Consider the following 144,179-nt stretch of genomic DNA (forward strand, 5'->3'; position numbering starts at 1 on the left):
CTTGGAGATGCTGCATTTATTTCCCTCGTCTAAATCATTAATATATATTGTAAACAACTGGGGTCCCAGCACTGAGCCTTGCGGTGCCCACTAGTCACTGCCTGCAATTCTGATAAGGTCCCGTTTACTCCCACTCTTTGCTTCCTGTCTGCCAACCAATTTGCTATCCACATCAATACCATATCCCCAATACCGTGTGTTTTAAGTTTGCACACTAATCCTCTATGTGGGACCTTGTCAAATGCCTTTTGAAAATCTAAATATACCACATCCACTGGCTCTCCCCTATCCACTGTGCTAGTTACATCTTCAAAAAATTCTGTAAGATTCGTCAGACATAATTTTCCTTTCACAAATCCATGCTGACTTTGTCCCATGATTTCACCTCTGTTCAAATGTGCTGTTATCACATCTTTGATAAGCGACTCTAGCATTTTCCCCACCACCGATGTCAGACTAACCGGTCTATAATTCCCCGGTTTCTCTCTCCTTCCTTTTTTTAAAAAGTGGGGTTACATTAGCCACTCTCCAATCCTCAGGAACTAATCGAGAATCTAAGGAGTTGTAGCGGTGTGCTACACGCAGCGCTAAAATTACGACACGGAGTCGGTAACTGCAGTCGAAGGAAAAAACTTTATTCGAAAACTTCAGCCTCACTTTTAAGCCTCCCTCAACCGGCCCCCCATGGCGCAGAGGCTCCAAAGCTCTGTGCTCACAAACCCCCGTAGGCTATCTAATTGTGAGTCGGTTCGGATGCGCCAGGAAATGGGTCGCCACATAACCCCCCCCCCCCCAGAACCGGCGATACACCCCCCAATGTCCACAGTCTGGGCCAGAACCTGCTTGGGAGGTCGGCCTCTGAGCCGAGGCGCCAGAAACTCGGCCGGTTGCGCCAGGTCCACATGGGCCGGTTTGAGGCGGTCCACCGTGAAAACCTCCTCTTTCCCCCCAACGTCCAGCACGAACGTGGACCCGTTGTTCCGGAGCACCATAAACGGCCCCTCGTATGGCCGCTGCAGCGGCGGCCGATGCCCGCCCCTGCGTACAAACACAAACTTACAGTTCTGTAGGTCTTTGGGTACGCAGGTCGGGTGCCGCCCGTGCTGTGAAGTGGGTATGGGGGCCAGGTTACCGAGCTTCTCGCGTAATTTTAGCGCTGCGTGTAGCACACCGCTACAATAGGTGCGCTACAATTACGACACGGAGTCGGTAACTGCAGTCGAAGGAAAAAACTTTATTCGAAAACTTCAGCCTCACTTTTAAGCCTCCCTCAACCGGCCCCCCATGGCGCAGAGGCTCCAAAGCTCTGTGCTCGCAAACCCCCGTAGGCTATCTAATTGTGAGTCGGTTCGGATGCGCCAGGAAATGGGTCGCCACAGAGTTTTGAAAAATTATCACTAATGCATCCACTATTTCTTGGGCTAATTCCTTTAGCACTCTGGGATGCAGACCATCTGGTCCTGGGGATGTATCTGCCTTTAATCCCTTCAATTTACCTAACACCACTTCCCTTCTAACATGTATTTCCCTCAGTTCCTCCATCTCACTAGATAGTCTTGGTCCCTTACTATATCCCTTACTTGGCCCCTCACCCTTGGTCCCTTACTATTTCCGGAAGATTATTTACGTCCTCCTTAGTGAAGACAGAACCAAAGTAGTTATTCAATTGGTCTGCCACGTTTTTGTTCCCTGTCATCAATTCACCTGTTTCTGACTGGAAAGGACCTACATTTGTCCGGAACAATCTTTTTTTTTTCTTTTCACATATCTATAAAAGCTTTTACAGTCAGTTTTTATGTTCCCTGCCAGCTTGCTCTCATAATCTTTTTTCCCTCTCCTAATTAAGCCCTTTGTCCTCCTCTGCTGGTCTCTGAATTTCTCCCATTTCTCAGTTGTGCCACTTTTTTTTTGCTAATTTATATGTTTCTTCTTTGGACTTGATACTATCCCTAATTTCCCTTGTCAGCCACGGGTGCACTGCCTTCCCTGGTTTATTCTTTTGCCAAACTGGGATGTGCAATAGTTCTATTCATTCATATTGAAATTATCTCTTTAAAATTCTAATTCTAGTTTCTGTTTTTTTTTTTCACAACACCACGGAAGCTGATCCGAACTTGGTACAGTGAGTGCAAAGTTATTACTTTTCAATTAAATGCACCATTGAATCTCCGGCGCAGTGTAAGGCTGTTTAGGAAGTTTGGTAATAATTCCGTTCACCGAAAGGGACAGGGAAAGTTCAGAGTGTAAAACGCTCACAGTCCATATCAGCCCCACAACCCTTCTGGCAAATGTCCATCGCTACGACGAGGTGGGGATCCATTGCTTCAGTGCACATGTGGAAGCGGGAAGTTACAGCTGTTAGATCTGGATGAAAATCACAATGGGCAGTGGTGTTACAGCCACCGGTCCTCACTGATAGAGACTAAACCTAGAATATTGGAACTAAAAACGCGTCCTACGATAACACGCTGTAAACTGGAGTGTCCCGATAATTGCACACGTGGTCAGTGACTTGACTGCATAGTGTGTGCCTACATGACATTCGGCCCGATCACTGATTACATGAGTTATTGCATTTACACACTGCAAGTTGCCTTACCTATCCCCGCAGAGCAACGCTTTGAATTTTGTCTGGAACGTTTTTCTGAACTCCCTTCCACAAAACACACACCTGGGGAAGTTTTACGAAACGATACGCTTATGACTGGCGTGCATTGTATCCAGCTTGGAGGAGGAGACGGGTTTTGGGATATGAGGTAACTGTGCAGTTCATAGTTTCGGAAGACGTGGATAATCTGACACTGTGTCCCGACTCTCCTCTTTCCCGCGCGTGGCTTCCAGACGGATGCATTCTCCGGTGTGTGGGAGCGCTTTCTCTGGTGGTGGGCTGTTCTTCCTCTTCCGCTGAGGAATGCTGTTATATCTCCTGTGTGATTTGTTGCAACCCCTTTTGTCCGTTTCTTTTAGACGGACCGGATCGTCCATCCGTCATCACTCAACCGCACGCATCTTTTTACATTGCTGGAAGCACGATCAGGTTAACATGTTCCACGGAGTCCTGCCCAGATGCTGAATTGAATTGGGAACAGAATGGTGCCCGCCTACAAAGTGGGCATGAGGTCGTCCTCGACAGCGTTTCTGTGGCCCACACGGGAAAGTATACTTGTGAGGCCTATAACACGATTACAAAAAGGAATAATGCCTCAACCACGGAAATCATTGTGTTCGGTAGGTAGTCCGTACCTCCCTTTGTTGAGGTCCTATAATTAATGGTGTTGGTGCAGACGGGCCCGTGTAATCCAACTAAATGCCTGAGCAAATTCTAACGATATCAATCCACAACGTTGCATATTGATGAATAAGAGTATTGATGAAGATGAAAATTGGAATTGTTCTGACTTGCTGATTAAATTGCAAATTTTTACTTGCTGCAGTTAAGACCAGAAGGCCTTAATCATTGGAAGGAGATTTAGACCATTTGGCCAATGGAGTCCGCTCCGCCATTTCATCATGGCTGATCCAATATTCCTCGCAGTCCCGATCACAGCCGTTTCCGCATATTCCTCATGCCCTGACCAATTGTGAATCTGTCATCCTCGGCTGTAAACTTACATAACGATACTCCCTCTACAGCTGCCTGTGGAACATAATTCTCAGATTCATCATGTTCTGAAGAAAGAGATTCATTTTCGCCTTGGTTTCTGAAAGGATACCACTCTATGCACAGGTTGTGTCTTCTGGGATTAGACTCTCCCGCCATGAGAATCATCTTTCCCACATCCACTCCAACAAGGCCTTTCACAATTCGATAGGTTTCCATGAGGTCTCCCCACATTCTTCTGAACCCCAGTGGGTAGAGGCACGGACCCATCAAACCCTCTTCTCCAGTAAAGCCGTTCAAACTTGGGATCATTTTGGCGAACTTCTTTGGAAACCGCTTCAGTTTAATCACATTCTCTCTCAACGACAAGAGTCCCAAAATGCATCACAATACTCCAAGTGAGGCCTCACCGGTGCTTCATCAAGTTTCAGCACTACATCCCTCCTTTTATATTCTAGTCCCCTTGTAATGAATGCTGACATCGCATGACCCCTGATACCTGAAACATCCGACATTTCACAGTGTGTTCCACGGTGAGGGATGATGCAGTTTGTCCACCAGTTCCTTGTTCCCCGTACTACCTCTCCACTATCGTTTCTGTACGGCCCGATATCCACTCTTGCTTCTCGTTTCACACTTGTTGTACGTTAAGACTCTGTGCCGATCTTCATTAATATTAGTGGCTGGAGTGCTTTCTCATTCATCTTTACCTTCTAAATGACCTTTTAGTTGCCAATTGTTTTTTTATACAACTTCCCAATCATCTGACTTCCCATTAATGATTGTTCCATCATATACCCTCCTTTTGACCTTCATGTTGGCTTTGACTTCTCTTCTCCGCCACGGTTATGTCATCTTTCCTTTAGAATATTCCTTCCTCCTCTGCCGTCATCCCCGCCAGTGTTATTTCTCAAGTAAATCTGGCCAACCCCTCTCTAGTGTTTCTCTAACTCCTTTTAACCCACTGTAACACTGGTTCATCTGACTCTTCAGGTTCGCCTTCTCACATTTCAGGATGAAGTCGATCATATGATGATCACTTACACCAACATTCTATTTTCCATAAGCTCTCTGATCAATTTCGGCTCATTGCACATCAGCCAATCCGGAGGAGCCGACGTCATGCCGAAATCTGGCTGCGCCAGATCTCCACGGATCCTTCTGTCAATCTGGCTCCCTTCCAATTGCAACTCCACTTAGTTGCCTATCGTGCAGCGACAAGAAGCCTTCCCACAGGAATGTTTACCCCTCCCCAGTTCAGGAGCCAACCGCCCCTTCTCTAGAGGTCGCAACTTCCCTGGAGGAACCCATGATCATTATTCCTACGCCATCCCTCCTCCGCCAACTCCTCAGCCAGATATTAAATACGAAGTCACTCTACTTTTGGCTTCAACAGCAGGGGGCACGGGTAGTTTATTTTCACTTGCTCCACGGGACAATTAAACTGTAGCCAAGTGCAATTCTGTTTTAGTCTGCTTTGCTGGAGAATGTATGTTCTTACTGCAGGAATATCCATGTATTGAGGAACATCTGAAATGGGAATAGGTTGCTCACCGTCCCCTTGGGTAACAGCAGTAAAACTTTAAACTCATTGCCGGCGTTTAGTTCAAGCTGGATACTGACTTGATATCGAAACACATAGGGATAAGAACTGGGAATGCCGACGATATTGAGCTGGCAGCATCCAAATATTATTCTCGTGTTGTAGATAAAACCCCGTGTAAATCTATGTACATTTCAATTGTATTTACAGAGACAGTGACTGGGGTTACTGTCGTGGCCAGTGATCCCAACCCCCTTGAAGACCCCGATACCATCACACTCAGCTGTCCCGCGTCGGGCACTGTTCAGACACGGACATGGTTCAAAGATAACCAACCCATCCAGGAAAACGGCAGAATATTTACATCCCCCGACAAGGCGAAACTGACTATAATCAGAGCTAACAGAAACGACGCAGGGACGTACAAGTGCATCGCCAGCAATTCATTCAGCAGTGGCGCTGGAGTGACCAACGTGCAAGTTTACTGTGAGTAAACAGTTAGTCAACCGCGTTCATTTGTATCAGATATTACACTAAACAACATTTGCTCTCATCTTTTCAATGAAGACAGAAGGTCATAATATCCCGTATCCATCAGGATTTTTCTCTAATCAGCACTTTTCTTCATTTTATAAATGGATCAGAGAAGTTCAGAATTGAACCGGAGCGTCCAGTTGTGTCCAATATAGTGTCAAACCTGACATTAACTTGCTTTGCTCTGTCAGTCCCCTGTGGTATATATTCATGGTACAAGGGGGACAATCTCCGGCAGACAGGGCAGGAACTCACCCTTGTGTCAGTGACAATGGGAACAATCTCCGGCAGACAGGGCAGGAACTCACCCTTGCGTCAGTGACAATGGGAACAATCTCCTGCAGACAGGGCAGGAACTCACCCTTATGTCAGTGACAATGGGAACAATCTCATGCAGACAGGGCAGGAACTCACCCTTGTATCAGTGACAATGGGAACAATCTCCTGCAGACAGGGCAGGAACTCACCCTTGTATCAGTGACAATGGGAACAATCTCCTGCAGACAGGGCAGGAACTCACCCTTGTCTCAGTGACAATGGGAACAATCTCCTGCAGACAGGGCAGGAACTCACCCTTGTATCAGTGACAATGGGAACAATCTCCTGCAGTCAGGGCAGGAACTCACCCTTGAAATCAGTGACAATGGGAACAATCTCCTGCAGACAGGGCAGGAACTCACCCTTGTCTCAGTGACAATGGGAACAATCTCCTGCAGACAGGGCAGGAACTCACCCTTGTATCAGTGACAATGGGAACAATCTCCTGCAGACAGGGCAGGAACTCACCCTTGTGTCAGTGACAATGGGAACAATCTCCTGCAGACAGGGCAGGAACTCACCCTTGTGTCAGTGACAATGGGAACAATCTCCTGCAGACAGGGCAGGAACTCACCATTGTATCAGTGACAATGGGAACAATCTCCTGCAGACAGGGCAGGAACTCACCCTTGTGTCAGTGACAATGGGAACAATCTCCTGCAGACAGGGCAGGATCTCACCCTTGTGTCAGTGATAATGGGAACAATCTCCTGCAGACAGGGCAGGAACTCACCCTTGAGTCGGTGAGCTCGGTTGACGTTGGGAGTTATACATGTCGGATTAATAACGGCGTAACCAACAGGACCAGTTATCTTACAAGGTGTAGTTAGCGCACACGGTGAGTGAATGTGTCTCTCATTCGTTCATGTAAACCCGATGATCAAAGATTCAAACCGTTTCCTTCTTACGCTTTCCTCACGCCCTACCTTCACTCCTCCTTCTAAGTGGCCTACCAGAATAAAAGAGTAATTGATTTAAATTGATTCAATATCGAGACCAGCGACCAGAAGTTTCCAGAGCGTGGATCAATTATCATTTCTTAAATAAAGATGAGTTTTCGCCATGTAAAATATATGCTTGTTTTCTGTGTCATCACCAAAAACAGATGAAAATTGTACCTTCCGGGCTGGCGCGATCGTGGGCATTATACTCGGTTTACTTATCATGGGCCTGGTGGGAGGATTCAGTGGATGGCTGTTCGCAAGAAAAGCTGGCGGGTAATTGCATTTCTCTACGAATTTCGTTCCTACCTTTAATAATTGAATGTGAATTTCGGCAGAATCGACTTCAGCTGGGATCAGGGCCCATCTGTGGACAGAATCAGCATTCCGCCTTCACGGCGAAGTTGTCTGTCCGAAATTTGTCTGAAAGAGGTTTGCGTTCAGCAATATGTGTGTGAACAGCCTTATCTGTCAAAAAGGCCAAAGCAGTTTTGTCTACTTAACCCATCTGTCGATGCTATCGAGCTCGCCTGGTACAGGGCATCCGATAAACAAAACGTTATTAAGGGAAATCTGGAGAGAATCGAATGGAATTATAGAGGCCATTCTCATTCGGTGCATCAGCGCAGGAAATTAAGTTCCAGACGAATTATTTTCTTGTCTTTGTTTCAGTTTATTCAGCAACATATATCCACCGAAATCTAAAAATGGCACGGGCAGAAATTCCGGATGGAAAAGTGAGTGAGCACCGTTTCAACTGTCCTAATACTGAGTCCAGGGGAATCTCAGCATTTGATTTTAATCTGGGAGCTCCTAGTCCACTGAAGCTGGAGCTGGTCATCCGAGCGAATGGTCACGGATGATGCGACTTTTGCCGTTGGGTTTTCCAGTTATTTTAGCTGAAAGCTTCTGCTGAAGATTACAATATCAGCGAAGTAATGGGATGGTAGTTCATGCAACTTAATTTCTCTCCATATTGATCAATATCGGCCCTCAATTCCTGGTTCCGGCGATTGGTGGGAAGGGAGCTCATGCTCTCAATGGCTTTTTCTATTGGGCCGGTTTGACGTCTGCTGTGTTCAACAAAGCCCCCTGACGCTCTGCACCCTTGTGCCATATCTGTTTTGTTTCCTCAGGCGCCTTCGATACAAAGACCGTAAACTCATCAGAATATTATGAAAATGTCCAAATGGATGAACAGGTTGGATGTTTGCATTATGTCCGTGATCTCACTCATTTCTTTGCAAAGAGGGAAAAAAGAACATAAGTAATGTGATGGGTAGCGTCCATCGGGCCCTTCGGGCACAGATGGGGCATTTAACAAGATCCCGGATGATCGATCCCGGATCTTATTTTCCGTTAATGGAGAAACAACACATTATATTCCGCAAAGTAGACCCAAACCTGATGGCATGAACATCGACCTTATCCCACCAGTATTTCTGTTCACTTCTCTCTTCTTCTATTTTCCACTCCGGCCTCTTACATCTTCTCCTCACCTGCCCATCAACTCCCTCCAGTGACCATCCCTCTTCCCCTTCCCCTATGGCACACTCGCTTCTGCAATCGGTTCACTGTGGTTAAGAATGCGTATGGTGTATTGACCTTCATCAACCGTGGGATTGAATTCAGGAGCCGAGAGGTAATGTTGCAGCTGTATAGGACCCTGGTCACACCCCACCTGGAGTACTGTGCTCAGTTCTGTTCGCATCACTATAGAAAGGATGTGGAAGCCATAGAAAGGGTGCAGGGGAGATTTGCAAGGATGTTGCCTGGATTGGGGAGCGTGCCTTATGAGAATAGTTCGAGTGAACTCGGCCATTTCTCCTTGGAGCGGAGGAAGATGAGACGTGACCTGATAGAGGCGTACAAGATGATGAGAGGCATTAATCGTGTGGATAGTCAGAGACTTTTTCCCAGGGCTGAAATGCTTGCTACAAGAGGACACAGGTTTAAGGTGCTGGGGAGTAGGTACAGAGGAGATGTCAGGGGTAAGTTTTTTTACTCAAAGAGTGGTGAGTGCGTGGAATGGGCTACCGGCAATGGAGGGGAGGCCGTATAAAATAGGGTCTTTTAAGAGGCTTTTGGATAGGTACATGGAGCTGAGTATAATAGAGGGATTAAGTTAAGCCTAGTAATTCCTAAGGTAGGGTTGTGTACAGCACAACTTTGTGGGAGGAAGGGCCTGTATTGTGCTGTTGGTTCTCTATGTTTCTACCTTTTACTTTTCTTCAGCCTTTCCCCCTTTCCCACTCATCAGGCCTCACCTCCCAGCCAGTGCTCATTCCCCTGGCCACCATTCTGTCCAGGCGTCTTCCTGCCTTCTTCCCAGCCCAGTAGAAGGGTCTCTGCACAAAACGTGAACGGCTTAATGAATTCCATTAATGCTGCCCGACACTCTGAGCCCTTCGGCATTTTGTGTGTGAGATTCCAGCACCTGCAGAATTTCCTCAGATTTCCCCAGAATCCATAACTCCTGAGTGATGCGAAATCACATCTGACCCTTGCTGTAATTCATTTCATGAAAGAGTCTTTTAAATTGTCCGATCAATGTGAGTAACTCCACACACACACACACACACACACACACACACACACACACACACACACACACACTGAATCAGAAACACGCGGTGCAGCGAATGGTGAACGAGGCAATATTACCCCAAACACAAACTAATGTGATGCATTGAAACTCCCGGGGTTTATCGGCGGAGAGTCAGAATACAATTGCTGTGAACCTGTTTAAACGTCTCCAAAATAACACGTAATCTTCTCTTTCAAGGGTGCAAGGAACAATGCGCAGGATGGAGACTCCACTTACACGGTAAGGGAAACATTAGCGTCAATCCCTTTTGAAGTAATTGTTTCCACTTCAGAACCTGAAGTGAGACTCTCGACAGCGAGAATGTCGAAGTTTCAGTAACGGGGGGAGTCAGAAATGGCGGAGAAACTCATTAAGTATTACGTGTTCGCCTTCACTGTTGAAGACACCATCAGTATGACAGTGTCAGGACACGGAAGTGGTTGCAGCCACTATAATAAGCAGAAGATGCTAGACAATCTGGAAGGTGGATAAGTAACCTGGGGTGAATGGATGAGATTGATTGCACGCCAGGCGTCTGAAATAGGCCGGTGAAGTGGTCGTAGAGGAATTAGTACTCATACCATCATGGAATTGTTTTGGAGGATTGGAAATTTGCAAACATCACTTCGCTCTTCTTGAAGAAAGGGAAGTAAACGACAGGGGCTGATACGCCAGTTAGCTTGAGGCCTCTGTGTACTGCAGGTCTGAAGAAGGAAAGGGTGAGCTCATTGAAAGATGAATAATTGGAAGACCTATACTGACTGGGCGTGGAGCGATACTCTCAACGTGAAGGATGGGGTGCTGGTCTGGAACCAGAGGGCGGCGCTGTGGAATGCATGGTCCGGAATGGATGGTGTGAGTACTAATTCCTCTACGATGGAATGCAGAGAACCCTTCAGAAGAGAGCGATGAGGAGGAATATCTTTAGCCGAAGTGTGGTGTATCTCTGTAATTTGTTTGTCCCTTATGGCTCGGGGGACAAAGGCCCCGGGTTACGCGAAGCAACGTTGATAGTTTCAAGTATTGCAGAGTGAAAGCAGATGATTAGGGTTGGGAGGGAAAATTCATCCGTCATTATAGAATGGTGGAGGAGGCCAATGTACCGAAGGGCCTAATTCTGCTCTTGTGTTTTATGCTCCTGTGAACTTATAGTGCTTCCTGCGATATTTAATAATCATAACTGTGTCTCTGATCCTCTCTGATCCTCTCTGATCCGACTGTTCCGTGTTTCTCTCAGACACGAATTGTTAAGAATGCGCAGGTCCTTTTCAATGTTCTTCTAATTCTTCTCTGACACATAAATGCTTTTGGCAATAATTTTTACTAATCCTGCTGATTTCCTCGCATTAACAGGGTCTTATCCTGGAGTATCGATCTGTTTACGGTGATCTGAACAGGTATGTGAACCGAATCTGGGGCTGCCGACACGTAATGTCACTTGTAAAGGAAAGGTATTCACTAATTTCAAACCTATGGGCCGTGCAGGGTCCTGGTTGTGCACATCTCATAGTCACACTGAGATTGGAAGTTTAGAGACAAGTAACAGAGCAAGACTGGAGTCAGGCGGCGTCGCACAGCGATATATTGATATTGAAAGGAACACTTTTCCTTGGTCTATAGCGATATAAAAATATGAATTGCGGTTGCATTGTCACAATGTCAGACACAGATTCTGAAATCATCACCCGGATTTACCCTCACCAGCAGCCACACTTTCGGGTTGCTGACGTAGTCAACATAAATTGTGAATTGTTTCCGCAGCTGACGTCACTGTGAACGGAAGCCGATGATTGGATCGTGAATTGGCACAGAGAATGGACAACCATCCAGGATAAATCCACCGTTCAAAATGGCTTTTTTTTTTCTTTGTAATCGTTCTCCAGGTCTCAATTAAACCACTTCCGCGTTTCCTAGCCTCACGACAAAGACATCGCAGAAGATTCTGTCTCGTTTCCGTCGCAGCAGCTTAGTTCTCTCGCATCAACCCAGACTGGTGCTGTGGCGTTTCAGGGGATTTCCATAAAATGACCGCTGTTCGAATCCCTATCCCGGCCGTACTCTATTCTCAACACGTGATCAGTTGTGTTTGAGCTGCAATGTCTAATCTATATAGCAAAATTACCCTACCGCATAGCCCTCTATGGTTCTGAGCTCAATGTGCCAATCTCAGAGTCTCTGGAAAGTCCCATTGTATCGGCCTTCGCTCGCCACGCACCCATCACTCTCTGTGTGAAAAACGTACTCCTGGCATCTCCTTGTACCTACTTCCGAGCACAATAAACCTGTGCCCATCGTGTTCGCCATTTCAGCCCTGGAGAAAAGCCTCTTGCTCTTGCACGATCAATGCCTCTGATTATCTTATACGCATCAATCAGGTCACCGCCCATCCTCCGTCGCTCCAAGGATGAATCGCAAATTTCGGCTGAACCTGTTCCCAGAAGGTATGTTCCCCAATCCAGGCAACATCCTTGTAAATCTCTTCTGTTAATCGGGTTTGTCATCGGTCGCTGAAAGGGCCGAAGTGACTACTCCGCGCTTCATGGCTGAATAATAAATGCAATAAAATGGAAAACGGTTCTGAAACCCCGAGTTGACTCCTGATTACTGCGCGAATTGGCACAGTGAAAATTTATCAATCCGGGACATTGATTCAGCCCTCTTTTCCAATGTTCCTATACGCCGAAATGCGACGTTGCTTCTTATTTGCAGAATGCTGATTGATCACGTAGTTTGATTACTTCATGTGGTTGTTTCATCAGTCTCCCTCGTGTCGATGTTTCACTGTAATCTCGTGAAATGATTTTTGTTGAACTTGTATCTCCGTCACAAAACAACAGACTGAAGGCCATATGTCAGTGATGATGGACTTGGTGCTGATTGTAAATTTGATCGAGGCACCCAGACCCAGTTGTTATCATTTAGATGGCTGAGTGAGGAGCAGAGAGGGTTAGCAGTACGGGGTAGGTTTCTCGGGCTCTGGGGGTAAGGAAGGTGGGCTGATTTTTCCAATATCATTGTGTGTTGATAGATTACACAGCGAGCTTATTCTCCCCTCTGAGACATAACTCACCCAGAAATGGTCACCAGGGAAACAATTTCCAGAGGAATATTTTCATCAAAGAGTGGTGCGGATTGTTTGTTCTTTTAAGAGATGGGTCTGGGTGTTGTTGGCAAGGCAGGAATTTATCACCTCTCCCTTAACAAAACCCTCACTGAGCGGTTTGGGTTAGAATTTCTCAAACATTCATTTCCGTAAGATGTAATTAATATAATGTACATATATATCATATATCCATATTTGCCACACCCAAACCAGATTCAAACTTACAATTTTTCCCGACAAGAAATGCGTCCGACAAGTGAAAATATGATCTACACATGTGCACGGCCATGTCTCCCAACGACATTGACTGTTTCATTGAGGGTACAGGCAGGTTCAGAGATGTTGAAGGCGATAGAGACCTGGGAGGGTTACAGAGACAGTGAGGGGAGTAGCGATTGATATGGATACAAAGAGAGAGTGTCTGTAGAGGCCAGAAGGCCATAGAGAAACGGGGAAGGGTGTAGTGCTTGAAGAGGGACCAAGAAACAGAGAAGGTCTGGGGACTGGAGGAGGTTCCAGATTACAGATGCGGGGCAGGAGCGGTGTGAAGAGTCCGGGAGCTGTGTAGTGGTGCAGGTGGTATTGGGGGCAGGCTGTGGTTACAGAGAAACAGATCGGTTTTTGCTGCCGGAGCACTCACAGAGTCGGAGGGGCGTGGGGGCAAGATATCTAAAGTGCATAGAATGGTTCCGGTTTCAGAGAGGGAGTGGTGTAGAGGCTAGAATATCAGAGACAGGGAAATTGCCCTTCATTGTTTACTGTTCTCTCTTTTTAAAACGTTCTGAAGTTGTTTTATTTCCATTAACAGTCATGAATTATTAGGTCATTTATGTCCGATTATTGATGTTTCTCTCAGGGAAGGGGTATATAAACATGAAGGCAGTCGTTCAGTCCACCCGGGACAGTGCCGCTCCTCCACCATCAGATATCTGAATGACCTCTGGACCCATGAATACTGCCGCAACTTTTCTTCTCGTTTTGATTTATTATTTATTTTATGCTTCTTAACCTAGTTCATAGACAGAATCATCTCTTGCTCTGATCTCCGCCTGAAAATAGCAGATTTAATGACATATGACATGTAATGTACATGCATGTTTAATTTTTAACCCCCCCCCCACGTACAAAATGTCCTAAAAGGATGAGGGGTGTGGGTGTGATGAGCAAACCAAGCTAACATGGTCCAGAGTTGACCCCACCCCCATGAACTATGCTGCTAATGAGAGATGAGAGAGATATCTGCGCAGATGAGGGAGAGAGAAACATGATTTCATATTATGTCTCCTTGGCTGATTGTTTACCTTTGCTGCAAGGACACTTTCTTTTCCTGCTTGTGAAATTCATGCAGAGACAGCAAGACCGGGGCCTAATAGACGGTCGGAGCCCTGCAAGAGGAGATAAAAAGCAGGTCTGCGAAGACGTAGGCAGATACTCCAGGGAGGCACACCACGGGACACTAAAAGAGAGTTGTGCACCCACGTGATGGTGGAGATTTGGAGGATCGATCAGAGTCTCAGTGTGTGAAGGTGCGACCGGTAGGGGCTTATTTGCGTGTCCACCCTTGCCTGGCTGACAGGTCTACCACTGAAGAAAGATCGTGCCTGGTATGATCACAGTCGGTGACCGCAACAGGAAGACAACGGAAAGATCCAGGGCAACGACATCACCTCTTTCTCTCTCTCTCTCCCTCTCTCTCTCTCTCTCTCTCTCACTCTCTCTCTCTCTCTCTCTCTCTGTCTCTCTCTCTCTGTCTCTCTCTCTCTCTCTCTCTGTCTCTCTCTCTCGCTCTCGCACTCCATCACTCTCAAACGTTACACCCGAACTACCTCGACCTAAACTGAACTGAACTGATTGCTGTGTCTACACTCCTGTATATATCATTGCTAACCTGTTTCATATATTTGCACTTTTAGAGTACTGTATTAGTTAGTTTACTAATAAACACTCTTAGTTACAGTAATACCAGACTCCAAAGTGTATTCCATTTCTGCTGGTTCGGTAACCCGGTCACAGCGTAAGTTGCAAATCGGGGGCTCGTCCGGGACAAAATTGTATGGAGGACAATAGTAGTGTTTAATCTCCTTGTTCCACTTTTTTTCCTTGCTGATCTTCATCTTCATCTCTAGATCATTAGATAAGGTGGGGTGGGGTAGTTGGTAGTGATGGGAGTGATGGTCCGGAGTTTCTCGTAGAATACCCGTGGTAGGTTACTGTGCTACATTCTGTAGTCTGTGCACAAATCGGCCATTATGTGCCGGTTGTGAGCGAAAGGAACTTGCATGTTGTATTTGCATTCGTTTGTTCTGTAGCAGAGACTAACACTACACAGTCAGATAATAATAGATATGTCAGAGTGACGAGCCTCCAGCTCTCTCTCCTCTCTCTCTCTCTCTCTCTCTCTCTCTCTCTCTCTCTCTCTCTCTCTCTCTCTCTCTCTCTCTCTCTCTCTCTCTCTCTCTCTCTCTCTCTCTCTCTCTCTCTCTCTTACGCTCTCTCTCCCCCCAACGTTACACCAACAGCTGCGTGGAACTGAACTGAACTGAACTGAACTCTTTACCATCGTAAGACTATCCATTTACCCCTAGACTTTGAAACCGCTTGGTTTTGATTACTGTGTCTACACTTCAGTATATATCATTGCTAACCTGTTTCATATATTTGCACTTGTTAAGTACTGTATTAGTTAGTTTACAAATAAACACTGTTAGTTACAGTAATACCAGACTCCAAAGTGTATTCCATTTCTGCTGGTTCGGTAAACCGTTAACGGCGTTCGTTACAAATCGAGGGCGCGTCCGGGACAAAATTGAATTAAGGAAAAAAGTAGTGTTTTATCTCCTTGTTCCACATTTTTTCCTTGCTGATCTTCGTCTTCAGCTCTAGGTCATTAGGTAAGGTGGGGGGTGGGGTAGCTGACAGTGCTTGGAGTGATGGTCGGGAGTTTCTCGCAGAATACTCGTGGTAGGTTACCTTTGCTACATTCTGTAGTCTGTGCACAAATCGGCCATTACGTGCCGGTTGTGGGGGAAAGGAACTTGCATGTTGCATTTGCATTCGTTTGTTCTGTAGCAGAGACTAACACTACACAGTCAGAAAATAATAGATATGTCAGTGTCACGAGCCGCCCGCTCTCCCTCTCTCTCTCTCTCTCTCTCTCTCTCTCTCTCTCTCTCTCTCTCTCTCTCTCTCTCTCTCTCTCTCTCTCTCTCTCTCTCTCTCTCTCTCTCTCTCTCTCTCTCTCTCTCCAACGCTCTCTCCCCCAACGTTACACCAGCAGCTGCGTGGAACTGAACTGAACTGAACTGAACTCTTCACCATCGTAAGACTATCCATTTACCCCTAGACTTTGAAACCGCTTGGTTTTGAATACTGTGTCTACACTTCTGTAACCCGTTTCATATATTTGCACGTTTACAGTACTGTATTAGTTAGTTTACTAATAAACACTGTTAGTTATAGTAATACCAGACTCCAAAGTGTGTTCCATTTCTGCTGGTTCGGTAACCCGTTCACGTCGTACGTAACAAATCGGGGGCTCTTCCGGGATAAAATACATAAGGCCAAAAGTAGTGTTTAATCTTCTTGTTCCATTTTTATCACTTGCTGATCTTCGTCTTCAGCTGTAGATCATTACATAAGGTGGGGGTAGGGTAGTTGGTAGTCGTGGGAGTGATGGTCCGGAGTTTCTCGTAGAATTCTCTTGGTAGGTTACTGTGCTACATTCTGTAGTCTGTGCACAAAGCGGCCATTGTGTGCCGGTTGTGAGCGAAAGGAACTTGCATGTTGCATTTGCATTCGTTTGTTCTGTAGCAGGGTCTAACAATACAGTATCAGATAATAATAGATAAGTCAGTGTTTCGTGCCTCCAGCTCCCTCTCTCGCCCTCTCTCAAACCGCTTGGTTTTGATTACTGTGTCTACACTTCTGTAACCCGTTTCATATATTTGCACTTTTACAGTACAGTATTAGTTAGTTTACTAATAAACACTGTTAGTTGCAGTAATACCAGACGCCAAAGTGTATTCCATTTCTGCTGGTTCGGTAACCCGTTAACGGCGTACGTTACATATCGGGGGCGCGTCCGGGACAAAATAGAATTATGGTAAAAAGTTGTGTTTAATCTCCTTGTTCCACTTTTTTCCCTTGCTGATCTTCGTCAGCTCTAGATCATCAGGTAAGGTGGGTGTGGGGTAGTTGATAGTGGTGGGAGTGATGGACCGGCGTTTCTTGTAGAATACTCGTGGTAGGTTACTGTGCTACATTCTGTAATCTGTGCACAAATCGGCCATTACGTGCCGGTTGTGGGGGAAAGGAACTTGCTTGTTGCATTTAGACAATAGACAATAGACAATAGGTGCAGAAGTAGACCATGCGGCCCCTCGAGTCTGCACCGCCATTCTGAGATCATGGCTGATCATTCACTATCAATTCCCAGTCCCTGTCTTGTCCCCATATCCCTTGATTCCCCTATCCATCAGATATCTATCTAGCTCCTTCTTGAAAACTTCCAGAGAATTGGCCTCCACCGTCTTCCGAGGTAGTGCATTCCACACCTGCACAACTCTCTGGGAGAAGAAGCTCTTCCTCAACTCTGTTTTAAATAACTGACCTCTTATTCTCAATCCATGCCCTCTGGTACTGGACTCTCCCAACATCTGGAACATATTTCCTGCCTCAATCCTATCAAATCCTTTAATTATCTTAAACGTTTCAATCAGATCCCCTCTTAATCTCCTCAATTCCAGCGTGTACAAGCCCAATCTCTCCAATCTCTCTGCGTAAGACAGCCCTGCCATCCCAGGAATCAACCTAGTGAATCTACGCTGCACTTCCTCAACTGCCAGAATGTCCTTCCTTAAACCTGGAGACCAAAACTATACACAATATTCCAGGTGTGGTCTCACCAGGGCCCTGTACAAATGCAAAAGGACATCCTTGCTCTTGTATTCAATTCCCCTTGTAACAAAGGCCAACATTCCATTTGCCCTCTTCACTGCCTGTTGCACTTGCTCATTCACCTTCATTGACTGGTGAACTAGGACTCCTAGATCTCTTTGCATTTCTCCCTTACCTAACTCTACACCGTTCAGACAATACTCTGCCCTCTTGTTCCTGCTTCCAAAGTGGATAACTTCACATTTATTCACATTGAATGAAATCTGCCAAGTATCTGCCCACTCACCCAGCCTATCCAAGTCTCCCTGTATTCTCCTAACGTCCTCTTCGCATATCACACTGCCACCCAGTTTAGTATCGTCAGCAAACTTGCTGATATAGTTTTCAATGCCCTCATCTAAATCATTGACATAAATCGTAAAGAGCGGTGGTCCCAATACAGAGCCCTGTGGTACCCAACTATTCACCTCCAGCCAGTCCGAGAAACACCCAATCACTGCTACCCTTTGCTTTCTATCTGCCAACCAGTTTTCTATCGATGTTGAAACCCTGCCCCCAATGCCATGAGCTCTGATTTTACTCACCAATCTACTATGTGGCAACTTATCGAATGCCTTCTGAAAATCTAGGTATACAACATCCACTGGCTTACCCTCGTCTAACATCCTTGTTACACACTCAAAAAACTCCAACAGATTAGTCAAGCATGATTTGCCCTTGGTAAATCCATGCTGGCTCGGCCTAATCCTATTTCTGCCATCTAGATGCGCCACTATTTCGTCCTTAATAATGGACTCAAGCATCTTCCCCACGACTGACGTTAGGCTAACAGGGCGATAGCTCTCCGTTTTCTCCTTCCCTCCCTTCTTGAAAAGTGGGATAACATTAGCCACTCTCCAACCTTCAGGAACTGATACTGAATCTAAGGAACATTGGAAAATGATTACCAAATTAACGAATTTGCATTCGTTTGTTCTGTAGCAGGGCCTAACACTACACAGTCAGATAATAATAGGTAAGTCAGTGTGACGAGCCTTCCGCTCTCTCTTTCTCTCTCTCAATCCAACTCTCTCTCTCCACCCAACGTTACACCAGCAGCTGCGTCGAACTGAACTGAACTCTTCACCATCGTAATACTATCCATTTAACCCGAGACTTTGAAACCGCTTGGTTTTGAATACTGTGTCTACACTTCTGTATATATCATTGCTAACCTGTTTCATATATTTGCACTTTTACAGTACTGTATTAGTTAGTTTACTAATAAACACTGTTAGTTACAGTAATACCAGACTCCAAAGTGTATTCCATTTCTGCTGGTTCGGTAACCCGGTCACGGCGCAAGTTGCAAATTGGGGGCTCGTCCGTGACAAAATAAAATGCAGGACAATAGTAGTGTTTAATCTCCTTGTTCCACTTTTTTTCCTTGATCTTCATCTTCAGCTCTAGATCATTAGATAAGGTGTGGGTGGGGTAGTTGGTAGTGGTGGGAGTGATGGTCTGGAGTTTCTCGTAGTATACCCGTGGTAGGTTACTGTGCTACATTCTCTAGTCTGTGCACAAATCTGCCATTGTGTGCCGGTTGTGAAGGAAAGGAACTTGCATGTTGCATTTGCATTCGTTTGTTCTGTAGCAGGGCCTAACACTACAGTCAGATAATAATAGATATGTCAGTGTGACGAGCCTTCTGCTCTCTCTTTCTCTCTCTCAATCCAACTCTCTCTCTCCACCCAACGTTACACCAGCAGCTGCGTCGACCTGAACTGAACTCTTCACCATCGTAATACTATCCATTTACCCCTAGACTTTGAAACCGCTTGGTTTTGAATACTGTGTCTACACTTCTGTATATATCATTGCTAACCTTTTTCATATATTTGCACTTTTACAGTGCTGTATTAGTTACTTTACTAATAAACACTGTTAGTTACAGTAATACCAGACTCCAAAGTGTATTTCATTTCTGCTGGTTCGGTAACAATGTCACGGCGTAAGTTGCAAATTGGGGGCTCGTCCGGGGCAAAATAAAATGCAGGACAATCGTAGTGTTTAATCTCCTTGTTCCACATTTTTTCCTTGCTGATCTTCATCTTCATCTCTAGATCATTAGATAAGTTGGGATGGGGTAGTTGGTAGTGGTGGGAGTGATGGTCCGGAGTTTCTCGTAGAATACCCGTGGTAGGTTACTGTGCTACATTCTCTAGTCTGTGCACAAATCGGCCATTGTGTGCCGGTTGTGAGCGAAAGGAACTTGCATGTTGCTTTTGCATTCGTTTGTTCTGTAGCAGGATCTAACACTACACAGTCAGATAATAATAGGTAAGTCAGTGTTACGAGCCTTCCGCTCTCTCTTTCTCTCTCTCAATCCAACTCTCTCTCTCCACCCAACGTTACACCAGCAGCTGCGTCGACCTGAACTGAACTCTTCACCATCGTAATACTATCCATTTAACCCGAGACTTTGAAACCGCTTGGTTTTGATTACTGTGTCTACACTTCTGTATATATCATTGCTAACCTGTTTCATATATTTGCACTTTTACAGTACTGTATTAGTTAGTTTACTAATAAACACTGTTAGTTACAGTAATACCAGACTCCAAAGTGTATTCCGTTTCTGCTGGTTCGGTTACCCGTTAACGGCGTTTGTTACAAATCGGGGGCGCGACCGGAACAAAATTGAATTAAGGCAAAAAGTAGTGTTTAATCTCCTTGTTCCACTTTTTTCCCTTGCTGATCTTCGTTTTCAGCTCTAGATCATCAGGTAAGGTGGGGGTGGGGTAGCTGATAGTGGTGGGAGTGATGGACCGGCGTTTCTCGTAGAATACTCGTGGTAGGTTACTGTGCTACATTCTGTAATCTGTGCACAAATCGGCCATTACGTGCCTGTTGTGGGGGAAAGGAACTTGCTTGTTGCATTTAGACAATAGACAATAGACAATAGGTGCAGAAGTAGACCATTCGGCCCCTCGAGTCTGCACCGCCATTCTGAGATCATGGTTGATCATTCACTATCAATACCCAGTCCCTGCCTTGACCCCATATCCCTTGATTCCCCTATCCATCAGATATCTATCTAGCTCCTTCTTGAAAACTTCCAGAGAATTGGCCTCCACCGTCTTCCGAGGTAGTGCATTCCACACCTGCACAACTCTCTGGGAGAAGAAGCTCTTCCTCAACTCTGTTTTACATAACTGACCTCTTATTCTCAATCCATGCCCTCTGGTACTGGACTCTCCCAACATCTGGAACATATTTCCTGCCTCAATCCTATCAAATCCTTTAATTATCTTAAACGTTTCAATCAGATCCCCTCTCAATCTCAATTCCAGCGTGTACAAGCCCAATCTCTCCAATCTCTCTGCGTAAGACAGCCCTGCCATCCCAGGAATCAACCTAGTGAATCTACGCTGCACTTCCTCAACTGCCAGAATGCCCTTCCTTAAACCTGGAGACCAAAACTATACACAATATTCCAGGTGTGGTCTCACCAGGGCCCTGTACAAATGCAAAAGGACATCCTTGCTCTTGTATTCAATTCCCCTTGTAACAAAGGCCAACATTCCATTTGCCCTCTTCACTGCCTGTTGCACTTGAAAATCCACCTTCATTGACTGGTGAACTAGGACTCCGAGATCTCTTTGCATTTCTCCCTTACCTAACTCTACACTGTTCAGACAATACTCTGCCCTCTTGTTCCTGCTTCCAAAGTGGATAACTTCACATTCATTCACATTGATTGACATCTGCCAAGTATCTGCCCACTCACCCAGCCTATCCAAGACTCCCTGTATTCTCCTAACGTCCTCTTCGCATATCACACTGCCACCCAGTTTAGTATCGTCAGCAAACTTGTTGATATAGTTTTCAATGCCCTCATCTAAATCATTGACATAAATCGTAAAGAGCTGTGGTCCCAATACAGAGCCCTGTGGTACCCAACTATTCACCTCCAGCCAGTCCGAGAAACACCCAATCACTGCTACCCTTTGCTTTCTATCTGCCAACCAGTTTTCTATCCATGTTGAAACCCTGCCCCCAATGCCATGAGCTCTGATTTTACTCACCAATCACCTATGTGGCACCTTATCGAATGCCTTCTGAAAATCTAGGTATACAACATCCACTGGCTTACCCTCGTCTAACATCCTTGTTACACACTCAAAAAACTCCAACAGATTAGTCAAGCATGATTTGCCCTTGGTAAATCCATGCTGGCTCGGCCTAATCCTATTTCTGCCATCTAGATGCGCCACTATTTCGTCCTTAATAATGGACTCAAGCATCTTCCCCACGACTGACGTTAGGCTAACAGGGCGATAGCTCTCCGTTTTCTCCTTCCCTCCCTTCTTGAAAAGTGGGATAACATTAGCCACTCTCCAACCTTCAGGAACTGATCCTGAATCTAAGGAACATTGGAAAATGATTACCAAATTAACGAATTTGCATTCGTTTGTTCTGTAGCAGGGCCTAACACTACACAGTCAGATAATAATAGGTAAGTCAGTGTGACGAGCCTTCCGCTCTCTCTTTCTCTCTCTCAATCCAACTCTCTCTCTCCACCCAACGTTACACCAGCAGCTGCGTCGAACTGAACTGAACTCTTCACCATCGTAATACTATCCATTTAACCCGAGACTTTGAAACCGCTTGGTTTTGAATACTGTGTCTACACTTCTGTATATATCATTGCTAACCTGTTTCATATATTTGCACTTTTACAGTACTGTATTAGTTAGTTTACTAATAAACACTGTTAGTTACAGTAATACCAGACTCCAAAGTGTATTCCATTTCTGCTGGTTCGGTAACCCGGTCACGTCGCAAGTTGCAAATTGGGGGCTCGTCCGTGACAAAATAAAATGCAGGACAATAGTAGTGTTTAATCTCCTTGTTCCACTTTTTTTCCTTGATCTTCATCTTCAGCTCTAGATCATTAGATAAGGTGAGGGTGGGGTAGTTGGTAGTGGTGGGAGTGATGGTCCGGAGTTTCTCGTAGTATACCCGTGGTAGGTTACTGTGCTACATTCTCTAGTCTGTGCACAAATCCGCCATTGTGTGCCGGTTGTGAACGAAAGGAACTTGCATGTTGCATTTGCATTCGTTTGTTCTGTAGCAGGGTCTAACACTACAGTCAGATAATAATAGATATGTCAGTGTGACGAGCCTCCCGCTCTCTCTCTCGCTCTCTCTCTCTCCCTCTCTCCCTCACGCTCTCTCCCCCCCCAACGTTACACCAGCAGCTGCGTCGACCTGAACTGAACTGAACTGAACTCTTCACCTTCGTAAGACTATCCATTTACCCCTAGACTTTGGAACCGCTTCGTTTTTATTACTGTGTCTACACTTCTGTAACCTGTTTCATATATTTGCACTTTTACAGTACTGTATTAGTTAGTTTACTAATAAACACTGTTAGTTACAGTAATACCAGACTCCAAAGTGTATTCCATTTCTGCTGGTTCGGTAACCCGTTAACGGCGTTCGTTACAAATCGGGGGCGCGACCGGGACAAAATTGATTTAAGGAAAAAAGTTGTGTTTAATCTCCTTGTTCCACTTTTTTTCCTTGCTGATCTTCGTCTTCAGCTCCAGATCATTAGGTTAGGTGGGGGTGGGGGTGGGGTAGTTGATAGTGGTGGGAGTGATGGTCCGGAGTTTCTCGTAAAATACTTGTGGTAGGTTACTGTGCTACTTTCTGTAGTCTGTGCGCAAATCGGCAATTACCTGCCGGTTGTGGGGGAAAGGAACTTGCATGTTGCATTTGCATTCGTTTGTTCTGTAACAGGGTCTAACGCTACCCAGACAGCACCATCATAAGACTATCCATTTACCCCTAGACTTTGAAACCGCTTGGTTTTGATTACTGTGTCCACACTTCTGTATATATCATTGCTAAACTGTTTCATATATTTGCACTTTTACAGTACTGTATTAGTTAGTTTACTAATAAACACTGTTAGTTACAGTAATACCAGACTCCAAAGTGTATTCCATTTCTGCTGGTTCGGTAACCCGTTCACGGCGTACGTAAAAAATCGGGGGCTCGTCAGGGATAAAATTATTTAAGGACAAAAGTAGTGTTTAATCTCCTTGTTCCATTTTTATTACTTGCTGATCTTCGTCTTCAGCTCTAGATCATTAGGTAAGGAGTAGTTGATAGTGGTGGGAGTGATGGTCCGGAGTTTCTCGTAAAATACTTGTGGTAGGTTACTGTGCTACTTTCTGTAGTCTGTGCACAAATCGGCCATTACTTGCCGGTTGTGGGAGAAAGGAACTTGCATGTTGCATTTGCATTCGTTTGTTCTGTAGCAGGGTCTAGCACTACGTAGTCAGATAATAATAGATAAGTCAGTGTGACGACCCTCCCGTGCTCTCTCTCTCTCTCTCTCTCTCCAACGCTCTCTCCCCCCAACGTTACACCAGCAGCTGCGACGACCTGAACTGAACTGAACTGAACTCTTCACCATCGTAAGACTATCCATTTACCGCTAGACTTTGAAACCGCTTGGTTTTGATTACTGTGTCTACACTTCTGTATATATCATTGCTAACCTGTTTCATATATTTGCACTTTTACAGTACTGTATTAGTTAGTTTACTAATAAATACTGTTAGTTGTAGTAATACCAGACACCAAAGTGTATTCCATTTCTGCTGGTTCGGTAACCCGGTCACGGCGTGAGTTGCAAATTGGGGGCTCGTCCGGGACAAAATTGGTTTAAGGACAAAAGTAGTGTTTAATCTCCTTGTTCCACTTTTTTTTCCTTGCTGATCTTCGTCTTCAGCTCTAGATCATTAGGTAGGTGGGGGTGGGGTAATTGATAGTGCTGGGAGTGATGGTCTGGTGTTTCTCGTAGAATACTCTTGGTAGGTTTCTGTGCTACATTCTGTAGTCTGTGCACAAATCGCCCATTACGTGCCGGTTGTGGGGGAAAGGAACTTGCATGTTGCATTTGCATTCGTTTGCTCTGTAGCAGGGTCTAACACTACACAGTCAGATAATAATAGATAAGTCAGTGTGCCTAACTTCCCTCTCTCTCTCTCTCTCTCTCTCTCTCTCTCTCTCTCTCTCTCTCTCTCTCTCTCTCTCTCTCTCTCTCTCTCTCTCTCTCTCTCTCTCTCCAACGCTCTGTCCCCCAACGTTACACCAGCAGCTGCGACGACCTGAACTGAACTGAACTGAACTGAACTGAACTCTTCACCATCGTAAGACTATCCATTTACCCCTAGACTTTGAAACCGCTTGGTTTACTAATAAACACTGTTAGTTGCAGTAATTCCAGACTGCAACGTGTATTCCATTTCTGCTGTTTCGGTAACCCGGTCACGGTATACGTGACACTACACTGGGTCTAACACTACACAGTCTGCTAATAATGGATAAGTCAGAAATACGAAACTGTGGTTATTACTCCCTCACAGTTCTACAGCAGTTGTAATTGAACCTGAAATACGGTCAGAACAACCCATTTTCACCTCTACCGATCACTCCACCCTACCCCCAAGATCACGGTGAACAAAACACACAAAGTGTAACACATTGATGTAAATAATAGCCTGTTTTTCCATCGTGGTTGGAACTTTACTAGGTATAATACTCACACCGCACTCAGGACCCTCTCAACCCATTCTCAAGCCTTGATTCTATTCCGTAGGAATATAATAAATATTAAAATATAGGCTACAGAACCAGTCCTCCTGCAAGTTTCCCATGCACGTTGATTCCACACACACACACACACACACACACACACACACACACACACCAGGATGTTGGGATTGAACCCGTTCCTTGGGAATCCACTTCAATCAATAATAAGACAGTTCTTTGTACAAACGCCCAGCGCCCTGCAGGGCCAAACACACAATGCTGCAGGGATTTGGCAGTTCTAGCATCACCTATGGACGATGCAGGGCGAGACCCTTCGCCAGGACTAGAAATGAAGGGGACAAAAAACCGGAATAAGAAGAAGAGGAGAGGGGTCGCCGGGCCAACTGAAGGGTCCGGGGGTCTGTGATGGTGATATCAGCCGGGTCGGCATTGTTGTTCAAACCCAGCAGCGAGCAGTGCCTGGCTCTAGTCCGTCCCCCGTGAAGAAGCAGGGTCGCCAAAACTGAGGCCCTGCACGCAGTCGCAGAGATCCCAGGAGCCAATTCAATCAGAATGAAAATGTTTTACAAGGTAAAGCCTGCAATGCCTCGTTCATCTTTCAGGAAGGGAGTGGGCAGCGGGAAAGACTGTCGGCTTGTTTCCCATGTACGAGCAGAATTTACATAACATACACACACAACGATTTCCTTGCTAGCAAAAGTGACGCTTAATCGCCTTGTTCCTCATTTTCCTTGCTGACCTTCGCCCTCTTATTTGACCTTGCTGACGAGCACGGTTGTTAGTTGGGGATGAGGTATTTGGTAGTGGTGTGAATGGTAGTCCAAATGTTCTTGCAGAATAGTCCTGGCGAGAAACTGTGCTGCATTCTATAGACATTGCACACATCGGCCATTACCTGCTGGTGCTGGAGCAAGGGAAGGTTCATGTTGTAATTGAATTGGTTTGCTCTGTAGCAATGTCTCAAACTACAGTGTCTGCTAATTATAGAAAACAGAATGAGAAGCTGTTGTCATCATTTCCTGATTTTTTCAGCCGTTCAAATTTGAACCATAAATGCGGTCAGAGCAACTCAGCATCTCCTCTATAGAACATAGAACATAGAACAGTACAGCACAGTGCAGGCCCTTCGGCCCACAATGTTCTGCCGACCATTAAACCTTCCTCCCATATAAACCCCATCTTAAACTCCTCCAAATACCTGTATAATAGTCTCTTAAACTTCACTTGTGTATCTGCTTCCACCACTGACTCAGGCAGTTCATTCCACGCACCAACCACTCTCTGAGTAAATAACCTTTCTCTAATATCCCCCTTGAACTTCCCTCCCCTTACCTTAAAGCCATGTCCTCTTGTACTGAGCAGTGGTGCCCTGGAGAAGAGGCGCTGTTTGTCCACTCCATCTGTTCTTCTTAATATCTTGTACACCTCTATCATGTCTCCTCTCATCCTCCTTCTCTCCAGAGAGCAAAGCTCTAGCTCCCTTAAACTCTGATTATAATCCATACTCTCTAAATCAGGTAGCATCCTGGTAAATCCCCTCTGTACCCTTTCCAACGCTGCCACATTCTTTCTATAGCGAGGCGACCAGGAGTGGACACAATTCTCCAAGCAACACACCCACACAAAATGTCGGTGGAGCGCAGCAGGCCAGGCAGCATCTATAGGGAGAAGCACTGTTAACGTTTCGGGACGAGACCCTTCGTCAGGACTAAGGGAAGGTAGTCAGAGATGTAAGCGCTGTAATCAATACTGACAGTACGTCTATATTTTCCTGTGTCATTTCTGCTCAGACGGGTTATGTTCAGATTAGGTTTTTCAGAAAGCAGAGATATTCTCTCGGTCAGATGTCTTCTAACCATCTCTTATCTGAATTGTGTCCTTAGCGTCACAGGTGAATACAACTTTATTGTTCTCTTCCTGAGGACTGTAAGAGTTGATGTTTACATTGACACGAGACACGGGCTCTGCAAGTCGAACTGAAAGAGGAATGGAATTGCTCCTTCCCACTGCAGTCCGATCTTATCAGTTGGGCTCTGTAGACCAAGTTACAATCGGGACCGACAGATTGGCCTGAATGGCAAATGGCGTGGAGTTTATGAAAAGAGGTTCCCGGCTACAGTCGTACGGAATCATGGAGAAGACGCCTTTTATTTCGTTTGCCTCTTTTTCCTTGCCTGCATATTTTAATTTGATTTAAGAAGACTGAGACCTCCGGTCATTATCCTGGATGGGTTTGTTATCATTTATCCACGTTCTTTTTGAGAAATTCCCTTGTTCGTCACAAGTGACTTCAACCTTAACGTTGTTTTCCATGGGACTTCAACTTCCACCCTGGGTAGATGATTCCTGAAATCAGAACAGAATTTCTCAAACACAACGGATTCAATTTGAAATTCTGTTCCATCCACAAATAGTAACGAAGCGGGTAAAATAAATGAACCTTCATAACAGAACGTTCACATTTCCCCGGGAATCTTATTTTTTCATTAGCAGTGGGCACAGTAACAGAGATGGGGAAGGTTCTCGTGACCGGAGAGGGTCACAGAGACTCTGACGGAAGCAGCAATAGAGGTGCATACAGAGACAGGGGGATTTTAGGGGACAGAAATGGGGGGATATGTAGTGCTTGCCGGGTGCTTCAGAAACAGGGAAGGGTAAAGGGGAGGAGAGGTTTCCATCAGATTCAGCTTCTGCCCCTTAATTTAATGTTACTTATACCCTGGGTAACTGTCTCCAAGATTAGCTCCTTCAGTATGTACAACGGCTGTATTTTATTCACAAAAGGGTTGTTTCCTTAACTTCGTGAAATCAGGTTTGCTCTGCTCGGGGATCTGTATTCTGAGAAACGCATCTCCTTCTCAAAACGTCAGGAGTTTCACTCGACAATACGTCGTGACGTCAACTGAAGCCGCTACTGTGAAGAGCGGCTGAGCGATCCTCCTGACAGGCCTGGGCACAGTCTGTCCCTCGGGTACCGAAGCAAATAAGCCGACATGGCTCTCCGTAATTTTAACCTAATAGTTCTACCTGCTCTTTAGTCCTCCATGCACTGGGAAACATGCAATACTCTTTGCCGTAGACTTAAATGTAGATATTAAATTTCCGGCGTATTGACTTCTAAATGATTCACCCCAGAACCTCCAGCGTATCTGCAACTTTGTTCCATATTCACTACATAGTTTTTTACCTCTGGTAACTGAAGTCGACAGAAGAGCACAGAGTGAAAATTACAAAATTGCAAAATAGAATTACCTGGACGTTTAAAGTGGTCGATTGAAGTGGAATATCAACAGGACCTTTTATTTAGGGGGCAAGTTGATCTTTACAGAAAGTCTGCTGTGTTGGCAAGTTTAATTTCCACTTATTTATCAACTTTGATAAATGACTCGATGGTGTACCCTGTCCTGTCGGCACATAACACGTCCCATTGCGCCCTCTATTGTCAGCATCTGTAATCAATGTTTCTGTAATCAGTAATAAGGAACGCAATTTGACATAATGAGCGACCTGCAATCTTGCAGTTCACTTGAAGGTAGATCTCAGCGCGGTCACAACTGAAATCATTGCCTACTGTCCATTTATATTTTCCGGTGTCGTTTCTGTGAAGATGGGCTGTGTTCAGATTAGCTTTTTCTGAAGATTGAGACCTCCTGTCATTATCCTGGATGTGTTAGTCATCATTTATCCATGTTCTTCTTTGAGGAATTCCCTTGTTCGTCACAAGTGACTTCAACCTTAAATTTGTTTTCCTTGGGACTTCAACTTCCACCCTGGGTAGATGATTCCTGAAATCAGAACAGAATTTCCCAAACACTACGGATTCAATCTTGCAATTCTGTCCCATCCACAAATAATAACGAAGTGGGTAAAAAAAATGCATCTTCACAACAGAAGGTCCAGATCTCCCCGGGAAACTTATTTTTTTTATTAACAGTGTACACAGTTGCAGAGATGGGAAAGGTTCTCGGGACCGGAGGGGGTTACAGAGACAGATGGGAACAGCAATACAGGTGTTTACAGAGACAGGTGGTTGTAGGGGACAGAAATGGGGTGATGTGTAGTTCTTGCCGGGTGCTTCAGAAACAGGGAAGGGTAAAGGGGAGGAGAGGTTCGGATTTACAGACAGAGAGCGGTGAGACCCGGCAAGCATTGGGAGACCCTGTTGCCGAGGACCTAAGCTTCGATCACCTGAAAAATCGGGATCTCCCAGTGGATCTCCCAGTCTTCAGGACGGGTTACCTGAAGAGATCTTTCTTTTCACCTATAAACTGGATTTGACAGAATTTTATGACAACGTAGGCGCTGGAGATGTTGGAAATATCATGAAAAAGGACATCCCGGAATACACACAGGCGGTCAGGCAGCCCCTGTGGAGAAGGAACTTTAAAGATTTCAAGTTCAAATCCTCCGTCAGAACTGCTGGACGAATGTCTTCGTTCCCATGTCCCTCCCGCTCCGGCGAAGGTTCTTTTGACAGTTTTAGTGCCGCTTTGTTGTTCCCCGCCTTCCCGTCCTGCATCGCAATGTCGACTTTTGCTTCTCCTTTCACAGATGCTGCCCGACCTCCTGGGTGTTTCCAGCTGTTTGTGTTTCTACCCCTAATTGTTATGTTACACCTACCCCTGATAACTGGCTCCAAGATTGGTTCGCTCACTGTGTCCGGCGGCTGTATTTTATTCACAAAGGGGTAGCTTCCTTAAGTTAGTGAAGTCAGGTTTGCACTGATCGCCATCTCGAGTCAGCATTGGGTACTGACTGGACAGAAAAAGTTAATTTCAGACTTGTGACAACAGGACGCTGCTGCTGAATCCTGATACTGCCTGACGCAGCTACAACTTAAACAGAGGTTGTATGTTGTTTCTGTAATCGGTAATACTGAATGTAAACTAATGTAATGAGCTACCTGCATACCTATAAAATATTGGCTCGGTTAGATACCTTCTCACCATGTTCTATCTGGATTGCGCCCTTAGCGTCACAGGGGAATACAACTGTACCGTTGTTTTTCTGAGAGTGTAATAGTTGATGTCTACATTGACACGAAACACGGGCTCTGCCAACAGAACTGAAGGAGGAATGGAATTATTCCTTTCTACTGCGGTCCAAACATTTCAGCTAGGAAGCTGTCGACCAAATTACGATCGTGACCGACGTATTTGTCCTAATGACAAATGAATGACAGCTTATGAAGAGGAGGGCGCGGCGTCAGTTCCACCGGGGCATGGAGAGGGTATGTGATTTACTTTTTTTCGATGGCCGAAGGCTCTGCTCCTGAACTGTACAGCTCTATGTGTGATATTAAATTGCTTTCACCAGAGGGCGAGTCACGAGTCATCAAATAAATGTTCAAATAAATGTTCGGACTTTGAGAAACAAAAGGGCCATGAGCCAGTAATTATCAGAGGATCAGAGGAGGAGAGGGTCAGTAACTTTATATTTCTGGTTGCCACTCTCTCATCAGACCAGGCCTGGAACACAGTAGAGATCTAATTGCGTGGAATATACGAGAACTGTTTGAACTTCTCAGGAGCCTGCCGAGATCCGGCATGTCATGAAATACCTGGGCAAACCTCTGTGGATGTGTTGCGGGAAGTGCACTGAGAGTCTGCAGTCAGACATCGTGTGGGAAGACCAATGTCTCCGAGCGGCAAATCACCCAGTAGGTGGCGCAGTCGTCCCAGTAGATCACGGGCACAACCCTCCAAACCACTGAGCAGATCCACGTGAAACGCGTCGGAGAAAAGCATCATCCACCATCACAAAGATCCTCACGACCCGGTGTGTGCACTTTTCCCGCTGCTGCCATGAGGTAGAAGGTAACGCTGCCTCGGGACTGGCAGCACCGGAATCAAGAACAGTCGCTGACCCTCAACCAACAGACTCTTCACCGAAAGGAGATTACCACGCTGATTTAAGGACCCTGTTATCCTGTTATCTCGCAGTCGTGGTTTCTTGTTATTTATTTATATCTGCATTTGCACAGTTATATTGATTCTGTTTAGAGTTACAGTTTTATAGATTTGCTAACACGACCACAGTAAAAGAATCTGAGGGTGCTTGTGGTGACGTGTATGTATGTACACTGATGATATATTTTACTTTGACTTTGATTTACTTGCTAAGTTGAACAATAATCCTTCAGCTGTCACGTGACAATCAGACCCGGTCTCTGAGTCCGTAACTCAGGTGTCATTTGCCTATTGAAATACTGTCCAAAATACAGACCCGACCTGTCCTTCCTCTCGCTGTGGTGGACTTTACCTGTGCGGATTGGGGAGACAATCGTCTCTATTCTCCGGGCGAACGTCGCTGCAGAATAAACAAACCGACAGACAGACGAAGCACATAAATGAGTAAATTGATGACAGAAATGAATGAACGAATAACTAAATTAACCCAGGAGATTATACACTAGTAAGCCTTACCTCAGCGGTGGGCAGGATGTTGGAGAAGATCGCGAGAAACAGAATTTATGGTCATTTGCGAGCAGACTTTTTCCAATTGTTCTGCCCATCACTCTGCCTGTTCTCCATCTCCCACTGGTTCTCCCCTCCCCTTTCTTTCTCCCGAGGCTCCCGTCCCATGCTCCTTTCCCTTCTCCAGCTCTATATTCCTTTCGCCAATAACCTTTCCGGCTCTCAGCTTCACCCCACCCCCCTGCCTTCTCCTATCATTTCGCATTCCCCTCCCCCTCTTACTTTAAAATCCCTTACTATCTGACCTTTCAGTTAGTCCTGACGAAGGGTCTCGGTCAGAAACGTCAGTTGCCTGTCCTACTGTGTTCCACCAGCACTTTGTGTGTGTTGCCTAAATTTCCAGCATCTGCAGATTTCCTCGTGATTGCGGATCGAATTGGCTGACCGTTCGGTGGCGACGCCTTTCGGACTGGAGGGTCTGATGCCAGCTTGGCCAGTTTGCCGGGTGAAGGCAGAAGACGGGAAGACACATCCAGCTTCCGGAAAATTTCAGCTCCAACTTTTGTGCACATTCTTATTTTCTTGATTATAATGGGCAATAATATTTAATTTTTATCCCTTCCTTCTCCTCCTGAACCACTGTTTGATTAAGTCGGCTTTCATAAATAAACCTTTCCTATTGTATACAGTGTACGATCGGTGATATCTTGAGGACGGGAAATTGCAAGAGGGCAGCATTTCCACAGTCTTCGCTCAGATTGGGGTGAGGGTGGACAATATATCCCGGGTCTCTCTGTTTGGTGAGAAACAAGTCATATCACGGCTAGAGGTGCGGAGTTCGAGAAAAACAGTTTTCTCACCGCCTGTTAACGAGAGGCTAAACAACGGTGTTTCTGGATGCGCCTGGTAAAATGAGGTTCCACTCATGTGTGTGTTCGTGCAAAGTATCTTGAATTTTCTGACCTCACCTCCACTGAAATCGTCCAAATTAAATTCCTCGGTCTCAAACGTGATCTCACTGACCCACTGTTCTCTCAGATACAAACTCACACGTGAACGTTCTCAGTCCTCCCAAGGGAGGTGTGGGACATCTTCACTGAGGCATCCTGATTTCTGCTTCGTTCCAGGATGCTGAGGTCAGCTCTGGAGCATCTCATGGTGGCTGTTTGTCTTTGGTACATTAAGTTCGGTTTAACAGAAGCGAGTTTCTCTTCCCTGCTCTATTTGCTTTACACTGATGGAAGACTATGAGGTTATGCACAGCTCCAATGACATGTTGACGTCTGCTGACGACACCACCGATGGTGACGAATCAGGAGGGGCTACCTGCACACAGATTTACTTGCTCCTTCTCTTTCAAGGACGTTTATCAAAGTCCACGTTTGTCGCCAGATACAACCCCGGGGATAATTTTCTTGTGGCATCCTTAGTAAATCCATGGCTTAATAACCGTATTAGAATCAGGGAGACGGCAAATCTACTGCGTGTTACAGCAGGTTGCAAACGACAGCACATTGTAGGAATAAAACATACAGAAAGAATGACAACTTAATAAATAAGCAGAACTGGAGTGTGGGATATCAAGCATTAACTTTGGACAACATCGAGGTCGATGGGTCTATGCAGATGGGCAGAAGCTCCTGTTTGTGTGTTGAGGGGCGTTTCGACTTTGTGCCTCCGTGATGGCGAAGTTTGTGCCGTTAATGGATGTGAATGTGCCGACAATCCTCTGCAGCCTCTGCCCATGCTGTACAGCACCCCGTGTCATTTCTGACATGCCAAGTCTCTTCACACTCTTAATAAGCTGCCGCCGCTGATGTGCCTTTCGTTGTGAATGTATCAGTACGTCAGGCCAAGCGGAGATCTTCCACGAAGTTCCGCGCCGAAGATCTTAAAGCTGCTCTCCATTTGCACCACTTCAATGTGGACGTGCGTATGTTCTCCCGATTTCCCTTTCGTGAAGTCGACAATCAACTCCTTCGTCGTGTTGTCTTTGTGTGCAAAATTGTCGTGGCGGCGCCACTCAGCCAGTCTACCTATCTGGTTGGAAAGTAGTTTTCAGGTAAAAGTCACGTGAGCTGGTAGAGGAGGAAAGATGAGGAGCGAGGGCTGAAGGGCCTTCTACATCTTCCGTGTTTCAGGCTCGTTCATTCTCCCCGACACGTTCTCGCTCGGCCATCCATTCAGCTCCGCCTTTTCCGATGACGGGCTGCAGTGATCCGGCCCGGGGACCAGGAAGTGCGGCTCGGTCTCCGAGTGTGACAGAGACAGGCGCTGCTCTCTCGGAATGGCGGGACTGTCCTTCTCGGCGTTTGTTCTTTGTCTCTTCATTCCTGCGGGTGAGGGTCTCTCTCTCACAGACCGGTAGTGTTCAGAGAACCGACAGAGCGGCGGGTGGTTGCTGTAGAAAATAGATTACGAGAGAAGTTACAGCTTAAATATCGATTCTTATTGTTCTGTGTAAGTATCTGTGTAGCCCCGCCCGAGTCTCTCCGCCTCTGTCGCTTTTCGCTGATCCGGTTTTCCCTTCCTCAGGTCAGTCTCAGAACTTTTCCATCCACGTGGAGCACAGACGGATAAATGTCCCCGAGGGGGCTGATGCGTTCTTTTCCGTGCGGCCGTCGGCCGGGCTCAGCAGAGTGATCTGGTTTGTTAAGGATGAAATAATCGCCCACTGGAACAATCAGAACGTGACCAAAGAATTCACTTCTCGGGCTGAGTTATTCGCCTCCAACGGGTCGCTTCTGCTGAAGTCGGTGAACAGCGCGGACAGTGGGGATTACCGTGTGGATATGCTTCCAACCAGCGGCTCCGAGACCTCAGCGTTCGTCACTCTGCATGTCCTCGGTAAGTGAGATTTCGCCGTATTCAGTCACGCATTCCCGGAAGATTACTTTCATTTTATTCCTGTGGTGAAAGAATACAATTTCACCTTTACTGTTTGTTCGTTGCGAAATAGAAACGATATCGACTAAACAAGACAGAGCCACAGGTTCCAGCCTCCAGTGACACTTAACAGTCCCCCTATTAGGTCTGGTCGCCACTACGCCCTGCGTGGCTGCTCCGTTTGTAAACAGAATCTGTGTTTACTGCAGTAAGTTACACCTGGTTCAACGTTCTTTGTCCACTCTCTATTTTATCGTGGCTGCTGTTCCGAGGAGCCGGTGAAATTCTATTGACATTGAGAGGCCAAAGGAGGGAACTCCAGTGCCGAGACAATATTTGTCCGCGGTGAGATTTTCAACCTCATTCCACAGTAGATTCAGAATCAGAATCAAGTTTATCATCACCGGCACGTGTGGTGAAATTTGTTAACTTAGCAGCAGCGGTTCAATGCAATACGTAATACAGAAATAGAAGAAGAGGAAAAAAATACTGCTACTACTACTACTACTAATAATCATAATAATATTAATAATAATGAACTATAATCCTTCAGCTGTCACGTGACAGTCAGACCCGGTCTCTGAGTCCGTAACTCGAGTGTCATTTGCCTATTGAAATACTGTCCAAAATACAGACCCGACCTGTCCTTCCTCTCGCTGTGGTGGACTTTACCTGTGCGGATTGGGGAGACAATCGTCTCTATTCTCCGGGCGAAGACGAAGCACGGAAATGAGTAAATTGATGACAGAAATGAATGAACGAATAATTAAATTAATCCAGGAGATTATACACCAGTGCGCCTTACCTCACCGGTGGGAAGGATGTTGGAGAAGATCGCGAGAGGCAGGATTTATGGTCATTTGAGAGCAGGCTTTTTCCACTGAGGCTCGGGGAGAAGGAATGCAGGGGACATGGGCTAAGGGTGAATGGGAAATGTTTAAAGGGAACATGGGGGGCGGGTTCTTCACACAGAGAGTGGTGGGAGTGTGGAATGAGCTGCCAGATGAAGTGGGAAATGTGGGCTCACTTTTAGCATTTAAGAAAAACTTGGATCGGTACATAGATGAGAATGGTTTGGAGGGGAATGGTCCAGGTGCAGGTCAGTGGGACAAGGAAGAAGAACGGTTCGGCACAGCCAAGAAGGGATGAAGGGCCGGACCGAGCAATTCATTCTGAGACGGTGGCAGATGTTTGTGGAATAGTTCACAACAATTGATCATTTGTTGAAGAAAATATTGTTTCTGTTCAAGACTGAAGCTTATGACTCAAGGGTCCAATTATCTGACCCGAGGAACAGGAAGTGTGGCTCAGTCCCCAGATATAACAGACACAGGCGCTGCTCCCTCGGAGCATATCCCGGACGGTAGTAATGAAACAAGAGCATATCCCGCATGATAGTAATGTGACCAGAGCATATTCCTGATAGTAGTAATTGGACAAAAGCATAACCGGATGGTAGTAATGAGACAAGAGCATATCCCGGAAGGTAGTAATGAGTCAAGAGCATATTCCGGATGGTAGTAATGAGACAAGAGCATATCCCGGATGGTAGTAATGAGACAAGAGCATATTCCGGATGGTAGTAATGAGACAAGAGCATATTCCGGACGGTAGTAATGAGACAAGAGCATATCCGGATGGTAGTAATGAGACAAGAGCATATTCCGGATGGTAGTAATGAGACAAGAGCATATCCCGGATGGTAGTAATGAGACCAGAGCATATCCGGATGGTAGTAATGAGACCTGAGCATATCCGGATGGTAGTAATGTGACCAGAGAATATCCGGATGGTAGTAATGTGACCAGAGCATATCCGGATGGTAGTAAGGAGACCAGAGCACATCCGGATGGTAGTAATGTGACCAGAGCATAACCGGATGGTAGTAATGTGACCAGAGCATATCCGGATGGTAGTAATGAGACCAGAGCATATCCGGATGGTAGTAATGTGACCAGAGCATATCCGGATGGTAGTATTGAGACCAGAGCATATCCGGATGGTAGTAATGAGACCAGAGCATATCCGGATGGTAGTAATGAGACCAGAGCATATCCGGATGGTAGTAATGAGACCAGAGCATATCCGGATGGTAGTAATGAGACCAGAGCATATCCGGATGGTAGTAATGTGACCAGAGCATATCCGGATGGTAGTAATGTGACCAGAGCATATCCCGATGGTAGTAATGTGACCAGAGCATATCCGGATGGTAGTAATGTGACCAGAGCATATCCGGATGGTAGTAATGAGACCAGAGCATATCCGGATGGTAGTAATGAGACCAGAGCATATCCGGATGGTAGTAATGAGGCCAGAGCATATCCGGATGGTAGTAATGAGACCAGAGCATATCCGGATGGTAGTAATGAGACAAGAGCATATCCCGGCTGGTAGTAATGAGACCAGAGCATATCCGGATGGTAGTAATGTGACCAGAGCATATCCGGATGGTAGTAATGAGACCAGAGCATATCCGGATGGTAGTAATGAGACCAGAGCATATCCGGATGGTAGTAATGAGACCAGAGCATATCCGGATGGTAGTAATGTGACCAGAGCATATCCGGATGGTAGTAATGTGACCAGAGCATATCCGGATGGTAGTAAGGAGACCAGAGCATATCCGGATGGTAGTAATGTGACCAGAGCATATCCGGATGGTAGTAATGTGAACAGAGCATATCCGGATGGTAGTAATGAGACCAGAGCATATCCGGATGGTAGTAATGTGACCAGAGCATATCCGGATGGTAGTATTGAGACCAGAGCATATCCGGATGGTAGTAATGAGACCAGAGCATATCCGGATGGTAGTAATGAGACCAGAGCATATCCGGATGGTAGTAATGTGACCAGAGCATATCCGGATGGTAGTAATGTGACCAGAGCATATCCGGATGGTAGTAATGTGACCAGAGCATATCCGGATGGTAGTAATGTGACCAGAGCATATCCAGGATGGTAGTAATGAGACCAGAGCATATCCCGGATAGTAGTAATGAGACCAGAGGATATTCGGATGGTAATAATGAGACCAGAGCTTATCCCGGATGGTAGTAATGTGACCAGATCATATCCCGGATAGTAGTAATGAGACCAGAGCATATCCGGATGGTAGTAATGTGACCAGAGCATATCCGGATGGTAGTAATGTGACCAGAGCATATCCGGATGGTAGTAATGAGACCAGAGCATATCCGGATGGTAGTAATGTGACCAGAGCATATCCGGATGGTAGTATTGAGACCAGAGCATATCCAGGATGGTAGTAATGAGACCAGAGCATATCCCGGATAGTAGTAATGAGACCAGAGCATATTCGGATGGTAATAATGAGGCCAGAGCATATCCCGGATGGTAGTAATGTGACCAGAGCATATCCCGGATAGTAGTAATGAGACCAGGGCATATCCGGATGGTAGTAATGTGACCAGAGCATATCCGGATGGTAGTAATGTGACCAGAGCATAGCCGGATGGTAGTAATGAGACCAGAGCATATCCGGATGGTAGTAATGTGACCAGAGCATATCCGGATGGTAGTAATGTGACCAGAGCATATCCGGATGGTAGTAATGAGACCAGAGCATATCCGGATGGTAGTAATGAGACAAGAGCATATCCGGATGGTAGTAATGTGACCAGAGCATATCCGGATGGTAGTAATGAGACCAGAGCATATCCGGATAGTAGTAATGTGACCAGAGCATATCCGGATGGTAGTATTGAGACCAGAGCTTATCCGGATGGTAGTAATGAGACCAGAGCATATCCGGATGGTAGTAATGAGACCAGAGCATATCCGGATGGTAGTAATGTGACCAGAGCATATCCGGATGGTAGTAATGTGACCAGAGCATATCCGGATGGTAGTAATGAGACCAGAGCATATCCGGATGGTAGTAATGAGACAAGAGCATATCCGGATGGTAGTAATGTGACCAGAGCATATCCGGATGGTAGTATTGAGACCAGAGCTTATCCGGATGGTAGTAATGAGACCAGAGCATATCCGGATGGTAGTAATGAGACAAGAGCATATCCGGATGGTAGTAATGTGACCAGAGCATATCCGGATGGTAGTAATGAGACCAGAGCATATCCGGATAGTAGTAATGTGACCAGAGCATATCCGGATGGTAGTATTGAGACCAGAGCTTATCCGGATGGTAGTAATGAGACCAGAGCATATCCGGATGGTAGTAATGAGACAAGAGCATATCCGGATGGTAGTAATGTGACCAGAGCATATCCGGATGGTAGTAATGTGACCAGAGCATATCCGGATGGTAGTAAGGAGACCAGAGCATATCCGGATGGTAGTAATGTGACCAGAGCATATCCGGATGGTAGTAATGTGACCAGAGCATATCCGGATGGTCGTATTGAGACCAGAGCATATCCGGATGGTAGTAATGAGACCAGAGCATATCCGGATGGTAGTAATGTGACCAGAGCATATCCGGATGGTAGTAATGTGACCAGAGCATATCCGGATGGTAGTAAGGAGACCAGAGCATATCCGGATGGTAGTAATGTGACCAGAGCATATCCGGATGGTAGTAATGTGACCAGAGCATATCCGGATGGTAGTAATGAGACCAGAGCATATCCGGATGGTAGTAATGTGACCAGAGCATATCAGGATGGTAGTATTGAGACCAGAGCATATCCGGATGGTAGTAATGAGACCAGAGCATATCCGGATGGTAGTAATGTGACCAGAGCATATCCGGATGGTAGTAATGTGACCAGAGCATATCCGGATGGTAGTAATGTGACCAGAGCATATCCGGATGGTAGTAATGTGACCAGAGCATATCCGGATAGTAGTAATGAAACCAGAGCATATCCGGATGGTAGTAATGAGACCAGAGCATATCCGGATGGTAGTAATGTGACCAGAGCAAATCCGGATGGTAATAATGTGACCAGAGCATATCCAGGATGGTAGTAATGAGACCAGAGCATATCCCGGATAGTAGTAATGAGACCAGAGCATATTCGGATGGTAATAATGAGACCAGAGCATATCCCGGATGGTAGTAATGTGACCAGAGCATATCCAGGATAGTAGTAATGAGACCAGAGCATATCCGGATGGTAGTAATGTGACCAGAGCATATCCGGATGGTAGTAATGTGACCAGAGCATATCCGGATGGTAGTAAGGAGACCAGAGCATATCCGGATGGTAGTAATGTGACCAGAGCATAACCGGATGGTAGTAATGTGACCAGAGCATATCCGGATGGTAGTAATGAGACAAGAGCATATCCCGGCTGGTAGTAATGAGATAAGAGCATATCCCGGATGGTAGTAATGAGTAGATAGCATATCCAGGATGGTAGTAATGAGACAAGAGCATATCCGGATGGTAGTAATGAGACAAGAGCATATCCGGATGGTAGTAATGAAACATGAGCATATCCCGGATGGTAGTAATGTGACCAGAGCATATTCGGATGGTAGTAATTAGACTAGAGCATATCCGGATGGTAGTAATGTGACCAGAGCATATCCGGATGGTAGTAATGTGACCAGAGCATATCCGGATGGTAGTAATGAGACTAGAGCATATCCGGATGGTAGTAATGTGATCAGAGCATATCCGGATGGTAGTAATGTGACCAGAGCATATCCGGATGGTAGTAATGAGACCAGAGCATATCCGCATGGTAGTAATGTGACCAGAGCATATCCGGATGGTAGTAATGTGACCAGAGCATATCCGGATGGTAGTAATGAGACCAGAGCATATCCGGATGGTAGTAATGTGACCAGAGCATATCCGGATGGTAGTAATGTGACCAGAGCATATCCGGATGGTAGTAATGTTACCAGAGCATATCCGGATGGTAGTAATGTGACCAGAGCATATCCGGATGGTAGTAATGTGACCAGAGCATATCCGGATGGTAGTAATGTGACCAGAGCATATCCGGATAGTAGTAATGAAACCAGAGCATATCCGGATGGTAGTAATGAGACCAGAGCATATCCGGATGGTAGTAATGTGACCAGAGCATATCCGGATTGTAGTAATGTGACCAGAGCATATCCAGGATGGTAGTAATGAGACCAGAGCATATCCCGGATAGTAGTAATGAGACCAGAGCATTTTCGGATGGTAATAATGAGACCAGAGCATATCCCGGATGGTAGTAATGTGACCAGAGCATATCCCGGATAGTAGTAATGAGACCAGAGCATAACCGGATGGTAGTAATGTGACCAGAGCATATCCGGATGGTAGTAATGTGACCAGAGCATATCCGGATGGTAGTAAGGAGACCAGAGCATATCCGGAAGGTAGTAATGTGACCAGAGCATATCCGGATGGTAGTAATGTGACCAGAGCATATCCGGATGGTAGTAATGAGACCAGAGCATATCCGGATGGTAGTAATGAGACCAGAGCATATCCGGATGGTAGTAATGAGACCAGAGCATATCCGGATGGTAGTAATGTGACCAGAGTATATCCGGATGGTAGTAATGTGACCAGAGCATATCCGGATGGTAGTAATGAGACCAGAGCATATCCGGATGGTAGTAATGTGACCAGAGCATATCCGGATGGTAGTATTGAGACCAGTGCATATCCGGATGGTAGTAATGTGACCAGAGCATATCCGGATGGTAGTAATGTGACCAGAGCATATCCGGATGGTAGTAAGGAGACCAGAGCATATCCGGATGGTAGTAATGTGACCAGAGCATAACCGGATGGTAGTAATGTGACCAGAGCATATCCGGATGGTAGTAATGAGACAAGAGCATATCCCGGCTGGTAGTAATGAGATAAGAGCATATCCCGGATGGTAGTAATGAGTAGATAGCATATCCAGGATGGTAGTAATGAGACAAGAGCATATCCGGATGGTAGTAATGAGACAAGAGCATATCCGGATGGTAGTAATGAAACATGAGCATATCCCGGATGGTAGTAATGTGACCAGAGCATATTCGGATGGTAGTAATTAGACTAGAGCATATCCGGATGGTAGTAATGTGACCAGAGCATATCCGGATGGTAGTAATGTGACCAGAGCATATCCGGATGGTAGTAATGAGACTAGAGCATATCCGGATGGTAGTAATGTGATCAGAGCATATCCGGATGGTAGTAATGTGACCAGAGCATATCCGGATGGTAGTAATGAGACCAGAGCATATCCGCATGGTAGTAATGTGACCAGAGCATATCCGGATGGTAGTAATGTGACCAGAGCATATCCGGATGGTAGTAATGAGACCAGAGCATATCCGGATGGTAGTAATGTGACCAGAGCATATCCGGATGGTAGTAATGTGACCAGAGCATATCCGGATGGTAGTAATGTTACCAGAGCATATCCGGATGGTAGTAATGTGACCAGAGCATATCCGGATGGTAGTAATGTGACCAGAGCATATCCGGATGGTAGTAATGTGACCAGAGCATATCCGGATAGTAGTAATGAAACCAGAGCATATCCGGATGGTAGTAATGAGACCAGAGCATATCCGGATGGTAGTAATGTGACCAGAGCATATCCGGATTGTAGTAATGTGACCAGAGCATATCCAGGATGGTAGTAATGAGACCAGAGCATATCCCGGATAGTAGTAATGAGACCAGAGCATTTTCGGATGGTAATAATGAGACCAGAGCATATCCGGATGGTAGTAATGTGACCAGAGCATATCCGGATGGTAGTAAGGAGACCAGAGCATATCCGGATGGTAGTAATGTGACCAGAGCATATCCGGATGGTAGTAATGTGACCAGAGCATATCCGGATGGTAGTAATGAGACCAGAGCATATCCGGATGGTAGTAATGTGACCAGAGCATATCAGGATGGTAGTATTGAGACCAGAGCATATCCGGATGGTAGTAATGAGACCAGAGCATATCCGGATGGTAGTAATGTGACCAGAGCATATCCGGATGGTAGTAATGTGACCAGAGCATATCCGGATGGTAGTAATGTGACCAGAGCATATCCGGATGGTAGTAATGTGACCAGAGCATATCCGGATAGTAGTAATGAAACCAGAGCATATCCGGATGGTAGTAATGAGACCAGAGCATATCCGGATGGTAGTAATGTGACCAGAGCAAATCCGGATGGTAATAATGTGACCAGAGCATATCCAGGATGGTAGTAATGAGACCAGAGCATATTCCGGATAGTAGTAATGAGACCAGAGCATATTCGGATGGTAATAATGAGACCAGAGCATATCCCGGATGGTAGTAATGTGACCAGAGCATATCCAGGATAGTAGTAATGAGACCAGAGCATATCCGGATGGTAGTAATGTGACCAGAGCATATCCGGATGGTAGTAATGTGACCAGAGCATATCCGGATGGTAGTAAGGAGACCAGAGCATATCCGGATGGTAGTAATGTGACCAGAGCATAACCGGATGGTAGTAATGTGACCAGAGCATATCCGGATGGTAGTAATGAGACAAGAGCATATCCCGGCTGGTAGTAATGAGATAAGAGCATATCCCGGATGGTAGTAATGAGTAGATAGCATATCCAGGATGGTAGTAATGAGACAAGAGCATATCCGGATGGTAGTAATGAGACAAGAGCATATCCGGATGGTAGTAATGAAACATGAGCATATCCCGGATGGTAGTAATGTGACCAGAGCATATTCGGATGGTAGTAATTAGACTAGAGCATATCCGGATGGTAGTAATGTGACCAGAGCATATCCGGATGGTAGTAATGTGACCAGAGCATATCCGGATGGTAGTAATGAGACTAGAGCATATCCGGATGGTAGTAATGTGATCAGAGCATATCCGGATGGTAGTAATGTGACCAGAGCATATCCGGATGGTAGTAATGAGACCAGAGCATATCCGCATGGTAGTAATGTGACCAGAGCATATCCGGATGGTAGTAATGTGACCAGAGCATATCCGGATGGTAGTAATGAGACCAGAGCATATCCGGATGGTAGCAATGTGACCAGAGCATATCCGGATGGTAGTAATGTGACCAGAGCATATCCGGATGGTAGTAATGTTACCAGAGCATATCCGGATGGTAGTAATGTGACCAGAGCATATCCGGATGGTAGTAATGTGACCAGAGCATATCCGGATGGTAGTAATGTGACCAGAGCATATCCGGATAGTAGTAATGAAACCAGAGCATATCCGGATGGTAGTAATGAGACCAGAGCATATCCGGATGGTAGTAATGTGACCAGAGCATATCCGGATTGTAGTAATGTGACCAGAGCATATCCAGGATGGTAGTAATGAGACCAGAGCATATCCCGGATAGTAGTAATGAGACCAGAGCATTTTCGGATGGTAATAATGAGACCAGAGCATATCCCGGATGGTAGTAATGTGACCAGAGCATATCCCGGATAGTAGTAATGAGACCAGAGCATATCCGGATGGTAGTAATGTGACCAGAGCATATCCGGATGGTAGTAATGTGACCAGAGCATATCCGGATGGTAGTAAGGAGACCAGAGCATATCCGGAAGGTAGTAATGTGACCAGAGCATATCCGGATGGTAGTAATGTGACCAGAGCATATCCGGATGGTAGTAATGAGACCAGAGCATATCCGGATGGTAGTAATGAGACCAGAGCATATCCGGATGGTAGTAATGAGACCAGAGCATATCCGGATGGTAGTAATGTGACCAGAGTATATCCGGATGGTAGTAATGTGACCAGAGCATATCCGGATGGTAGTAATGAGACCAGAGCATATCCGGATGGTAGTAATGTGACCAGAGCATATCCGGATGGTAGTAATGTGACCAGAGCATATCCGGATGGTAGTAAGGAGACCAGAGCATATCCGGATGGTAGTAATGTGACCAGAGCATAACCGGATGGTAGTAATGTGACCAGAGCATATCCGGATGGTAGTAATGAGACAAGAGCATATCCCGGCTGGTAGTAATGAGATAAGAGCATATCCCGGATGGTAGTAATGAGTAGATAGCATATCCAGGATGGTAGTAATGAGACAAGAGCATATCCGGATGGTAGTAATGAGACAAGAGCATATCCGGATGGTAGTAATGAAACATGAGCATATCCCGGATGGTAGTAATGTGACCAGAGCATATTCGGATGGTAGTAATTAGACTAGAGCATATCCGGATGGTAGTAATGTGACCAGAGCATATCCGGATGGTAGTAATGTGACCAGAGCATATCCGGATGGTAGTAATGAGACTAGAGCATATCCGGATGGTAGTAATGTGATCAGAGCATATCCGGATGGTAGTAATGTGACCAGAGCATATCCGGATGGTAGTAATGAGACCAGAGCATATCCGCATGGTAGTAATGTGACCAGAGCATATCCGGATGGTAGTAATGTGACCAGAGCATATCCGGATGGTAGTAATGAGACCAGAGCATATCCGGATGGTAGTAATGTGACCAGAGCATATCCGGATGGTAGTAATGTGACCAGAGCATATCCGGATGGTAGTAATGTTACCAGAGCATATCCGGATGGTAGTAATGTGACCAGAGCATATCCGGATGGTAGTAATGTGACCAGAGCATATCCGGATGGTAGTAATGTGACCAGAGCATATCCGGATAGTAGTAATGAAACCAGAGCATATCCGGATGGTAGTAATGAGACCAGAGCATATCCGGATGGTAGTAATGTGACCAGAGCATATCCGGATTGTAGTAATGTGACCAGAGCATATCCAGGATGGTAGTAATGAGACCAGAGCATATCCCGGATAGTAGTAATGAGACCAGAGCATTTTCGGATGGTAATAATGAGACCAGAGCATATCCCGGATGGTAGTAATGTGACCAGAGCATATCCCGGATAGTAGTAATGAGACCAGAGCATATCCGGATGGTAGTAATGTGACCAGAGCATATCCGGATGGTAGTAATGTGACCAGAGCATATCCGGATGGTAGTAAGGAGACCAGAGCATATCCGGAAGGTAGTAATGTGACCAGAGCATATCCGGATGGTAGTAATGTGACCAGAGCATATCCGGATGGTAGTAATGAGACCAGAGCATATCCGGATGGTAGTAATGAGACCAGAGCATATCCGGATGGTAGTAATGAGACCAGAGCATATCCGGATGGTAGTAATGTGACCAGAGTATATCCGGATGGTAGTAATGTGACCAGAGCATATCCGGATGGTAGTAAGGAGACCAGAGCATATCCGGATGGTAGTAATGTGACCAGAGCATATCCGGATGGTAGTAATGTGACCAGAGCATATCCGGATGGTAGTAATGAGACCAGAGCATATCCGGATGGTAGTAATGTGACCAGAGCATATCCGGATGGTAGTATTGAGACCAGTGCATATCCGGATGGTAGTAATGAGACCAGAGCATATCCGGATGGTAGTAATGTGACCAGAGCATATCCGGATGGTAGAAATGTGACCAGAGCATATCCGGATGGTAGTAATGTGACCAGAGCATATCCGGATAGTAGTAATGAAACGAGAGCATATCCGAATGGTAGTAATGAGACCAGAGCATATCCGGATGGTAGTAATGTGACCAGAGCATATCCGGATGGTAGTAATGTGACCAGAGCATATCCAGGATGGTAGTAATGAGACCAGAGCATATCCCGGATAGTAGTAATGAGACCAGAGCATATTCGGATGGTAGTAATGTGACCAGAGCATATCCCGGATAGTAGTAATGAGACCAGAGCATATCCGGATGGTAGTAATGTGACCAGAGCATATCCGGATGGTAGTAATGTGACCAGAGCATATCCGGATGGTAGTAAGGAGACCAGAGCATATCCGGATGGTAGTAATGTGACAAGAGCATATCCGGATGGTAGTAATGTGACCAGAGCATATCCGGATGGTAGTAATGAGACCAGAGCATATCCGGATGGTAGTAATGTGACCAGAGCATATCCGGATGGTAGTATTGAGACCAGAGCATATCCGGATGGTAGTAATGAGACCAGAGCATATCCGGATGGTAGTAATGTGACCAGAGCATATCCGGATGGTAGTAATGTGACCAGAGCATATCCGGATGGTAGTAATGAGACCAGAGCATATCCGGATGGTAGTAATGTGACCAGAGCATATTCGGATGGTAGTAATGAGACCAGAGCATATCCCGGATGGTAGTAATGTGACCAGAGCATATCCGGATGGTAGTAATGTGACCAGAGCATATCCGGATGGTAGTAATGAGACCAGAGCATATCCGGATGGTAGTAATGTGACCAGAGCATATCCGGATGGTAGTAATGTGACCAGAGCATATCCGGATGGTAGTAATGAGACAAGAGCATATCCCGGATAGTAGTAATGTGACCAGAGCATATCCGGATGGTAGTAATGAGACCAGAGCATATCCGGATGGTAGTAATGAGACCAGAGCATATCCGGAAGGTAGTAATGTGACCAGAGCATAACCGGATGGTAGTAATGTGACCAGAGCATATCCGGATGGTAGTAATGAGAGAAGAGCATATCCCGGCTGGTAGTAATGAGACAAGAGCATATCCCGGATGGTAGTAATGAGTAGATAGCATATCCAGGATGGTAGTAATGAGACAAGAGCATATCCGGATGGTAGTAATGAGACAAGAGCATATCCGGATGGTAGTAATGAAACATGAGCATATCCCGGATGGTAGTAATGTGACCAGAGCATATTCGGATGGTAGTAATGAGACTAGAGCATATCCGGATGGTAGTAATGTGACCAGAGCATATCCGGATGGTAGTAATGTGACCAGAGCATATCCGGATGGTAGTAATGAGACTAGAGCATATCCGGATGGTAGTAATGTGATCAGAGCATATCCGGATGGTAGTAATGTGACCAGAGCATATCCGGATGGTAGTAATGAGACCAGAGCATATCCGCATGGTAGTAATGTGACCAGAGCATATCCGGATGGTAGTAATGTGACCAGAGCATATCCGGATGGTAGTAATGAGACCAGAGCATATCCGCATGGTAGTAATGTGACCAGAGCATATCCGGATGGTGGTAATGTGACCAGAGCATATCCGGATGGTAGTAATGAGACTAGAGCATATCCGGATGGTAGTAATGTGACCAGAGCATATCCGGATGGTAGTAATGTGACCAGAGCATATCCGGATGGTAGTAATGAGACCAGAGCATATCCGTATGGTAGTAATGTGACCAGAGCATATCCGGATGGTAGTAATGTGACCAGAGCATATCCGGATGGTAGTAATGAGACCAGAGCATATCCGGATGGTAGTAATGAGACAAGAGCATATTCCGGATGGTAGTAATGAGACCAGAGCATATCCGGATGGTAGTAATGAGACCAGAGCATATCCGGATGGTAGTAATGAGACAAGAGCATATCCCGGCTGGTAGTAATGAGACCAGAGCATATCCGGATGGTAGTAATGTGACCAGAGCATATCCGGATGGTAGTAATGAGACCAGAGCATATCCGGATGGTAGTAATGAGACCAGAGCATATCCGGATGGTAGTAATGAGACCTGAGCATATCCGGATGGTAGTAATGTGACCAGAGAATATCCGGATGGTAGAAATGTGACCAGAGCATATCCGGATGGTAGTAAGGAGACCAGAGCACATCCGGATGGTAGTAATGTGACCAGAGCATAACCGGATGGTAGTAATGTGACCAGAGCATATCCGGATGGTAGTAATGAGACCAGAGCATATCCGGATGGTAGTAATGTGACCAGAGCATATCCGGATGGTAGTATTGAGACCAGAGCATATCCGGATGGTAGTAATGAGACCAGAGCATATCCGGATGGTAGTAATGAGACCAGAGCATATCCGGATGGTAGTAATGTGACCACAGCATATCCGGATGGTAGTAATGTGACCAGAGCATATCCCGATGGTAGTAATGTGACCAGAGCATATCCGGATGGTAGTAATGTGACCAGAGCATATCCGGATGGTAGTAATGAGACCAGAGCATATCCGGATGGTAGTAATGAGACCAGAGCATATCCGGATGGTAGTAATGAGGCCAGAGCATATCCGGATGGTAGTAATGAGACCAGAGCATATCCGGATGGTAGTAATGAGACAAGAGCATATCCCGGCTGGTAGTAATGAGACCAGGGCATATCCGGATGGTAGTAATGTGTCCAGAGCATATCCGGATGGTAGTAATGAGACCAGAGCATATCCGGATGGTAGTAATGAGACCAGAGCATATCCGGATGGTAGTAATGAGACCAGAGCATATCCGGATGGTAGTAATGTGACCAGAGCATATCCGGATGGTAGTAATGTGACCAGAGCATATCCGGATGGTAGTAAGGAGACCAGAGCATATCCGGATGGTAGTAATGTGACCAGAGCATATCCGGATGGTAGTAATGTGACCAGAGCATATCCGGATGGTAGTAATGAGACCAGAGCATATCCGGATGGTAGTAATGTGACCAGAGCATATCCGGATGGTAGTAATGTGACCAGAGCATATCCGGATGGTAGTAATGAGACCAGAGCATATCCGTATGGTAGTAATGTGACCAGAGCATATCCGGATGGTAGTAATGTGACCAGAGCATATCCGGATGGTAGTAATGAGACCAGAGCATATCCGGATGTTAGTAATGTGACCAGAGCATATCCGGATGGTAGTAATGTGACCAGAGCATATCCGGATGGTAGTAATGTGACCAGAGCATATCCGGATGGTAGTAATGTGACCAGAGCATATCCGGATGGTAGTAATGAGACTAGAGCATATCCGGATGGTAGTAATGTGATCAGAGCATATCCGGATGGTAGTAATGTGACCAGAGCATATCCGGATGGTAGTAATGAGACCAGAGCATATCCGCATGGTAGTAATGTGACCAGAGCATATCCGGATGGTGGTAATGTGACCAGAGCATATCCGGATGGTAGTAATGAGACTAGAGCATATCCGGATGGTAGTAATGTGACCAGAGCATATCCGGATGGTAGTAATGTGACCAGAGCATATCCGGATGGTAGTAATGAGACCAGAGCATATCCGGATGGTAGTAATGAGACAAGAGCATATCCGGATGGTAGTAATGAGACCAGAGCATATCCGGATGGTAGTAATGAGACCAGAGCATATCCGGATGGTAGTAATGAGACAAGAGCATATCCCGGCTGGTAGTAATGAGACCAGAGCATATCCGGATGGTAGTAATGTGACCAGAGCATATCCGGATGGTAGTAATGAGACCAGAGCATATACGGATGGTAGTAATGAGACCAGAGCATATCCGGATGGTAGTAATGAGACCTGAGCATATCCGGATGGTAGTAATGTGACCAGAGAATATCCGGATGGTAGAAATGTGACCAGAGCATATCCGGATGGTAGTAAGGAGACCAGAGCACATCCGGATGGTAGTAATGTGACCAGAGCATAACCGGATGGTAGTAATGAGACCAGAGCATATCCGGATGGTAGTAATGTGACCACAGCATATCCGGATGGTAGTAATGTGACCAGAGCATATCCCGATGGTAGTAATGTGACCAGAGCATATCCGGATGGTAGTAATGTGACCAGAGCATATCCGGATGGTAGTAATGAGACCAGAGCATATCCGGATGGTAGTAATGAGACCAGAGCATATCCGGATGGTAGTAATGAGGCCAGAGCATATCCGGATGGTAGTAATGTGACCAGAGCATATCCGGATGGTAGTAATGTGACCAGAGCATATCCGGATGGTAGTAATGAGACCAGAGCATATCCGGATGGTAGTAATGTGACCAGAGCATATCCGGATGGTAGTATTGAGACCAGAGCATATCCGGATGGTAGTAATGAGACCAGAGCATATCCGGATGGTAGTAATGTGACCAGAGCATATCCGGATGGTAGTAATGTGACCAGAGCATATCCGGATGGTAGTAATGTGACCAGAGCATATCCGGATGGTAGTAATGTGACCAGAGCATATCCAGGATGGTAGTAATGAGACCAGAGCATATCCCGGATAGTAGTAATGAGACCAGAGCATATTCGGATGGTAATAATGAGACCAGAGCTTATCCCGGATGGTAGTAATGTGACCAGATCATATCCCGGATAGTAGTAATGAGACCAGAGCATATCCGGATGGTAGTAATGTGACCAGAGCATATCCGGATGGTAGTAATGTGACCAGAGCATATCCGGATGGTAGTAATGAGACCAGAGCATATCCGGATGGTAGTAATGTGACCAGAGCATATCCGGATGGTAGTATTGAGACCAGAGCATATCCAGGATGGTAGTAATGAGACCAGAGCATATCCCGGATAGTAGTAATGAGACCAGAGCATATTCGGATGGTAATAATGAGGCCAGAGCATATCCCGGATGGTAGTAATGTGACCAGAGCATATCCCGGATAGTAGTAATGAGACCAGGGCATATCCGGATGTTAGTAATGTGACCAGAGCATATCCGGATGGTAGTAATGTGACCAGAGCATAGCCGGATGGTAGTAATGAGACCAGAGCATATCCGGATGGTAGTAATGTGACCAGAGCATATCCGGATGGTAGTAATGTGACCAGAGCATATCCGGATGGTAGTAATGAGACCAGAGCATATCCGGATAGTAGTAATGTGACCAGAGCATATCCGGATGGTAGTATTGAGACCAGAGCTTATCCGGATGGTAGTAATGAGACCAGAGCATATCCGGATGGTAGTAATGAGACCAGAGCATATCCGGATGGTAGTAATGTGACCAGAGCATATCCGGATGGTAGTAATGTGACCAGAGCATATCCGGATGGTAGTAAGGAGACCAGAGCATATCCGGATGGTAGTAATGTGACCAGAGCATATCCGGATGGTAGTAATGTGACCAGAGCATAGCCGGATGGTAGTAATGAGACCAGAGCATATCCGGATGGTAGTAATGAGACCAGAGCATATCAGGATGGTAGCATTGAGACCAGAGCATATCCGGATGGTAGTAATGAGACCAGAGCATATCCGGATGGTAGTAATGTGACCAGAGCATATCCGGATGGTAGTAATGTGACCAGAGCATATCCGGATGGTAGTAATGTGACCAGAGCATATCCGGATGGTAGTAATGTGACCAGAGCATATCCGGATAGTAGTAATGAAACCAGAGCATATCCGGATGGTAGTAATGAGACCAGAGCATATCCGGATGGTAGTAATGTGACCAGAGCAAATCCGGATGGTAATAATGTGACCAGAGCATATCCAGGATGGTAGTAATGAGACCAGAGCATATCCCGGATAGTAGTAATGAGACCAGAGCATATTCGGATGGTAATAATGAGACCAGAGCATATCCCGGATGGTAGTAATGTGACCAGAGCATATCCAGGATAGTAGTAATGAGACCAGAGCATAACCGGATGGTAGTAATGTGACCAGAGCATATCCGGATGGTAGTAATGAGACAAGAGCATATCCCGGCTGGTAGTAATGAGACAAGAGCATATCCCGGATGGTAGTAATGAGTAGATAGCATATCCAGGATGGTAGTAATGAGACAAGAGCATATCCGGATGGTAGTAATGAGACAAGAGCATATCCGGATGGTAGTAATGAAACATGAGCATATCCCGGATGGTAGTAATGTGACCAGAGCATATTCGGATGGTAGTAATGAGACTAGAGCATATCCGGATGGTAGTAATGTGACCAGAGCATATCCGGATGGTAGTAATGTGACCAGAGCATATCCGGATGGTAGTAATGAGACTAGAGCATATCCGGATGGTAGTAATGTGATCAGAGCATATCCGGATGGTAGTAATGTGACCAGAGCATATCCGGATGGTAGTAATGAGACCAGAGCATATCCGCATGGTAGTAATGTGACCAGAGCATATCCGGATGGTAGTAATGTGACCAGAGCATATCCGGATGGTAGTAATGAGACCAGAGCATATCCGGATGGTAGTAATGTGACCAGAGCATATCCGGATGGTAGTAATGTGACCAGAGCATATCCGGATGGTAGTAATGTTACCAGAGCATATCCGGATGGTAGTAATGTGACCAGAGCATATCCGAATGGTAGTAATGTGACCAGAGCATATCCGGATGGTAGTAATGTGACCAGAGCATATCCGGATAGTAGTAATGAAACCAGAGCATATCCGGATGGTAGTAATGAGACCAGAGCATATCCGGATGGTAGTAATGTGACCAGAGCATATCCGGATTGTAGTAATGTGACCAGAGCATATCCAGGATGGTAGTAATGAGACCAGAGCATATCCCGGATAGTAGTAATGAGACCAGAGCATTTTCGGATGGTAATAATGAGACCAGAGCATATCCCGGATGGTAGTAATGTGACCAGAGCATATCCCGGATAGTAGTAATGAGACCAGAGCATATCCGGATGGTAGTAATGTGACCAGAGCATATCCGGATGGTAGTAATGTGACCAGAGCATATCCGGATGGTAGTAAGGAGACCAGAGCATATCCGGAAGGTAGTAATGTGACCAGAGCATATCCGGATGGTAGTAATGTGACCAGAGCATATCCGGATGGTAGTAATGAGACCAGAGCATATCCGGATGGTAGTAATGTGACCAGAGCATATCCGGATGGTAGTATGGAGACCAGAGCATATCCGGATGGTAGTAATGAGACCAGAGCATATCCGGATGGTAGTAATGAGACCAGAGCATATCCGGATGGTAGTAATGTGACCAGAGTATATCCGGATGGTAGTAATGTGACCAGAGCATATCCGGATGGTAGTAAGGAGACCAGAGCATATCCGGATGGTAGTAATGTGACCAGAGCATATCCGGATGGTAGTAATGTGACCAGAGCATATCCGGATGGTAGTAATGAGCCCAGAGCATATCCGGATGGTAGTAATGTGACCAGAGCATATCCGGATGGTAGTATTGAGACCAGTGCATATCCGGATGGTAGTAATGAGACCAGAGCATATCCGGATGGTAGTAATGTGACCAGAGCATATCCGGATGGTAGTAATGTGACCAGAGCATATCCGGATGGTAGTAATGTGACCAGAGCATATCCGGATGGTAGAAATGTGACCAGAGCATATCCGGATGGTAGTAATGTGACCAGAGCATATCCGGATGGTAGTAATGAAACGAGAGCATATCCGAATGGTAGTAATGAGACCAGAGCATATCCGGATGGTAGTAATGTGACCAGAGCATATCCGGATGGTAGTAATGTGACCAGAGCATATCCAGGATGGTAGTAATGAGACCAGAGCATATCCCGGATAGTAGTAATGAGACCAGAGCATATCCGGATGGTAGTAATGTGACCAGAGCATATCCGGATGGTAGTAATGTGACCAGAGCATATCCGGATGGTAGTAAGGAGACCAGAGCATATCCGGATGGTAGTAATGTGACAAGAGCATATCCGGATGGTAGTAATGTGACCAGAGCATATCCGGATGGTAGTAATGAGACCAGAGCATATCCGGATGGTAGTAATGTGACCAGAGCATATCCGGATGGTAGTATTGAGACCAGAGCATATCCGGATGTTAGTAATGAGACCAGAGCATATCCGGATGGTAGTAATGTGACCAGAGCATATCCGGATGGTAGTAATGTGACCAGAGCATATCCGGATGGTAGTAATGAGACCAGAGCATATCCGGATGGTAGTAATGTGACCAGAGCATATTCGGATGGTAGTAATGAGACCAGAGCATATCCCGGATGGTAGTAATGTGACCAGAGCATATCCGGATGGTAGTAATGTGACCAGAGCATATCCGGATGGTAGTAATGAGACCAGAGCATATCCGGATGGTAGTAATGTGACCAGAGCATCTCCGGATGGTAGTAATGTGACCAGAGCATATCCGGATTGTAGTAATGAGACAAGAGCATATCCCGGATAGTAGTAATGTGACCAGAGCATATCCGGATGGTAGTAATGAGACCAGAGCATATCCGGATGGTAGTAATGAGACCAGAGCATATCCGGATGGTAGTAATGTGACCAGAGCATATCCGGATGGTAGTAAGGAGACCAGAGCATATCCGGATGGTAGTAATGTGACCAGAGCATAACCGGATGGTAGTAATGTGACCAGAGCATATCCGGATGGTAGTAATGAGACAAGAGCATATCCCGGCTGGTAGTAATGAGACAAGAGCATATCCCGGATGGTAGTAATGAGTAGATAGCATATCCAGGATGGTAGTAATGAGACAAGAGCATATCCGGATGGTAGTAATGAGACAAGAGCATATCCGGATGGTAGTAATGAAACATGAGCATATCCCGGATGGTAGTAATGTGACCAGAGCATATTCGGATGGTAGTAATGAGGCTAGAGCATATCCGGATGGTAGTAATGTGACCAGAGCATATCCGGATGGTAGTAATGTGACCAGAGCATATCCGGATGTTAGTAATGAGACTAGAGCATATCCGGATGGTAGTAATGTGATCAGAGCATATCCGGATGGTAGTAATGTGACCAGAGCATATCCGGATGGTAGTAATGAGACCAGAGCATATCCGCATGGTAGTAATGTGACCAGAGCATGTCCGGATGGTAGTAATGTGACCAGAGCATATCCGGATGGTAGTAATGAGACCAGAGCATATCCGCATGGTAGTAATGTGACCAGAGCATATCCGGATGGTGGTAATGTGACCAGAGCATATCCGGATGGTAGTAATGAGACTAGAGCATATCCGGATGGTAGTAATGTGACCAGAGCATATCCGGATGGTAGTAATGTGACCAGAGCATATCCGGATGGTAGTAATGAGACCAGAGCATATCCGTATGGTAGTAATGTGACCAGAGCATATCCGGAAGGTAGTAATGTGACCAGAGCATATCCGGATGGTAGTAATGAGACCAGAGCATATCCGGCTGGTAGTAATGTGACCAGAGCATATCCGGATGGTAGTAATGTGACCAGAGCATATCCGGATGGTAGTAATGTGACCAGAGCATATCCGGATGGTAGTAATGTGACCAGAGCATATCCGGATAGTAGTAATGAAACCAGCGCATATCCGGATGGTAGTAATGAGACCAGAGCATATCCGGATGGTAGTAATGTGACCAGAGCATATCCGGATGGTAGTAATGTGACCAGAGCATATCCCGGATAGTAGTAATGAGACCAGAGCATTTTCGGATGGTAATAATGTGACCAGAGCATATCCCGGATGGTAGTAATGTGACCAGAGCATATCCCGGATAGTAGTAATGAGACCAGAGCATATCCGGATGGTAGTAATGTGACCAGAGCATATCCGGATGGTAGTAATGTGAACAGAGCATATCCGGATGGTAGTAAGGAGACCAGAGCATATCCGGATGGTAGTAATGTGACCAGAGCATATCCGGATGGTAGTAATGTGACCAGAGCATATCCGGATGGTAGTAATGAGACCAGAGCATATCCGGATGGTAGTAATGTGACCAGAGCATATCCGGATGGTTGTATTGAGACCAGAGCATATCCGGATGGTAGTAATGAGACCAGAGCATATCCGGATGGTAGTAATGAGACCAGAGCATATTCGAATGGTAGTAATGTGACCAGAGTATATCCGGATGGTAGTAATGTGACCAGAGCATATCCGGATGGTAGTAAGGAGACCAGAGCATATCCGGATGGTAGTAATGTGACCAGAGCATATCCGGATGGTAGTATTGTGACCAGAGCATATCCGGATGGTAGTAATGAGACCAGAGCATATCCGGATGGTAGTAATGTGACCAGAGCATATCCGGATGGTAGTAATGAGACCAGAGCATATCAGGATGGTAGTATTGAGACCAGAGCATATCCGGATGGTAGTAATGAGACCAGAGCATATCCGGATGGTAGTAATGTGAGCAGAGCATATCCGGATGGTAGTAATGTGAACAGAGCATATCCGGATGGTAGTAATGTGACCAGAGCATATCCGGATGGTAGTAATGTGACCAGAGCATATCCGGATAGTAGTAATGAAACCAGAGCATATCCGGATGGTAGTAATGAGACCAGAGCATATCCGGATGGTAGTAATGTGACCAGAGCATATCCGGATGGTAATAATGTGACCAGAGCATATCCAGGATGGTAGTAATGAGACCAGAGCATATCCCGGATAGTAGTAATGAGACCAGAGCATATTCGGATGGTAATAATGAGACCAGAGCATATCCCGGATGGTAGTAATGTGACCAGAGCATATCCCGGATAGTAGTAATGAGACCAGAGCATATCCGGATGGTATTAATGTGACCAGAGCATATCCGGATAGTAGTAAGGAGACCAGAGCATACCCGGATGGTAGTAATGTGACCAGAGCATATCCCGGATAGTAGTAATGAGACCAGAGCATATCCGGATGGTATTAATGTGACCAGAGCATATCCGGATAGTAGTAAGGAGACCAGAGCATATCCGGATGGTAGTAATGTGACCAGAGCATATCCGGATGGTAGTAATGTGACCAGAGCATATCCGGATGGTAGTAATGAGACCAGAGCATATCCGGATGGTAGTAATGTGACCAGTGCATATCCGGATGGTCGTATTGAGACCAGAGCATATCCGGATGGTAGTAATGAGACCAGAGCATATCCGGATGGTAGTAATGTGACCAGAGCATATCCGGATGGTAGTAATGTGACCAGAGCATATCCGGATGGTAGTAAGGAGACCAGAGCATATCCGGATGGTAGTAATGTGACCAGAGCATATCCGGATGGTAGTAATGTGACCAGAGCATATCCGGATGGTAGTAATGAGACCAGAGCATATCCGGATGGTAGTAATGTGACCAGAGCATATCAGGATGGTAGTATTGAGACCAGAGCATTTCCGGATGGTAGTAATGAGACCAGAGCATATCCGGATGGTAGTAATGTGACCAGAGCATATCCGGATGGTAGTAATGTGACCAGAGCATATCCGGATGGTAGTAATGTGACCAGAGCATATCCGGATGGTAGTAATGTGACCAGAGCATATCCGGATGGTAGTAATGAGACCAGAGCATATCCGGATGGTAGTAATGTGACCAGAGCAAATCCGGATGGTAATAATGTGACCAGAGCATATCCAGGATGGTAGTAATGAGACCAGAGCATATCCCGGATAGTAGTAATGAGACCAGAGCATATTCGGATGGTAATAATGAGACCAGAGCATATCCCGGATGGTAGTAATGTGACCAGAGCATATCCAGGATAGTAGTAATGAGACCAGAGCATATCCGGATGGTAGTAATGTGACCAGAGCATATCCGGATGGTAGTAATGTGACCAGAGCATATCCGGATGGTAGTAAGGAGACCAGAGCATATCCGGATGGTAGTAATGTGACCAGAGCATAACCGGATGGTAGTAATGTGACCAGAGCATATCCGGATGGTAGTAATGAGACAAGAGCATATCCCGGCTGGTAGTAATGAGACAAGAGCATATCCCGGATGGTAGTAATGAGTAGATAGCATATCCAGGATGGTAGTAATGAGACAAGAGCATATCCGGATGGTAGTAATGAGACAAGAGCATATCCGGATGGTAGTAATGAAACATGAGCATATCCCGGATGGTAGTAATGTGACCAGAGCATATTCGGATGGTAGTAATGAGACTAGAGCATATCCGGATGGTAGTAATGTGACCAGAGCATATCCGGATGGTAGTAATGTGACCAGAGCATATCCGGATGGTAGTAATGAGACTAGAGCATATCCGGATGGTAGTAATGTGATCAGAGCATATCCGGATGGTAGTAATGTGACCAGAGCATATCCGGATGGTAGTAATGAGACCAGAGCATATCCGCATGGTAGTAATGTGACCAGAGCATATCCGGATGGTAGTAATGTGACCAGAGCATATCCGGATGGTAGTAATGAGACCAGAGCATATCCGGATGGTAGTAATGTGACCAGAGCATATCCGGATGGTAGTAATGTGACCAGAGCATATCCGGATGGTAGTAATGTTACCAGAGCATATCCGGATGGTAGTAATGTGACCAGAGCATATCCGGATGGTAGTAATGTGACCAGAGCATATCCGGATGGTAGTAATGTGACCAGAGCATATCCGGATAGTAGTAATGAAACCAGAGCATATCCGGATGGTAGTAATGAGACCAGAGCATATCCGGATGGTAGTAATGTGACCAGAGCATATCCGGATTGTAGTAATGTGACCAAAGCATATCCAGGATGGTAGTAATGAGACCAGAGCATATCCCGGATAGTAGTAATTAGACCAGAGCATTTTCGGATGGTAATAATGAGACCAGAGCATATCCCGGATGGTAGTAATGTGACCAGAGCATATCCCGGATAGTAGTAATGAGACCAGAGCATATCCGGATGGTAGTAATGTGACCAGAGCATATCCGGATGGTAGTAATGTGACCAGAGCATATCCGGATGGTAGTAAGGAGACCAGAGCATATCCGGAAGGTAGTAATGTGACCAGAGCATATCCGGATGGTAGAAATGTGACCAGAGCATATCGGATGGTAGTAATGAGACCAGAGCATATCCGGATGGTAGTAATGTGACCAGAGCATATCCGGATGGTAGTATGGAGACCAGAGCATATCCGGATGGTAGTAATGAGACCAGAGCATATCCGGATGGTAGTAATGAGACCAGAGCATATCCGGATGGTAGTAATGTGACCAGAGTATATCCGGATGGTAGTAATGTGACCAGAGCATATCCGGATGGTAGTAAGGAGACCAGAGCATATCCGAATGGTAGTAATGTGACCAGAGCATATCCGGATGGTAGTAATGTGACCAGAGCATATCCGGATGGTAGTAATGAGACCAGAGCATATCCGGATGGTAGTAATGTGACCAGAGCATATCCGGATGGTAGTATTGAGACCAGTGCATATCCGGATGGTAGTAATGAGACCAGAGCATATCCGGATGGTAGTAATGTGACCAGAGCATATCCGGATGGTAGTAATGTGACCAGAGCATATCCGGATGGTAGTAATGTGACCAGAGCATATCCGGATGGTAGAAATGTGACCAGAGCATATCCGGATGGTAGTAATGTGACCAGAGCATATCCGTATAGTAGTAATGAAACGAGAGCATATCCGAATGGTAGTAATGAGACCAGAGCATATCCGGATGGTAGTAATGTGACCAGAGCATATCCGGATGGTAGTAATGTGACCAGAGCATATCCAGGATGGTAGTAATGAGACCAGAGCATATCCCGGATAGTAGTAATGAGACCAGAGCATATTCGGATGGTAGTAATGTGACCAGAGCATATCCCGGATAGTAGTAATGAGACCAGAGCATATCCGGATGGTAGTAATGTGACCAGAGCATATCCGGATGGTGGTAATGTGACCAGAGCATATCCGGATGGTAGTAAGGAGACCAGAGCATATCCGGATGGTAGTAATGTGACAAGAGCATATCCGGATGGTAGTAATGTGACCAGAGCATATCCGGATGGTAGTATGGAGACCAGAGCATATCCGGATGGTAGTAATGAGACCAGAGCATATCCGGATGGTAGTAATGAGACCAGAGCATATCCGGATGGTAGTAATGTGACCAGAGTATATCCGGATGGTAGTAATGTGACCAGAGCATATCCGGATGGTAGTAAGGAGACCAGAGCATATCCGGATGGTAGTAATGTGACCAGAGCATATCCGGATGGTAGTAATGTGACCAGAGCATATCCGGATGGTAGTAATGAGACCAGAGCATATCCGGATGGTAGTAATGTGACCAGAGCATATCCGGATGGTAGTATTGAGACCAGTGCATATCCGGATGGTAGTAATGAGACCAAAGCATATCCGGATGGTAGTAATGTGACCAGAGCATATCCGGATGGTAGTAATGTGACCAGAGCATATCCGGATGGTAGTAATGTGACCAGAGCATATCCGGATGGTAGAAATGTGACCAGAGCATATCCGGATGGTAGTAATGTGACCAGAGCATATCCGGATAGTAGTAATGAAACGAGAGCATATCCGAATGGTAGTAATGAGACCAGAGCATATCCGGATGGTAGTAATGTGACCAGAGCATATCCGGATGGTAGTAATGTGACCAGAGCATATCCAGGATGGTAGTAATGAGACCAGAGCATATCCCGGATAGTAGTAATGAGACCAGAGCATATTCGGATGGTAGTAATGTGACCAGAGCATATCCCGGATAGTAGTAATGAGACCAGAGCATATCCGGATGGTAGTAATGTGACCAGAGCATATCCGGATGGTAGTAATGTGACCAGAGCATATCCGGATGGTAGTAAGGAGACCAGAGCATATCCGGATGGTAGTAATGTGACAAGAGCATATCCGGATGGTAGTAATGTGACCAGAGCATATCCGGATGGTAGTAATGAGACCAGAGCATATCCGGATGGTAGTAATGTGACCAGAGCATATCCGGATGGTAGTATTGAGACCAGAGCATATCCGGATGGTAGTAATGAGACCAGAGCATATCCGGATGGTAGTAATGTGACCAGAGCATATCCGGATGGTAGTAATGTGACCAGTGCATATCCGGATGGTAGTAATGAGACCAGAGCATATCCGGATGGTAGTAATGTGACCAGAGCATATTCGGATGGTAGTAATGAGACCAGAGCATATCCCGGATGGTAGTAATGTGACCAGAGCATATCCGGATGGTAGTATTGAGACCAGAGCATATCCGGATGGTAGTAATGAGACCAGAGCATATCCGGATGGTAGTAATGTGACCAGAGCATAACCGGATGGTAGTAATGTGACCAGAGCATATCCGGATGGTAGTAATGAGACCAGAGCATATCCCGGCTGGTAGTAATGAGACAAGAGCATATCCCGGATGGTAGTAATGAGTAGATAGCATATCCAGGATGGTAGTAATGAGACAAGAGCATATCCGGATGGTAGTAATGAGACAAGAGCATATCCGGATGGTAGTAATGAAACATGAGCATATCCCGGATGGTAGTAATGTGACCAGAGCATATCCAGGATGGTAGTAATGAGACCAGAGCATATCCCGGATAGTAGTAATGAGACCAGAGCATATTCGGATGGTAGTAATGTGACCAGAGCATATCCCGGATAGTAGTAATGAGACCAGAGCATATCCGGATGGTAGTAATGTGACCAGAGCATATCCGGATGGTAGTAATGTGACCAGAGCATATCCGGATGGTAGTAAGGAGACCAGAGCATATCCGGATGGTAGTAATGTGACAAGAGCATATCCGGATGGTAGTAATGTGACCAGAGCATATCCGGATGGTAGTAATGAGACCAGAGCATATCCGGATGGTAGTAATGTGACCAGAGCATATCCGGATGGTAGTATTGAGACCAGAGCATATCCGGATGGTAGTAATGAGACCAGAGCATATCCGGATGGTAGTAATGTGACCAGAGCATATCCGGATGGTAGTAATGTGACCAGAGCATATCCGGATGGTAGTAATGAGACCAGAGCATATCCGGATGGTAGTAATGTGACCAGAGCATATTCGGATGGTAGTAATGAGACCAGAGCATATCCCGGATGGTAGTAATGTGACCAGAGCATATCCGGATGGTAGTAATGTGACCAGAGCATATCCGGATGGTAGTAATGTGACCAGAGCATATCCGGATGGTAGTAATGAGACCAGAGCATATCCGGATGGTAGTAATGTGACCAGAGCATATCCGGATGGTAGTAATGTGACCAGAGCATATCCGGATTGTAGTAATGAGACAAGAGCATATCCCGGATAGTAGTAATGTGACCAGAGCATATCCGGATGGTAGTAATGAGACCAGAGCATATCCGGATGGTAGTAATGAGACCAGAGCATATCCGGATGGTAGTAATGTGACCAGAGCATATCCGGATGGTAGTAAGGAGACCAGAGCATATCCGGATGGTAGTAATGTGACCAGAGCATAACCGGATGGTAGTAATGTGACCAGAGCATATCCGGATGGTAGTAATGAGACCAGAGCATATCCCGGCTGGTAGTAATGAGACAAGAGCATATCCCGGATGGTAGTAATGAGTAGATAGCATATCCAGGATGGTAGTAATGAGACAAGAGCATATCCGGATGGTAGTAATGAGACAAGAGCATATCCGGATGGTAGTAATGAAACATGAGCATATCCCGGATGGTAGTAATGTGACCAGAGCATATTCGGATGGTAGTAATGAGACTAGAGCATATCCGGATGGTAGTAATGTGACCAGAGCATATCCGGATGGTAGTAATGTGACCAGAGCATATCCGGATGGTAGTAATGAGACTAGAGCATATCCGGATGGTAGTAATGTGATCAGAGCATATCCGGATGGTAGTAATGTGACCAGAGCATATCCGGATGGTAGTAATGAGACCAGAGCATATCCGCATGGTAGTAATGTGACCAGAGCATATCCGGATGGTAGTAATGTGACCAGAGCATATCCGGATGGTAGTAATGAGACCAGAGCATATCCGCATGGTAGTAATGTGACCAGAGCATATCCGGATGGTGGTAATGTGACCAGAGCATATCCGGATGGTAGTAATGAGACTAGAGCATATCCGGATGGTAGTAATGTGACCAGAGCATATCCGGATGGTAGTAATGTGACCAGAGCATATCCGGATGGTAGTAATGAGACTAGAGCATATCCGGATGGTAGTAATGTGATCAGAGCATATCCGGATGGTAGTAATGTGACCAGAGCATATCCGGATGGTAGTAATGAGACCAGAGCATATCCGCATGGTAGTAATGTGACCAGAGCATATCCGGATGGTAGTAATGTGAACAGAGAATATCCGGATGGTAGTAATGAGACCAGAGCATATCCGGATGGTAGTAATGTGACCAGAGCATATCCGGATGGTAGTAATGTGACCAGAGCATATCCGGATGGTAGAAATGTGACCAGAGCATATCCGGATGGTAGTAATGAGACCAGAGCATATCCGGATGGTAGTAATGTGACCAGAGCATATCCGGATGGTCGTATTGAGACCAGAGCATATCCGGATGGTAGTAATGAGACCAGTGCATATCCGGATGGTAGTAATGTGACCAGAGCATATCCGGATGGTAGTAATGTGACCAGAGCATATCCGGATGGTAGTAAGGAGACCAGAGCATATCCGGATGGTAGTAATGTGACCAGAGCATATCCGGATGGTAGTAATGTGACCAGAGCATATCCGGATGGTAGTAATGAGACCAGAGCATATCCGGATGGTAGTAATGTGACCAGAGCATATCAGGATGGTAGTATTGAGACCAGAGCATTTCCGGATGGTAGTAATGAGACCAGAGCATATCCGGATGGTAGTAATGTGACCAGAGCATATCCGGATGGTAGTAATGTGACCAGAGCATATCCGGATGGTAGTAATGTGACCAGAGCATATCCGGATGGTAGTAATGTGACCAGAGCATATCCGGATAGTAGTAATGAAACCAGAGCATATCCGGATGGTAGTAATGAGACCAGAGCATATCCGGATGGTAGTAATGTGACCAGAGCAAATCCGGATGGTAATAATGTGACCAGAGCATATCCAGGATGGTATTAATGAGACCAGAGCATATCCCGGATAGTAGTAATGAGACCAGAGCATATTCGGATGGTAATAATGAGACCAGAGCATATCCCGGATGGTAGTAATGTGACCAGAGCATATCCAGGATAGTAGTAATGAGACCAGAGCATATCCGGATGGTAGTAATGTGACCAGAGCATATCCGGATGGTAGTAATGTGACCAGAGCATATCCGGATGGTAGTAATGAGACCAGAGCATATCCGGATGGTAGTAATGTGACCAGAGCATATCCGGATGGTAGTAATGTGACCAGAGCATATCCGGATGGTAGTAAGGAGACCAGAGTATATCCGGATGGTAGTAATGTGACCAGAGCATAACCGGATGGTAGTAATGTGACCAGAGCATATCCGGATGGTAGTAATGAGACAAGAGCATATCCCGGCTGGTAGTAATGAGACAAGAGCATATCCCGGATGGTAGTAATGAGTAGATAGCATATCCAGGATGGTAGTAATGAGACAAGAGCATATCCGGATGGTAGTAATGAGACAAGAGCATATCCGGATGGTAGTAATGAAACATGAGCATATCCCGGATGGTAGTAATGTGACCAGAGCATATTCGGATGGTAGTAATGAGACTAGAGCATATCCGGATGGTAGTAATGTGACCAGAGCATATCCGGATGGTAGTAATGTGACCAGAGCATATCCGGATGGTAGTAATGAGACTAGAGCATATCCGGATGGTAGTAATGTGATCAGAGCATATCCGGATGGTAGTAATGTGACCAGAGCATATCCGGATGGTAGTAATGAGACCAGAGCATATCCGCATGGTAGTAATGTGACCAGAGCATATCCGGATGGTAGTAATGTGACCAGAGCATATCCGGATGGTAGTAATGAGACCAGAGCATATCCGGATGGTAGTAATGTGACCAGAGCATATCCGGATGGTAGTAATGTGACCAGAGCATATCCGGATGGTAGTAATGTTACCAGAGCATATCCGGATGGTAGTAATGTGACCAGAGCATATCCGGATGGTAGTAATGTGACCAGAGCATATCCGGATGGTAGTAATGTGACCAGAGCATATCCGGATAGTAGTAATGAAACCAGAGCATATCCGGATGGTAGTAATGAGACCAGAGCATATCCGGATGGTAGTAATGTGACCAGAGCATATCCGGATTGTAGTAATGTGACCAAAGCATATCCAGGATGGTAGTAATGAGACCAGAGCATATCCCGGATAGTAGTAATGAAACCAGAGCATATCCGGATGGTAGTAATGAGACCAGAGCATATCCGGATGGTAGTAATGTGACCAGAGCATATCCGGATTGTAGTAATGTGACCAAAGCATATCCAGGATGGTAGTAATGAGACCAGAGCATATCCCGGATAGTAGTAATTAGACCAGAGCATTTTCGGATGGTAATAATGAGACCAGAGCATATCCCGGATGGTAGTAATGTGACCAGAGCATATCCCGGATAGTAGTAATGAGACCAGAGCATATCCGGATGGTAGTAATGTGACCAGAGCATATCCGGATGGTAGTAATGTGACCAGAGCATATCCGGATGGTAGTAATGTGACCAGAGCATATCCGGATGGTAGTAATGTGACCAGAGCATATCCGGATGGTAGTAATGTGACCAGAGCATATCCGGATGGTAGTAATGTGACCAGAGCATATCCGGATAGTAGTAATGAAACCAGAGCATATCCGGATGGTAGTAATGAGACCAGAGCATATCCGGATGGTAGTAATGTGACCAGAGCAAATCCGGATGGTAATAATGTGACCAGAGCATATCCAGGATGGTAGTAATGAGACCAGAGCATATCCCGGATAGTAGTAATGAGACCAGAGCATATTCGGATGGTAATAATGAGACCAGAGCATATCCCGGATGGTAGTAATGTGACCAGAGCATATCCAGGATAGTAGTAATGAGACCAGAGCATATCCGGATGGTAGTAATGTGACCAGAGCATATCCGGATGGTAGTAATGTGACCAGAGCATATCCGGATGGTAGTAAGGAGACCAGAGCATATCCGGATGGTAGTAATGTGACCAGAGCATAACCGGATGGTAGTAATGTGACCAGAGCATATCCGGATGGTAGTAATGAGACAAGAGCATATCCCGGCTGGTAGTAATGAGACAAGAGCATATCCCGGATGGTAGTAATGAGTAGATAGCATATCCAGGATGGTAGTAATGAGACAAGAGCATATCCGGATGGTAGTAATGAGACAAGAGCATATCCGGATGGTAGTAATGAAACATGAGCATATCCCGGATGGTAGTAATGTGACCAGAGCATATTCGGATGGTAGTAATGAGACTAGAGCATATCCGGATGGTAGTAATGTGACCAGAGCATATCCGGATGGTAGTAATGTGACCAGAGCATATCCGGATGGTAGTAATGAGACTAGAGCATATCCGGATGGTAGTAATGTGATCAGAGCATATCCGGATGGTAGTAATGTGACCAGAGCATATCCGGATGGTAGTAATGAGACCAGAGCATATCCGCATGGTAGTAATGTGACCAGAGCATATCCGGATGGTAGTAATGTGACCAGAGCATATCCGGATGGTAGTAATGAGACCAGAGCATATCCGGATGGTAGTAATGTGACCAGAGCATATCCGGATGGTAGTAATGTGACCAGAGCATATCCGGATGGTAGTAATGTTACCAGAGCATATCCGGATGGTAGTAATGTGACCAGAGCATATCCGGATGGTAGTAATGTGACCAGAGCATATCCGGATGGTAGTAATGTGACCAGAGCATATCCGGATAGTAGTAATGAAACCAGAGCATATCCGGATGGTAGTAATGAGACCAGAGCATATCCGGATGGTAGTAATGTGACCAGAGCATATCCGGATTGTAGTAATGTGACCAAAGCATATCCAGGATGGTAGTAATGAGACCAGAGCATATCCCGGATAGTAGTAATTAGACCAGAGCATTTTCGGATGGTAATAATGAGACCAGAGCATATCCCGGATGGTAGTAATGTGACCAGAGCATATCCCGGATAGTAGTAATGAGACCAGAGCATATCCGGATGGTAGTAATGTGACCAGAGCATATCCGGATGGTAGTAATGTGACCAGAGCATATCCGGATGGTAGTAAGGAGACCAGAGCATATCCGGAAGGTAGTAATGTGACCAGAGCATATCCGGATGGTAGTAATGTGACCAGAGCATATCCGGATGGTAGTAATGAGACCAGAGCATATCCGGATGGTAGTAATGTGACCAGAGCATATCCGGATGGTAGTATGGAGACCAGAGCATATCCGGATGGTAGTAATGAGACCAGAGCATATCCGGATGGTAGTAATGAGACCAGAGCATATCCGGATGGTAGTAATGTGACCAGAGTATATCCGGATGGTAGTAATGTGACCAGAGCATATCCGGATGGTAGTAAGGAGACCAGAGCATATCCGGATGGTAGTAATGTGACCAGAGCATATCCGGATGGTAGTAATGTGACCAGAGCATATCCGGATGGTAGTAATGAGACCAGAGCATATCCGGATGGTAGTAATGTGACCAGAGCATATCCGGATGGTAGTATTGAGACCAGTGCATATCCGGATGGTAGTAATGAGACCAGAGCATATCCGGATGGTAGTAATGTGACCAGAGCATATCCGGATGGTAGTAATGTGACCAGAGCATATCCGGATGGTAGTAATGTGACCAGAGCATATCCGGATGGTAGAAATGTGACCAGAGCATATCCGGATGGTAGTAATGTGACCAGAGCATATCCGGATAGTAGTAATGAAACGAGAGCATATCCGAATGGTAGTAATGAGACCAGAGCATATCCGGATGGTAGTAATGTGACCAGAGCATATCCGGATGGTAGTAATGTGACCAGAGCATATCCAGGATGGTAGTAATGAGACCAGAGCATATCCCGGATAGTAGTAATGAGACCAGAGCATATTCGGATGGTAGTAATGTGACCAGAGCATATCCCGGATAGTAGTAATGAGACCAGAGCATATCCGGATGGTAGTAATGTGACCAGAGCATATCCGGATGGTAGTAATGTGACCAGAGCATATCCGGATGGTAGTAAGGAGACCAGAGCATATCCGGATGGTAGTAATGTGACAAGAGCATATCCGGATGGTAGTAATGTGACCAGAGCATATCCGGATGGTAGTATGGAGACCAGAGCATATCCGGATGGTAGTAATGAGACCAGAGCATATCCGGATGGTAGTAATGAGACCAGAGCATATCCGGATGGTAGTAATGTGACCAGAGTATATCCGGATGGTAGTAATGTGACCAGAGCATATCCGGATGGTAGTAAGGAGACCAGAGCATATCCGGATGGTAGTAATGTGACCAGAGCATATCCGGATGGTAGTAATGTGACAAGAGCATATCCGGATGGTAGTAATGAGACCAGAGCATATCCGGATGGTAGTAATGTGACCAGAGCATATCCGGATGGTAGTATTGAGACCAGTGCATATCCGGATGGTAGTAATGAGACCAGAGCATATCCGGATGGTAGTAATGTGACCAGAGCATATCCGGATGGTAGTAATGTGACCAGAGCATATCCGGATGGTAGTAATGTGACCAGAGCATATCCGGATGGTAGAAATGTGACCAGAGCATATCCGGATGGTAGTAATGTGACCAGAGCATATCCGGATAGTAGTAATGAGACCAGAGCATATCCTGGATAGTAGTAATGAGACCAGAGCATATTCGGATGGTAGTAATGTGACCAGAGCATATCCCGGATAGTAGTAATGAGACCAGAGCATATCCGGATGGTAGTAATGTGACCAGAGCATATCCGGATGGTAGTAATGTGACCAGAGCATATCCGGATGGTAGTAAGGAGACCAGAGCATATCCGGATGGTAGTAATGTGACAAGAGCATATCCGGATGGTAGTAATGTGACCAGAGCATATCCGGATGGTAGTAATGAGACCAGAGCATATCCGGATGGTAGTAATGTGACCAGAGCATATCCGGATGGTAGTATTGAGACCAGAGCATATCCGGATGGTAGTAATGAGACCAGAGCATATCCGGATGGTAGTAATGTGACCAGAGCATATCCGGATGGTAGTAATGTGACCAGAGCATATCCGGATGGTAGTAATGAGACCAGAGCATATCCGGATGGTAGTAATGTGACCAGAGCATATTCGGATGGTAGTAATGAGACCAGAGCATATCCTGGATGGTAGTAATGTGACCAGAGCATATCCGGATGGTAGTAATGTGACCAGAGCATATCCGGATGGTAGTAATGTGACCAGAGCATATCCGGATGGTAGTAATGAGACCAGAGCATATCCGGATGGTAGTAATGTGACCAGAGCATATCCGGATGGTAGTAATGTGACCAGAGCATATCCGGATTGTAGTAATGAGACAAGAGCATATCCCGGATAGTAGTAATGTGACCAGAGCATATCCGGATGGTAGTAATGAGACCAGAGCATATCCGGATGGTAGTAATGAGACCAGAGCATATCCGGATGGTAGTAATGTGACCAGAGCATATCCGGATTGTAGTAAGGAGACCAGAGCATATCCGGATGGTAGTAATGTGACCAGAGCATAACCGGATGGTAGTAATGTGACCATAGCATATCCGGATGGTAGTAATGAGACCAGAGCATATCCCGGCTGGTAGTAATGAGACAAGAGCATATCCCGGATGGTAGTAATGAGTAGATAGCATATCCAGGATGGTAGTAATGAGACAAGAGCATATCCGGATGGTAGTAATGAGACAAGAGCATATCCGGATGGTAGTAATGAAACATGAGCATATCCCGGATGGTAGTAATGTGACCAGAGCATATTCGGATGGTAGTAATGAGACTAGAGCATATCCGGATGGTAGTAATGTGACCAGAGCATATCCGGATGGTAGTAATGTGACCAGAGCATATCCGGATGGTAGTAATGAGACTAGAGCATATCCGGATGGTAGTAATGTGATCAGAGCATATCCGGATGGTAGTAATGTGACCAGAGCATATCCGGATGGTAGTAATGAGACCAGAGCATATCCGCATGGTAGTAATGTGACCAGAGCATATCCGGATGGTAGTAATGTGACCAGAGCATATCCGGATGGTAGTAATGAGACCAGAGCATATCCGCATGGTAGTAATGTGACCAGAGCATATCCGGATGGTGGTAATGTGACCAGAGCATATCCGGATGGTAGTAATGAGACTAGAGCATATACGGATGGTAGTAATGTGACCAGAGCATATCCGGATGGTAGTAATGTGACCAGAGCATATCCGGATGGTAGTAATGAGACTAGAGCATATCCGGATGGTAGTAATGTGATCAGAGCATATCCGGATGGTAGTAATGTGACCAGAGCATATCCGGATGGTAGTAATGAGACCAGAGCATATCCGCATGGTAGTAATGTGACCAGAGCATATCCGGATGGTAGTAATGTGAACAGAGCATATCCGGATGGTAGTAATGAGACCAGAGCATATCCGGATGGTAGTAATGTGACCAGAGCATATCCGGATGGTAGTAATGTGACCAGAGCATATCCGGATGGTAGTAATGTTACCAGAGCATATCCGGATGGTAGTAATGTGACCAGAGCATATCCGGATGGTAGTAATGTGACCAGAGCATATCCGGATGGTAGTAATGTGACCAGAGCATATCCGGATAGTAGTAATGAAACCAGAGCATATCCGGATGGTAGTAATGAGACCAGAGCATATCCGGATGGTAGTAATGTGACCAGAGCATATCCGGATTGTAGTAATGTGACCAGAGCATATCCAGGATGGTAGTAATGAGACCAGAGCATATCCCGGATAGTAGTAATGAGACCAGAGCATTTTCGGATGGTAATAATGAGACCAGAGCATATCCCGGATGGTAGTAATGTGACCAGAGCATATCCCGGATAGTAGTAATGAGACCAGAGCATATCCGGATGGTAGTAATGTGACCAGAGCATATCCGGATGGTAGTAATGTGACCAGAGCATATCCGGATGGTAGTAAGGAGACCAGAGCATATCCGGATGGTAGTAATGTGACCAGAGCATATCCGGATGGTAGTAATGTGACCAGAGCATATCCGGATGGTAGTAATGAGACCAGAGCATATCCGGATGGTAGTAATGTGACCAGAGCATATCCGGATGGTAGTATGGAGACCAGAGCATATCCGGATGGTAGTAATGAGACCAGAGCATTTTCGGATGGTAATAATGAGACCAGAGCATATCGCGGATGGTAGTAATGTGACCAGAGCATATCCCGGATAGTAGTAATGAGACCAGAGCATATCCGGATGGTAGTAATGTGACCAGAGCATATCCGGATGGTAGTAATGTGACCAGAGCATATCCGGATGGTAGTAAGGAGACCAGAGCATATCCGGAAGGTAGTAATGTGACCAGAGCATATCCGGATGGTAGTAATGTGACCAGAGCATATCCGGATGGTAGTAATGAGACCAGAGCATATCCGGATGGTAGTAATGTGACCAGAGCATATCCGGATGGTAGTATGGAGACCAGAGCATATCCGGATGGTAGTAATGAGACCAGAGCATATCCGGATGGTAGTAATGAGACCAGAGCATATCCGGATGGTAGTAATGTGACCAGAGTATATCCGGATGGTAGTAATGTGACCAGAGCATATCCGGATGGTAGTAAGGAGACCAGAGCATATCCGGATGGTAGTAATGTGACCAGAGCATATCCGGATGGTAGTAATGTGACCAGAGCATATCCGGATGGTAGTAATGAGACCAGAGCATATCCGGATGGTAGTAATGTGACCAGAGCATATCCGGATGGTAGTATTGAGACCAGTGCATATCCGGATGGTAGTAATGAGACCAGAGCATATCCGGATGGTAGTAATGTGACCAGAGCATATCCGGATGGTAGTAATGTGACCAGAGCATATCCGGATGGTAGTAATGTGACCAGAGCATATCCGGATGGTAGAAATGTGACCAGAGCATATCCGGATGGTAGTAATGTGACCAGAGCATATCCGGATAGTAGTAATGAAACGAGAGCATATCCGAATGGTAGTAATGAGACCAGAGCATATTCGGATGGTAGTAATGTGACCAGAGCATATCCGGATGGTAGTAATGTGACCAGAGCATATCCAGGATGGTAGTAATGAGACCAGAGCATATCCCGGATAGTAGTAATGAGACCAGAGCATATTCGGATGGTAGTAATGTGACCAGAGCATATCCCGGATAGTAGTACTGAGACCAGAGCATATCCGGATGGTAGTAATGTGACCAGAGCATATCCGGATGGTAGTAATGTGACCAGAGCATATCCGGATGGTAGTAAGGAGACCAGAGCATATCCGGATGGTAGTAATGTGACCAGAGCATATCCGGATGGTAGTAATGTGACCAGAGCATATTCGGATGGTAGTAATGAGACCAGAGCATATCCCGGATGGTAGTAATGTGACCAGAGCATATCCGGATGGTAGTAATGTGACCAGAGCATATCCGGATGGTAGTAATGAGACCAGAGCATATCCGGATGGTAGTAATGTGACCAGAGCATGTCCGGATGGTAGTAATGTGACCAGAGCATATCCGGATTGTAGTAATGAGGCAAGAGCATATCCCGGATAGTAGTAATGTGACCAGAGCATATCCGGATGGTAGTAATGAGACCAGAGCATATCCGGATGGTAGTAATGAGACCAGAGCATATCCGGATGGTAGTAAGGAGACCAGAGCATATCCGGATGGTAGTAATGTGACCAGAGCATAACCGGATGGTAGTAATGTGACCAGAGCATATCCGGATGGTAGTAATGAGACAAGAGCATATCCCGGCTGGTAGTAATGAGACAAGAGCATATCCCGGATGGTAGTAATGAGTAGATAGCATATCCAGGATGGTAGTAATGAGACAAGAGCATATCCGGATGGTAGTAATGAGACAAGAGCATATCCGGATGGTAGTAATGAAACATGAGCATATCCCGGATGGTAGTAATGTGACCAGAGCATATTCGGATGGTAGTAATGAGACTAGAGCATATCCGGATGGTAGTAATGTGACCAGAGCATATCCGGATGGTAGTAATGTGACCAGAGCATATCCGGATGGTAGTAATGAGACTAGAGCATATCCGGATGGTAGTAATGTGATCAGAGCATATCCGGATGGTAGTAATGTGACCAGAGCATATCCGGATGGTAGTAATGAGACCAGAGCATATCCGCATGGTAGTAATGTGACCAGAGCATATCCGGATGGTAGTAATGTGACCAGAGCATATCCGGATGGTAGTAATGAGACCAGAGCATATCCGCATGGTAGTAATGTGACCAGAGCATATCCGGATGGTGGTAATGTGACCAGAGGATATCCGGATGGTAGTAATGAGACTAGAGCATATCCGGATGGTAGTAATGTGACCAGAGCATATCCGGATGGTAGTAATGTGACCAGAGCATATCCGGATGGTAGTAATGAGACTAGAGCATATCCGGATGGTAGTAATGTGATCAGAGCATATCCGGATGGTAGTAATGTGACCAGAGCATATCCGGATGGTAGTAATGAGACCAGAGCATATCCGCATGGTAGTAATGTGACCAGAGCATATCCGGATGGTAGTAATGTGACCAGAACATATCCGGATGGTAGTAATGAGACCAGAGCATATCCGGATGGTAGTAATGTGACCAGAGCATATCCGGATGGTAGTAATGTGACCAGAGCATATCCGGATGGTAGTAATGTTACCAGAGCATATCCGGATGGTAGTAATGTGACCAGAGCATATCCGGATGGTAGTAATGTGACCAGAGCATATCCGGATGGTAGTAATGTGACCAGAGCATATCCGGATAGTAGTAATGAAACCAGAGCATATCCGGATGGTAGTAATGAGACCAGAGCATATCCGGATGGTAGTAATGTGACCAGAGCATATCCGGATTGTAGTAATGTGACCAGAGCATATCCAGGATGGTAGTAATGAGACCAGAGCATATCCCGGATAGTAGTAATGAGACCAGAGCATTTTCGGATGGTAATAATGAGACCAGAGCATATCCCGGATGGTAGTAATGTGACCAGAGCATATCCCGGATAGTAGTAATGAGACCAGAGCATATCCGGATGGTAGTAATGTGACCAGAGCATATCCGGATGGTAGTAATGTGACCAGAGCATATCCGGATGGTAGTAATGAGACCAGAGCATATCCGGATGGTAGTAATGTGACCAGAGCATATCCGGATGGTAGTATGGAGACCAGAGCATATCCGGATGGTAGTAATGAGACCAGAGCATATCCGGATGGTAGTAATGAGACCAGAGCATATCCGGATGGTAGTAATGTGACCAGAGTATATCCGGATGGTAGTAATGTGACCAGAGCATATCCGGATGGTAGTAAGGAGACCAGAGCATATCCGGATGGTAGTAATGAGACCAGAGCATATCCGGATGGTAGTAATGTGACCAGAGCATATCCGGATGGTAGTATGGAGACCAGAGCATATCCGGATGGTAGTAATGAGACCAGAGCATATCCGGATGGTAGTAATGAGACCAGAGCATATCCGGATGGTAGTAATGTGACCAGAGTATATCCGGATGGTAGTAATGTGACCAGAGCATATCCGGATGGTAGTAAGGAGACCAGAGCATATCCGGATGGTAGTAATGTGACCAGAGCATATCCGGATGGTAGTAATGTGACCAGAGCATATCCGGATGGTAGTAATGAGACCAGAGCATATCCGGATGGTAGTAATGTGACCAGAGCATATCCGGATGGTAGTATTGAGACCAGTGCATATCCGGATGGTAGTAATGAGACCAGAGCATATCCGGATGGTAGTAATGTGACCAGAGCATATCCGGATGGTAGTAATGTGACCAGAGCATATCCGGATGGTAGTAATGTGACCAGAGCATATCCGGATGGTAGAAATGTGACCAGAGCATATCCGGATGGTAGTAATGTGACCAGAGCATATCCGGATAGTAGTAATGAAACGAGAGCATATCCGAATGGTAGTAATGAGACCAGAGCATATTCGGATGGTAGTAATGTGACCAGAGCATATCCCGGATAGTAGTAATGAGACCAGAGCATATCCGGATGGTAGTAATGTGACCAGAGCGTATCCGGATGGTAGTAATGTGACCAGAGCAAATCCGGATGGTAGTAATGAGACCAGAGCATATCCGCATGGTAGTAATGTGACCAGAGCATGTCCGGATGGTAGTAATGTGACCAGAGCATATCCGGATGGTAGTAAGGAGACCAGAGCATATCCGGATGGTAGTAATGTGACAAGAGCATATCCGGATGGTAGTAATGTGACCAGAGCATATCCGGATGGTAGTAATGAGACCAGAGCATATCCGGATGGTAGTAATGTGACCAGAGCATATCCGGATGGTAGTATTGAGACCAGAGCATATCCGGATGGTAGTAATGAGACCAGAGCATATCCGGATGGTAGTAATGTGACCAGAGCATATTCGGATGGTAGTAATGAGACCAGAGCATATCCCGGATGGTAGTAATGTGACCAGAGCATATCCGGATGGTAGTAATGTGACCAGAGCATATCCGGATGGTAGTAATGAGACCAGAGCATATCGGGATGGTAGTAATGTGACCAGAGCATATCAGGATGGTAGTAATGTGACCAGAGCATATCCGGATTGTAGTAATGAGACAAGAGCATATCCCGGATAGTAGTAATGTGACCAGAGCATATCCGGATGGTAGTAATGAGACCAGAGCATATCCGGATGGTAGTAATGAGACCAGAGCATATCCGGATGGTAGTAATGTGACCAGAGCATATCCGGATGGTAGTAAGGAGACCAGAGCATATCCGGATGGTAGTAATGTGACCAGAGCATAACCGGATGGTAGTAATGTGACCAGAGCATATCCGGATGGTAGTAATGAGACCAGAGCATATCCCGGATAGTAGTAATGAGACCAGAGCATATCCGGATGGTAGTAATGTGACCAGAGCATATCCGGATGGTAGTAAGGAGACCAGAGCATATCCGGATGGTAGTAATGTGACCAGAGCATAACCGGATGGTAGTAATGTGACCAGAGCATATCCGGATGGTAGTAATGAGACAAGAGCATATCCCGGCTGGTAGTAATGAGACAAGAGCATATCCCGGATGGTAGTAATGAGTAGATAGCATATCCAGGATGGTAGTAATGAGACAAGAGCATATCCGGATGGTAGTAATGAGACAAGAGCATATCCGGATGGTAGTAATGAAACATGAGCATATCCCGGATGGTAGTAATGTGACCAGAGCATATTCGGATGGTAGTAATGAGACTAGAGCATATCCGGATGGTAGTAATGTGACCAGTGCATATCCGGATGGTAGTAATGTGACCAGAGCATATCCGGATGGTAGTAATGAGACTAGAGCATATCCGGATGGTAGTAATGTGATCAGAGCATATCCGGATGGTAGTAATGTGACCAGAGCATATCCGGATGGTAGTAATGAGACCAGAGCATATCCGCATGGTAGTAATGTGACCAGAGCATATCCGGATGGTAGTAATGTGACCAGAGCATATCCGGATGGTAGTAATGAGACCAGAGCATATCCGCATGGTAGTAATGTGACCAGAGCATATCCGGATGGTGGTAATGTGACCAGAGCATATCCGGATGGTAGTAATGAGACTAGAGCATATCCGGATGGTAGTAATGTGACCAGAGCATATCCGGATGGTAGTAATGTGACCAGAGCATATCCGGATGGTAGTAATGAGACCAGAGCATATCCGTATGGTAGTAATGTGACCAGAGCATATCCGGATGGTAGTAATGTGACCAGAGCATATCCGGATGGTAGTAATGAGACCAGAGCATATCCGGATGGTAGTAATGTGACCAGAGCATATCCGGATGGTAGTAATGTGACCAGAGCATATCCGGATGGTAGTAATGTGACCAGAGCATATCCGGATGGTAGTAATGTGACCAGAGCATATCCGGATAGTAGTAATGAAACCAGAGCATATCCGGATGGTAGTAATGAGACCAGAGCATATCCGGATGGTAGTAATGTGACCAGAGCATATCCGGATGGTAGTAATGTGACCAGAGCATATCCAGGATGGTAGTAATGAGACCAGAGCATATCCCGGATAGTAGTAATGAGACCAGAGCATTTTCGGATGGTAATAATGTGACCAGAGCATATCCCGGATGGTAGTAATGTGACCAGAGCATATCCCGGATAGTAGTAATGAGACCAGAGCATATCCGGATGGTAGTAATGTGACCAGAGCATATCCGGATGGTAGTAATGTGAACAGAGCATATCCGGATGGTAGTAAGGAGACCAGAGCATATCCGGATGGTAGTAATGTGACCAGAGCATATCCGGATGGTAGTAATGTGACCAGAGCATATCCGGATGGTAGTAATGAGACCAGAGCATATCCGGATGGTAGTAATGTGACCAGAGCATATCCGGATGGTTGTATTGAGACCAGAGCATATCCGGATGGTAGTAATGAGACCAGAGCATATCCGGATGGTAGTAATGAGACCAGAGCATATCCGGATGGTAGTAATGTGACCAGAGTATATCCGGATGGTAGTAATGTGACCAGAGCATATCCGGATGGTAGTAAGGAGACCAGAGCATATCCGGATGGTAGTAATGTGACCAGAGCATATCCGGATGGTAGTATTGTGACCAGAGCATATCCGGATGGTAGTAATGAGACCAGAGCATATCCGGATGGTAGTAATGTGACCAGAGCATATCCGGATGGTAGTAATGAGACCAGAGCATATCAGGATGGTAGTATTGAGACCAGAGCATATCCGGATGGTAGTAATGAGACCAGAGCATATCCGGATGGTAGTAATGTGACCAGAGCATATCCGGATGGTAGTAATGTGACCAGAGCATATCCGGATGGTAGTAATGTGACCAGAGCATATCCGGATGGTAGTAATGTGACCAGAGCATATCCGGATAGTAGTAATGAAACCAGAGCATATCCGGATGGTAGTAATGAGACCAGAGCATATCCGGATGGTAGTAATGTGAACAGAGCATATCCGGATGGTAATAATGTGACCAGAGCATATCCAGGATGGTAGTAATGAGACCAGAGCATATCCCGGATAGTAGTAATGAGACCAGAGCATATTCGGATGGTAATAATGAGAGCAGAGCATATCCCGGATGGTAGTAATGTGACCAGAGCATATCCCGGATAGTAGTAATGAGACCAGAGCATATCCGGATGGTATTAATGTGACCAGAGCATATCCGGATAGTAGTAAGGAGACCAGAGCATACCCGGATGGTAGTAATGTGACCAGAGCATATCCCGGATAGTAGTAATGAGACCAGAGCATATCCGGATGGTATTCATGTGACCAGAGCATATCCGGATAGTAGTAAGGAGACCAGAGCATATCCGGATGGTAGTAATGTGACCAGAGCATATCCGGATGGTAGTAATGTGACCAGAGCATATCCGGATGGTAGTAATGAGACCAGAGCATATCCGGATGGTAGTAATGTGACCAGAGCATATCCGGATGGTCGTATTGAGACCAGAGCATATCCGGATGGTAGTAATGAGACCAGAGCATATCCGGATGGTAGTAATGTGACCAGAGCATATCCGGATGGTAGTAATGTGACCAGAGCATATCCGGATGGTAGTAAGGAGACCAGAGCATATCCGGATGGTAGTAATGTGACCAGAGCATATCCGGATGGTAGTAATGTGACCAGAGCATATCCGGATGGTAGTAATGAGACCAGAGCATATCCGGATGGTAGTAATGTGACCAGAGCATATCAGGATGGTAGTATTGAGACCAGAGCATTTCCGGATGGTAGTAATGAGACCAGAGCATATCCGGATGGTAGTAATGTGACCAGAGCATATCCGGATGGTAGTAATGTGACCAGAGCATATCCGGATGGTAGTAATGTGACCAGAGCATATCCGGATGGTAGTAATGTGACCAGAGCATATCCGGATAGTAGTAATGAAACCAGAGCATATCCGGATGGTAGTAATGAGACCAGAGCATATCCGGATGGTAGTAATGTGACCAGAGCAAATCCGGATGGTAATAATGTGACCAGAGCATATCCAGGATGGTAGTAATGAGACCAGAGCATATCCCGGATAGTAGTAATGAGACCAGAGCATATGCGGATGGTAATAATGAGACCAGAGCATATCCCGGATGGTAGTAATGTGACCAGAGCATATCCAGGATAGTAGTAATGAGACCAGAGCATATCCGGATGGTAGTAATGTGACCAGAGCATATCCGGATGGTAGTAATGTGACCAGAGCATATCCGGATGGTAGTAAGGAGACCAGAGCATATCCGGATGGTAGTAATGTGACCAGAGCATAACCGGATGGTAGTAATGTGACCAGAGCATATCCGGATGGTAGTAATGAGACAAGAGCATATCCCGGCTGGTAGTAATGAGACAAGAGCATATCCCGGATGGTAGTAATGAGTAGATAGCATATCCAGGATGGTAGTAATGAGACAAGAGCATATCCGGATGGTAGTAATGAGACAAGAGCATATCCGGATGGTAGTAATGAAACATGAGCATATCCCGGATGGTAGTAATGTGACCAGAGCATATTCGGATGGTAGTAATGAGACTAGAGCATATCCGGATGGTAGTAATGTGACTAGAGCATATCCGGATGGTAGTAATGTGCCCAGAGCATATCCGGATGGTAGTAATGAGACTAGAGCATATCCGGATGGTAGTAATGTGATCAGAGCATATCCGGATGGTAGTAATGTGACCAGAGCATATCCGGATGGTAGTAATGAGACCAGAGCATATCCGCATGGTAGTAATGTGACCAGAGCATATCCGGATGGTAGTAATGTGACCAGAGCATATCCGGATGGTAGTAATGAGACCAGAGCATATCCGGATGGTAGTAATGTGACCAGAGCATATCCGGATGGTAGTAATGTGACCAGAGCATATCCGGATGGTAGTAATGTTACCAGAGCATATCCGGATGGTAGTAATGTGACCAGAGCATATCCGGATGGTAGTAATGTGACCAGAGCATATCCGGATGGTAGTAATGTGACCAGAGCATATCCGGATAGTAGTAATGAAACCAGAGCATGTCCGGATGGTAGTAATGAGACCAGAGCATATCCGGATGGTAGTAATGTGACCAGAGCATATCCGGATTGTAGTAATGTGACCAGAGCATATCCAGGATGGTAGTAATGAGACCAGAGCATATCCCGGATAGTAGTAATGAGACCAGAGCATTTTCGGATGGTAATAATGAGACCAGAGCATATCCCGGATGGTAGTAATGTGACCAGAGCATATCCCGGATAGTAGTAATGAGACCAGAGCATATCCGGATGGTAGTAATGTGACCAGAGCATATCCGGATGGTAGTAATGTGACCAGAGCATATCCGGATGGTAGTAAGGAGACCAGAGCATATCCGGAAGGTAGTAATGTGACCAGAGCATATCCGGATGGTAGTAATGTGACCAGAGCATATCCGGATGGTAGTAATGAGACCAGAGCATATCCGGATGGTAGTAATGTGACCAGAGCATATCCGGATGGTAGTATGGAGACCAGAGCATATCCGGATGGTAGTAATGAGACCAGAGCATATCCGGATGGTAGTAATGAGACCAGAGCATATCCGGATGGTAGTAATGTGACCAGAGTATATCCGGATGGTAGTAATGTGACCAGAGCATATCCGGATGGTAGTAAGGAGACCAGAGCATATCCGGATGGTAGTAATGTGACCAGAGCATATCCGGATGGTAGTAATGTGACCAGAGCATATCCGGATGGTAGTAATGAGACCAGAGCATATCCGGATGGTAGTAATGTGACCAGAGCATATCCGGATGGTAGTATTGAGACCAGTGCATATCCGGATGGTAGTAATGAGACCAGAGCATATCCGGATGGTAGTAATGTGACCAGAGCATATCCGGATGGTAGTAATGTGACCAGAGCATATCCGGATGGTAGTAATGTGACCAGAGCATATCCGGATGGTAGAAATGTGACCAGAGCATATCCGGATGGTAGTAATGTGACCAGAGCATATCCGGATAGTAGTAATGAAACGAGAGCATATCCGAATGGTAGTAATGAGACCAGAGCATATCCGGATGGTAGTAATTTGACCAGAGCATATCCGGATGGTAGTAATGTGACCAGAGCATATCCAGGATGGTAGTAATGAGACCAGAGCATATCCCGGATAGTAGTAATGAGACCAGAGCATATTCGGATGGTAGTAATGTGACCAGAGCATATCCCGGATAGTAGTAATGAGACCAGAGCATATCCGGATGGTAGTAATGTGACCAGAGCATATCCGGATGGTAGTAATGTGACCAGAGCATATCCGGATGGTAGTAAGGAGACCAGAGCATATCCGGATGGTAGTAATGTGACAAGAGCATATCCGGATGGTAGTAATGTGACCAGAGCATATCCGGATGGTAGTAATGAGGCCAGAGCATATCCGGATGGTAGTAATGTGACCAGAGCATATCCGGATGGTAGTATTGAGACCAGAGCATATCCGGATGGTAGTAATGAGACCAGAGCATATCCGGATGGTAGTAATGTGACCAGAGCATATCCGGATGGTAGTAATGTGACCAGAGCATATCCGGATGGTAGTAATGAGACCAGAGCATATCCGGATGGTAGTAATGTGACCAGAGCATATTCGGATGGTAGTAATGAGACCAGAGCATATCCCGGATGGTAGTAATGTGACCAGAGCATATCCGGATGGTAGTAATGTGACCAGAGTATATCCGGATGGTAGTAATGTGACCAGAGCATATCCGGATGGTAGTAAGGAGACCAGAGCATATCCGGATGGTAGTAATGTGACCAGAGCATATCCGGATGGTAGTATTGTGACCAGAGCATATCCGGATGGTAGTAATGAGACCAGAGCATATCCGGATGGTAGTAATGAGACCAGAGCATATCCGTATGGTAGTAATGTGACCAGAGCATATCCGGATGGTAGTAATGTGACCAGAGCATATCCGGATGGTAGTAATGTGACCAGAGCATATCCGGATAGTAGTAATGAAACCAGAGCATATCCGGATGGTAGTAATGAGACCAGAGCATATCCGGATGGTAGTAATGTGACCAGAGCAAATCCGGATGGTAATAATGTGACCAGAGCATATCCAGGATGGTAGTAATGAGACCAGAGCATATCCCGGATAGTAGTAATGAGACCAGAGCATATGCGGATGGTAATAATGAGACCAGAGCATATCCCGGATGGTAGTAATGTGACCAGAGCATATCCAGGATAGTAGTAATGAGACCAGAGCATATCCGGATGGTAGTAATGTGACCAGAGCATATCCGGATGGTAGTAATGTGACCAGAGCATATCCGGATGGTAGTAAGGAGACCAGAGCATATCCGGATGGTAGTAATGTGACCAGAGCATAACCGGATGGTAGTAATGTGACCAGAGCATATCCGGATGGTAGTAATGAGACAAGAGCATATCCCGGCTGGTAGTAATGAGACAAGAGCATATCCCGGATGGTAGTAATGAGTAGATAGCATATCCAGGATGGTAGTAATGAGACAAGAGCATATCCGGATGGTAGTAATGAGACAAGAGCATATCCGGATGGTAGTAATGAAACATGAGCATATCCCGGATGGTAGTAATGTGACCAGAGCATATTCGGATGGTAGTAATGAGACTAGAGCATATCCGGATGGTAGTAATGTGACTAGAGCATATCCGGATGGTAGTAATGTGCCCAGAGCATATCCGGATGGTAGTAATGAGACTAGAGCATATCCGGATGGTAGTAATGTGATCAGAGCATATCCGGATGGTAGTAATGTGACCAGAGCATATCCGGATGGTAGTAATGAGACCAGAGCATATCCGCATGGTAGTAATGTGACCAGAGCATATCCGGATGGTAGTAATGTGACCAGAGCATATCCGGATGGTAGTAATGAGACCAGAGCATATCCGGATGGTAGTAATGAGACCAGAGCATATCCGGATGGTAGTAATGTGACCAGAGTATATCCGGATGGTAGTAATGTGACCAGAGCATATCCGGATGGTAGTAAGGAGACCAGAGCATATCCGGATGGTAGTAATGTGACCAGAGCATATCCGGATGGTAGTAATGTGACCAGAGCATATCCGGATGGTAGTAATGAGACCAGAGCATATCCGGATGGTAGTAATGTGACCAGAGCATATCCGGATGGTAGTATTGAGACCAGTGCATATCCGGATGGTAGTAATGAGACCAGAGCATATCCGGATGGTAGTAATGTGACCAGAGCATATCCGGATGGTAGTAATGTGACCAGAGCATATCCGGATGGTAGTAATGTGACCAGAGCATATCCGGATGGTAGAAATGTGACCAGAGCATATCCGGATGGTAGTAATGTGACCAGAGCATATCCGGATAGTAGTAATGAAACGAGAGCATATCCGAATGGTAGTAATGAGACCAGAGCATATCCGGATGGTAGTAATTTGACCAGAGCATATCCGGATGGTAGTAATGTGACCAGAGCATATCCAGGATGGTAGTAATGAGACCAGAGCATATCCCGGATAGTAGTAATGAGACCAGAGCATATTCGGATGGTAGTAATGTGACCAGAGCATATCCCGGATAGTAGTAATGAGACCAGAGCATATCCGGATGGTAGTAATGTGACCAGAGCATATCCGGATGGTAGTAATGTGACCAGAGCATATCCGGATGGTAGTAAGGAGACCAGAGCATATCCGGATGGTAGTAATGTGACAAGAGCATATCCGGATGGTAGTAATGTGACCAGAGCATATCCGGATGGTAGTAATGAGGCCAGAGCATATCCGGATGGTAGTAATGTGACCAGAGCATATCCGGATGGTAGTATTGAGACCAGAGCATATCCGGATGGTAGTAATGAGACCAGAGCATATCCGGATGGTAGTAATGTGACCAGAGCATATCCGGATGGTAGTAATGTGACCAGAGCATATCCGGATGGTAGTAATGAGACCAGAGCATATCCGGATGGTAGTAATGTGACCAGAGCATATTCGGATGGTAGTAATGAGACCAGAGCATATCCCGGATGGTAGTAATGTGACCAGAGCATATCCGGATGGTAGTAATGTGACCAGAGTATATCCGGATGGTAGTAATGTGACCAGAGCATATCCGGATGGTAGTAAGGAGACCAGAGCATATCCGGATGGTAGTAATGTGACCAGAGCATATCCGGATGGTAGTATTGTGACCAGAGCATATCCGGATGGTAGTAATGAGACCAGAGCATATCCGGATGGTAGTAATGAGACCAGAGCATATCCGTATGGTAGTAATGTGACCAGAGCATATCCGGATGGTAGTAATGTGACCAGAGCATATCCGGATTGTAGTAATGAGACAAGAGCATATCCCGGATAGTAGTAATGTGACCAGAGCATATCCGGATGGTAGTAATGAGACCAGAGCATATCCGGATGGTAGTAATGAGACCAGAGCATATCCGGATGGTAGTAATGTGACCAGAGCATATCCGGATGGTAGTAAGGAGACCAGAGCATATCCGGATGGTAGTAATGTGACCAGAGCATAACCGGATGTTAGTAATGTGACCAGAGCATATCCGGATGGTAGTAATGAGACAAGAGCATATCCCGGCTGGTAGTAATGAGACAAGAGCATATCCCGGATGGTAGTAATGAGTAGATAGCATATCCAGGATGGTAGTAATGAGACAAGAGCATATCCGGATGGTAGTAATGAGACAAGAGCATATCCGGATGGTAGTAATGAAACATGAGCATATCCCGGATGGTAGTAATGTGACCAGAGCATATTCGGATGGTAGTAATGAGACTAGAGCATATCCGGATGGTAGTAATGTGACCAGAGCATATCCGGATGGTAGTAATGTGACCAGAGCATATCCGGATGGTAGTAATGAGACTAGAGCATATCCGGATGGTAGTAATGTGATCAGAGCATATCCGGATGGTAGTAATGTGACCAGAGCATATCCGGATGGTAGTAATGAGACCACAGCATATCCGCATGGTAGTAATGTGACCAGAGCATATCCGGATGGTGGTAATGTGACCAGAGCATATCCGGATGGTAGTAATGAGACTAGAGCATATCCGGATGGTAGTAATGTGACCAGAGCATATCCGGATGGTAGTAATGTGACCAGAGCATATCCGGATGGTAGTAATGAGACCAGAGCATATCCGTATGGTAGTAATGTGACCAGAGCATATCCGGATGGTAGTAATGTGACCAGAGCATATCCGGATGGTAGTAATGAGACCAGAGCATATCCGGATGGTAGTAATGTGACCAGAGCATATCCGGATGGTAGTAATGTGACCAGAGCATATCCGGATGGTAGTAATGTGACCAGAGCATATCCGGATGGTAGTAATGTGACCAGAGCATATCCGGATAGTAGTAATGAAACCAGAGCATATCCGGATGGTAGTAATGAGACCAGAGCATATCCGGATGGTAGTAATGTGACCAGAGCATATCCGGATGGTAGTAATGTGACCAGAGCATATCCAGGATGGTAGTAATGAGACCAGAGCATATCCCGGATAGTAGTAATGAGACCAGAGCATTTTCGGATGTTAATAATGTGACCAGAGCATATCCCGGATGGTAGTAATGTGACCAGAGCATATCCCGGATAGTAGTAATGAGACCAGAGCATATCCGGATGGTAGTAATGTGACCAGAGCATATCCGGATGGTAGTAATGTGAACAGAGCATATCCGGATGGTAGTAAGGAGAGCAGAGCATATCCGGATGGTAGTAATGTGACCAGAGCATATCCGGATGGTAGTAATGTGACCAGAGCATATCCGGATGGTAGTAATGAGACCAGAGCATATCCGGATGGTAGTAATGTGACCAGAGCATATCCGGATGGTTGTATTGAGACCAGAGCATATCCGGATGGTAGTAATGAGACCAGAGCATATCCGGATGGTAGTAATGAGACCAGAGCATATCCGGATGGTAGTAATGTGACCAGAGTATATCCGGATGGTAGTAATGTGACCAGAGCATATCCGGATGGTAGTAAGGAGACCAGAGCATATCCGGATGGTAGTAATGTGACCAGAGCATATCCGGATGGTAGTATTGTGACCAGAGCATATCCGGATGGTAGTAATGAGACCAGAGCATATCCGGATGGTAGTAATGTGACCAGAGCATATCCGGATGGTAGTATTGAGACCAGAGCATATCCGGATGGTAGTAATGAGACCAGAGCATATCCGGATGGTAGTAATGTGACCAGAGCATATCCGGATGGTAGTAATGTGACCAGAGCATATCCGGATGGTAGTAATGTGACCAGAGCATATCCGGATGGTAGAAATGTGACCAGAGCATATCCGGATGGTAGTAATGTGACCAGAGCATAGCCGGATAGTAGTAATGAAACGAGAGCATATCCGGATGGTAGTAATGAGACCAGAGCATATCCGGATGGTAGTAATGTGACCAGAGCATATCCGGATGGTAGTAATGTGACCAGAGCATATCCAGGATGGTAGTAATGAGACCAGAGCATATCCGGATGTTAGTAATGTGACCAGAGCATATCCGGATGGTAGTAATGTGACCAGAGTATATCCGGATGGTAGTAAGGAGACTAGAGCATATCCGGATGGTAGTAATGTGACCAGAGCATATCCGGATGGTAGTAATGTGACCAGAGCATATCCGGATGGTAGTAATGAGACCAGAGCATATCCGCATGGTAGTAATGTGACCAGAGCATATCCGGATGGTAGTAATGTGACCAGAGCATATCCCGGATAGTAGTAATGAGACCAGAGCATATCCGGATGGTAGTAATGTGACCAGAGCATATCCGGATGGTAGTAATGTGACCAGAGCATATCCGGATGGTAGTAAGGAGACCAGAGCATATCCGGATGGTAGTAATGTGACAAGAGCATATCCGGATGGTAGTAATGTGACCAGAGCATATCCGGATGGTAGTAATGAGACCAGAGCATATCCGGATGGTAGTAATGTGACCAGAGCATATGCGGATGGTAGTATTGTGACCAGAGCATATCCGGATGGTAGTAATGAGACCAGAGCATATCCGGATGGTAGTAATGTGACCAGAGCATATCCGGATGGTAGTAATGTGACCAGAGCATATCCGGATGGTAGTAATGAGACCAGAGCATATCCGGATGGTAGTAATGTGACCAGAGCATATTCGGATGGTAGTAATGAGAGCAGAGTATATCCCGGATGGTAGTAATGTGACCAGAGCATATCCGGATGGTAGTAATGTGACCAGAGCATATCCGGATGGTAGTAATGAGACCAGAGCATATCCGGATGTAGTAATGTGACCAGAGCATATCCGGATGGTAGTAATGTGACCAGAGCATATCCGGATGGTAGTAATGAGACAAGCGCATATCCCGGATAGTAGTAATGTGACCAGAGCATATCCGGATGGTAGTAATGAGACCAGAGCATATCCGGATGGTAGTAATGAGACCAGAGCATATCCGGATGGTAGTAATGAGACCAGAGCATATTCGGTTGGTAGTAATGAGACCAGAGCATATCCGGATGGTAGTAATGTGACCAGTGCATATCCGGATGGTAGTAATGAGACAGGAGCATATCTCGGATGGTAGTAATGAGACAAGAGCATATCCCGGATGGTAGTAACGAGTGTATAGCATATCCGGATGGTAGTAATGAGACCAGAGCTTATTCCTGATGGTAGTAATGAGACAAGAGCATATCCCGGATGGTAGTAATGAGACGAGAGCATATCCCGAATGGTAGTAATGAGACGAGAGCATGTCACGAATGGTAGTAATGAGACGAGAGCATATCCGGGATGGTAGTAATGAGACAAGAGCACATCCCGGATGGTAGTAATGAGACAAGAGCATATCCAGGATGTTAGTAATGAGTCGATAGCATGCCACGGATGGTAGTAATGAGACCAGAGCTTATTCCTGATGGTAGTAATGAGACGAGAGCATTTCCCGAATGATAGTAATGAGACGAGAGCATGTCACGAATGGTAGTAATGAGACGAGAGCATATCCCGAGCGGTAGTAATGAGACGAGAGCATGTCACGGATGGTAGTAATGAGACGAGAGCATGTCACGGATGGTAGTAATGAGACGATAGCATATTCCGAGTGGTAGTAATGAGACGAGATCATATTCCCAATGGTAGTAATGAGAAGAGACCAGGTCACGGAAGGTAGTAATGAGACAAGAGCATATTCCTGATGGTAGTAATGAGAAGGAAACAGGTCACGGATGGAAGTAATAAGACGAGATCGTATTCCCAATGGTAGTAATGAGAAGAGACCAGGTCACGGAAGGTACTAATGAGACGAGAGCATGTCATGGATGGTAGTAATGAGACGAGAGCATATACCGATAGTATTAATGAGACGAGAGCATATTCCCGATGGTAGTAATGAGACAAGAACATATACCGATGGTAGTAATGAGACGAGAGCATATTCCCGATGGTAGTAATGAGACAAGAACATATTCCCGATGGTAGTAATGAGACAAGAACATATACCGATGGTAGTAATGAGACGAGAGCATATTCTCGATGGTAGTAATGAGACAAGAGCACATTCCGGATGGTAGTAATGAGACAAGAGCACATTCCGGATGGTAGTAATGAGACCAGAGCATATCCGGATGGTAGTAATGAGACAAGAGCATATCCCGGATGGTAGTAATGAGACAAGAGCATATCCCGGATGGTAGTAATGTGGCAAGAGCATATCCCGAATGGTAGTAATGAGACCAGAGCATATCCGGATGGTAGTAATGAGACAAGAGCATATCCCGGATGGTAGTAATGAGACCAGAGCATATCCGGATGGTAGTAATGAGACCAGAGCATATCCGGATGGTAGTAATGAGACAAGAGCATATCCCGGATGGTAGTAATGAGACAAGAGCATATCCCGGATGGTAGTAACGAGTAGATAGCATATCCGGATGGTAGTAATGAGAGAAGAACATATCCAGGATGGTAGTAATGAGACAAGAGCATATCCTGGATGGTAGTAATGAGACAAGAGCATATCCCGGATGGGAGTAATGAGACAAGAGCATATCCCGGACGGTAGTAATGAGACAAGAGCATATCCCGGACGGTAGTAATGAGACAAGAGCATATCCCGGATGGTAGTAATGAGTAGATAGCATATCCAGGATGGTTGTAATGAGACAAGGGCATATCCAGGATGGTAGTAATGAGTCGATAGCATGCCACGGATGGTAGTAATGAGACCAGAGCTTATTCCTGATTCTAGTAATGAGACGAGAGCATATCCCGAATGGTAGTATTGAGACGAGAGCATGTCACGAATGGTAGTAATGAGACGAGAGCATATCCCGAGCGGTAGTAATGAGACGAGAGCATGTCACGGATGGTAGTAATGAGACGAGAGCATGTCACGGATGGTAGTATTGAGACGATAGCATATCCCGAGTGGTAGTAATGAGACGAGATCATATTCCCAATGGTAGTAATGAGAAGAGACCAGGTCACGGAATGTTCTAATGAGACGAAAGCATGTCACGGATGGTAGTAATGAGACGAGAGCATATTCCCGATGGTAGTAATGTGACAAGAACATATACCGATGGTATTAATGAGACGAGAGCATATTCCCGATGGTAGTAATGAGACAAGAACATATACCGATGGTAGTAATGAGACGAGAGCATATTCCCGATGGTAGTAATGATACAAGAACATATTCCCGATGGTAGTAATGAGACAAGGACATATACCGATGGTAGTAATGAGACAAGAGCACATTCCGGATGGTAGTAATGAGACAAGAGCACATTCCCGATGGTAGTAATGAGACAAGAACATATACCGATGGTAGTAATGAGACGAGAGCATATTCTCGATGGTAGTAATGACACTAGAGCATATTCCGGATGGTAGTAATGAGACAAGAGCACATTCCGGATAGTAGTAATGAGACAAGAGCACATTCCGGATGGTAGTAGTGAGACAAGAGCACATCCCGGATGGTAGTAATGAGACGAGAGCATATTCCGGATGGTAGTAGTGAGACAAGAGCACATCCCGGATGGTAGTAATGAGACGAGAGCATATTCCCGATGGTAGTAATGAGACAGGAACATATACCGATGATAGTAATGAGACGAGAGCATATCCCGGATGGTAGTAACGAGTGGATAGCATATCTGGATGGTAGTAATGAGTCGATAGCATGCCACGGATGGTAGTAATGAGACCAGAGCTTATTCCTGATGGTAGTAATGAGACAAGAGCATATCCCGGATGGTAGTAATGAGACGAGAGCATATCCCGAATGGTAGTAATGAGACGAGAGCATGTCACGAATGGTAGTAATGAGACGAGAGCATATCCCGGATGGTAGTAATGAGACAAGAGCATATCCCGGATGGTAGTAATGAGACAAGAGCATATCCAGGATGGTAGTAATGAGTCGATAGCATGCCACGGATGGTAGTAATGAGACCAGAGCTTATTCCTGATGGTAGTAATGAGACGAGAGCATATCCCGAATGGTAGTAATGAGACGAGAGCATGTCACGAATGGTAGTAATGAGACGAGAGCATATCCCGAGCGGTAGTAATGAGACGAGAGCATGTCACGGATGGTAGTAATGAGACGAGAGCATGTCACGGATGGTAGTAATGAGACGATAGCATATCCCGAGTGGTAGTAATGAGACGAGATCATATTCCCAATGGTAGTAATGAGAAGAGACCAGGTCACGGAAGATAGTAATGAGACAAGAGCATATTCCTGATGGTAGTAATGAGAAAGAAACAGGTCACGGATGGAAGTAATAAGACGAGATCGTATTCCCAATGGTAGTAATGAGAAGAGACCAGGTCACGGAAGGTACTAATGAGACGAGAGCATGTCATGGATGGTAGTAATGAGACGAGAGCATATTCCCGATGGTAGTAATGTGACAAGAACATATACCGATAGTATTAATGAGACGAGAGCATATTCCCGATGGTAGTAATGAGACAAGAACATATACCGATGGTAGTAATGAGACGAGAGCATATTCCCGATGGTAGTAATGAGACAAGAACATATTCCCGATGGTAGTAATGAGACAAGTACATATACCGATGGTAGTAATGAGACGAGAGCATATTCTCGATGGTAGTAATGAGACCAAAGCTTATTCCTGATGGTAGTAATGAGACGAGAGCATATCCCGAATGGTAGTAATGAGACGAGAGCATGTCACGGATGGTAGTAATGAGACGAGAGCATGTCACGGATGGTAGTAATGAGACGATAGCATATCCCGAGTGGTAGTAATGAGACGAGATCATATTCCCAATGGTAGTAATGAGAAGAGACCAGGTCACGGAAGATAGTAATGAGACAAGAGCATATTCCTGATGGTAGTAATGAGAAGGAAACAGGTCACGGATGGAAGTAATAAGACGAGATCGTATTCCCAATGGTAGTAATGAGAAGAGACCAGGTCACGGAAGGTACTAATGAGACGAGAGCATGTCATGGATGGTAGTAATGAGACGAGAGCATATTCCCGATGGTAGTAATGTGACAAGAACATATACCGATAGTATTAATGAGACGAGAGCATATTCCCGATGGTAGTAATGAGACAAGAACATATACCGATGGTAGTAATGAGACGAGAGCATATTCCCGATGGTAGTAATGAGACAAGAACATATTCCCGATGGTAGTAATGAGACAAGAACATATACCGATGGTAGTAATGAGACGAGAGCATATTCTCGATGGTAGTAATGAGACAAGAGCACATTCCGGATGGTAGTAATGAGACAAGAGCACATTCCGGATGGTAGTAATGTGACCAGAGCATATCCGGATGGTAGTAATGAGACCAGAGCATATCCGGATGGTAGTAATGAGACAAGAGCATATCCCGGCTGGTAGTAATGTGGCAAGAGCATATCCCGGATGGTAGTAATGAGTAGATAGCATATCCAGGATGGTAGTAATGAGACAAGAGCATATCCGGATGGTAGTAATGAGAAGAACATATCCAGGATGGTAGTAATGTGACCAGAGCATATCCGGATGGTAGTAATGTGACCAGAGCATATCCGGATGGTATTAATGTGACCAGAGCATATCCGGATGGTAGTAATGAGACAAGAGCATATCCGGATGGTAGTAATGTGACCAGAGCATATCCGGATGGTAGTAATGAGACAAGAGCATATCCGGATGGTAGTAATGTGACCAGAGCATATCCGGATGGTAGTGATGAGACAAGAGCATATCCCGAATGGTAGTAATGAGACCAGAGCATATCCGGATGGTAGTAATGAGACAAGAGCATATCCCGGATGGTAGTAATGAGACCAGAGCATATCCGGATGGTAGTAATGAGACCAGAGCATATCCGGATGGTAGTAATGAGACAAGAGCATATCCCGGATGGTAGTAATGAGACAAGAGCATATCCCGGATGGTAGTAACGAGTAGATAGCATATCCGGATGGTAGTAATGAGACAAGAACATATCCATGATGGTAGTAATGAGACAAGTGCATATCCTGGATGGTAGTAATGAGACAAGAGCATATCCCGGATGGTAGTAATGAGACAAGAGCATATCCCGGATGGTAGTAATGAGACAAGGGTATATCCCGGATGGTAGTAATGAGACAAGAGCATATCCCGTACGGTAGTAATGAGACAAGAGCATATCCCGGATGGTAGTAATGAGTAGATAGCATATCCAGGATGGTTGTAATGAGACAAGAGCATATCCAGGATGGTAGTAATGAGTCGATAGCATGCCACGGATGGTAGTAATGAGACCAGAGCTTATTCCTGATGGTAGTAATGAGACGAGAGCATATCCCGAATGGTAGTATTGAGACGAGAGCATGTCACGAATGGTAGTAATGAGACGAGAGCATATCCCGAGCGGTAGTAATGAGACGAGAGCATGTCACGGATGGTAGTAATGAGACGAGAGCATGTCACGGATGGTAGTAATGAGACGATAGCATATCCCGAGTGGTAGTAATGAGACGAGATCATATTCCCAGTGGTAGTAATGAGAAGAGACCAGGTCACGGAAGGTACTAATGAGACGAGAGCATGTCACGGATGGTAGTAATGAGACGAGAGCATATTCCCGATGGTAGTAATGTGACAAGAACATATACCGATGGTATTAATGAGACGAGAGCATATTCCCGATGGTAGTAATGAGACAAGAACATATACCGATGGTAGTAATGAGACGAGAGCATATTCCCGATGGTAGTAATGAGACAAGAACATATTCCCGATGGTAGTAATGAGACAAGAGCACATTCCGGATGGTAGTAATGAGACAAGAGCACATTCCCGATGGTAGTAATGAGACAAGAACATATACCGATGGTAGTAATGAGACGAGAGCATATTCTCGATGGTAGTAATGAGACAAGAGCATATTCCGGATGGTAGTAATGAGACAAGAGCACATTCCGGATAGTAGTAATGAGACAAGAGCACATTCCGGATGGTAGTAGTGAGACAAGAGCACATCCCGGATGGTAGTAATGAGACGAGAGCATATTCCGGATGGTAGTAGTGAGACAAGAGCACATCCCGGATGGTAGTAATGAGACGAGAGCATATTCCCGATGGTAGTAATGAGACAGGAACATATACCGATGATAGTAATGAGACGAGAGCATATCCCGGGTGGTAGTAACGAGTGGATAGCATATCTGGATGGTAGTAATGAGTCGATAGCATGCCACGGATGGTAGTAATGAGACCAGAGCTTATTCCTGATGGTAGTAATGAGACGAGAGCATATCCCGGATGGTAGTAATGAGACAAGAGCATATCCCGGATGGTAGTAACGAGTAGATAGCATATCCGGATGGTAGTAATGAGAGAAGAACATATCCAGGATGGTAGTAATGAGACAAGAGCATATCCAGGATGGTTGTAATGAGACAAGGGCATATCCAGGATGGTAGTAATGAGTCGATAGCATGCCACGGATGGTAGTAATGAGACCAGAGCTTATTCCTGATTCTAGTAATGAGACGAGAGCATATCCCGAATGGTAGTATTGAGACGAGAGCATGTCACGAATGGTAGTAATGAGACGAGAGCATATCCCGAGCGGTAGTAATGAGACGAGAGCATGTCACGGATGGTAGTAATGAGACGAGAGCATGTCACGGATGGTAGTATTGAGACGATAGCATATCCCGAGTGGTAGTAATGAGACGAGATCATATTCCCAATGGTAGTAATGAGAAGAGACCAGGTCACGGAATGTTCTAATGAGACGAAAGCATGTCACGGATGGTAGTAATGAGACGAGAGCATATTCCCGATGGTAGTAATGTGACAAGAACATATACCGATGGTATTAATGAGACGAGAGCATATTCCCGATGGTAGTAATGAGACAAGAACATATACCGATGGTAGTAATGAGACGAGAGCATATTCCCGATGGTAGTAATGAGACAAGAACATATTCCCGATGGTAGTAATGAGACAAGGACATATACCGATGGTAGTAATGAGACAAGAGCACATTCCGGATGGTAGTAATGAGACAAGAGCACATTCCCGATGGTAGTAATGAGACAAGAACATATACCGATGGTAGTAATGAGACGAGAGCATATTCTCGATGGTAGTAATGACACTAGAGCATATTCCGGATGGTAGTAATGAGACAAGAGCACATTCCGGATAGTAGTAATGAGACAAGAGCACATTCCGGATGGTAGTAGTGAGACAAGAGCACATCCCGGATGGTAGTAATGAGACGAGAGCATATTCCGGATGGTAGTAGTGAGACAAGAGCACATCCCGGATGGTAGTAATGAGACGAGAGCATATTCCCGATGGTAGTAATGAGACAGGAACATATACCGATGATAGTAATGAGACGAGAGCATATCCCGGATGGTAGTAACGAGTGGATAGCATATCTGGATGGTAGTAATGAGTCGATAGCATGCCACGGATGGTAGTAATGAGACCAGAGCTTATTCCTGATGGTAGTAATGAGACAAGAGCATATCCCGGATGGTAGTAATGAGACGAGAGCATATCCCGAATGGTAGTAATGAGACGAGAGCATGTCACGAATGGTAGTAATGAGACGAGAGCATATCCCGGATGGTAGTAATGAGACAAGAGCATATCCCGGATGGTAGTAATGAGACAAGAGCATATCCAGGATGGTAGTAATGAGTCGATAGCATGCCACGGATGGTAGTAATGAGACCAGAGCTTATTCCTGATGGTAGTAATGAGACGAGAGCATATCCCGAATGGTAGTAATGAGACGAGAGCATGTCACGAATGGTAGTAATGAGACGAGAGCATATCCCGAGCGGTAGTAATGAGACGAGAGCATGTCACGGATGGTAGTAATGAGACGAGAGCATGTCACGGATGGTAGTAATGAGACGATAGCATATCCCGAGTGGTAGTAATGAGACGAGATCATATTCCCAATGGTAGTAATGAGAAGAGACCAGGTCACGGAAGATAGTAATGAGACAAGAGCATATTCCTGATGGTAGTAATGAGAAAGAAACAGGTCACGGATGGAAGTAATAAGACGAGATCGTATTCCCAATGGTAGTAATGAGAAGAGACCAGGTCACGGAAGGTACTAATGAGACGAGAGCATGTCATGGATGGTAGTAATGAGACGAGAGCATATTCCCGATGGTAGTAATGTGACAAGAACATATACCGATAGTATTAATGAGACGAGAGCATATTCCCGATGGTAGTAATGAGACAAGAACATATACCGATGGTAGTAATGAGACGAGAGCATATTCCCGATGGTAGTAATGAGACAAGAACATATTCCCGATGGTAGTAATGAGACAAGTACATATACCGATGGTAGTAATGAGACAAGAGCACATTCCCGATGGTAGTAATGAGACAAGAACATATACCGATGGTAGTAATGAGACGAGAGCATATTCTCGATGGTAGTAATGAGACAAGAGCATATTCCGGATGGTAGTAATGAGACAAGAGCACATTCCGGATAGTAGTAATGAGACAAGAGCACATTCCGGATGGTAGTAGTGAGACAAGAGCACATCCCGGATGGTAGTAATGAGACGAGAGCATATTCCGGATGGTAGTAGTGAGACAAGAGCACATCCCGGATGGTAGTAATGAGACGAGAGCATATTCCCGATGGTAGTAATGAGACAGGAACATATACCGATGATAGTAATGAGACGAGAGCATATCCCGGGTGGTAGTAACGAGTGGATAGCATATCTGGATGGTAGTAATGAGTCGATAGCATGCCACGGATGGTAGTAATGAGACCAGAGCTTATTCCTGATGGTAGTAATGAGACGAGAGCATATCCCGGATGGTAGTAATGAGACAAGAGCATATCCCGGATGGTAGTAACGAGTAGATAGCATATCCGGATGGTAGTAATGAGAGAAGAACATATCCAGGATGGTAGTAATGAGACAAGAGCATATCCAGGATGGTTGTAATGAGACAAGGGCATATCCAGGATGGTAGTAATGAGTCGATAGCATGCCACGGATGGTAGTAATGAGACCAGAGCTTATTCCTGATTCTAGTAATGAGACGAGAGCATATCCCGAATGGTAGTATTGAGACGAGAGCATGTCACGAATGGTAGTAATGAGACGAGAGCATATCCCGAGCGGTAGTAATGAGACGAGAGCATGTCACGGATGGTAGTAATGAGACGAGAGCATGTCACGGATGGTAGTATTGAGACGATAGCATATCCCGAGTGGTAGTAATGAGACGAGATCATATTCCCAATGGTAGTAATGAGAAGAGACCAGGTCACGGAATGTTCTAATGAGACGAAAGCATGTCACGGATGGTAGTAATGAGACGAGAGCATATTCCCGATGGTAGTAATGTGACAAGAACATATACCGATGGTATTAATGAGACGAGAGCATATTCCCGATGGTAGTAATGAGACAAGAACATATACCGATGGTAGTAATGAGACGAGAGCATATTCCCGATGGTAGTAATGAGACAAGAACATATTCCCGATGGTAGTAATGAGACAAGGACATATACCGATGGTAGTAATGAGACAAGAGCACATTCCGGATGGTAGTAATGAGACAAGAGCACATTCCCGATGGTAGTAATGAGACAAGAACATATACCGATGGTAGTAATGAGACGAGAGCATATTCTCGATGGTAGTAATGACACTAGAGCATATTCCGGATGGTAGTAATGAGACAAGAGCACATTCCGGATAGTAGTAATGAGACAAGAGCACATTCCGGATGGTAGTAGTGAGACAAGAGCACATCCCGGATGGTAGTAATGAGACGAGAGCATATTCCGGATGGTAGTAGTGAGACAAGAGCACATCCCGGATGGTAGTAATGAGACGAGAGCATATTCCCGATGGTAGTAATGAGACAGGAACATATACCGATGATAGTAATGAGACGAGAGCATATCCCGGATGGTAGTAACGAGTGGATAGCATATCTGGATGGTAGTAATGAGTCGATAGCATGCCACGGATGGTAGTAATGAGACCAGAGCTTATTCCTGATGGTAGTAATGAGACAAGAGCATATCCCGGATGGTAGTAATGAGACGAGAGCATATCCCGAATGGTAGTAATGAGACGAGAGCATGTCACGAATGGTAGTAATGAGACGAGAGCATATCCCGGATGGTAGTAATGAGACAAGAGCATATCCCGGATGGTAGTAATGAGACAAGAGCATATCCAGGATGGTAGTAATGAGTCGATAGCATGCCACGGATGGTAGTAATGAGACCAGAGCTTATTCCTGATGGTAGTAATGAGACGAGAGCATATCCCGAATGGTAGTAATGAGACGAGAGCATGTCACGAATGGTAGTAATGAGACGAGAGCATATCCCGAGCGGTAGTAATGAGACGAGAGCATGTCACGGATGGTAGTAATGAGACGAGAGCATGTCACGGATGGTAGTAATGAGACGATAGCATATCCCGAGTGGTAGTAATGAGACGAGATCATATTCCCAATGGTAGTAATGAGAAGAGACCAGGTCACGGAAGATAGTAATGAGACAAGAGCATATTCCTGATGGTAGTAATGAGAAAGAAACAGGTCACGGATGGAAGTAATAAGACGAGATCGTATTCCCAATGGTAGTAATGAGAAGAGACCAGGTCACGGAAGGTACTAATGAGACGAGAGCATGTCATGGATGGTAGTAATGAGACGAGAGCATATTCCCGATGGTAGTAATGTGACAAGAACATATACCGATAGTATTAATGAGACGAGAGCATATTCCCGATGGTAGTAATGAGACAAGAACATATACCGATGGTAGTAATGAGACGAGAGCATATTCCCGATGGTAGTAATGAGACAAGAACATATTCCCGATGGTAGTAATGAGACAAGTACATATACCGATGGTAGTAATGAGACGAGAGCATATTCTCGATGGTAGTAATGAGACCAGAGCTTATTCCTGATGGTAGTAATGAGACGAGAGCATATCCCGAATGGTAGTAATGAGACGAGAGCATGTCACGAATGGTAGTAATGAGACGAGAGCATATCCCGAGCGGTAGTAATGAGACGAGAGCATGTCACGGATGGTAGTAATGAGACGAGAGCATGTCACGGATGGTAGTAATGAGACGATAGCATATCCCGAGTGGTAGTAATGAGACGAGATCATATTCCCAATGGTAGTAATGAGAAGAGACCAGGTCACGGAAGATAGTAATGAGACAAGAGCATATTCCTGATGGTAGTAATGAGAAAGAAACAGGTCACGGATGGAAGTAATAAGACGAGATCGTATTCCCAATGGTAGTAATGAGAAGAGACCAGGTCACGGAAGGTACTAATGAGACGAGAGCATGTCATGGATGGTAGTAATGAGACGAGAGCATATTCCCGATGGTAGTAATGTGACAAGAACATATACCGATAGTATTAATGAGACGAGAGCATATTCCCGATGGTAGTAATGAGACAAGAACATATACTGATGGTAGTAATGAGACGAGAGCATATTCCCGATGGTAGTAATGAGACAAGAACATATTCCCGATGGTAGTAATGAGACAAGAACATATACCGATGGTAGTAATGAGACGAGAGCATATTCTCGATGGTAGTAATGAGACAAGAGCACATTCCGGATGGTAGTAATGAGACAAGAGCACATTCCGGATGGTAGTAATGTGACCAGAGCATATCCGGATGGTAGTAATGAGACCAGAGCATATCCGGATGGTAGTAATGAGACAAGAGCATATCCCGGCTGGTAGTAATGTGGCAAGAGCATATCCCGGATGGTAGTAATGAGTAGATAGCATATCCAGGATGGTAGTAATGAGACAAGAGCATATCCGGATGGTAGTAATGAGAAGAACATATCCAGGATGGTAGTAATGTGACCAGAGCATATCCGGATGGTAGTAATGTGACCAGAGCATATCCGGATGGTATTAATGTGACCAGAGCATATCCGGATGGTAGTAATGAGACAAGAGCATATCCGGATGGTAGTAATGTGACCAGAGCATATCCGGATGGTAGTAATGAGACAAGAGCATATCCGGATGGTAGTAATGTGACCAGAGCATATCCGGATGGTAGTGATGAGACAAGAGCATATCCCGAATGGTAGTAATGAGACCAGAGCATATCCGGATGGTAGTAATGAGACAAGAGCATATCCCGGATGGTAGTAATGAGACCAGAGCATATCCGGATGGTAGTAATGAGACCAGAGCATATCCGGATGGTAGTAATGAGACAAGAGCATATCCCGGATGGTAGTAATGAGACAAGAGCATATCCCGGATGGTAGTAACGAGTAGATAGCATATCCGGATGGTAGTAATGAGACAAGAACATATCCATGATGGTAGTAATGAGACAAGTGCATATCCTGGATGGTAGTAATGAGACAAGAGCATATCCCGGATGGTAGTAATGAGACAAGAGCATATCCCGGATGGTAGTAATGAGACAAGAGTATATCCCGGATGGTAGTAATGAGACAAGAGCATATCCCGTACGGTAGTAATGAGACAAGAGCATATCCCGGATGGTAGTAATGAGTAGATAGCATATCCAGGATGGTTGTAATGAGACAAGAGCATATCCAGGATGGTAGTAATGAGTCGATAGCATGCCACGGATGGTAGTAATGAGACCAGAGCTTATTCCTGATGGTAGTAATGAGACGAGAGCATATCCCGAATGGTAGTATTGAGACGAGAGCATGTCACGAATGGTAGTAATGAGACGAGAGCATATCCCGAGCGGTAGTAATGAGACGAGAGCATGTCACGGATGGTAGTAATGAGACGAGAGCATGTCACGGATGGTAGTAATGAGACGATAGCATATCCCGAGTGGTAGTAATGAGACGAGATCATATTCCCAATGGTAGTAATGAGAAGAGACCAGGTCACGGAAGGTACTAATGAGACGAGAGCATATTCCCGATGGTAGTAATGAGACAAGAACATATACCGATGGTAGTAATGAGACGAGAGCATATTCTCGATGGTAGTAGTGAGACAAGAGCACATCCCGGATGGTAGTAATTAGAAGAGATCATGTCACGGATGCTAGTAATGAGACAAGAGCATATTCCGGATGGTAGTAATGAGACAAGAGCACATTCCGGATAGTAGTAATGAGACAAGAGCACATTCCGGATGGTAGTAATGAGACAAGAGCATATTCCGGATGGTAGTAGTGAGACAAGAGCACATCCCGGATGGTAGTACTGAGACGAGAGCATATTCCGGATGGTAGTAGTGAGACAAGAGCACATCCCGGATGGTAGTAATGAGACGAGAGCATATTCCCGATGGTAGTAATGAGACAGGAACATATACCGATGGTAGTAATGAGACGAGAGCATATTCCCGATGGTAGTAACGAGACAAGAACATATCCCCGATGGTAGTAATGAGACAAGAACATATACCGATGGTAGTAATGAGACGAGAGCATATTCTCGATGGTAGTAATGACACAAGAGCACATTCCGGATGGTAGTAATGAGACAAGAGCACATTCCGGATGGTAGTAATGTGACCAGAGCATATCCGGATGGTAGTAATGAGACCAGAGCATATCCGGATGGTAGTAATGAGACAAGAGCATATCCCGGCTGGTAGTAATGAGGCAAGAGCATATCCCGGATGGTAGTAATGAGTAGATAGCATATCCAGGATGGTAGTAATGAGACAAGAGCATATCCGGATGGTAGTAATGAGAAGAGCATATCCCGGATGGTAGTAATGTGACCAGAGCATATCCGGATGGTATTAATGTGACCAGAGCATATCCGGATGGTAGTAATGAGACAAGAGCATATCCGGATGGTAGTAATGTGACCAGAGCATATCCGGATGGTAGTAATGAGACAAGAGCATATCCCGGATGGTAGTAATGAGACCAGAGCATATCCGGATGGTAGTAATGAGAGCAGAGCATATCCGGATGGTAGTAATGAGACAAGAGCATATCCCGGATGGTAGTAATGAGACAAGAGCATATCCCGGATGGTAGTAACGAGTAGATAGCATATCCGGATGGTAGTAATGAGACAAGAACATATCCAGGATGGTAGTAATGAGACAAGAGCATATCCTGGATGGTAGTAATGAGACAAGAGCATATCCCGGATGGTAGTAATGAGACGAGAGCATATTCCGGATGGTAGTAGTGAGACAAGAGCACATCCCGGATGGTAGTAATGAGACGAGAGCATATTCCCGATGGTAGTAATGAGACAAGAACATATACCGATGGTAGTAATGAGACGAGAGCATATTCCCAATGGCAGTAATGAGACGAGTCCAGGTCACGGAAGGTGGTGGCACTTATTTCTGGACCTGGTATTGTTCATCGACGGACTTTTCAAGATGTCTTTGATTATGGTGAGGCTTGTGATTGTGTACACAGCCATCCGCAATCTTTGTCGATCCTGGGCATTGGTGCGTGCTGACCAGAGGGCAATGGAAACAGTCAGAGTGCTCCCCATCTTGCATATTTCCCGTTCTTTGGTGTCATACCAATACCAAGTCTCTTCAATGACGTGACAGGATAAAATCGCTGACGTGACTTTCTTTGTGAAGGTAAAAATATGTGCAGCCAAACAGAGATACCCTAAGAAAGAGGTTAAAGCTGCTCACCCTTACCTCCGCTGACCCTTCAATGTGAACTGGTGAGTGTTCTCCCGACTGCCCCTTCCTGAGGTTACAATCTATTCCTTGGTCTCGCTGACTTAGTGTGCAAACTCAAATGCGATGACATCACCCGACCAGTCCATCAATCTCGCAGGAAAACAGTTTTGAGAAAAATGCTAGGTGAGCTGATAGAGGACAACAGAAGAATATCAAGGACGAATAGCCTCCTGTTTCCGCAGTGTTTTATGTGCGTTCAGTGTCCGCCTTCTCGCTGTGCGATCCATTCAGCTCCGGGTTTTCAGATTAGAGACTCCCGAGGACTGCAATAGTGACCGGGAGATGTGGCTCACTCGCCCAGGGTAACAGAGACAGTCTCAGCTCTCTCGGGATCGCGTGCATGACGTTCACTTTACTCTCTCTCTTTTTCTCTTCATGTCGGTGGGTGAGAGAAACTCTCTTCGAGACCATTATCGGATTCCACACAACAGCAGATAGTTGTAGAACAGCACACAGGATTTGATCCAGATATTCAGCACAGATTCTCTGATCCAATCAGCGCTGCCGCTTGTGACGTCAGAATCCAGATATCGGTGATCACGTCGGACAGTGGGGTATACCGTGTGAATATGGTTCCAGCTAATGGCTCACAAACCTCAGCGACCATCTCTCCATCTGTATGTCCTTGGTAAGTGAGACAGAGTTATACAGAGTTCTGCCATCTCCGACTATAACATTCATTTCATTCCCGTTGTTATAGAATACAATCTAACCCTTACTGTTCGTTGCTGAACGACGGATTCTTTTGGAATGAAAAACTAGACCGTGTGAACAACACAGTTCCGCATTAGATTTAGTTTGAAGTCCATCTCGGACAGGCCTCGGCGATGATTGATGACTGTGGACGCAGCACCTGGCCTCCAGTGAACCCGGCCAGTCCCACTTTCCGGACTGCTGAACTCTCACTCATACTCAGTAAAGTTGTAGATTAGTAACTTTAACAGGATTAATGGAAAACCCACGAGAGTGGACAAGACAACACACTGCGCAGATACAAAGAGTAATAAGTAATGGGAACATGAAATATCAAGATAAAGTTTCCTTAAAGAGAGATCATTGGTTGTGGGAACCAACTGAGTGTTGTTATCCGCTTTGTTCAAGAGCCTGATGGCTGAAGGATTATAACTATCCTTCAGCTCGATGGGGCCAGTCTTGAGGTTCTTGTACCTTCCACCTGATGGCAGCATCGCAGGAGGCTCAAGTCTTGGGTGGTGAGGGTGTCTGATAATGGATGAAAACGCGTCATCCAGATGCACTCAATGGTCTTTGAAAAAACGTCGAACCATTGAAAAACCTATACAAAGCTGTGCCGAGAATGTCCCTGCCAGAGAAGTTACCTATCGTTTCCCATAGCCCTCTATTCTTTATAGAGGGCTTTACCCATGGTGGACAGGGTTGCATCCACTAATTTTTGCCGGATTTTCCATTCAAAGGCATCGACTTTCCTCATTCCAGGCCGTGAGGTAGAAGGTCAATACTCTCACCATTACACATCCGTTGACGTTTGTCAATGTTTTAGACGTCAGGACGAATCTCCGCAGACTCCTAAGGAAGTGGGGGCGCTGCCACGCCATCGTAGCTATTGCACTTACGTGCTGGGTCCAAGACCAGCGCGTACTACAAGCAGTTAGAATGCTCCCAACGGCACAACTTTAGAAATTTGCGAGTATTTCCAGTAGCATATCAAGTTCCCTCAATCTCCTTATGAAAAATTGCCTTCACGGCCATTGGATCAATATGTTGGGCCCGGGATAGATTCTCAGAAAGGTTGACAACCAGCATATTTAGACTGCTCCCAATCCGTGTGCATCCAGTGTGGATTGTCTGCGAGGAAGCGACGTTATTCCCGATCCACAGAGGCTGCCGTCTTTCGGTGAGGAAGTCAAGGATCCAGATGCAGTGGAGGATACAGCCACCCAGGGTTGGGAGCGAATCAATGGGAATTGAGAACAATGTTTCTGTTGAGTGGTGAGCTTCAGTCAATGATCAACAGCCTGCCATTGGTTTCAATATTGGCCAGTTGGCCCAAGGCCCAGTGCAAAGCGAGTGGGACTGTATCTGTTGTAGATCCGCTGTTGTGAAAAGCAAATTGCAGCGGGTAGCATTCTAGTCATGACCAACTGATCACAGTATTGGAAATTGATCCTGGTGTTTGGTATTGGGAAATGAACCTGGTGTTTGGTATTGGGAATTGAACCTGGTGTTTGGTATTTGGAAATGAACCTGGTGTTTGGTATTGGGAATTGAACCTGAAGTTTGGTATTGGGAATTGAACCTGATGTTTGGTATTGGGAATTGAACCTGATGTTTGGAATTGGAAATTGAACCTGAAGTTTGGTATTGGGAATTGAACCTGATGTTTGGTATTGGGAATTGAACCTGGTGTTTGTTATTGGGAATAGAACCTGGTGTTTGGTTTTGGGAATTGAACCTGGTGTTTGGTATTGGGAAATGAACCTGGTGTTTGGTATTGGGAATAGAACCTGGTGTTTGGTATTGGGAAATGAACCTGGTGTTTGGTATTGGGAATTGAACCTGAAGTTTGGTATTGGGAATAGAACCTGGTGTTTGGTATTGGGAATTGAACCTGATGTTTGTTATTGGGAATTGAACCTGGTGTTTGGTATTGGGAATTGAACCTGGTGTTTGGTATTGGGAAATTGAACCTGGTGTTTGGTATTGGGAATTGAACCTGGTGTTTGGTGTTGGGAAATGAACCTCATCAGCTGTTACATCTCTCAGTGGGAGAGCATTTTGGAAACAGTGATCATCATTCCATCTCCTTCACAATAGCATTGGAGAGAGATAGGAACAGACATGTTAGCGAAGCGTTTACATGGAGTAAGGGGAACGATGAGGCCGTCAGGCAAGAACTTGGAGGCTTAAATTGGGAACAGATTGTTCTCAGGGAAAGGGACGGAAGAAATCTGGCGAATGTTCAGCGGATGTTTGTGTGGAGTTCTGCAAAGGTACTTTCCAATAAGACAGAGATGTTATGGGAGGGTACAGGAATCGTGGTGTTCAAAGGCTGTAGTGAATCTAGTTGAACGGAAAGATGAGGTATATAACACAGGATATAAATTGTTAATCAGTTTCCAGGGCAGAGAAGGCAACAGTACGGGGCCTTTGTTAAGATGAAAGGGGTTTCATTTCAAGCGGTGGCGACAAGCAAAGATCTCACACAGAGCTTGATGCTGATGTCGAAAGATCAGCCGGAGGGATTGGGAGATGCGGACGTAATCGGGTTGTTTAAAATCGATTTGGTCAATTGCGATGAAACAAGAGCGAGTAAATGCTACCACCTCAGGCAGAATATTCGGTGGGATAAACCAGTTGGGGCAAAGGTCCTGATTCGGCTTTGTGTGACTCTAACTGTCTTTGCTGAACCAACCGCTGAACTGTACATTTTGCACGTTGAGATCAGAGGCAGAGATGTTGAAACACCAGCTCGCAGACCGTTGCCTTTTTGACCGTAATAAGCTGATTCTGTTTCCGAAATTGCTCAACATACATCCTGAACATGTCCTCTTTTCGGAAGGCAAGAACACGTTGACTGGAAGTGTGCATCAGTGGTGGAATGAATTGCAACAGTCGGTTGCTAAGATACAAACCGCAGTTTCGTGAGGGTTTGACTTCCTTCACAGGAGGCGGCGGAAGTCTGAAGCGCGTTGATCACAGGAGTACTGATCCGACCATGGATTCAAAACTCTCATCACTGTCAACTCCAACGGCAGTTACAGACCAACAAGAGGTGTGCGTGAGGGGCCCTTGCTGTTCCAATGTACTTCCGTGTTTCCCCGTTGGAAACTCTGCAAGCATAAACACCAGTGTGATTCAAGGACACAACAGAAATGGAGAGCGTTGCCCAACAGTTAACAGAACTGAAGATATGAAACTGAGCTGCAAGATTTCCTCTTGTGAAAGAAACGGGGACAGCTGGCCCCGTAACTTCTCAGTCAGGATGCGGGAATGACAGTGTTAAATGCCGAGCTGCAGCCCATGAACTGCGTCCTGTCATTTGTGTGTGCATTGACCAGGTGATATTAGGTCATCTGGCACCTAAGCACAGGGTAGTGATTGGGGGAGATTTTAATTTTCCACACATAGACTGGGGAGCCCACACTGTAAAAGGGATGGATGGTTTGGAGTTTGTAAAATGTGTGCAGGATATTTTATTTTGCAGCAATACATAGAGGTACCACCTAGAGAAGGGGGTGTGTTGGATCTCCTGTTTGTGAATGAGAAAGGCCAGGTGACGGAGGTATGTGTTGTGGAGCACTTCGGGTCCAGTGATCACAATGCTATTAGTTTCAATATAATTGTGGAGATGGATAAGACTGGACCCAGGGTTGAGATTTTCGATTCGAGAAGGGATAACTTTGAGGAGATGGGAAAGGATTTAGAAGGAGTGGATTGGGACAATTTGTTTTATGGGAAGGATATAATAGAGAAATGGAGGTCATTTAAAGGTGAAATTCTGAGTGTACAGAATCTTTATTTTCTTGTTAGGTTGAAAGGAAATGTTAAAAGTTTGAGAGTACCATGGCTTTCGAGGGATATTGGAAACTTGTTCGGAAAAAAAGAGATATCAGCAATAAGGACAGGAAGCATGGAGGAGATGAGGGGCTCGAGGAATATAAAGAAAGTAAAATCAATCTTAAGAAAGAAATTAGAAAAGCTAAAATAAGATACGAGGTTGCTTTGGCAAGTAAGGTGAAAATAAATCCGAAGGGTTTTGACAGCTATATAAATAGTAAAAGGATAGTGAGGGATAAAATTGGTCCCTTAGAGAAGCAGACTGGTCAGCTGTGTGTGGAGCCGAAAGAGATGGGGGAGATTTTGAACAGATTATTTTCTTCGGTATTCACTAAGGAGAAGGATATTGAATTCTGTAAGGTCAGGGAAACAAGTAGCGAAGTTATGGAAACTATGACGATTAAAGAGGTGCAATTATTGGCGCGTTTCAGGGATGTAAATGTGGATAAATCTCCGGATCCTGACAGGATATTCCCTAGGACCTTGAGGGAAGTTAGTGTAGAATAGCAAGGGCTCTAACAGAAATATTTCAAATGTCATCAGAAACGGGGATGGTGCCGGAGGATTGGCGTATTACTCAAGTGGTTCCATTGTTTAAAAAGGGTTCTAAGAGTAAACCTAGCAAATATAAGCCTGTCAGTTTGGCATTAGTGATGGGTAAATTAATGGAAAGTATTCTTAGGGATGGTATATATAATTCTCTGGATAACTGTTTGTCAGTTTGGAAGCCAGTGACTGGTCTTATGCCTCAGGGATCTGTACTGGGACCAATGTTGTTTGTCATATACATTAATGATCTGGACGATGGGGTGGTAAATTGGATTAGTAAGTATGCAGATGATACTAAGGTAGGTGGCTTTGTGGATACTGAAGCAGGTTTTCAAAGATTGCAAAGAGGTTTAGGCCAGTCAAAAGAGTGGGTTGAACGATGGCAGATGGAGTTTAAAGCTGTTAAGTGTGAAGTGCTACATTTTGGTAAGAATAATCCAAATAGGACATACATGTTAAATGGTAGGGCATTGAAGAATGCAGTAGAACAGAGTGATCTAGGAATAATGGTGCATAGTTCCCTGAAGGTGGAATCTCATGTGGATAGGGTGGTGAAGAAAGCTTTTGGTATGTTGGCCTTTATAAATCAGAGCATTGAGTATTCGAGTTGAGATGTAGTGTAAAAATTGTACAAGGCATTGGTAAGGCCAAATTTGGAGTACTGTGTACAGTTCTGGTCACCGAATTATAGGAAAGGTGTCAACAAATTAGAGAGAGTTCAGGGAAGATTTATTAGAATGTTACCTGGGTTTCAGCACCTAAGTTACAGGGAAAGGTTGAAAAAGTTACGACTTTATTCTTTGAAGCGTAGAAGGTTGAGGTGGGAGTTGATAGAGTTATTTAAATTTATGAGGGGATTGTTAGAGTTGATGTGGATAGGCGTTTTTCGATTGTGAGTTGGGGAGATTCCAACAAGAGGACATGAGTTGAGAGTTAGTGGGCAAAAGTTTAAGGGTAACACGAGGGGGAATTTCATTGCTCAGTGACTGGTAGCTGTGTGGAACGAGCTTCCAGTAGAAGTGGTAGAGGCAGGTTCGGTATTGTCATTTAACGTAAAATTGGATAGGTAGATTGACAGGAAAGGAATGGAGGGTTATGGGCTGTCTGCGGGTCAGTCGGACTAGGTGAGAGTAAGCGTTCGGCACGGACTAGAAGGGCCGAGAGGGCCTGTTTCCGTGCTGTAATTGTCATATGGTTATATGGTAAATATGTTGTTCACCGTAAGTGACAGCTTTAAAACTTTAAACTCTGTGTCGGAATTTAGTTCAATCAGGAATGAAACCTGATATCGAAAGGCATGGGCGATAAGAGCTATGAATGGAGACAATCTTCAGTTGGCGGCATCCAAATATTGCGGACGTGTTGCAGGTAAAAGCAAGTGAAAAACTATTTGCATTTTAATTGTATTTACAGAGCCAGTGAGTGGGGTTGCAGTGGTGACCAATAATTCCACTCCCCTAGAAAACCTCGATACCATCGCACTGAGTTGTGACGCGTCGGGCTCTGTGCAGACACGGACATGGTTCAAGGATAACCAACCCATCCAGGAAAAAGACAGAATATTTACATCTTTCGGCAACTCGAAACTGACTGTAATCACTGTGAACAGAAACGACGCAGGGACGTACAAGTGCATCGCCAGCAACTCTTTCAGCGGAGGCGCTGGAGAGACATACGTGCAAGTTTACTGCGGCTGCACAGGTAAATAACAACATTCATTTTTTTTATATCGGTAAGCACTATAACAAACATATTTTCTCAATGTATAGATGGCTCAAAGAAGGTCCGAATTGTACCGGAGCGTCTAGTTGTTTAAAATATTGTTTTAAACCTGAAAATGCTCTGTCAGTCCCCTGGTGTACAACGGGAACAATCTCCTGCAGACAGGGCAGGAACTCACCCTTGTCTCAGTGACAATGGGAACAATCTCCTGCAGACAGGGCAGGAACTCACCCTTGTCTCAGTGACAATGGGAACAATCTCCGGCAGACAGGGCAGGAACTCACCATTGTGTCAGTGACAATGGGAACAATCTCCTGCAGAGAGGGCAGGAACTCACCCTTGTCTCAGTGACAATGGGAACAATCTCCTGCAGACAGGGCAGGAACTCACCCTTGTCTCAGTGACAATGGGAACAACCTCCTGCAGACAGGGCAGGAACTCACCCTTGTCTCACTGACAACGGGAACAATCTCCGGCAGGCAGGGCAGGAAATCACCCTTGTCTCAGTGACAATGGGAACAATCTCCGGCAGACAGGGCAGGAACTCACCATTGTGTCAGTGACAATGGGAACAATCTCCTGCAGACAGGGCAGGAACTCACCCTTGTGTCAGTGACAATGGGAACAATCTCCTGCAGACAGTGCAGGAACTCACCCTTGTCTCAGTGACAATCGGAACAATCTCCGCAGACAGGGCAGGAACTCACCCTTGTCTCAGTGACAATGGGAACAATCTCCGGCAGGGAGGGCAGGAACTCACCCTTGTCACAGTGGCAATGGGAACAATCTCCTGCTGACAGGGCAGGAACTCACCCTTGTGTCAGTGACAATGGGAACAATGACTAGTGATGTGTCACGGGGATCAGTGTTGGGTCCATTGTTATTTGACATCTATCTCAATGATCTGGATGAGAATGTGGCAAATTGGATCAGCAAATTGACTGATGATACAAAGATTGGAGGTGCAGTGGACAGTGAGGAAGGCTTTCAAAGCTTGCAGAGGGATTTGGACCAGTTGGAGGAATGGGCTGAAAAATGGCAGATAGAGTTTAATGCGGACATGTGATAGGTATTGCACTTCCGAAGGTCAAATCAAGGTAGAACATACAATGCAAATGGTAGGACACTGAGGGGGGCAGTAGAGCAGAGGGATCTGGGAGTACAGATACAAAATTCCCTAAAAGTGACGTCACACGAAGATAGGGTAGTAAAGGGAGCTTTTGCTACATTTGCCTTTATAAATCAAAGTATTGCGTATAAGAGTTGGATTGTAATGGTGAGGTTGTATAAGAAATTGGTGAGACAGAATTTGGAGTATTGTATGCAGTTTTGGTCACCTAATTACAGGAATGATATTAATAAGTTTGAAAGAGTGCAGAGAAGGTTTACAAAGATGTTGCCGGGACTTGAGCAACGGAGTTACAGAGAAAAGTTGAATAGGTTAGGACTTCCCTGAAGCGGAGGAGAATGAGGGGTGATTTGAGAGAGATGTATAAAATTATGATGGGTATAGATAGAGTGAATGCAAGCAGACTTTTTCCACTGAGGCTAGGGGAGATAAAAAAAACAGAAGTCATGGGTTAAGGGTGAAGGGGGAAAAGATTAAATGGAACACAAAGAGTGGTGGGAGTGTGGAATAAGCTGCCAGATGAAGTTGCAGATGCGGGCTGACTTTTGACATTTGAGAAAATCTTGGACAGTTATATGGGTGAGACGGGTTTGGAGCGATATGGCCCAGGTGCAGATCAGTAGGCAGAAAAATGGTTCGGCACAGCCAAGAAGGGCCGAAAGGCCTGTTTCTGTGCTGTGATGTTCTAAGGTTTTGTAAAATCCATTTGACACCGAAAAAGACGGGTTTGCGCAATGTAAGATACATACTTGTTGTTTTTTTGTGTGTGTGTTAGCCCCAGAAACAGGCGACAATTTCACCCTAGGCGCTGCCGCGATCGTGGGCATTGTACTGTGTTCTCTTGCCGGAGGACTGATCGGCGGAGTCTGCGCATGGTTATTCGCAAGGAAAATTGGCGGGTAAATGCCCTTTTCTCCGAATATCGCTTCTTCTTCTAATTATTGCGGGAGATCTTTATTTTGCAGAAGTGGGATATTGGAAGGTTTAACGGGAACCGATGACCGAAGCAATTTACACAAGCCGGAGCTGGAGGAAACTGGCGAGTCGGGCATTACTGGTGGGGAACATGAACCGACGGCCTTTGTGGAAGGAGATTGACTGACATCAGTGGCTGGGAAGTTGTTGGAATCTATAGTTAGGGTTGAGATTAGGGAGTACCTGGAGGCACACGACAAGATAGGCTAAAGCCAGCATGACAAACCCTTTTGAGGAAATTACTAGCAGTGTAGACAAAGGAGATAAAGTAGATGTGGTTAATTGGATTTTCCGAAGGCCTTTGACAAGGGGCCACTCATGAGGCTGCTCACCAAGTTAAGAGCCAATGGAACAGCAGGGAAGTTACTAGTGTGGGTGGAGCATTAACTGTTCGGCAGAAAACAGAGAGCGGGAATAAAGGGATCCTATTCTGCCTGGCTGCTGATTACTAGTGGAGATCCACAGGGCTCGGTGCTAGGACCGCTACTTTTCACGATGTATGTCAATGATGTGGGCTAAGGGATTCATAGATCTGCGGCTAGGTTTGCCCTTGATACAAAGAGAGGTGGATGAACCGGTAGCGTTCAGGAAACAGAGAGCCTGCAGAGAGAGCAAGATAGTTTAGGGTAATTGGCAAAGAAGCGGCAAATGAAATATGATGTGGTAAAGTGTACGTTCATGCACTTTGGTGGAAGAAATAAACGGGCAGACTATTATTTAGATGGCGAGAGAATTCAAAATCCAGTGATGCAAATAGACTTGGGAGTCCTTGTGCGAGATAGCCTAAAGGTTAACCTCCAGGTTGAGTCGGTGGTGAAGAAGGTGAATGCAATGTTTGTACTCATTTCTAGAAGTATAGAATATAAGAGCAGGGATGTGATGTTGAGGCTCTATAAGGCATTCGTGAGACCACACTTGGAGCATTGTGTGCAGTCTTGGGCTCCTTATTTTTATAAAGGGTGTACTGACATTGGAGAGGGTTCAGAGAGTATTCACGAGAATGATTCCAGGAATGAAAGGGTTACCGTTTGAGGAAGGTCTGGGCTGCATTCCCTGGAGTTCAGGGGAATGAGAGGGGATCTCATAGAAACATTCCGAATGTTGAAAGGCCTGAACAGTTTAGATATTGCAAAGTTATTTCCCATGGTAGGGGAGTCTAGGACAAGAGGGCACGACTTCAGAATTAAGCACGTCCTTTTAGATCCGGGATGCGGAGAAATTACTTTCACCAAGGGGGATAAATCTGTGGAATTTGTTGCCACGAGCGGCTGTGGAGGCCAAGTCATTGGGTGCATTTAAGACAGAGATGGACAGGTTCTTGATTAACCAGGGTATCAAAGGGTATCGGGTAAAAGCAGGGGACATGGGACGACTTCAAGAATTGGATCAGCCCAGGGTTAAATTGCGGAACAGACTCGCTGAGCCGAATGGCCCACTTCTGCTCCTATCTCTTATGGTCTTACAGTCTTTCGGTGGGATGAACGAGGCTGAAAGATATTGACAAAGGACAGTGTTGTAAACGGGAACAGGATCAGGGGAACAAGAGTTTATCTTCCCAAGGACATGTTACATTGATCAGCAGTTCCGGAATTATCCCACAGATCAGGAGTCACCTGTGGTCAGAATCAGCATTGAGCTTTCCCCCTGAAATGGGAACATTTGTCTGAAAGACACTTTCCCCTGGAAAACCGTCATCCAGTTGGCCAAAGCAATTCTTTCTCTGTTAATCCCATTGTGGTCACTGTTGTTGAGATCGTGCAGGGCTGGAACCGGGCATCCGATAACCGGGACAGTATCAAGGAGTAACCGGGCAGAATGCAATGGAATGATTGGAGCCGTTCTCACTCTGTGTATCAGCGCAATAAAGTCAACTCCTCCGGAATTCATGTTTTGAACATTGTTTCTGTTCATTCAGGATCAAAGATCCCCCACAATCCCAGTACGACACGAGCATCGATTCCGGACGGAACAGTGAGTGAACTGCATTTCATCTGTTCTGTTACTGGGCCCCTGGAACTCTTAACATTTCATTTAGATATGGCAGTTCCTAGTGCACAGAATCTGCAGGGTTTCATCCGAGAGAATGGTCACGAATAATGTCGCTTGGGTTGTTGGGTTGTCCGGTTAAATAAGTGGACATTTTCAACACAGGATTACATTGGCGGGGCGGTATGGTATTTTCCTTTCTGTATCTGACCTAAATTATTGGCCGTCTATACAGGGGGTGACCGGTTTCTGGCGTTTGTGGGAATGTAGTTCGTGCTGTCGCTGGCATTTTGTTTTGTGGCCGCATTGACATCCGCTGTATTAACAACGGCCCATGATGCTCTTCACCGCTGTGACGTATCTGTACTGTTCCCGCAGGCACCTTGGATACAAACACCGTGAACTCATCGGGAACCTATGAAAATCTCTCAAGGGATGAACAGGTTGGATCTTTGTATTATGTTTATGATCTCAGTCATTGTTTCAAAGATAAGAAGATAAGTAATGTGATGGGTCGCGTCCGAGCAGCAATGAATGCGAAGATTGATACACTCGGGGTTTACACGTGGAGAGACAGAATACAATTGTCGAGCGCAAGGTTAAACGTCACAATATAAATCTTTAATTTCTCTTTCCAGGGCGCAAGGCACAATGCACAAGATGGAAACTCCACTTACACGGTGAGGGAATTATTTGCGTCTCTCCCTTTTTGAAGTAATTGTTTCCACTTCACACAGTAAGAAACAGACCCTGAAGTGAGACAATCGACAGCGAGAATGACGTCGAAGAGGCGGCAATGGGGGCCGCAGAAATGGCGGATGAACTCATGAAGTATCATGTGTTAGTCTGGACTGTGGAACACAACCTGGTCCCTCTGTCCCACGGTCTTTCCGAGCCGATTTGTTACATGTGTCCACGTCCTTTTCGGAGTTCTTTCAATTCTCCTCCCTCACAGACTGCGTTTGTTATTAACTTTTGCTAATCACAATGATTTATTTCCGTTTAACAGGGACTGGTTCTGGGGGATCGATCTGTTTACAGTGATCTGAAGAGGTAAGTGAGCAGAACACGAGGCTGTCGATGAAAAATGTGACTTGCAAAGGGAACATGTCCATTATGGCCAAGCCGATGAGTTGAGCAGAGCCCCGGCTGTGCGTGCTGCCAAGTTACCCAGTGATTAACAGATGAGAGACATGTAACACTGTGGGACTGGGGTCAGGCGTCGGCGGGCAGCAAACATTGTTATTCAGAGGAATAATGGTCCTGGGCCTGTGGCCTTGCGAAACAGACAAATTGTCTGCAAATTCTCTTTGACACCGAATAAGTAAATATCGCCCGTATTTGATCTCACCATCTTTATTTCCTTCCAGTTGCCGAGAGAGCCAACATGAATTGTTTATTTATTCCGTCAGATGACGTCACTGGTGAATAGAAGAGGACGGTTGGCCGGGAATTCACACATGAGAAGGACAACCATCGTGGAAGAAGCCACCGTGCCACACGTCTCTTACTTTTTATATACGACCGTTATCCGTGTCTCCGGCATCTCTCTCTCGAGTGCCACATCTTCACTCCGAGACATCACTGAAGGGTGTGACACATTTTTTTTATCGTAGCGGCTTAGTTCTCTCACTTCAACCTAGACTCCTCCAGCCCATGATAGGCAGCCTCACGCTTTCACCAACCTTTGCCCTCTCAACTTTGCTCTGCGTTACGATCTCAATAAACTCATTGTCCACATTATAGGCGGTTCAGTTTCTAAAGACATGTTTCGCACAGATCTGAAAAGCAGCAGTGTGTGACTCTCAACCTTCAGACAAGCCTCTATTTCATCTTGTCCGGGAGACTGGTGCAGCGGCTGAAACGGTCACGTGACAATAATTCCAATGATTCCGCCCTTCCCGTCTCGGCTCTTCGTATCAGCAAGTTATAAGAATTAGCTCACTGAATAGTGAGCGATATGATGTGAGTCTCGTCTTATCCAGCAACCAGATTTTTATCCGTGACATCCAGCCCTATTTGTTTTGGGATCATTCTCCAATGTTAAAAAGTTTCAAAGGTAGAATCTAATGTCAGAAAATCGTATACTTGTATACAGCCGATTGGAACACGTCCTCTGATACATAATGCATAGCTATTGCTCTCTGTATATTCAACTTTCTCATCCACGATTTCACCGCTGAATTATTTAATTGTTTCCCAACACTCACCAATTCCGCCTTCCCGGTACCTTCTAATGACCCCGAAGTCGGGTTCTTTAGAAATTTGTCTATTTCCATCTTTTCTGGTTTCCCGCCTGGTTATCCACGCAACTAGATCAGTTAAGGGACTTTTATCCCGATTCACTGGCACCCAAATTAATTTATCAATCCCGGCCGAGCCCCCAATTTGTTAGTACCCCGTAACTGTGTGTCTAACCAGCAGAGAAAGAAGAATTTGTTGGAGTCTGGTGGTACTATACTAAAGGTGTTTGTTAATGAAAAATAAGCAAAAAACCATATCAATAATGCAAATAAACATATAAAACAAGTTAACAGTAATAAACCTAAAAGTGTAGGAATAATAATAATCAATAATAAACAAGCTATCGATCTCTAGCGGTAAATAAATTGTCATAGAAAAGTATAAAGTTCAGTTCAGTTCATGAGTGCTTATGTCGTTATGGTTGTTGTATTGTAATCGTTGGAGAGAGAGAGAGAGAGAGAGAGAGAGAGAGAGAGAGAGCGCGCGGGCGGGATGTAACAGCTACAGTCCGGCAAACCTTATTTTGCTTTCTTAATCTGTCGGATCGGTGTGGTCATTCAGTTGTGACCTCTTCGTCCTTCTGCTAGACCGTTCTTCTGTGATAGACTTGTCACTCTGGCATGTGTGGACACACACACAAGTCCCCACCGGCCCTGCTTTGACACTGTGAGCTTTACTGACCGATCTCCTGGTTCGGTCTCAGGTGCCCCCACCTTTCCTGTGGGTTCCAACAGTCAATCAGTGTCCACGGGTGTGTCTCCTGGTGTGCCTGAAGGGTGTCTCTCCAGACCTGACTTTTATCCCTACTCACCGGGTCTCAGCTCTCAATCAAATTTGAATGACTGTGTCCATCAAACCAGCACACTCCAGCTGTCCACTGAGGAATGTTAATGAGCAAAATGGTAGAAGATAAATAACCCTCGCAGAAGTCATAATATAGCAAATCAACAAGTCTCTCTCCCCTCTCCTATCTTTAACAGATGTTCTTGCATCAGCGGGAAACTTTCCCGTGTATTTTGCTGCGTTAATGTTACCCGCTACCTTCACAAGCCCTCCAGGGCCTGCTGCAGTGAAGCATCCCCACAGCATGATGCAGCCACCACCGTGCTTCACGGTAGGGATGTTGTTTTTTTGATGATATGTCTTGTTTGGCTTAGGCCAAGCGTAGGATTTTGTCTGATGGCCGAAAAGGCTTATTCTGGTTTCATCAGATCAGAGAAACATCTTCCAGCTGACATCAGCGTTTCCCACATGCCTCCTGGCAATCTCCAGCCGAGATTCCATGTGGGTTCCTGTCAACAGCGGCTTTCTCTTTGCCAGCCTCCCATAAAGCTGCGACCGGTGAGGCACCCGGGCAACCGTTGTTGTGTGCCCAGTCCCTCCCATCCCGGATACCGGAGCTTGTAACTCCTCCAGAGTTGTCATGGGTCTCTTGGTGGCCTCTCTCACTCGTCCCCCTCTGGCATGGTCACTCAGTGTTTGCGAGCAGCCCGCTCTAAGCAGATTTACAGCTGTGCCATATTCTTTCCATTTCTTAATGATTGGCTTCATTGTCCTTCAAGAAGTATTCAGTGACATGGACGTTTTCATGCTTCAATCTCCTGACTGGTGATTGTCAGTCACCTTTCTAGGTGTTGCTTGGAGTGTTCCTTTGTGTTCATGGTGTAGTTTTTGCCGGGATCCTGATCTACAGCAGCCGGACCTTCCAGATACAGATACAATTGATTTTACCGGAATCATTTGAAACACCTTTCACTGAACAGGGTGATCTCAAATTAACTAATCATGTGACTTCAAAAACCAATTGGCTGCACCTGTGATGATTGATGGTGGGAAAGTACTGAATATTTATGAAATGAATTATTTTGTGCTTTATATTGGTAACTAATTCAGATCACCTTACAGGGGTTTGTTTTCACTTTGATACGAAAGAGTCTTTTTCTGTTGATTTGTATCATGACAGACGAGTTCAATCCGCTGTGATTGAACGTTGTGCAGCAATAAAACACGAAACTCCTCAAAGGCGGTTGAATTCTTTTTACAGACACTGCTGTTAGTCAATGTTACATTTTTTCCTCATCAGATAGAATTGAACCTGTAGCAATTCATTGTTAAAGGCACATCATGCCTTACCATCCTGATTTTTTTTTTTTGAGGATGTAACTAAACAGATTGATGAAGGAAGAACAGTAGATGTAGTATTTCACCAAGGCATTTGATAAGGGACCACTTGCAAGGCCTATTGCTAACGGAAGGGTGCATGGGATCCAAGGGGACGTTCCTTTGTGGCTCCAGAAGTGGCTTGCCCACAGAAGGCAAAGAGAGGTTGTAGACGGGTCGTATTCTGCATTGAGGTCGGTGATTTTTATTCATGACCTGGGTAAGGAAGTAGAGGGATGGGTGAGTAAATTTTCTGATGACACCTTTAATAGGTTGGGGGTGTTGTGGGTAGTGTGGAGGGCTGTCAGAGGTTACAGCCAGACATCACTAGGATGCCGAACTGGGCTGAGGAGTGACAGATGGAGTTCAACCCAGATAGGTGTGAGGTGGTTCATTTTCGTAGGTCAAATGTGATGGCAGAATCTAGTATTACTGGTAAGACTCTTGGCAGGTGGGGGATCAGAGGGATATTGGGTTCCGAGCCCATAGGACACTCAAGGTGTTTTGACTCTGTGGTTAAGAAGGCATACGGTGAATTGGCCTTCATCAATAGTGGGACTGAGTTTAGGAGCCGAGAGGTAATGTTGCAGATATATAGGACCCTTCAACCGTCTCCGGTTTCTTCCACCGTCTGAGGAGAATGAGGCACCACACAGCCGGTATGTACAGACCAGGTAAAATCCTCGGTGATGTTTACATCAATAGTGGTGAGCATGTCTCCATTCCTCCTGTCGTTCACAGCCTGCTTCTTCCCTTCTGCGACATTGAGGAAGAGGTTGCTTTAGAAACATAGAAACACAGAGAACCTACAGCACAACACAGGCCCATCGGCCCACAAAGCTGTGCCGAACATGACACTACTTTAGAACTAGCTAGGCTTTACCCAACCCCTCTACTTTTCTAAGCTCCAGGTAGCCATCCAAGAGTCTCTTAAAAGACCTTATCGTTTCCGCCACCACCGACGCCGCCGGCAGCCCATTTCACGTACTCACCACTTTCTGTAAAAAACTTACCCTCCTCTATACACCTCCTCTATACCTACTCCCTAGCAACTTAAAACTGCTCTCTCGTGGCAGCCATATCAGCCCTGGGGAAAAGCCTCTGACTACCCACACGATCAAAGTCTCTCATTATCCTGTCCACCTCTGTCAGGTCACCTCTTCAGGGACAAAAGGCCGAGTTCACTCAACCTATTCTCATAAGGCTTGCTCCCTAATCCAGGCAACATCCTTGTAAATCTCCTCCGCACCGTTTCTATGGCTTTCACATCCTTCCTGTAGTGAGGCAACCAAAACTGAGCACAGTACTCCAAGTGGGGTCTGGCCAGGGTCCTATATTGCTGCAACTTTACCTCTCGGCTCTTAAACTCAATCCCACGACTGATGAAGGCCAATGCACTGTATGCCTCTTTAACCACAGAGTCAACCGGCGTAGCAGCTTTGAGTGTCCTATGCACTTGGTCCCCAAAATCCCTCTGATCCTCCACACTGCCAAGAGGCTTAGCATTAATGCTATATTCTGACATCATATTTGAACTACCAAAGTGAACCACCTCACACTTATCTGGGTTGAACTCCATCTGCCACTTCTCAGCCCAGTTTTTCATCCTATCAATGTCCCTTTGTATCCCCTGACAGCCCTCCACACTATCGACAACAACCCCATCAGCAAATTCACCAACCCATCCCTCCACTTCCTCATCCAGGTCATTTATAAAATTCACAAGAGTAGGGGTCCCAGAACAGATCCCTGAGGCACACGACTGCTCACCGGCCTCCATGCAGAATGGGACCCGCCTACAACCACTCTTAGACTTCTGTGGGGAAACCAGTTCTGGTTCCTCAAAGTCTACTTATGCCTCCGTATTTTCTCAATAAGCTTGGCATATGGTACATTATCAAATGCCTTGCTAAAATCCCCCTTCCTCCTGTCGGATCTCTCTTCCCCATTCCTCTTCCTCCTGTGGCATTACTCTCTCCCACACACTTCCTCCTGTGGCATCCCTCTTCCCATCCCCCTTCCTGCTGTCCGATCCCTCTTCCCCATTCCTCTTCCTCCTGTGGCATTACTCTCTCCCACACACTTCCTCCTGTGGCATTCCTCTTCCCATCACTATTCCGCCATCTATTTAGCCGCCCACGCCAGATTTCCACTGTGGCTCTTTCTCCCGCCATTCTATCCTGACCTCTCATGTCAGGAAGGTTTTTTTTCCCTGAACGTTAGAGAATGTGTGGAGCCTATACGGTCACACCGACAGACGAAATTACTGACATTTGGTGAATACCGTGGAGCTGGTCAGTGAGGGACATTGACAGTGATGGGACTCTGCTCAGTGATTGACTGAAGGGTTTAATGTTTCCTGAAATATCCGAGTGAGAGTAATACCCCCCAGCCCCGCGGTTTGAATCACTTTGTTCATCAATTTGTCTGTTTGTGTTTAGAATTGTGGGCAATAAACTGGGAGATTCAGGAGTGAAACTGGCGTCTGCGGCTCTGAGGAACCCGGAGTGTAAAATACTGAAACTGGAGTAAGTACCAGAATGTGGCAGATTGTGTTTACAGTCGCTGGGTGCCTGACACTGAGCATTAATGTGATCACTAATTGTGTTACTGATAAACACTGGGGATTTGTACCGTCTCCTGTCTCTCTGTGTCCTTCACCCTCACTCTCTCTCATCTCCAGGCTGAGGGATGTCGGTCTCACAGATTCTGGTGCCGAGGATCTCGTCTCCGCTCTCAGTACAAACCCATCACTTACGGATCTGAGACTGGCATCAAACTCTCTGTCAGACGGATCTGTGCCCACTCTCCGCCGCCTCATACTGACCCTCCCGAGTCTGAAGCGGATCCTATGAGTGTTTGTGTTAATGTTCAATGTGATAAAATATCAGCGGATCCGCGGGTTTTCTGGTGATATTTGTCTGTGAGTGTTGTTGAAACATTAACCCCGGTCCCCTGTTACTGACACTGTTGTGTGATCTGTTTATTTCATCTTTGTTCTTCCATCTGTTTCAGACTGACGAGTAATTAATTCAGTGAGACTGGAACTGAAGTTTTGCCCGGATACCAGAGCCGGAGGTCTTGTGTGACTGTGAACTTCCGAAAGTGTGAAAAATCCTCATCGACGGGACGGGGACATTTTGGCCGACTTCCTGGCATCGCCTTTAATGGCCGCCTTCCCCTTTAAGGGCCACGCTTCAGGTAATTCCCAACTTCTGAAACGACGCTGGCTCCAGCCGAGCCCTCCAGCCGAGCCCTCCAGCCGAGTAAGAGGTGGCCCCACACCCATGTGACTCCGCCGCCTGTCCGGTGACGCTGCATCCGCCGTGTTGTTTGCTCTCGGGAGATCAGCCGGAATTTCACACACAGGAAGAGCCCGGGGGGCCGGTGCTCAGACTGAGAAACCAGTACCCGATTGTGGAATTATCCGGGGAGAGAATCTTTTTGCGCACTTTGGTCAGAGGACGCTGCATTCGACAGTCTGGCCAATATAATGACGTTAAATTGGCAAATCCCTCGGCAGTGACCCTGGATCAGCAGCGATCTCGGACACGGCCCTGAAGTGTGATTTTCTGGCCGCCGGTTCCCGGATGCGGAGTGACGGTGAGAAACGGGACTGAGGATTCAACCTGTCACTCGTTGTCGCCGGACAGTTAATTGTGTGTGACTGTGGGGGAATCGGGGGCAGCTTATTCATCCCCGCTCGTCCACGCGCTCTCCTTTCTCCCTCGCCCACTCTCCTTTCTCTCTCGCCCACTCTCCTTGCTCCCTCGCCCACTCTCCTTGCTCCCTCGCCCACTCTCCTTTCTCTCTCGCCCACTCTCCTTGCTCCCTCGCCCACTCACCTTGCTCCCTCGCCCAATTTCCTTGCTCCCTCGCCCACTCTCCTTTCTCCCTCGCCCACTCTCCTTTCTCCCTCGCCCACTCTCCTTGCTCCCTCGCCCACTGTCCTTTCTCCCTCGCCCACTCTCCTTGCTCCCTCGTCCACTCTCCTTAGTCCCTCGCCCACTCTCCTTTCTCTCTCGCCCACTCTCCTTGCTCCCTCGCCCACTCTCCTTTCTCCCTCGCCCACTCTCCTTTCTCCCTCGCCCACTCTCCTTTCTCCCTCGCCCACTCTCCTTGCTCCCTCGCCCACTGTCCTTTCTCCCTCGCCCACTCTCCTTGCTCCCTCGTCCACTCTCCTTAGTCCCTCGCCCACTCTCCTTTCTCTCTCGCCCACTCTCCTTGCTCCCTCGCCCACTCTCCTTTCTCCCTCGCCCACTCTCCTTTCTCCCTCGCCCACTCTCCTTGCTAGCTCGCCCACTCTCCTTGCTCCCTCGCCCACTCTCCTTGCTCCCTCGCCCACTCTCCTTGCTACCTCGCCCACTCTCCTTTCTCCCTCGCCCACTCTCCTTTCTCCCTCGTCCACTCTCCTTTCTCCCTCGCCCACTCTCCTTGCTCCCTCGCCCACTCTCCTTTCTCCCTCGCCCACTCTCCTTTCTCCCTCGCCCACTCTCCTTTCTCCCTCGTCCACTCTCCTTGCTCCCTCGCCCACTCTCCTTTCTCCCTCGCCCACTCTCCTTTCTCCCTCGCCCACTCTCCTTTCTCCCTCGCCCACTCTCCTTTCTCCCTCGCCCACTCTCCTTGCTCCCTCGCCCACTCTCCTTACCCGCCTCATCCAAGCGCATCTGTGCGCCGACCCTCCGCTTCCACCCCGGCCCCTCCATGTTCCATCTAAACATCTCTAAGATTGCCCACTGCATCTGTCTCAACCGGCATCCCCTGCAGTGAATCCGAGGCACCCACCGCAGTCTGTTTTGAAAAAAATACGCAAACTGTCACATCTCCTTTGAATAATTCCATTTTATCTTAAATTTCTGACCCCTGCTATGACATTGCAAAAGATATACCCACCGTCCACTCCAGGTGTGCCTGAAAACCCTCTATTAGATCAACCGACAGCCTCCAAGCTTGCCCTAAGCTCTCGTTATAGCACATGCACTTTGATCCAAGGCTGTATCCTGCTAAATTTCGTCTGCATCCTCCGCAAAGTCGCGACATCTTTCCTGCATCTCCTCCTTCCGCAGCCGGTCTTGGGACCGTCCATGACGGAATTGTTTAAAATCAGCTCCTGAGCAGCGACGGTGCCTGGGCCCTCAGATGAGAAGTCCAGTGTTCCGCGGTGTGAGATCGCCCATCGCTGCCAATACAACGGACTGGAGCGCCACCATCTGGCCGAACAGCGATGGTGCGTCTGCAATCGAAGTCCTGAGCGCCCATCACTGTCAGGCTGGGAGAGAAATTAGCGAACTGGTCTTCACCGCAAGAAACCGAGCGTTTAATGCTTTCCTTTCCCTCTAAGCTCTGTTCGCTTGAATGTTTGGGAACTACCGACCTACTTCAGAGTCTGTCCGTCCGCGCTTGGCCATATTCGAAGGAAGTGATAGGTGACGCCATTTTTAAGCTCTGACTTGAGAATCACCTTTCTGAGATAGCGGCCCCATCCGGATTTCAGACCACACCGGTTAGTCTCCCGATACAGTGACACCATCCGAACTCCGAGACACTGCAGGCCAGTCATGATATGTGCACTACTGCGACCCCTAGCGCGTCAAGCGTGGGTGACAGCGATAAAACAAAAAGACGGACAGATATGCCATGTGAAGGGAGTGAATTCACCCAGGATTGAAGGTGAAACTGTTGGTGGATTGGTGGATAAATGTTTGTCAGGTTGGAGGTTGGTGACCAGTGGTGTGCCTCAGGGATCCGTATTGGGTCCAATGTTGTTTGTCATATACATTAATGATCTGGATGATGGGTTGGTAAATTGGATTAGTAAGTATGGAGATGATTCTAAGATATGTGGCGCTGTGGATAATGAAGTAGGTTTTCAAAGCTTGCAGAGAGATTTAGGCCATTTAGAAGAGTGGGCTGAAAGATGGCAGATGGAGTCTAATGCTAATAAGTGTGAGTTGCTACATTTTGGTATGAATAAACCAAATAGGACATACTTCGTAAAAGGTGCATTGAGGAATGCAGCAAAACAGAGTGATCTCGGAATAATGGTGCATTGTTCCCTGAATGTGGAATCTCACGTGGACCTGGTGATGAAGAAAGCTGTTGGTATGCTGGCCTTTGTAAAACACAACATTGAGTTTATGAGTTGGGATGTAACGTTAAGATTCTACAAGGCATTGGTAAGGCCATATTTGGAGTATTGTGTACAGATCTGGTCACCGAATTATAGGAAAAATAACAACAAAATAGACAGAGAAGATTTACTAGAATGTTACCTGGGTTTCACCACCCAGTTACAGGGAAAGACCTAACAAGGTACGGCTTTATTCTTTGGAGCGTAGAAGGTTGAGGGGGACTTGATCGAGGTATTTAAAATAATGGGAAGATAGATCGAGTTGACGTGGATAGGTTTTTTCCATTGAGAGTAGGGGAGATTCAATCAAGAGGACATGATATGAGAGTTAGGAGGCAAAAGTTTAAGGGTAACACGAGGGGGAATTTCTTTACTCAGAGACTGGTCGCTGTGTGGGACAAGCTTCCAGTAGAAGTGGTAGAGGCAGGTTCGGTATTGTCATTTAAAGGAAAATTGGATAGGTATATGGACAGGAAAGGAATGGAGGGTTATGCGCTGAGTACAGGTCTGTGGGACGAGGTGTGAGTAAGCATTCGGCATGGATTAGGAGGGCCGAGATGGCCTGTTTCCATACTGTAATTGTTATATGGTTATCGATATTGTTAATCAATACATTAGCAAGCTAACACCAATGGTGGCAGTTCCAACAACAATTGATCAGTTGATTGGCAATCTCCTGAGAGACTTTCAGTGCTCAGCCGACTCTGTCGCTGTAAATGAAGAACTGAAAGTGTTTCAAACATTTAAATCGTCATTGTCTACACCTGAATTAAGATTCACTGCTACAGATAAACCACTTATCCGAGACGTTAACGATAAACACAGGATGGAAGTGACACAGGAAAATATAGTCTGAGACCCTGTTTCCATTTATGTTGCGGAAATCTACAATCCAACACAATACAGCTTGATATCTTCCTGAATGAACACTAGGGGGCAGCATCAACCCCTCCTTGGACGCCGCAGCACATATTCTCCCGAGGTAGCGCACCAAATCTATGGCAGTTTCTTCTTCTGCCAGAGATTTCATTCTGCACAGTGATGGCCCCTCAATGATTGAAAGAGTAATTTCAATGGCTGGAGTGGGCTGCTGTTTCCGGATGTGAAATAGTGACTTCAGGAAACATGGTTCCCGTTACCTCAGTGCAACGGGCAGAACTAAAGACAGGGTCGGAACTCCAATCAAGAACGGCCAAGCAGAACAAGAACTCATAAGTGACACAAAACTGCCGTCAGAAATTGACAGTCAAAAGCCACTCCAAAAAGAATAATGCGGAGTGGCGTGGGAATGACTCTGCGGGTAAGGGTGAGAAACGTGTAGCACGGGGAGGGGTAAACGATGGTAGGGTCCTCTTTATTAACTGTATGTTAACTGCATATATAAAATGGCTTCTCTGCAGGGTTATAATGAAGTGGTTTTTTTGTGGGTAACTGCTGAGGTAATGGTCTGTTTAGTCGGAATGTTTGGGTTATAATTGATAACGCAGCAACGAACCGACGGTACCAAAGTTGTTCCATTGCCAACACCCCATAAGCTTTCTTAACTACCCTGTCTACCAGGGAGGTAACTTTCAGGGATCTGCGGACATGTCCCCTGCCGCTTCTCCACACTACCTGGTAGCCCGCCATTTACTTTGTACTCTGCCTTGGAGTTTGTCCTTCCGACGTGCACACCTCACACTTCCCCGGGTTGAACTCGGGTCCCCCTTTGATCAGCTACTGATGGTGAAGCTGCGTGCGAGGATTCGCAGGACAGCGGGAAGATCGACGACACCTGTTTACTGGCTTTCCCCCTGTCGTGGATTTCGCCTTGGGTTACAAATATCTCCCTCAACACAACAGAATCAGCTCTGCATTGGAACTGAACCGAACTTTCTAACATCCCATCGTAAGACTGTAACTATTACCAGCTGAGCTTGTCTTTGTTTGGCGAACTTTATCTGTACTCCTATGGCTGCGTAATGCTGCTAACCTTTGATTACCTGGTTAATTTACTATATTTAGCAGTTACTAATAAAATAGTGACTGTTAACCGCAAAATAAAGTGCGACCAATTGCTGCTGATAGTTTTACAGGGTTGCGAGCATGTAACAGGTACTCTCCCCAGGGTTGCGTGTTACGACCGCCGCCGCGCTTGGCACAGCCTTCCTTTAACTTGCTCCTGCTAAACAATCCCAGAGGCCGGCTGATCGCTGGTCGGAGCTCTTCTTCGTGAATTGCCCCGAAAATCTGCCTTTGAAAATCTCGATCGCCGCCCCGATTGAAAAGTGTCCCTCTTACGCGCTCCCTGCCGCAGATTGTACAACACGAACCGCTCTCTCCACTCGCCCCCTCTCTCCACTGAGCCCGACCTCTCCTCCCGCAAACCCCGCCCCTCGTCCCTAACGCACACCGTCCTCCAACGAACCCTGCCCTCTATTTCCTCTCATCCCGCCCACCTCACACACCCCGCCCTCTCATCCCACTGACACCATCCACACCTCGCAGTGATTCCCCTCCACACTCCACCTCGAACCGCGCCCCCTCCCCTTGTCTCCGTGACCGCCTCCCTCCGATTGGATCTCCGTCAGACTGTAGTTCAGCGGCCCGCATACGTCCAGCTCCCCCTCTCCCTCACACATCCGCACTAACTGCCCCGCAGCGTTGCCCCCGCCCCAAGCATCAGAAAGAGGGGATTGTTAAAGACGACCAGACGACCAAACGGATCAATGCGTTTTATTGGCGAAAAGCTTGTGCGTCGAACAGCTGACGGATCAGGTAGCCTCAGCGAGCTGGAGAGGTGGGTCTGCTGGTATTCCGGGAGCGCGGGACGTGTCGGTGAGTTGGGGAGGGAGGGGAATATTCCCGAGGGGTGGGCCGCAAGCACAGCGATGGGTTGGCATCGGTCAGGAAACTCTCGTTTCTCAGACCAAGGGATCCAGCGGATCGCTCATCTTGATGTTTTCCACAACCGACAGCAGAACTGGCTGAGAGCCCGGGTAGTTATTGGGAACGAACACCTCCACGTGGACGAAGTTGTTGGTGTCAATATCAATCTGTGGGGAGGGTCACTCGGTTAGTCATGGGAGTCCCGTCCGCTAACCCCTCCTTCCCACTGCCACCTCCGTGATCCGCGCTCTCGCCAGCCCTCCCTCCACATCCCCGCCACTTCATCCCTCGCTGATCTCCTCCCCGTCTCCATCGCACCACGTCTCCCACGTCTCCATCGTCCCTCGGTCCGCTACACAACTCCCTGTCTCCATCACCCCTCCCTCGCCTACAACCCCACCCCTTCTCTATCACCCCTCCTTCCCCTACCCCCTCCCAGTCTCAGTCACCCCATCCCTCCCCTACACCCCTCCCCGTCTCCGTCACTCCCTCCCTCCCCTACACCCCTCCCTGTCCCCGTCACCACCTTCCTTGACTACATCCCTGCCTGTCTCCATCAACCTCTCCCTCCCCTACACCGCTCCCCGTCTGCGTCAACCCTCCCTCCCCTACACCCTCCGTCTCCATCGCCCCTCCTCCCCTACACACCCCGTCTCTATCACCACTCTCTCCCCTGCACCCCCGTCTCCATCGCCCCTCCCCCATACATCCATCCCTGTCTCCATCACCCTCTCCCTCCCCTACACCCCTCTGCGGCACTTCCACTCTTCCCTACACACCTCTCCGTCTCTGTCGCCCCCTTCCACCCCTACAGACCTACCCCATTCGATCACCTCCACTACACCTCTCCCCGCCAAGCCATCCTGGTCTCCATTTACACTCCCAGCCTTGCACTCTTCCCGTCTTTGTTAACCCTAACCTCCCGTACACCTCTCCCCTCCCACCCCTCACCGTCTCCATTCCCCTCCCACCCCCTCCCGGTCTCCATTTCTCTCCCCCCTCCCTGTCTCTATTCCCCACACATCACATCCCTGTCTCCATTTCCCTCCCACCCCTCCCGGTCTCCATTCCCCTCCCACCCCCTCCCGGTCTCCATTTCTCTCCCCCCTCCCTGTCTCTATTACCCTCACATCACATCCCTGTCTCCATTCCCCTCCCACCCCTCCCGGTCTCCATTCCCCTCCCACCCCCTGCCGGTCTCCATTCCCCTCCCACCCCCTGCAGGTCTCCATTCCCCTCCCACCCCCTCCCGGTCTCCATTCCCCTCCCACCCCTCCCGGTCTCCATTCCCCTCCCACCCCCTGCCGGTCTCCATTCCCCTCCCACCCCCTGCAGGTCTCCATTCCCCTCCCACCCCCTCCCGGTCTCCATTCCCCTCCCACCCCCTGCCGGTCTCCATTCCCCTCCCACCCCTCCCGGTCTCCATTCCCCTCCCACCCCCTCCCGGTCTCCATTTCTCTCCCCCCTCCCTGTCTCTATTCCCCACACATCACATCCCTGTCTCCATTTCCCTCCCACCCCTCCCGGTCTCCATTCCCCTCCCACCCCCTCCCGGTCTCCATTCCCCTCCCACCCCCTGCCGGTCTCCATTCCCCTCCCACCCCCTGCCGGTCTCCATTCCCCTCCCACCCCCTCCCGGTCTCCATTCCCCTCCCACCCCCTGCCGGTCTCCATTCCCCTCCCACTCCTCCCGGTCTCCATTCCCCTCCCACCCCTCCCGATTTCCATTTCTCTCCCCCTTCCCTGTCTCTGTTCCAATCACACCACCTCCCGGTCTCCATTTCCCTCCCACCCCCTCCCGGACTCCATTCCCCTCCCACCCCTCCCGATCTCCATTTCTCACCCCCTCCCTGTCTCTGTTCCACTCACACCACCTCCCGGTCTCCATTTCCCTCCCACCCCTCCCGGTCTCCATTTCCCTCCCACCCTCTCCCGGTCTCCATTCCCCTCCCACCCCTCCCGGTCTCCATTTCCCTCCCACCCTCTCCCGTACTCCATTCCCCTCCCACCCCTCCCGATTTCCATTTCTCTCCCCCTTCCCTGTCTCTGTTCCAATCACACCACCTCCCGGTCTCCATTTCCCTCCCACCCTCTCCCGGTCTCCAATTCCCTCCCACCCTTCCCGATTTCCATTTCTCTCCCCCCTCCCTGTCTCTATTCCCCTCACATCCCTCCCGGTCTCCATTTCCCTCCCACCCTCTCCCGGTCTCCATTTCCCTCCCACCCCTCCCGATTTCCATTTCTCTCCCCCCTCCCTGTCTCTATTCCCCTCCCATCCCTCCCGGTCTCCATTTCCCTCCCACCCCTCCCGATTTCCATTTCTCTCCCCCCCCCTCCCTGTCTCTATTCCCCTCCCACCCCTCCAGGTCTCCATTTCCCTCCCACCCTCTCCCGGTCTCCATTCCCCTCCCACCCCTCCTGGTCTCCATTCCTCTCCCACACCCTCCCAGTCTCATTTCCCCTCCCACCCCTCCCAGACTCCATTCCCGTCCCAACCCTGCCCCCTTCTCGACCTTGATCAGGTAAAATTTTCCCAGGATGGCAGACTGGTCCTGTTCACGATACTTTTTCGCTATGTATGTAACCACTGTGTGGCTGATGTGATTCTCCACATCGGATTTCACCTGGGTAGGAACAACAGAAATATCTGAATCTCCCGGAGAGGGCAGAGCGGGACGAGGAAGGGTGTCTGGAACCGAGTGGCGGTATCATTTTTTCTCTCTCACCCCTCTCTCCATTTCCCCGCTTTTGTTCGCTCCGACGCACGCTTTTCACATCGAACCCTTAATCCTCACTCTCCCTCGACTCTCTCCAAACTGTCATTTCATCCTCAATCCGTCACTCTCTTCCCCCCTCTCTCCGCTTCCCCGGCTCTTTCACCCACACTCACCGTCTCCCTCTTACCCCCTCTCCTCCTCCACTGCTCTTATCCCCCTTTCTGTGTGCCTCAATACTCTTTACCCTATCCTGGCATTTCCTCTTTCCTCTTTCGCGTCGCTCCGTCACTGATCTTTCTCCACTTTCCCTGCCCTTGCCAACACCTCCTTCGTCTCACTCTCTGCTTCCTCATTCCACAGTCCCTGCTCTTCCTCACACTTTTCCCGTCTCGCTCTCGCTCTTCCCCACTCCCCATATCTATCCGTCTACCTTCTCTCCAATTCGCCTGCTGGAACTCACAACTTTCATTCGTCTCTCTCTCTCCACTTCCCGCTCTTTCCTTCTCCTTCCCTCTACGCGCTCGAAAATTCCCCTGCCCTCCCTCCCCTTTCTGGACTCGCACTCTATCTCTCGCTTTTCTCTATTTTCCCTGCTCTTTCTCTCCGTATCCCTGTCTCTCTCTCTCTCCCATCTCACACTACTCTTTCTCCACCCTCCCACCTCTCCCTACTTCCCCTGATCTATCCCGTTCCTCTCCCTCCCCGTCCGTCTGTCTCTCTCTCTCTCTCTCTCTCTCGTCTCCAATTATCTCGCTATTCCCCCCTTTTGCTATTTCTCCCTCTCTCTACTCCTGGCTGAGAATCCATTCCTGCCCTGGTTGCAGCCAAGTCTCCGTAATGGCCACTACATCATAATTCCATGTACGTATCCAAGCTCTCAGTTCATCACCTTTGTTCCTGAAGCTTCTTGCATTGAAGTACACACACTTTAGCCCTTCAACCTTACTACCTGTACATCCTTTATTTTGCTTCTCTTTGCTCAAAGCTTCTCTATATGTTATATCTAATTTTACTCCATGCACTATACTTGCTATTTCTCGCTCTCTCCACTCCTGGCTCTTCCTCCTTCCACCTCCCTTTCTCCTACTGTTCCTGCCCCTCGCATTCCGTTTCCTTCTCCAACTTTCCTCCTGCAGCCTAATCCAAACCCTCCTCCTCCTCCTTCCTTCCCACTTTCGTCCCCCTCCCTTCCCAACAACCCCTCCGTCTCCCTCTACCTCCCTCCCCTCCCCGGTACCGACGCCCTCCCCTATCCTCTCCCATATATAGCCCCCTCACACCTTTCCCGCACTCTCCTCCTTCATCCAGCCTCTGTCCTGTTGCTGTCACCATTATCCTCCCTGTCCTTTACTAAATCCTCTCCTCTCCCTTCTGCAAATGGTCTTCCACTGCCTTTTCCATACTTTACATCTCTACCCTTCTCTCGCACATATGTACCCGAGGAGGGTAGTTTAAGGGTTCTGAAAGATTTTGGAACTCACCGCATTTGCGATCTTCTGGACGTTTGACGTGGCCGTCTGTTCACCTGTCCACACTAGAGCCATCTCTGTTTCTATTGCACCCGTTCGTTCGCTGATTCTCTCTCTCTCTCTCTCTCTCTCTCTCTCTCTCTCTCTCTCTCTCTCTCTCTCTCTCTCTCTCTCTCTCTCTCTCTCTCACTCGCTGTCTCGCTACCTGTCAGGGCTGCTTTTAAAGACCCGGCCCCTCCCCGACAGCTCCCTCCCCCGCTCAGCTATAGAAACATCGAAACATAGAAATATAGAAAACCTACAGCGCAATACAGGCCATTCGGCCCAAAAATTGTGCCCTATATCTCCCCAGAATTCGGCCAGGCTTACCTATAGCCTTCTATTTAACTGTGCTCCATGTACCTATCTAAAAGCCTCTTAAAAGACCCTATCGTATCTGTCTCCACCACCGATGCCGGTAGCCCATTCCACGCACTCACCACTCTCTGAGTAAAAAACTTACCCCTGACATCTCCTCTGTACCGACTTCCAAGCACCTTGAAACTGCCTTTTTGTGTTAACCATTTCAACCCTGGGGAAAAAGCCACTGACTATCCACACGATCATTGCCTCTCATCATCTTATACACCTCTATCAGGTCACCTCTCATCCCCCGTCGCTCCGAGGAGAAAAGGCCGAGTTCACTCAATCTATTCTCATAAGGCCTGCTCCCCAATCCAGGCAACACCCTTGTAAATCTCCTCTGCACCCATTCTACGGCTTCCACCTCCTTCCAGTAGTGAGGTGACCAGAACTGAGCACATTACTCCAAGTGGGGTTTGACTTGGACCCGGGTTTTCAGGAAACATTGAATGAGGTAGGACTGCACTATTTAGAAGGTAGAAGATTGAGAGGGGATTTGATAGAGGTTTACTGGCTTTATCCACGGTGGTTGGGTGAGACTGCAAGCAGAGATCAAGGATCAAGGGTGAAAGGTGAGAAGTTTAAGGGGAACATGAGGGGGAAAGTCTTCACTCAGAAGGTCGTGAGAGTGTGGAATGAACTGCGAGCAGGAGTGGACAGGAGGCTTCTGGAAGTCTATGATCCAGCTGTGAATGGACTAGATGGGCCGAAGGGCATGACTGTATGTCGTTTATCTCTATGACTCTGTAAAGTTTGCAAAAAAGCTATCGATTCCATCATCCAAATCATTAACATATAACGTAAAAAGAATCAGTCACAGCACAGACCCCTGTGGAACAGCACTAGTCACCGGGAGCCAACCAAAAAAAGTTCCCTTACTTCCCACTCTTTGGCTGCCAATCAATAGACAATAGACAATAGGTGCAGGTGTAGGCCATTCGGCCCTTCTAGCCAGCACCGCCATTCACTGTGATCATGGCTGATCATATACAATCAGTACCCCGTTGCTGCCTTCTCCCCATATCCCTTGACTCCGCAAACAGCCAATGTTTTTTCCATGCCAGTATCTTTCCTGTAATATCATCAGCTCTTAACTTGTTAAGCACCAGCTCCACAGCAAAGAAAGTCCAGCAGCGTCTCTACTTTTTGCGAAGGCTGAGGAAAGTCCATCTTCCAACCCCCATCCTTATCACATTCTTCAGGGGTTGTATAGGGAGCATCCTGAGCAGCTGCACCACTGCCCGGTTCGGAAATTGCACCGTCTCTGATCGCAAGACCCTGCAGCGGATAGTGAGGTCAGCTGAGAAGACCATTGTGGTCTCTCTTCCCGCCATCACGGAGATTTACACCACAAGCTGCATCCGCAAAGCAAACAGCATTATGAAGGACCCCACGCACCCCTCAAACAAACTCTTCTCCCTCCTGCGGTCGGGGAAAAGGCTCCGAAGCATTCGGGCTCTCACAACCAGACTATGTAATAGTTTCTTCCCCCAAGCCGTCAGACTCCTCAATACCCAGAGCCTGGCCTGACACCTTCAGCATTTATTATTATATTGAAATTTGTCCTCTACTGTGCCTATTGTCTTGTTTATTAATTATTGTACTGCCCTGCACTGTTTTGTGCACTTTGTGTAGTCCTGTGTAGATCTGTAGTCTGGTGCAGCTTTTATGTTGCTTTACGTAGTCTGGTGTAGCCTTGTGCTGTCTCACATAGTCTAGTGTAGTTTTGTGTTGTTTCATGTAACACCAGGGTCCTGGAGGAACGTTGTTTCGTTTTCACTGTGTACTGTACCAGCAGCTTATGGTCGAAACGACAATAAAAAGCGACATGACTTGATTTGACTAAACAACATCCACCGATTCCCCAGTCTCTAACATGCTTGTTATTTCTTCAAATAATTCCAACAGATATGTCAGGCAAAATTTTCCCCCATGGAAACCGTGCTGTCAGCGACATATTACATCATGTTCCACCGGGTACACTGAAACCATCTACTTCACAACCAAGTCCAAACACTGTGGTCAGACTAACTGGCCTGTAATTTTCTTCCTTCTTCCTCCCTCCCCTCTTGAAGAGTGGAGTAACATTTGTAATTTTCTATTCCAACAAGAACATGCCAGGATCAATTGGTTCTTGAAATAGCATTATTAATGCCTCCAACATCTCTTCCACCTCCACTTTCAGAACACTGGGATGTCTATCTTCTTGCCTGGTGACCGTTCAATGTCCCAAGTACCCTCTCCCCGGTAATGGCAACTTCACATTCTTCTTCCTCCTGACACTCTCGAACTTACAGCAGACTGTTCTGCAGTTAACATTGACGCAAAATAACTATTCAGATTTTTCCGCCATTTCCTTGTCCCCATCACATCTCCCTCACGTTATTTTAGCAGTCCAATATGTGTTGCAGCCTCATTTTTATGTTTTATATATCTGAAGAAACTTTTGGTGTCCTCTTTAATATTATTGGCTAGCTTCATATTCCGCTTTTTCCTTCTTCGGTTGGTTTCTCAAACCTTCACAATCCTCTAAATTTTCACTACTTTTATGATTACACTTTGGCTAAATGTTGGCTTTAACTTCTCTTGTCAGCTATGGTCGCGATATCCCCCTTTAGCATACGTCTTGTACTTTGCGATGAGAATATCCCTACATCTTCTGTACCTACTTCCAAGAAGCTTAAAACTATGTTCTCTCGTGCTGGCAATTTCACCCCTGGGAAAAAAGCCTCTGACTATACACAGGATCAATGCCTCTCATTATCTTATACACCTCTATCAGGTCACCTCTCATCCCCCGTCGCTCCAAGGAGAAGTGGCCGAGCTCATTTAATCTATTCTCATAAGGCATGATCCCCAATCCAGGCAACATCCTTGTTAAATCTTCTCTGCGCCCTCTCTATGCTCTCAACACCCGTCCTGTTGCACGGCGACCAGAACTGAGCACAGTTCTCCAAGAGGGGTCTGACCAGGGTCCTCTTAAAGTTGCAAAATTACCTCTCGGCTCCAAAACACAATCCCGAGATTGACAAAGGCCAATGCACCGTATGCCTTCTTAATCACAGAGTCATCCTGCGTAGCAGCTTTGAGTGTCCTATGGACTCGAACCCAAGATCCCTCGGATCCTCCACACTACCAAGAGTCTTACCCATTCGTACTATACGGAGAGTAAGGGTTCTAGAACAGATCCCTGAGGTACACCTCTGGAGCCCGACTTCAATGCAGATTGTGATCCGTCTAGAACCACTCTTTGCTTTCTGTGGGAAAGTTAGTTCTGGATCCATAAAACAATGTTCCCTTGGATCCCATGCCTCCTTACTCTCTCAATAAGCATTGCATGGGGTTCCTTATCAAATGCCTTGCTGAAATTCATATACACTACATCTATTGCTCTTCCTTCGTCAATGTGCTTAGTCACATCCTCAAAAAATGTGTATGGAACCGGACTAGATAGCAGAGGGATTGGAAAAGGTACAGAGGAGATTTACCAGGATGCTGCCTGGTTTAGAGAGTCTGGATTATGATCAGAGATTAGTGGAGCTAGGGCTTTACTCTTTGGAGAGATGGAGGATAAGAGGAGACATGATAGAAGTGTACAAGATATTAAGAGGATTAGACAGAGTGGACAGCCAGCGCCTCTTCCCCAGGGCACCACTGCTGAATACAAGAGGACATGGCTTTAAGGTAAGTTGTGGGAAGTTCAAGGGGGATATTAGAGGAAGGTTTTTTATTGGTTGGAGTGGAATGCACTGCCTGAGTCAGTGGTGGAGGCAGATACACTAGTGAAGTTTAAGAGACTACTGAACAGGTATATGGAGGAATTTAAGGTCGGGGGTTATATGGGAGGCAGGGTTTGTGCGTCGGCACAACATTGTGGGCCGAAGGGCCTGTAATGTGCTGTACTATTCTGTGTTCTATGTTCTTCTAAGACTACCCTTTCACCCGGTGTTCGACATACCACAGGCTCTCTCTCTCTCACGAACAAGGGAGAAAGTGATATCTCGGTTTCCCAGTGAGAGGGGAGAATCAACAAAGCAGCTCGCCAATCTGTGGTGTTAAAAGTCTGTTGCGTCGTTTTGTTTTTTCCGAGCTCGGGTCCCAGGGTACACAGCCAGCAGCCTGCTCGCTGCTGACGATCTTTCGTGTTCCTCGACCCAGCAGGCGGCGTCACCGGCCTGGAATCTGGCCGTCTCCAGAGCCAGGAAATTCCGGCACACCGAAGGCGCACTCGTCTTCTAGGCCGCACCCTTGGCATGTCGGGAAGCGGCCGGTCGTGAGGCCCCGCAAGGAATCAAAGTCAGCGTGTAACTCCAGGTCGGGGTCTTCTAAAGAAACTGGTTAAGGAAAAAAGAAAGAGATATCAGAGATATAAATAGAGCTGTTTCCGAAGATAGAGGCAAAGGAGTCGCCATTAGACGCATTCGTCTTCCTAAAAGTCAAAAAGAACGAATAGATGGAATGCAATTATAAACTAGCTAATTGCATAAAAGAAGGTAGCAAAACATTTCTTCCGAGTTATAAAGTAATAAAAGAGAGGCGAGAATATGTATGGTAGCATGGTGGCTGGGAAGATGTTGGAGTCGATTGTGCAGGATGTCGGTTCGGTTGACCTGGGGGCACATGATAAAATAGGCCGTAGTCAACGTGGTTTCCTTGCCTGAAAATCTTGCCTGAGAAATTTGTCGGGAATATTTGTAGAAATAGCAAACACGTTGGACAAGTGAGAGTCGGTGGGTACTGTGCCCCTGGGTTTCAGAAGGCCGTTGGCAAGGAGCCACACGAGGCCGTTAAACAAGTTCAGAGACCCCAGTATTATAGGAAAGCTACAAGCATGGAAATTAGTACCGGCTACTCCTCATACGTTAACCCCTTAATTTCCGGAATAATCCGCGTGAACCTACTGTGGACTGTCTCCAATGACAACACATCCCTTCTGAGACATGGGTCCCGAAACTGTTGACAATACTCCCCGTGCGACCTGACTAGTGTCTTACAAAAGCTCAGCATTATCTCCTTGCTGTTATATTCTATTCCCCTTGAAATAAATGCCAACATTGCATTTGCCTTCGTTATCACAGACACAACTTGTAAATTAATCTTCTGGCGTCTTGCACGAGGACTCCCAACTTCCTTTGCAATTCTGATGTTTGAGCTTTCTTCCAATTTACATAATAGTCTGCACCATTGCTCCTGTTACTATCAGACATTTCCAAGCACTACATTACATCTGACACTTTTATGCCCGTTCCTCCAAATTGTTTGTTTTCCTGCAATCGCATTGCTTCCTGAGCACTAGTTATCCCTCAACCTATCCTAGTAAACCCTGACACAAAACCATCAATTCCGATCGAAATCATTGACAAACAATGTCAAAAGTAGCGAGCCCAAAACAGACCCCCGAGGAACACTGGCAGCCAACCGGAAAAGGCCACTTTAATTCCTGCCTGACAGACATTCCTCTAGCACGCCACTATCCTTCTTGCAATGCCATAGGATTTTATCTTCTTCAGCAGCCTCATGTGTGACACCTTATCAAATGCCTTCTGAAATCTCCAAGTAAATGACATCCGCTGCCTCTCGTTTGTCCATACTGCTTGTTACTTCCTCGAAGAACTCGAACAGATTTGTCAGGCAAGATTTCCCTTCACAGAAACCATGCTGACTTTGACTTATTTTATAATTAGCCCACCAGCGCCATTTCAGTGGCCCAGTATCAACTTCCACCTCCTTTTAACTCTTTACGTCACTGAGCAAAAACACCTTTAGCATTATGCTCTATATTATTGGCTAGTCAGCCTTCGTGTTTCGTCTTTTCTCATCTTATGTCTTTTCAGTTGCCTTTTATTTACTTTGGAAAAGTTCCCAATCATCCAACTTCCCACAGACGTCTGCGCACTATACACCCTTTCCTTGGCTTTTGTGCAGTCTTTCACTTCCTCTGTCAGCCACAGTTGCCTATCCCTGTCATTTCGGAGCATTTCCTTCTGTGGGAGATATCTATCCGGCAATTGTGAACTATTCTGTCTACCGTCATCCCCGACAGTGTCCCCCTCTAACCCTCCAGGGCAAGCTCCTCCCTGCCCTATCAACAACACCCTTATATTTACAGATTTCCTTAATCTTTGAGGAATACTGTAGAACTGAGTGATCTAGGAATAATGGGGAATAGTTCCCTGAAGGTAGAATCTCATGTTGATAGGGTGGTGATGAAAACTTTTGGTATGCTGGCCTTATAAATCGCAGCATTGAGTATAGGAAATGGGATGTAATGTTACAATTCTACAAGGCATTGGTGTAAATTGGAATTTGGAGTAAGTTAGGTCTTTATTCTTTGGAGTGTAGAAGGTTGAGGGGGTATTGATAAAGGTATTTAAAATTATGGGGGGTATAGATAGAGTTGACGTGGATAGGCTTTTTTCCACTGAGAATCGGGGAGATTCAAAGAAGACGACATCAGTTGAGAATTAAGGGACAAAAGTTTAGGGGTAACATGAGGGGCAACATCTTTACTCAGAGGGTGGTAACTGTGTGTAACGAGCTTCCAGTAGAAGAGTTAGAGGCAGGTCCTATATTTTCACATGAAGTAAAATTGGATAGGTATATGGACAGGAAAGGAATGGAAGGTTATGGGCTGAATGCAGGTCGGTGGGACGAGGTGAGAGTAACCTTTCGGCACGGACTGGAAGGTCCGAGATGGCCTGTTTCCGTGATGTAATTGTTATCTGGATATATGGTTAAGTAAGTATTCATTGAGGGCCTCGCTCACTTCCACAGCCTCCAAGCACATCTTCCCACCTTTATCTCTAATCGGTCCTTTCTTCACTCCTGTCAACCTTTGGTTCTTCACATAATTGATGAATGCCTTGGTATTTATCTTTACCCTAATCCCCAAGGCCGTCTCTTGCACCTTATTCCTCTCCTCAGCTCCTTCTTAATCTTCTTTCCAGCTACCCTATATTCCTCAATAGAGTCATCTGATCCTTGCGTCCTGAACCTCACGTATGCTGCCTTCTTCCATCTGAGTAGATTCTCCACCTCAATTGTCACCTGTGGTTCCTTCACCCTACCATTCTTTATCTTCCTCACTGGGACAGGTTTATCCTTAACATCCTGCAAGAGATCTCTAATCATCGACCACATGCCCATAGTACATCTCCCTGCAAAAGCATCATCCCAATTCACAGCCGCAAGTCTGAGAATGTCTCAGACTTATTTATTTAAAGAACTGGCGTAAAACTGGCAGAAAGTTGGGAAGCAACTGTAAGAATTGCCTTGCATCATATTTTATATTCCATTGTGTCACGGAGTCTTCTGAAAGGAGAAATGGTTAAACATAACATCATGCTATCTTTGCTCACAGTTGCAAGTGGGCGGTGACTGTCCAACCGGTTGAACACGATTTCAGCAGAAAGGCCGCACCCTGTTCTGAGAAATGCGTATGGGGTGGAACCTGGCCAACATATAGGGCCGCAGCTTGCACAGAGACAAGGAGCTCTGAGTTTCACAGAAAAGCAACAGCTTTCCCACCACAGTCGTAAGGCTCACTGGTCTATACTTACATGGACTATCCCTACTAACTTTTTTGAACAAGGGGACAACATTTGCCTCCCTCCAATCCTCCGGGACCATTCCCGTGGACAACGAGGAAATAAAGATCCTAGCCAGAGGCTCAGCATTCTCATCCCTCGCCTCGTGGAGCAGCCTGGGGAATATTCTGTCAGGCTCCGGGGACTAATCCGTCCTAATGTATTTTAACAACTCCAACACCTCCTGTCCCTGAATATCAACATGCTCCAGAACATCAACCTCACTCATATTGTCCTCATCCTCATCAAGTTCCCTCTCAGTGGTGAATACCGAAGAGAAGTATTCATTGAGGACCTCGCTTACTTCCACAGCCTCCAGGCACATCTTCCCACTTTTATTTCTAATCGTCCCTACCTTCACCTCTGTCATCCTTTTGTTCTTCACATAATTGTAAAATGCCTCGGGGTTTTCCTTTACCCTACTCACCAAGGCCTTCTCATGCCCCCTTCTTGCTCTTATCAGCACCTTCGTAAGCTCATTTCTTGCTACCCTATATTCCTCAATAGACCCATCTGATCATTGCGTCCTAAAACGTATGCTGCCTTCGCCCACCTGACTAGATTTTTCACTTCATTTGTTCCTTCATGGTTCCTTCACCCGAACATTCTTTATCTTCCTCACCGGGACAAATTTATCCCTAACATCCTGCAAGAGATCCTTAAACATCGACCACATGTCCACACTACTTTTCCCTGCAAAAACATCATCCCAATTCACACCCGCAAGTTTTAGCCTTCTAGCCTCATAATTTGCCCTTCCCCAGTTAACAATTTCCTGTCCTCTCTGAATCTATCCTTTTCCATGATAATGCTAAAGGTCAGGGAGCGGTGATCACTGTCTCCCAGATGCTCACACACTGACAGATCTGTGAGCTGACCCGGTTCGTTACCTAATACCAGATCTAGTATTGCATTCCCCCTAGTCGGCCTGTCAACATACTGTGACAGGAATCCATCCTGGACACACTTAACAAACTCTGCCCCATCTAAACCCTTGGAACGAATCAAGTGCCAATCAATATTAGGGAAGTTAAAATCACCCATGATAACAACCCTGTTATTTTTGCAGCTTTCCAAAATCTGCCTCTCAATCTGCTCCTCGCTATCTCTGCTGCTCCGAGGGGCCTATAGGATAGCCCCGGTAGAGTAACTGCTCCCTTCCTGTTCCTGACTTCTACCCATACTGACTCAAAAGAGGATCCTGCTACATCACCCACCCTTTCTGTAGCTGTAATAGTATCCCTGACCAGTAATGCCACCCGTCCTCCACTTTTCCCCCCTCTCTATCCCTTTTAAAACACTGAAATCCAGGAATATTGAGAATCCCTTCCTGCCCTGGTGCCAACCAAGTCTCTGTAATGGCCTCTACATCATAATTCCATGTATGTATCCAAGCTCTCAGTTCATCAACTTTGTTCCTGATGCTCCTTGCATTGAAGTACACACACTTTAGCCCTTATACCTTTCTACCTTTATACCCTTTATTCTGCTTCTCTTTCCTGAAAGCCTCTCGATATATTAGATCTGGCTTTACTCCATGCACTTCTTTCACTGCTCTATCGCTCCGGGTCCCATCCCCCATGCAAATTAGTTTAAATCCTCCCGAACCATGCTAACCTTGCCATTAACTGAGTGATCCGTGGACCACAGGCTTGGAATACCCGATTTTGAGGAAGATGCATTGTGCGGAGGGGGGAGGGCAGGATTGGGGTGAAGGGAAGGGAGAGGGACGAAGCGGGGAGAAGGAGAGGTGAAGGGGGAGTAGGAGCTGTGAGAGTTAGGGTTCAGGAGTTGAGAGTTGTGCAGAAGAGGATCCAGGTTCCAATGATAAAATATACTGCGATCCTCTACCGGAAGCAAGAACAAGCTATCATGACGGGGAAGATGTTTCTGATCAAGGTAATGTCCCCACACAGGAGGGGGTCACAAAGACGCGGAGAGGAGCGAGCAGGACAGGAGTGATGGGAAGGGGATGGAGGTAGGGGGGGGAGAACAGGAGGGGTGGAGGGGCGAGAGTGGGTGACGGAAACGTGACGTAGGGGTGGGAGGGCTGAGCCCGGGAGGGATGAGGTGATCAAGGCTTGTAGGGGTAAGTTGCGGAGACCGCCGGCGTGTAGGGAAGGGAGGAGTGACGGATATGGTGAGGGATGCAAGGGTGGGAGAGGGTGACGGAGATGCGGAAGGTTGTGGGGCAAACAGTGGTTGACAGAGAGGCGGAGACATTGGGGAATAAAGTGGGGTGTCGGGGAGACACTAGTTCACGGAGGTTGGAGAAACAGCGAGGTGGTGTGTACCCCTGTCTCATCGACTGAATCTACCCACAGGTGGACATCGGAATCCCCGCCAACTTCCTCCACCTGGAAGTGTTCGTGGCCGGTGACCATTCGTACTCCCCGTGCAAACTGTTGGCGGTCGAGGAAAACCACAACGCTAGTGATACGATGGTACCCCTGGTCTGAGGGAATTCACCGATCCGCCCTGTTTCCGCCCCTCACTAAACCACCCAAACCCTGAGAGCAGTCGGTGACAACTAGTTAGTGGTTACAATGGAGCACAGATCCCAGCCTCTATGTCCACACCCCACGCACCCCTCCCCAACCTGCCCATTCACCGACGGTTTGCGGGGCCCCTGGGTATGAACGTCACCCCTTCCCGCCCCAACCCGGCTACAGCTCGCTGAGGCCATTGCCAAGCTTCCGCCACGCGACTGCACGAGCTTCGATCAATAAAACTGCATCGATCTGATTGGTTGCCTGGTTGAGTTATTTTGTCCCGTTCATCACCACATTCCCCCCCCCCCACCGGTGCTGGGAGAGAGTGGTCCAGGTGGTGCGAGGGGTGCGTCGGCGGGTGGGAAGGAAATGGGAGCGAAAGGGAGGTGGTAAGAGAGTGTGAAGGGCAGGGGAGAGAGAGGGACGAAGAGGGACAGACGGGAGAACTGGGAACGGGCCTTGGGGAGAGAGTTGGGCAGTGTGAATAGTTCGGTGACTGACACGGGCCGTGAGGGCAGAGTTAGACAGTGTCAATAGTTCGGTGACTGACACGGGCCGTGAGGAGAGAGTGGACAATGTGATTAGTTCAGGGACTGACACGGGCCGTGAGGAGAGAGTTGGACAGTGTGATTAGTTCGGGGACTGACACGGGCCGTGAGGAGAGAGTTGGACAGTGTGATTAGTTCGGGGACTGACACGGGCCGTGAGGAGAGAGTTGGACAGTGTGAATAGTTCGGTGACTGACACGGGCCGTGAGGAGAGAGTGGGACAGTGTGATTAGTTCGGGGACTGACACGGGCCGTGAGGAGAGAGTTAGACAGTGTGATTAGTTCGGGGACTGACACGGGCCGTGAGGAGAGAGTGGGACAGTGTGATTAGTTCGGTGACTGACACGGGCCTTGAGGAGAGAGTGGGACAGTGTGATTTGTTCAGGGACTGACACGGGCCGTGAGGAGAGAGTGGGACAGTGTGATTAGTTCGGGGACTGACACGGGCCGTGAGGAGAGCGTTGGACAGTGTGATTAGTTCGGTGACTGACACGGGCCGTGAGGAGATAGTTGGACAGTGTGATTAGTTCGGTGACTGATACGGGCCGTGGGGAGAGAGTGGGACAGTGTGATTAGTTCAGGGACTGAGACGGGCCGTGATGAGAGTGGGAAAATGTGATTAGTTCGGGGACTGACAGGGTCTCTGGGGAGAGAGTTGGACAGTGTGATTAGTTCGGGGACTGACACGGGCCGTGAGGAGAGAGTTGGACAGTGTGAATAGTTCGGTGACTGACACGGGCCGTGAAGAGAGAGTTGGACAGTGTGATTAGTTCAGGGACTGACACGGGCCGTGGGGAGAGAGTGGGACAATGTGATTAGTTCAGGGACTGAGACGGGCCGTGATGAGAGAGTTGGACAGTGTGATTAGTTCAGGGACTGACACGGGCCGTGGGGAGAGAGTGGGACAGTGTGATTAGTTCAGGGACTGACACGGGCCGTGGGGAGAGAGTGGGACAGTGTGATTAGTTCAGGGACTGACACGGGCCGTGGGGAGAGAGTGGGACAGTGTGATTAGTTCAGGGACTGACACGGGCCGTGGGGAGAGAGTGGGACAGTGTGATTAGTTCAGGGACTGACACGGGCCGTGGGGAGAGAGTTGGGCAGTGTGATTAGTTCGGGGACTGACACGGGCCGTGAGGAGAGAGTTGGACAGTGTGATTAGTTCGGGGACTGACACGGGCCGTGAGGAGAGAGTGGGACATTGTGATTAGTTCAGGGACTGACACGGGCCGTGGGGAGAGAGTGGGACAGTGTGATTAGTTCAGGGACTGACACGGGCCGTGGGGAGAGAATGGGACAGTGTGATTAGTTCAGGGACTGACACGGGCCGTGGGGAGAGAGTGGGACAGTGTGATTAGTTCGGGGACTGATACGGGCCGTGGGGAGAGAGTGGGACATTGTGATTAGTTCAGGGACTGAGACGGGCCGTGATGAGAGTGGGAAAATGTGATTAGTTCGGGGACTGACAGGGTCTCTGAGGAGAGAGTTGGACAGTGTGATTAGTTCGGGGACTGACACGGGCCGTGGGGAGAGAGTTGGACAGTGTGATTAGTTCGGGGACTGACACGGGCCGTGAGGAGAGTGTTGGACTGTGATGATTTCGGAGACTGACACGGGATAGATGGAGGTAGTGGGACAGTGTGATTAGTTTGCAGACGGTCTCGCTGCTGCGGGAAGGGAGAAGGACAGGGGTATAACTGTCACACGCCTGTAGCCACAGTGCGGTACAGTGGGATTTGTTTGGCGACTGATGGACGGCTGGGAGATTTAGTATGGTTGCTGACTCGGGACTGTGAGGAAAAAGTGGACATAGGGACTATTTTTAGTGAGTGACGAGGCGCCGTGCGTTTAGCGTGAGGCCTGACACAGAGATGTGGGAGTGAGCGCATTGTGGCATTTGTTTCGGGGCCGTCACAGGTCTGAGGGGAGGGAACCGTGTGCAGTGGCGTTTCCTTGAGGATTTACCCGCTCCTGGGAGTGAGAGCGGAGGAGTGGGGCCTGACTCGGGGCTGTGGGGAGAGAGAGCGGCACTGAGTTCCAAAGTATGTATACAGGTGGAGAGAGAGAGAGAGAGAGAGAGAGAGAGAGAGAGAGAGAGAGAGAGAGAGAGAGAGAGAGAGAGAGTGAGAGAGAGAGAGAGAGAGAGAGAGAGAGAGAGAGAGAGAGAGTGAGAGAGA

General features: G+C 46.5%; 2 protein-coding genes across 2 annotated transcripts; one reads left to right on the top strand and one right to left on the bottom strand.

Annotated features, from left to right (window-relative positions):
* The first annotated feature begins 3,090 nt into the window (after window positions 1-3,090).
* Window positions 3,091-115,393, top strand: LOC132389853 (uncharacterized). Its single transcript, XM_059962415.1, has 17 exons — window positions 3,091-3,157; window positions 5,355-5,630; window positions 7,102-7,213; window positions 7,610-7,674; window positions 8,074-8,138; window positions 9,723-9,764; window positions 10,878-10,975; window positions 11,900-11,965; window positions 20,274-20,287; window positions 34,089-34,400; window positions 109,036-109,275; window positions 111,201-111,324; window positions 113,316-113,371; window positions 113,765-113,829; window positions 114,025-114,066; window positions 114,396-114,439; window positions 114,757-115,393. Exons 1-17 carry the CDS (start codon window positions 3,091-3,093, stop codon window positions 114,800-114,802), a joined length of 1,734 nt encoding a protein of 577 aa, XP_059818398.1. The 3' UTR covers window positions 114,803-115,393.
* An 11,226-nt stretch (window positions 115,394-126,619) lies between these two features.
* Window positions 126,620-131,160, bottom strand: LOC132389854 (stefin-C-like). The gene is made up of 3 exons (XM_059962416.1): window positions 130,987-131,160; window positions 129,302-129,412; window positions 126,620-126,955 (listed from the first exon to the last, which is right to left on the bottom strand). Exons 1-3 carry the CDS (start codon window positions 131,047-131,049, stop codon window positions 126,824-126,826), a joined length of 306 nt encoding a protein of 101 aa, XP_059818399.1. The 5' UTR covers window positions 131,050-131,160; the 3' UTR covers window positions 126,620-126,823.
* Window positions 131,161-144,179: the final 13,019 nt, after the last annotated feature.

Source organism: Hypanus sabinus, unplaced genomic scaffold (genome assembly GCF_030144855.1).
Source record: "Hypanus sabinus isolate sHypSab1 unplaced genomic scaffold, sHypSab1.hap1 scaffold_681, whole genome shotgun sequence".
NCBI lineage: Eukaryota > Metazoa > Chordata > Chondrichthyes > Myliobatiformes > Dasyatidae > Hypanus > Hypanus sabinus.

Bases quoted from the DNA above. Each gene is read 5' to 3' on its own strand.
- LOC132389853 (XM_059962415.1), top strand. From the start codon at position 3,091: ATGGTGCCCGCCTACAAAGTGGGCATGAGGTCGTCCTCGACAGCGTTT. The intron at 3,158-5,354 runs GTATACTTGTGA...TTGTATTTACAG, and splicing joins TCTGTGGCCCACACGGGAAA to AGACAGTGACTGGGGTTACT. The intron at 34,401-109,035 runs GTAAGTGAGATT...CCACTCCCCTAG, and splicing joins CGTCACTCTGCATGTCCTCG to AAAACCTCGATACCATCGCA.
- LOC132389854 (XM_059962416.1), bottom strand. From the start codon at position 131,049: ATGGCTCTAGTGTGGACAGGTGAACAGACGGCCACGTCAAACGTCCAG. The intron at 129,413-130,986 runs GTGAGTTCCAAA...GTTCCTACCCAG, and splicing joins TCCAGAAGATCGCAAATGCG to GTGAAATCCGATGTGGAGAA. The intron at 126,956-129,301 runs GTCGAGAAGGGG...CCCTCCCCACAG, and splicing joins GAAAATTTTACCTGATCAAG to ATTGATATTGACACCAACAA.